The following is a 144,179-nucleotide window of genomic DNA, read 5'->3' as shown; positions in this document are numbered from 1 at the left end:
CAGTCAATGCCCTTAACAGAGTCAAAAGATGAAGTACAGCATTTCTCATAAAGTTAAACACACACCTTCTCTATAGCCCAACAATTTCACTCTGAGTTATTTACCCCAGAGAAATGAAAACATATGCCCACAGAAAGACAGGTACAAGAATGTTTATAGCCATTTTATCCATGGTAGCCAAAACCTGAAACAACCACACTGTCCATCAACGAGAGAAAGGATAAACAGAGTGTAGTATATTTATACAATAGCAATCTACTCAGCAATAAAAAAAAAGAAATCTACACAACAACATGGATGAACCTTAAAACATTATCCTGAGCAAGAAGCCAGACACACTTACTGTATGATTAAATTTATATAAAGTTCTAAGTCAAACAAGATTAGTACAATATGGTAGAAGATGTTAAAATAGTGGTTGCCTGGAAAGGAGAACAAAGACCTTACTGGGGTGATGGAAATCTTCTATGACATGATAGACGAGTAGGTTACACGGTTCCATACATCTGTCAAAAAACTACCAAACTGCAACAATTAAGATTTGTGTGTTTCACTGTATTTAAGAAAAACAAACAAACCTCCCATTCCCCCTAAAAGACAAACTACAGCCTGGGAGAAGATCTCTACCTGCCAAGAGATTCATGTTGAAAATCTATAAAGAACCACCACAGATCAATAAAACCACCAAACAGAATAGGCAAAGGATAGCAACCAGCAATTCACAGAAGAAAAAAAACATTTGAAAATATGCTCAACCTCACCAGCAGTCATATCCTTTATCACATATCCAAGTCATATATCCAAGACAGCACTTCATATCCTTTGGACGCACAAAGATTTCAAAGTCTGGGGATCCTGAGCACTGGTGAGACCACGGAACAGTGGATTTGGATACCCTGCTCTGAGCATGGGAACGCAGAGAGGCGGTATCTGGGAAGAGCGAAGATGCTCATACCTTACAGTTCCACGCCAGGGGTGCCCCAGTGATCTTCAGCTGGAGGGCATCTGCATCTCTCCCATGTGGACGGCAGGGATCCTCGCCGCAGCACTGTTTATAACAGGAGGAAAAAGAGAGAGAGACATGAAATTCAGACAGGTGAGGAGAAGGAAAGGCTAACAACATCTACTGATGTTGTAGAATAGGCTAAGTGTAAGAAATCTCCTACACACCAACCTTCACGTTGCAAACTTTCAAAGACGTGAACGTGTTTGTGTGTAGAATCACATCAGGCATGAGTGAAATTGCAGCTTGCCCTCCATCTCCTATCCTTTCAGCTCTACCATCTCCCACTTCCTCTCCCTCCTCCAGTCAGAAACTCTTCTTGCCTGTTCCCTTGATGCCAGCCCTGTATGCCAGCTGTTGTCCTGGACTACTATACTTTTCAAGGTACTATCCTGTAAGATTTTAAATGTTTTATTTTTGTATTTATTCTTCATGAATTATTTGTGTGAAAAGTATTACAAACCTATTACGGTACAGGACTACGTAGCTGATTGTGTTAGTTGGGTACCTAGGCTAACTTTGTTGGACTTACGAACAAACTGAACTTAATGAACGTGCTCTCAGAACGGAACTCGTTTAATGTAGGGGACTTACTGTATGGTGAGTTCATATCATGGAATAAAAATCATCAGTGAAAATAAATGAACTCCAAGGTACACACAATGTCAGAATAAAATGTTAAACAAACAAGCCACAGAAGAACATAAACTGTGTCTTTCATATACATAAAGTTAAAAAAAAAAAAAAAACAGCAAAACTAAACCACCTATTGTTGAGGGATGCAAATATATTTGGCATAAGTATAGAGAAAAGCCAGAACATCAAACACACAACTCAGGATCATGGTTACCTCTGAGAAGGGAGCAAAGGGGATGGGATGAGGAGGGTTTCAGATGGACTTTAAAAGTGATGGTGGGGCTTCCCTGGTGGCTCAGTGTTAAAGAATCCGCCTACCAGTGCAGGAGACACAGGTTCAATCCCTGGTCCAGGAAGAAGCCACATGCCAAGGAGCAACGAAGCCCAAGCACCACAAATATTGAGCCCGTGCACTGGAGTCCATGAGGCACAACTGCTGAGCCCATCGGCTGCAACTACTGAAGCCCATGCACCTAGAGCCCACGCTCCACAACAAGAGAAGCCACCGCGATGAGATGCCCACACCCTGCAACAAAGAGCAGCCCCCACGTGCCACAACGAGAGAAAAGCCGGTGCAGCAACAAAGACCCAGCACAACCAGAAATAAGTAAGTAATAAACAAAATTATAAAACCAGTGATGGTTATATTCTCTTTCCCCAAATAGGGTGGTGAGTACATAGACATTCACTGTCAATAGGGGTAGAACTCTGGACAGAGTGACAATCATCGACAATGAGGTGAAGGGAGGATTCCATGAGATAGAAGCCAAACAGAAGCGGCTGGGAGGGCTGGGGGTGTGGGGAGCTTATGGGTAGGGACGCGGACAGGAAACCGAAGGACTCCATGGGCAGTCTTTACCATATTCTCCTTATGATGGAGGCAACAAGGGTGTGTGCCGACAAAAGGGAGAGAAGGGGCCATCTCGTCTCCCCAGCCTGACTGCAAATGCCTGTCCATGCTAGGGTCCTTCAAGTTCAGCCACTGTAGGTGAGAGCAGACAGCTGACGGAGGGGATGCTGAGAGGCTGTCCCAGAGTGGCTGGAGAAGAGGTGGTTGACTCTTTGCGAGTTAAGTCTGACTCTTTGCGACCCCATGTACTGCAGCATGCCAGACTTCCCTGTCCTTCACCTTCTCCCAGAGTTTACCCAAAGTCATATCCATTGAATCAGTGATGCCATCCAACCACCTCATCCTCTGTCATCCCCTTCCAGGTGGCGCTAGTGGTAAAGAACCCCCCTGCCAAATCCAAGACATGTAAAGAGACTCGGGTTCGACCCCTGAGTCGGGAAGAGCCCCTGGAGGAGGGCCTGGCAACCCGCTCCAGTGTTCTTGTCTGGAGATGCTTTGATGGATGACTGCCCCTCCGGCCAGTGGTCACTTTACAGTCGGCACAGGCTGTGAGCCGCAGAGCACAAGGGATCTCTGTGGGCGCCTTCCTGGCGGAGGCTGGGGTCCCAAGAGAGAAGGCGGTCTCAGGTCAAGGGTGGGAGCTCTCTCCCAGTTTCATCCACCCCCTGCCCCCATCCCAGTTGGAGCTCCTTCACAAGCAAATGCTAGGAAAACAAAGGGAACTTATCCAGCAGGGGCCTTCCCCTCTGCAGAGCGAGGAAGTCTCGGTCTCAAGGTTAACGGGTAAAGAGGAACTTGCCTGGCCATGCAGGTCGCAGGGTCAGTAGGAATTTTGATAAACAAGAAGGGACGGTGGCACCAGAGCAGAGTCGGGGTGGGAGGATCGCCGAGATCTGCCCACAGGGTCAAGAGGAGGCCAAGGATGCATCCGTCTCAGGGAAATGAAATGGTGGTCATTTACAAGCACAAATTGTTTTACATTCCAGGGGAGCTGGCTGCTAAGCCAACTCTTCCTGTAGAAGTTTAGGTGGTGGGTGAGTCATTGTTATAAATAGACCAGCGATCAGAAAGTCATCGGAAAGGACACAGTCCCAGAGGCACAACCTTGGAGAGAGTGGAAGGTGCCATGTAGTTGAGAGCTGGGTTCCAAAAGAAACGCAGAGGGAGCGCTCTGATGGGCTATGGTGGAAGACGAAGCAGACACTTAGCAAGAGGAAGACGCTGCAGGGGACTGACAGGGACCAGCCTCCCTTGTGGCTGAGCTAAGCCCAGCTTACAGCCCGCCACTCCCTGGATCAGACCAAGCCATCTCACCTTCTAGAAATCCCTCCAAAGAATTCAGACTTTTTTAGGATCCCAAGAGGCCCCATCCACCGAGGCATGGGAAAACAAAACTCTTCAACCAGAATCAGCTCCTTCATTCCCCTACAGTTGGCATGCCTAATGGGTGCTGGGGACACAGACAGTCCCTGCCCTCAAGTTCACAACGACTCAGAAATCTTAGGAAACGTGCCGAAGGGGAGAACACCATCAGGGTAAGGAAGCTCTGTGCCCAGAGGAAATTTGAGTCCAGCCTGGGGTGGGGAGAGGTTGCCCAGAAGTTTTTCCTGATCCCCCCGAGGCCAGGCTGGGTACCCTCCTCTCTGTTTCCACGGATCCCTGTAGTCTATCATATCATGGGTCACAGAAAGCATTCAACCGTCCCGGAACTGGGCCAAGTCCCGAAGCTGAGAACAAAAGGAGCTAAGAACTTGGAACCTCCACACCCGGAAGGGGAGGCAGGGCTTGCCCGGGCATCATAAAACAAGAGCCCCAAAAGGGCTCAGGAAGCCATGGAATCCACCCAAAAAAGCCAAGGGACAGGAAAGGGGGGTTTCACCTAGCATAATGGAAAGCAACGTGAAAAAATAAAAATGCTTCCTGTTTAGACGCCTGTGAACTGACATTCTCCAATAAACCCTGACTCACGGGACGATGGCTGCTGTTTCCACAATAGGACCGTGAGCTCCTTGCGCGGGAAGGACACGTCCCCCTCCCTCCCCAGCACCTGCAGGGTCCCAGGCCCAGTTCCTCGGGGGAGGAACCCGATGCCCAGGTCCGTCCACTCTCACCTGGGCTCCTCACGCTGCATCTCCTGTCGGACTAGCCAGCTCCTCAGAACCAGAAGCAGCCACATCTCACACGAGGCATCGACCCCTAGGGGGCTCCCCTCATCCCGGGGGCCCCGGTGTGGGCCTCAGAGCAAAACTCACTTTTGGGAAGACTTGCCCGCCCGCCCTGGGCCTTCTGGCTTCCCCTCTGGCTCGGCCCTCCCCTTTTCTGGCCTGAGGACCAGGGCCCTCAGAGCCTGGCGCACTTTGTGGAGTGGACATTCCAGATTTCTTCTGGGAAAGCCAAGGGAGGGAGACCCCCACCCCACAATGACCCACCAGCTGGAGGTCAACAGGAAGTAGCTAAGAGGCCCTGGAGATTCCCTCCTGCAGTGTAGACAAGCCCCACGTCTATTCAGACAGGAGGTCGGGGAGCTCTGAGCTCCCCTGTGAGCTGAGCCGATGGCCCCAGCCTTGGCAACTGAGATGCTAGGGCTGGACAGACGGTTGGCTGACTTACCGACATGGAGACCTTCCTCGGGTCTTCCTCCCGACACTGCCCTAAAGTGGGTGAGACACAGGAGGGCGGTTCCGAACCACTGGCCTCTCAGACACTCCAGTTAGGAGGGCCCAGAGACCCAGCACCCACTCACGTCTCAGGACCCCCAGGGAGGCCTCAGGATACAAGCACATGGCCCCCAAAAGACCCAAAGGTCACCCAGCCCAGCGGTCATCACTGTGCCCCAGAGAGCCCCAGGACACCGGACGGGGCAGCACAGCCAAGACCTGGGCCCTCCTCCCACATGGGAGCTTGGCTTTTTCTCCTTTAAATCAAATATTTAGTTGTGTGTTTATCTGGCTATGCCAGGCCTTAGTGCAGCACACAGGATCTGCAGTCGTGGCATGTAAACTCTTAGTTGCACAATGTAGGATCTTAGTTCCCTGACCAGGGATCGAACCCAGGCCCCTTCCACCGGGAAAGTCCTGGAGCTCAGCTTTGATCTGGTCTCCTTATGAGTGTGACAGGGAGGTTACCCATTCAGGGTTTCGTCCCACAGCTGGGGAAACGGGGACCAGAGTGTGGGGAGGATGGGCCACGGACACGGGGAGTCAGGGTTGGGCTAAGCAGCTGGTGCTAAGTCAGCAGGCACTGGGGAGCCAGGGAAGGTTTCAGGGAGGGAGTGGCGAGCCTGAGACAGGCAGGGAGGAGGCCGACTAGGGGATGGCTGAAATCGGCCACACTGGGAGCAGGGAGGTGCGGCAGAACTTAGCGGGAGGGGAGGAAGAAGACAAGAAAGAAACAGATCTGCTCTGAAGACATACAGGTCTGGGTCTTGGCGCCTGGCTGAATGGGGCCACCAAGTATGACATGGCAGGGATGGGCAGGTGAGCAGAGGGACCAAAGACCACCCTGAGATCCTGACGAGGTTGTCTGAGGGGCCCTTTTTAGCAGGAAGAGAGTAGTCGGGGGGCTCAGATTCAGGCAGGTTTGCTCTGAGGAACAGGAAGGACAAGGCCACTGGGGTTGCGGGTTAAGTCTTTCCCACAGTGAGTTTTTTAAGCTTTTTATTTTATATTGGAGTAGAGCCAGTTAACAGAGTTGTGACAGTTTCAAGTGAACAGCAAAGGGACGAAGCCATACATATGCATGTATCCATTCTCCCCCAAACTCGCCTCTCGTCCCGCTGGCCACAGAACACTTGAGCAGAGTTCCCCATGCTCTACAGAAGGGCTTCCTACAGGGGGCTTTCAAGTCAGCTAGAGAGACTTCCCTGGAGGTCCAGCGGTTAAGACTCTGCGTTTCCACTGCAGGGGGCGTGGGTTTGACCCCTGATTGGGGAATGAAGATCCCACAAGCCGTGCAGGAAAGCCAAAAGTTAATAAACATTGCTTTTTAAAGTAAATTACTTAATTAAAAAATAAAGTCAGCTAAACTTGAGCACCAGCCCCCAAAGCCCTTCCATTCACTAGTCGTGTCATCTTGGTTCAATTGTTTCACCTCTCTGAGCTCAGTCTCCTCATCTTGTAAACCGAGGGTAACAATAGTACGCACCCTAAGGACTATCAAAGACTAAGACACCACATGTAAAGTGCCTGGTGCATTATAACTGCTGATAAATATTTGCCATTGTTCTTATCACTGGACTTCCCCAGTGGCTCAGATGGTAAAGAATCTTCCTGCAATGCAGGAGACCCAGGTTTAAGCCCTGAGTTGGGCAGATCTCTTAGAGGAGGGAATGGCAACCCACTCTAGTATTCTTGCCTGGGAAATCTCATGGACAGTGGAGCCTGGCGGGCTACAGTCCACAGGGTTGTGAAGAATCAAGTACAACTGAGCGACTAACATTACTATATGTCAAGTTCTTAACATATATAACCTCATGTCATCCTCCCTGCAATCTGCAAAGCTGTTCTTTTCCCAATTTGCAGGAGAGAAAAACAGAGGCTCAGAAAGGTTAAAAAAGTGACTCAGGGTCACAGAGCAAGCATTAGGGTGAGAGCAGAGATTTGAAGCCAGATGCTTCTGGTTCAAAACACAAACTTCCCAGCATCAGATGTACCCCCACTGCCTTCCTGCGGCTCCAGGGCTCTCCTCCACTTCCAGGAAGGGGAGAGTCAAGAGATGGGAGAGTGGGTGATAAGTCTGAACCTACAAGACAGAAATCACCTGGACACAGTTTGGACAATTTCATTTGTCTCCAGTGGACCTGATGATGTTTTCCTTTTTTCTGTCTCCCCACTTTTTCTTCTCTCCCATCAATGAGACTGTACTCTCAACTCCAGTGAGTCACCGGAAAATGTAAGTTAAAAAAAAAATTAAGAGGAACATTGCTCATACGTAAGCCCCTGCCATCTGTGAATCATTCAAGACAGGTATAATAGACATAATTACAGCTCACCCACAAGCTAGACCCAAATCAGTCCTAAAGGCTGACTTCAGAATCTAGTGGTTTCCCCAGCAAAGCCCCAGGCAACTCAAACCTGAACTGGTGCTCATGGCCATGGTCATCTCACTGGGGGCCCAGAGGGGGAGGAACCTGGGTTCCACGCCCTGACCCCAGAGACACAGCAACTTCAGAATTCCCCTCCACCCACACCACCTTTCCACCCCACTTTCGCGGGGCCCCTCCCTCTATTTGAACTCATCCTCCTCCTTACCACCTTGCTTCTTACTCCTTTATTTCCTTTAATAAAGCCAGACCTTTATTTCTCCATCGCTGTAAAGTAATCCGACCTAGCAAAATGTGGGGTGATATTCAATTCACAATACTACAAATAACACCTTCCTTTATGTGTCCAGACAGCCAGGAGCTCGATTATTCACAGGGCTTGTGTGGCAGTTCAGTGAGAGGATGCATGCAAGGTCCTCTCGCACAATGTCTATGTTCAGTAAACGCCAGCTATTATTAACACTTCCATCCTCTTCACCATCCTGGGAGATAGATGTTCAGGAGCTCCCAAGTAAGAGGGCCGCCTCCACCCACAGCCTGGAGGCCCCGTATTCTGGCAGCCAGGATCAGGAATCCCGAGAGGACAAGAGTTAGATTGTCAGAGCTGGCAGGTCATCCATACCCAATAGGGAAACTGGGCCCCCAGAAATGCAGAGAGCAGCTCAAAGCCACCCACTTGGTCAGTGGCAGAATCAGGGCAGGACTCTAAGCCTCCTGCATCCAGGCCTCTTCTTGCTGCACTCCAACACACGTGACCCCTCAAAGTCACAGAGATCACGGAGCAAGCTTGATGCATCTCTGCAATCCCAGGAGATGAGACAAGCTCCTGGGAAATGGGAGGCATTCTGCTCTCAGCTAATTCATTCCAAGGTTTTCTAGCTCAAGGTCAGATGCAAAGGGTCTGTGGTCAATGGGAAGCATGCTCTTGCATGTCAATGCTGGTACCAAAAGGAAAAAAAATACCCCTAGTCTTCTCAGGGAGAGCCCTGAAATCGGCCTGAAATGTCATCAAGAAGCACAGTTTGAAGACCTCCCTTCCATCCTACCCTCCAGGACCCCTCTGCAGGGACTGCACCCCCAGACCCATCAGCTCACCACCTCCTCCAGGCCTGGAGACACCCTAAGGTCTCACATTCCCTATAGTCCTTTCCTCAGCAGTGATTCAAGAAAGGCCCCTTGTCAGGCTACCGAGATGAAGGCATGGTCCCTCCCCTCCCAGAGCTCATTGGCTGGTGAAGAATGTACAAAAATGGAGAGGAGACTGGGGTGGGCAGAGACAGTCCAGTGAGGACTTGCATGAGTCAAAGTAAAAGGATGTCATCCCAAGGGGCTTGTGGTCCTCCCTGCTGCTGTGGTCTCCTCCCCAGGCAAATCAGCTACATCCTTCAAGGGCCCCTCCTCCAGGAAGCCTTCTTTGATATAAACGGTGTAATCACACTCCTCTGAACTTCCGTCCTAACTGGGCTGTGACCATTCAGTGCCTTCTCCTACCCCATAGCTGGGGCCCTTGACCCCACCTGCAGGGTCTACCCTGCCCCAAGCACAGAGCTAATGTCCACCCGAGGCAGCCGCAACTCCTGACCTTCTGATGGCAAACCAGCCCTTTACCACTTTGCCAGGCTGCCTTTGCCTGCTCCCTCCCACAGCAATCCAAGGCAGCAAGAGGCTTAAAAAAAAAAAAAAAAACCTTCCACTCCCTCAGCAGCCTAGGGTCCTGGGTTGCAGTGAAGGCTGAGGTTTTGTATCAGAAGGGTCCTGACCCCATCTGCCGCATGATTGGCAGGGAGGAGCACTGTTCCTCGTCCAGTCAGGGTTCCACCCCCTCAGCTACAAGTAGCAAAAACCTCAACTAACACCGACTTCAGCACATTCAGGGTTATCTTTCTCATATAAGATGTCCAGAGATGTGTGCATGTGTGTGTGCTAAGTCACTTCAGTCATGTCTGACTCTCTGCGACCTCATGGATTGTACCCTGCCAGGTTCCTCTGTCCACGGGATTCTCCCAGCAAGAATACTGGAGTGGGTTGCCATTTCCCTCCCCAGGGGATCTTCTCAACCCAGGGATGGAACCTGAGTTTCTTACATCTCCTACATTGACAGGTGGATTCTTTACCACACACCCTGGTGGCTCAGACGGTAAAGTGTCTGCCTGCAGTGCTGGAGACCTGGGTTCGATCCCTGGGTTGGGAAGATCCCCTGGAGAAGGCAATGGCAACCCACTCCGGTAGTCTTGCCTGGAAAATTCCATGGACTGAGGAGCCTGGTAGGCTACAGTCCATGGGGTCGCGAAGAGTCGGACACGATTGAGCGACTTCACTTTCACTTTCACTTTACCACTAGCACTCCCTGGGTGGGACTTTCCTAGTGGTCCAGTGGCTAAGACTCTGAGCTCCCAACACAGGGGGCCCGGGTTCAATCCCTGGTTGGGGAACTAGATCCCACATGCCGCAACTAAGACCCAGTGCAAACCTGGACTTTTAATGCCCAAGCCAGAGTCCTTCCCAGGCTGCCTCTGGCTGTTCATTCAGCCAGGGACAGAGCCAGAGGTGGGAGCTTGGATGCTGAAGCCTGATGGAGCCCATCCCAGCCTGGACTCTTGGGGGCTTTCTGGAACTTCTTTGGTTCCAAGGCAGCTGCCAAAGAGGCACCAGCGAGGAGGGCCCAGGGCAGCTCTTGAGAGGCTGGCTCCTACCACCAATCCTTAGGCTCAGCTCTGAATCATAAGTAAATGGATAAAAAGCATTTCAAGGGAAATTCTGGGGTGAGGCAGGTTAGTACCAGTTGACTTCCTTGAAACTGCCCTCAAGAAGTTCTAATTAATATCCCTAACCCTTCTAGTTTCAAATGTACACTCCTTGCCTTGGGATCTCACCCCCTGCTCAAAGAAAGAAAACAGCTAGAACCCTAGAAAGATGCATAAAGGCCTCAATATGGAACACTTTGATGTAGTGCATCATGCAATATACATTTTTTTAATTTTATTTCTTTTTGGCTGTGCTGGGTCTTTGTTGCCATGTGCAGCCTTTCTCTAGTTGCGACACACAGGCTTCTCATTGCAGTGTCTCCTCTTGTTGTAGAGCATGCGCTCTAGAGCATGTGGGCTTTGGTAGCTGTGGCACACGGGCTCATTCAGTCCCCGGCATGTGGGGCTGAACCCATGTCTCCTGCACTGGCAGGCAAATTCTTTACCACTGAGCCACCAGGGAAGCCTGTATATATTTTTAAATAAAAGCTAGGAAGAGAAAGCTCTTAGACACTGGAGTAATTGCCCCCATTTTCAAGGTTGCTTCTGTTAAAGAGGTACTAACGACACAAATAAAGTAATTTCACCAAAAGGGATCTGCATCAAAGAGACAGTGCACAATGCAAATTAAATGACAAGGGCTATCATGTTTCACTTACCAAATTAGGCTTCCAAATTATTTTAATTATATATCTGGTGGTGGCAAGGAATAGAGCAGACCCTCTTGCATGCTCCTGGTGGGTGTATTAATTGGAATACACTTTCTAGAAAGCAATTTGGCAATACCTATTGAAAACCTGACAAAAGTTCATATCCTTTGATCCACTGTTAGGAATCTACTCCCAAAGAAGTCATTCAAAATGCTGGCAAAGAGACAGACAGAAAGAGGTTCATTATAAGTATTTCATAATAAGGGAGAACTATAAACAGGCTAGGTATCCAGCATTAGGCGAACCATCAAGTAAAATGTGGCTCATTCAAAGTATTGCATCTTATCTGGCTATTGGAAGTTTTTGCTAACAGGTGGAAGACCCAAATCAAGGGCTATGATTGAGTAGTGATGTCTGTTACTTGTGGGACTTTGTGAGGAGGGTGGGGAGGAGACACATGCTATGTACAGAAATAATTTGGTGGAAGACTTGAGGTCACCAAGTGGGAGCAGGAGGTCGCAATCTCTGGTTTCTGCTCTCAGTTTCAGCAGGGATGGATTTCCTCTAGCATTTTTGCCTTCTTCAGGCCAGTGCTAATCCACCATGTCTGTCTCCGGACACGCGAGATGACTGGGATCTCCTCTAGAACCCGGCACTTTCCCATGTAGAAACCCCAAGACTGAACGACCTCTCTCATCTCTGTTTGCATGCTTATTTGTTCTAATTTTTTTTTTAATGTCCTATGATCAGTATGTAGAAGGTTTAACAAGTACAGGGGTGGGGGAGGGGGGAGTAGAAAAATTCACAAAGCCCACATTCCCTGGCTAAGGGTGGACCAACAGCTCTTTCAAGGACCACCGTCTGCTTCAAGATATTTGAGGAACCCAGGAATCTCAAGCCCCAAACTTAGATTGAATTTATCTCAGATTCTAGATCCCCCAGGCAACTGCAAAAGAAATTTAAAATCTTCCTAAAAGAAAGCATCATTGTTTTACAAATAATTTTTTCCAACAGCATATCCTACATTCAAAGGTAACCATATACACAAGAGACAAGACACCATGAGTGAAAACTGGCAGAAAGAATAGACAAGAAATACAAACTAATAGGGAGCCTGGATCCTGGCATTAATCAGACAGGACCATAAAATAACTGTGCCTGCTATGTTCGAAGAGATAAAAGCCAAATTTGAAAAGATTGGCCAAACACTTGACATTATAAGCAGTGACATGTCAAATTTGGAAACGAACCAAATAATCGAATTTACTAAACTGAAAATATAATAACCAAAATGACTAGACAAGGTGCCAGCATCACAGACTGTCCCTTTCTGGTCTGTGTTTTGGGGCAGTGGAGAGCTGACACTGAGCCAGGGCTGAAGTTTACTTCTGTCTCGTGTTGAAGCAGTAAGGTTTGTTACCACCAGTGCCCCCTGAGTGGCGTCGGGAGACTTTGCTTGCTTCTCAGCCCAGACTCTGGAAGTAGCTTTCATATTAATTTCAAAGGCACCAGCAATTATAGCACTGTAGGGTGGTAACTAAGGATTCTAATTTTGATCCCAATGCAAGAAAAAGGGTCTCATCAGAATGCTTGACTAAGGCAGGAAGGATGAGATATATCTGAGGAAGACTTCCTTCCAAATGTTTGCAAATTTGCTTTAAACTGCTCAGATTTCCTTCTCAGGAAATCTCATTTGTAGAGCAGGCATGACTTCTGTCTTTGCCAACTTTCCTAAAGGGTTACTTAGGCCCATTTGCAGTGCTCATCCCAATGTTACTTACAATGGAAACCTCCAAAGTGTTCAGCTATAGTGGAAGGGCTATGTTAACAGGGCCATAGCCAATGACGAGCCATTTGTTAGCTCCCCTGCTGGGTTTCCCTGGTGGTTCAGACTGTAAAGAGTCTGCCTGCAATGCAAGAGACCCAGGTTCATCAGGAAGATCCCCTGGGAAAAGGAAGGGCTACCCACTCTAGTATTCTTGCCTGGATAATTCCATGGACAGAGGAGCCTGGGGGGCTACAGTCCATGGGGTCACAAAAAGTTGGACACAACTGAGCGACTAACACTTTCACTTTTTCACTGTTGCCTCTCAAAACTGCTGGGGAACGAGAAGAGGCCAGAGGGGCCATTCCTGGCCCTCCAAACAGCCTGCAGACGTCCTCAGCTTAAAACTGCAGGCTTGGGGAGAAATAAAGATAAAGAGCTCTAAGACATGAACCAATCCTGAGAAAACCTGCCAGCGAGGTCAGTGAGGTGGCTGACTCTGACTTCAGCACCTCTGACCTTTTCTTTACTGATTTAGATGGACAGAAACCCAGGACCTAGCTGCCAACAGAGTGGCCAGGTTGTCTTGTGGCTCTGGAGTCAAAAGTCTGGATTTTTAAAAATATCTATTTATTTATTTGGCTGCGCCAGGTCTTAGATGCAGCATGCAGGATCTTTAGTGGTGGCCTGTGGGATCTAGTTCCCCAACCAGGGGTCAAACCTGGGACCTCCTGCATTGGGAGCACGGAGTTTTAGTCACTGGACCACCAAGGAAGTCCCCATAGGTCTGGGTTTTATCTCCAGGTATCCAAGGGGAAATCATCTCACCATGAGAGCTGGCTTCACGCCCCAGCCAACACACACTCTCCTGTTTTAACCCAGCCTCGAATGGCACAGGGAAGACCTTGAGACCCTGTGACTGTCTAAGACAGGACTAAAATAGTCACACGCTCCCAGGAGGTACCAAGTGTCACTCTCACAGAGGCCACATGAAAACCTTGCCAAGCACAGATGGTCATTTACCTGCCACAGAAGAGAACGAGTGATGGCCAAAATGGGGCAGAACTGGAATTTTAATCTAGATCTCACACCACCAGCCGTTCTCTGCTCCCTGCACCAGTCAAGCTGCGCGTAAGGCTGGGCCCCACTCCTCCCTCTCGCACCCCAAGGCTGATCCACGACTTTCCTAAACATGTTTTAATTGGAGTAAAATTGCCTTCCAGTGTTGTCTTGGTGAATCAGCTCTAAGTATACAACTGATAAGAACAGATGTTACACTTCATCTTAGCCAAAAGGCCAAGAAGTGATACTAAGCATTTTAAAAGAGAAAGAACTGACAATATGGCTGCTTTGCCCAAGAGTTCAACAAGACACATGGTGATTTACTCAAAACCCAACCCTGGAGAAAATACTGCCTGATTTTATAAAATCCTCCCTCACTACCTGTAAGCTCTTTTACCACATGCTTGGAATTTAAAGCAGGAAAAAAGGAAAAAACAAACAACCAACCCACCCACCTTCCTCATACAAAAAAAAAGATAAACGTGAGGTGATACATGTGTTCACGAAGGGTGGAAATCCTTTCACAAGGGGTACTTACATATCACCACAATGTGCATTTAATTGTTTTGAGGTGTACTTTAAATATCTTACAATTTTATTTGTCAATTATACCTCAATAAAGCTGGGGGGGGGGCAGAATCCACAATGATTACCCAAAAAAAAGAAATGAAAAAACTGAGTTTTTCCCCCCTCCTTGAAGGAAGAGACTTAACATTCAGTGGGTGATTGCTCTGTGCCAGTTACTGAAGTAGACAATTTAAACTAATTACCCCATTTAAGCCCAACTATCAGATCAGAACTCTAAGACTCGGCAAGCTCGGCCCTCTCAAAGCTTCATGGCAAAGAAGTGACTGACCCATTACTCAGAGCAGCCCAAGCTCCCTACTGAAGCCCTTTCTCTTAGCCTACTAGCCAGCCAGTAGGATGGTCCATTCATTCGAGTCAGCCTGGTTTGCCTGGGACTTTCCAGGTTTCATCCCTCATCTCAGAAACCCTTCAGTCCAAGGCAAAGTGGAAAAATGTGTCACTATGTTGGGCAATTATCCGAGGCTAGGGAAACATTATGATGGCTTCTGGCTGCTAGTTTTCACATCATTTTGGTTTAAATCAAACATTTTTCCTTTTGGTACATCTAATAATGAAGCAGAGAATATGTCAACACATTCTGACTTCCCCACTTCTGGATTTTCCTTCCTTTTTTTTGTCTTTTGCTGTTGTTGTTCAGCCATTAAGTCATGTCCAACTCTTTGTGACCCCATGGACTGCAGCATATCAGGCCTACCAGTCCTTCACCATCTCACAGAGTTTGCTCAGATTCATATCCAGTTAGTTGGTGATGCTATCTAACCATCTCATCCTCTGCTGTCCCCTTCTCCTTTTGCCCTCAATTTTTACCAGCATCAGGGGCTTTTCCAGTAAGTCAACTCTTCATACCAGGTGGCCAAAGTATTGGAGTTTCAGCATCAGTCCTTCCAATGAATATTCAGAGTTGATTTCCTTTAGGATTGACTGGTTTGATCTCCTTGCAGTCCAAGGGATTCTCAAGAGTCTTCTCTAGCACAACAATTTGAAAGCATCAAATCAGTTCGTTGGTGCTCAACCTTCTTTTTGGTCCAACTCTCACATCTATACATGACTACTGGAAAAACCATAGCTTTGACCATACGGACTTCTGTCAGCCAAGTGATGTCTCTGCTTTTTAATACACTGTCTAGGTTTGTCATAGCTTTTCTTCCTAGCATCTTTTAATTTCATGGCTGCATTTTTATAGCCCTGAAAACAATAACTTCATCCTGAAGTCTGTGTACTCTACCCAGGAAAGTAGGAGGCTTGAAAATTAAACAGGAATTGTTGATGGTCCCATGTTTCTTTCATAGAGAAAACAGAGTCTCTAGGGGGTGGATATCTCCTCTCAAAACCAGAAGCCCTGAGCTGGTTCTGCCCAATAAACAGCTGTGTGTCCTTCGGTAAGTCCCTTCCCCTCTCTGAGCCTCCATTTGCAACACAGGAGTTTTAAGCGATCCCTCAAGGAGTACACAGGCCTTGATACTCAGACCCCTTATTCCACAGATGACAACCAAAGGCCAGAGAAGTTAGGAGGCTTGGCCAAGGTCATCCAGCAGGCTGAAGCACTACAGGAAGTCTCGAGAGCTTTGTCCACCCCCTCGAATACACAGCAGAGAAAAAGCAGAGTGTGCTAGGAAACAGAATCTGTTTAATGTTCCCTTCTAAGCCTGTAAGGAAAATGAGCCAAATGCTGCAAGATTAAGGATTCTGATCTTTAAAAACAAATCAGGGTTTAATTTGGGTTTTCTTAAAGCCTCATAAAAAAGGGGAGCTGAATCCTTGACCAAATACTCAGCATTCCAAACTGGGAAGATGAGACAGATTTTAATCCCCTGCGTGAGGAGCGGGTGGACTGCAGGATGTGTGCTTCCATTGGCCTGCATAATTCTCAGATGTGTAAACGGCAGGCCGTCTGGAGAAGAGGCTGGCCCCACAGGGCCAGACAGGGAAGGTGGGGGCTCTGAGCAAAGCCAGAACAAGGGCTAACTGGGCTGCACACTGGTGGCCCAGTAAGGTCAAGTAATTTGCTTAAAGTCATCCCGCTAGTAGGCAGAGGAGCCAGGAATTGAAGCCATATCTACATTCAAGTTTAGGGGCCCACTGGCTATGCTGATCAGCTGGTAAAGAATCCTCCTGCAACGTGGGAGACCTGGGTTCAATCCCTGGGTTGGGAAGATCCCTAGGGAAGAAGGGAAAAGTTACCCACTCCAGTATTCTGGCCTGGAGAATTCCATGGACTATATAGTCCATGGGGTCACAAAGAGTCAGACCCGACTGAGTGACTTTCACTTTCACTTTTGGCTACGCTGTGTAATTTTTGTTATTGTTCAGTCACGCAGTTGTGTCCAACTCTTTGCAATCCCATGGACTGCAGCACACCAGGCTTCCCTGTCCTTCACTATCCCTCAGAGTTTACCCAAACTCAGTCCATTGAGTCAATGATGCCATCCAAGCATTTCATCCTCTGTCTCCCCCTTCTCCCCTGTCCTCAATCTTTCTTAGCATCAAGGTCTTTTCCAATGAGTTGGCTCTTCGCATCAGATGGCCAAAGTATTGGAGCTTCAGCATCAGTTCTTCCAATGACTATTCAGGGTTGATTTCCTTTAGAATTGACTGATTTGATCTCCTCGCTATTCAAGGGACTCTCAAGAGTCTTCTCCAGCACCACAGTTTGAAAGCATCAATTCTTGGGCACTCAGCCTTCTATGGTCCAACTCACATCTGTACATGACTACTGCAAAAACAACAGCTTTGACCAGATGGGAGCTTTGTCAGCCAAGTGATGTTTCTCCTTTTTAATATGCTTTCTGGGTTTGTAATAGCTTTTCTTACAAGGAGCAAGCATCTTTTAATTTCATGACTGCAGTCACCATCTGCAGTGATTTTTTAAGAGCTGAAATTTGAATGGAGAATTCAGGGCACCCATCAATTATCCAGAGAGTCTGCTATGAACTCTTCAGGTTCCCTTCTGGGTATTGCTCCTGCTGCAATCTTCCAGGCTGTTTCCTTAGCCTCCCTATACTGCATTGAAACTTATTCATTCATTCATTCAGTCATTCAACAAATGTTTACTAAGCAGCTACTATATGCTGGCTTCAACACACAAGGAGATGTTGGCTGACATGTCCCATCAAGGAAATAAGCCAATCAAGCTGACACGGAGATGTGTCTAAGTGCTGTAGGGTTAAGGAAGGCTTCCTGGAGGAAGCAATATTTGCAGTGGCACTTGAGTTGGATTTGAAAGTATCAGTGGTCACATCAACATAAAATTTGATTGAACTATTTAGTCATTTACTAGCAGCTTGGGTCCCCCCACCTCCAAGCTAGTATCATCAGCTAAAACAAATTTGGGGATTGTCTAGGAATGCCAATTATCCCCCAAATATTCCAAAATCGAGCGTATCAGACTCTCAAGGACCTCTGTATCTCACTTATGTGATACTTGCTTCCATCAGTTTTGGGAAGGCAGGGAAGGGAACTCCCAGAGCCCTTGCGCCCCTGCACACAGCCCTTAACACCCCCAAACTGGCGGTAACGCAGCCTCATGTTAGAGCTGAAGAACGGAAGCTGAGAGAGCGTGGGTGACTCGCCAAGGTCACAGCTATCCAGGGCAGCTCGGGGGTGGGAACCTAAACGCCACCGCTGCTTTCATGGCTCTACCTGACCTCTGTGTGCCAGACACAAGGAGATGCTTGAAAAACAAAATCTCTGCAAAGAATAGCCCCGTAAAGACGTCAAACAGGAAATGATTCTGCACCTCCGGGGAGCTTAGCCTCCTGCTGAACTTCCTGATAGGGGTTCACAGACCTCACCTCCAGGAAGCTCTTGCTCTGCTCAGAAAGACCTAAAAAGTCTGGAAACCACAGAGGCCCACATCTAACCTTGAGCTGAGTTGTGTGGCATCACTGGTGTGCTCAGTGGTGGGTACCAATGAGGGCCATGGGGGTCAGAGATCAGGGGAGACAACTTCATGCTGGCTAAAAAGGCTGGGAAGGATTTTGACAAGGATATGGAGAAACTGGAAAACTGTGCCTTGTAGGTGCAACTCATGGAAAATACGACAGTTCTTCCAAAAAGTAGAAATAGAACCCGATGTGACACATCAATTCCACTTCAGGGTATACATCCAAAGAACAGAAAGCAGAGTTTCAAAGAGATATTTGTACACCCATGTTCATAGCAGCGTTACTCAAATAGCTAAAAAGTGGAAACAAGTGAAATGTCCACTGATGAATGAATAGATAAACCAAATGTGGTATATTCATTCAGTGGAATATTATTCAGCCTTTAAAAGGAAGAAAAATCTGACATGTTACAACATGGATGAATCTTGAAGACACTGTATTAAGTGAAATAACTTCCCAGGTGGCGCTAGTGGTAAAGAGTGCCACTAGCACCAATCCAGGAAACAAAAGCGACATGGGTTCAATCCCTGGGTCAGGAAGATTCCATGCAGAAGGAAATGACAACCCACACATGCCTGGAGAATTTCATGGACAGAGGAACCTGTCAGGCTACAGTCCACAAGGTCGCCCAGAGTTGGACATGACTGAAGTGACTCAGCACACACACAAGCCAAACATAAAAGGACAAATACTGTGTGGCTCCACTTCTATGGGGTAGTATATACCAGAGGAATCAAACTCAAAGACAGAAAGTAGAATGGTGGCTGCCAGGGGCTAGTGGAATGCAGAAGTGGGGAATTGTTGAATGGGTATAGAGTTTCAGGTTTGCAAGATGAAAAAGTTCTGGAGATTGGTTGCACAACAACATGAATGTACTTAACACCCCCAAACTGTACACTTAAAAAATGGTTAAGGTAAAAAAATAAAATAAAAAAATAAAAAATTTTAAAAAATGGTTAAGGTTTGGGGACTGTGTCTGCTTCTACATGCATAAAATTGCCTGATTGTCAATTATAGATCACCTTGTGTGGGAAAAAGTATTACGTTGGAAAAAGTCCTTTTATGTTGGAATACTTAAATATTGATATATTAACTATTCTTTTGTCAGTGCCTGGTTATAGGGAAATATACATAATTTGTGCGCACTTTGAAATAACTGATCTAAAATTCATATGAATGTATGTCAGACAAAATTGTTCTCAAATAAACTGGGGAAATTAGAAAAAAAAATTTTTTAAATGGTTAAGATGGTAAATTTCATGTTATGTGTATTTTACCATGATTTTCTTTGCAAATTAAAAGAAAGGGAGTGGGGACAGAAAAGAAGAAAGGAAGGAGGGGAGGAAAGATCAGGAAGGCTTTGGACAGACAAAAGGGGAGGAAGAAGCCATTTGATGGCTGATGCAGATGGAGAAATGGTCCTCCAGCACTAACTGAGACCAGGTTTCTTTCCCCCACCCCCTGCTCAGCTCAGCTCTACCCTTCAGGGTAGTTCATTTTCAGGCTTGATTCTCAAGCTCAGGCTGCTGCAACCACATCCTTCCAGACCCAAATTCAGCCAAAAAGAGCAAGTGTCCCAGCAGAAGTGCAGCAATTCACCCTGGTTGGACCAGCTTAGGTCACCTCCCCACCATCTACCCACGAGGCAATCAGGGGGCATTGTGAGACACTGTTCACTTTGGGTTGAATCATATGCTCTACTCCTGATGCTGGGAGCAGAACTAACTCCACCCAGAAGTTCACAGACTAAAAGTTGGACAGAGATGTTTCCGGCGGAAATTAGGGCATAGCTACCAAAGAGATAGTAATGGATGGACACGGATGCAGAGCTTCCTGGTCTCAGTAAATATTCACTGGTTCCATGTCCTGAAGAGAACCTGAGGTTCAGAGTGGTTTCATGACTTGCCCAAGACAACTGAGCGGCAAGAAGTAGACAGGACTCAAGTTCAGGTCTTCTGCTCCAAATCAAAGACATAAACTCTGTGTGTCTTGGGAGGTAAGAGTACTAAAGCAAGCAGTCGGGCTGGATGGTGATACAGATGAAGGTATATTCTTGATAGAATGCACCCAGGTTAAGGAGAGTTTTACAAGTCAGGAAGAGGAGGCTGAGTTTAGTGAAGAAGGAAATAGGAAACTTCTGTGGGTTTTAGTAGAGACAGTGACAGGGTGGAAGCTGAGACCCACCCCACAAGACTGCAGTCGGGGGATCTAGACTCATCAGAAGGAAACTCCCTGTTACACCTTGGGGATATTTTCAGAAAGACGGTCTCTGCAAGGCGTGCCCACTCCGCACCCCCACCGCGTGGCTCCAGCCTGTCCTTGGGAGATGCTAAGTGCCCCTCCCCCTCCACCATGTTGTGGCTTTGGCAACCACTTTGGAAACTGCAAGTTTTAAATGAATTTCCACCCCAGAGGAAGTTGAGAAGCAGGCATGTTCCGCCAGCCACTTCTGAGCTCCCAACATTTCTCCTTCCTCTTCAGTTAAAGGATCAAACACTCTTTCACAATGGAAGTAGGGAACAGAGGGAAGAGGCAGGCAGAAGGGTTAACAGAAAGAAAAAAAAGAATAAGAGAACCTCATTTGATCTTAATCAGACAAAGTTTACATCTGAATTATACATTTTTCCCTTCCCTGCTGAGAAAACCAATACATGAGGGAAAACAAATCACATGGTATTTATTTACTTCCCTTGAAATCTCTCTGATTGATTCCAAAAGGATTTAGGAGGCTTCCAAGACTAAACACAGTGGTGACTATGATAATTAGGGACCAAAAAAAGGCAAGAAGACCATGAAGGTAGCAGAGAGAGTATGGATCAGCAGACACCTGAGGGAAAAACACTGATTTGTGACTTGGAGCTTCGATTTGGCCCCATGTGGGCAAAATACTAGCTCGACATTAGTTTCGTCCTCTGATGATAGAAAGCATTCAAATGCATCTGTGGCCACAAACTTTTTTTTCCTGAGACTCCACTCAAGCTGAAATACATCACATGGGGCTGACAAATTACATCTGAGCTACAGAGAATAACAAGGGCAGTAAACCCAAAGGGCTTTTGAAGGAGGCGGTGTCCGGAATGGCAATGAACGTTCTACACGGCATTTTTGTTGCCAAAAGAATAAGCATACTGTTGGACTGAATCATGTGTCCTTTGAGTAGGAAGATGTCCAGCTCATCCCAGGCCTGGATGAGTTAACTGCAGCCGGATGGGCAGTCTGGAAGGTGCTGAGATGCAGAACTTGTTGACCTGATCTGGACCTACAGATGAAGCTGAAGCACACACAGGAGAGGACTCTAACCAGGTGCCCACCTGTTCCTGGCCCTTTAAGCAACCTGACCCAGTCACACACCCCATCCCTGGAGGTCAATCAAGCACCTTTCCTCCCCATCCCTTAATCCCTGCATGCTTTAAGATCCTGTCATCATCTGAAGTCTTCAGCTGCCACCACACAAGTTCAACCTCCAATTAGAATGAATATCTGTAGGTTGCCTCCCCACATCCGGGCTTCCCTTGTGGCTCAGCTGGTAAAGACCGTGCCTGCAGTGCGGGAGACCTGGGCTCGATCCCTGGGCTGGGAAGATCCCCTGGAGAAGGGAAAGGCTACCCACTCCAGTATTCTGGCCTGGAGAATTCCAGGGACTGTATAGTCCATGGGGTCGCAAAGAGTCAGACACAACTGAGCAACTTTCACTTCCTTCCTTCCTTCCCCACATCCACTCCCTCCTTCTCCCACTTCAGTGTGCCTGAACGTCCTTTGAGAGCACTCTTGCCCCCATTTTCAGCCATGTGATTTTGGGTGGGATTGAGTCTATCCCCAAACCTAGAGTTGAATCCTCTGACTCAACACTTAATGAATCCATACATCACATTTTCCTGACCCTGATGGTTGCCTTCAGGGAAGGACAGTGACCCAGATCAGGAAGCTTAGTTCTGGGAGTTTTGATCTTCTCTTTCTCCTCTGGAAAGAAAGTGGGAAGGATGTAGTCCCCAGCACTGCTGGCAGCCACCCTGTGACATGAGGTCAGGGCCAGCTGAAGAAAGAATTGAATAAAGAAGAAACTAAACGGGAAGATGAGGATGAGTGGATTCTAGTGATATCATTTGAACCCAAGCAATGAGCCATTCTTAAAGCCAGGTTTACCCCTGGACTTCCCAATTAACTTATTTAAACCAGCTTGGGTCCTAATAGATAATCCACCTTTGCCTCCCATGGAGTTAGGATTACCTCATTCTCCCCTCCTTTGGGACCTTGACACTTTCTGACAGATCCTGCCTTAGCCCACTCTTCGTGAGCCTTTGGTATCTCCTACTAGCTCAGGTAGTAAAGAATCCACCTGCAATGCAGGAGACCCTGGTCTGATTCCTGGGTCGGGAAGATTCCCCTGGAGAAAGGATAGGCTACCCATTCCAGCATTCCTGGGCTTCCTTGGTGGCTCAGACAGTAAAGAATCCACCTGTGATGCAGGAGACCTGGATTAGAAAGATCCCCTGGAGGAGAGTATGGCAACGAATTCCAGTATACTTGCCTGGAGAATCCCCATGGACAGAGGAGCCTGGAGGGCTACAGTCCATGGGGTTGCAAAGAGTGGGACACGACTGAGTGACTAAACACAGCACAGGAGAAGGTAGGAACTTCCTACTCCCAGTTTCCACTCTTGATGGTGCTGGTGGAGCAAGACCTGGCCTCCACGGAAGATTGGGAATAATTCCAACATCAGGTATAGATGATAAGAGAAAGTTGTACCAATAGGCAAAGTGCAGCAGCCAATCAATCCAAGCAAGCCTTTGGAGGAGCCTGCTCTCAGGAGCTTTGAGAGCCGGACTGAGAGGGGTCTCCAGGAATCCAGGCAGGTGGTACTTAGCAGGCCTGTCAACAGGTAGAAGGTTCCACAGCACCAGATTAGAGTCTGGGGCTAGAACTTCTGATTAGGAGAAGAACTGGCAGAAGCAAGTAGGATTCCCAACTTAGAAAGAGCCAGGCCAATTATTTAGCAAAGAATTCAGGCAAGAAAACATCCAAATACCAGAAGAAGGGGCCAGTTCAGTCTTTGTATCAGAAACCAGGCAGAAGTCCAATGACTTCAGTGATGAAAATATCAGAAACCAGCTTGGAGACCAGCTGATCTGACTCTGGGTCCTTAAAGACATCAAGACAGGGCATAGGTCACTGGTGCTGCAGCTGAGGGTCCGAGGACCTGACAGGACAGCTGTGTGCACGCTCGGTCACGTCCAGCCCTTTGCGGCCCTGTGCACGGTAGCCCGCCAGGCTCCTCTGTCTGTGGGATTTTCCAGGCAAGAATGCTGGAGTGGGTTGCCATGCCCTCCTCCAGGGGATCTTTCTAACCCAGGTCTCCTGCATCGCAGGTGGATCTTTATCACTAAGCCACCAGGGAAGCCTCCAAGGACCTGAACTATGTGCTTTTCTACTCAGAGCAAGAAAGCATTTAAAACAGAGACTCTCTCCTACCCCAAATCTACCTTCCCTTCTTACTAATATTTACCCATAAGCTTTGGTCAAACTGCCAATGTACCAAACACTGTCAAAAGGAAAAGTTTTTTTCCCATGTTCCCCCTTCTTCCTGTTTGGAATGCTGGTGTACGTGGGAAAGGCCCAGAGCTATGGCAGCCATCTTGCAATCCTGAGAAAACAGCCAATAAAAAGTAAAGACATGGTCTAGAACCTGATATCACTGGAGCTGTTAAACTGGCCCTGGGACCACCCTCTCCTGACCTCTTTGTTCTGTGAGGTAACTGAATCTCTCAGGTGGTTAAGCCAGTGGTTCTCAAAGTATGTTCCCAGGCCAGCAGCGCCAGCACCATGTAGGAATATGTTACAAAAGCACATTCTCAGGCCCCAACCAGACCTATAAGAACTTGAAATTCTGTAAGAGGGCTCTGCAATCTGAGTTTTACGAAACCCCTTGGTGATTCTGACGTGTGCTACAGTTTGAGAACCCCTGGCTTAAACCACTGTTTAGCAGCTTTTCTGAGACTCAGCTGAAAGCATTTACAATTGACACATTTCTTCACAGCATTCCTGAACTGCTTATGGGATATCAGGAGGCTGAGGGCAAAGTGGGGTGGCTGACATTCAGAAAATCAAGAGAGAGAGTTTCAAAGAGGAAATGGAACTCACAAAAGGAAAAGATAAATACAAATTAAGCACTTCTAGCCATCAAAATAATCACAAATACAATTAAAAGGCAAAAGAAAACACTGGGGAGAATCATTGCAACAAAAAGGACAACTCTCCAAATCCTCTCTTTGTCAAAAGGACAAAATGCAAAAAGTACAAAGGAAAACAATAAGATCCTAAATAAAAAGACAAAAAACACACAAAAAATTTTTCACAGAATGGGAAATACAAATGGATAATTAAGAGGAAAAATGCTCAGCCTCTTAGTAATCAAAGTAAATGTGAATTAGTATGAGACAGTCTGATCCATTGAATTAGCAAAGATTGAATAAAAGAAACCTCTTGATGAGGTGAGGGAAGAATACGATGAAGACTTTCCTGCACAGCCAGGAGGGGTGTTTAGATTGGAACTGCCACCATTCTGGAAAGCAACCAGGCCATATTCATCAAGAGATTGTTCAATGTTCATACTGTCTGAAATCAGGAATTCAACGTCCATTTATCTAATCCAGGGGTCAGCAAAGGCCTGTTTTTGTATGGTCTACAAGCTAAGAATGGTTTTTACATTCTTAAAAGGTCGGAAGAAGAATGAGGAAAGAGAAGGAAGAAAAAAAGAGGAAGGAGAAGAAGGAAAAGATGGGGGGGGAGGGGAAGGACAGAAGAAATAGCAAGTGACAGAGACCGTATTGCGTATGGCAAATCTATTTCCTATCTGCCTTTCATTGAAAAAAATGTGCCCATCCTTGACTGGTTAGTCTAAAGCAGGGTTGGCAAACTATGGCCCGTGGGTCAAATCCAATCAGCCACCTGTTTTTATAAGTAAAACTGTATTGGAACACATCCATACTCATTAGTCTGTAGCTAATGGCTGCTTTTGTGCTATCATGGGGAGCTGAGTCGTTATGGCAGAGATTTTATGGCCCACCAAACTTAAAATATTTATTATCTGGCCCTTTACCAAAAGTCTGCCAACTCCTGGTCTAAAGAACTAATTAGAAAGCTAGATTAAAATGGATGCACAGAGATGTTCATCACAGTGTTACTTATAGAAGGCCAGTTAAACAAATGATGGATTATTTAACTGAGACAATGAGCAGGCATTTACCTCATAGCCTCACATCTTAAGGACTCAATGAACAATAGCAATTATCAGTATCTATTTTCTTAGGCTCCAAAATCACTGTAGACAGTGACTGCAGCCACAAAATGAAAAGACGCTTGCTCCTTGGAAGGAAGCTGTGACAAACCTTGACAGCATATTAAAAAGCAGAGATATCACTTTGCTGACAAACATCCATCTAGTCAAAGCTATGGTTTATCCAATAGCCATATACAGATGTGAGTGTTGGACCATAAAGAAGGCTGAGTGCGGAAGAATTGATGCATTCAAATTCTGGTGCTGGAGAAGACTCTTGAGAGTCCCTTGAACAGCAAGAAGATCAAACTAGTCAATCCTAAAGGAAATCAACACTGAGTATTCATTGAAAGGACTGAAGCTGAAACTCCAATACTTTGGCTACCTGATGCGAAAGAGCCAACTCATTGGAAAGAGACCTTGATGCTGGGAAAGATTGAGGGCAGGAGGAGAAGCGGGTGACAGAGGACAAGATGGTTGGATGGCATCACTGACTCAATGGACATGAGTGTGAGCAAACTCTGGGAGATGGTGAAGGACAGGAAGTCCATAGGGTCACAGTCAGACATGACTGAGCAACTGAACAACAATGGTATATTGAGTCATTTTTGTGTGTTTTCAAAGAACTAGTCATAAAACAGAAAAGCAGGCTTTAGCAATACCTGAATTTGTTTCTTTTGTATTATTTCAATTAAAATTTAAAATATAGAGATGCAGAAGGAAAAAGGGAACTGAGAAGAATGAATCAAAGCCTCATCAATATACAGCACAGGGAACTACAGTCCACACCTTGTAATCATCTATAATGGAAAAGAATCTGAAAAAGAATATATTCAATACATATACAATAAGTCCCCTACAAGAACGTTCAAGTTGTGAGCTTTCAAAGAGGCGAACATGCTTTCCATCAATGTCAGGCATGAGTGACATTGCAGCTTGCCCTCCATCTCCTGTTGCTGACGGTCCTCCAGCTCTACCATCTCCCTCCTCCTCTCCCTCCTCCAGTCACTCTTCTTGTCTGTTCACTTGATGCCTAACCCCTGTATGCTGGCTATTATACTGTACTACTGTACTTTTCAAGGCACTGTTCTGTAAGATTTAAAATGTTTATTTTGGGGGGTTGTTTTTAATGTATTATTTGTATGAAAAGTATTTTAAAGCTATTATAGTACTGCGCTATCTAGCCAATTGTGGTCATTGGTACCTAGGCTAACTTTGTTGGGCTTATGAACAAATTGGACATACGAACACACTCTCAGAACAGAACTCGTTCATATGTAAGGGATTTTCTATACATAACTGTATCCCTGTGCCATCACTTCATGGGAAATAGATGGGGATACAGTGGAAACAGTGTCAGACTTTATTTTGGGGGCTCCAAAATCACTGCAGATGGTGATTGCAGCCATGAAATTAAAAGATGCTTACTGCTTGGAAGGAAAGTTATGACCAACCTAGACAGCATATTAAAAAGCAGAGACATTACTTTGCCAACAAAGGTCCGTCTGGTCAAGGCTATAGTTTTTCCAGTGGTCATGTATGGATGTGAGAGTTGCACTGTGAAGAAAGCTGAGAGCCGAAAAATTGATGCTTTTGAACTATGGTGTTGGAGAAGACTCTTGAGAGTCCCTTGGACTGCAAGGAGGTCCAACCAGTCCATCCTAAAGGAGATCAGCCCTGGGTGTTCATTGGAAGGACTGATGCTGAAGCTGAAACTCCAATACTTTGGCCACCTCATGTGAAGAGTTGACTCATTGGAAAAGACCCTGATGCTGGGAGGGATTGGGGGCAGGAGGAGAAGGGGACGACAGAGGATGAGATGGCTGGATGTCATCACCGACTCAATGGGCAAGAATTTGAGTAAACTCCGGGAGTTGGTGATGGACAGGGAGGCCTGGTGTGCTGCGATTCACGGGGTCGCAAAGAGTCGGACACGACTGAGCAACTGAACTGAACTGAACTGTGCTGTATCCCTGAAACTAACATAACATTGTAAATTAACTATACTTCAGTTTTAAAAATGGGTAAGGGATTTACCTGGTGGTCCAGTGGTTAAGAATCTGCCTTCCAAAGCAGGGGACATGGATTCACTCCCTGGTCAGGGAACTAAGATCCTACATGACGTGGGAAACTAAGTCCATACCCTGCAACAAGAGAAGCCTGTGTGTGCTGCGACAAAGACTCAGCACAGCCAAAAAATTGTTGTTGTTGTTTTTAAATCTCATCAATAATTCTTTTAGGGTTACAGGATCCTGGATAACTTTTCATTTGCTCCCATCTACTTTTCAGCAATTTCCAAGTTTCCTGTAATGGGTGAATAGTGCTCTTATTATTGTTCAATTAAAAAGCCTTATTTCTCAGAAAGTAATTGAATTTGGAAACCCAGCTGAGGGCCAGGGGCAGGCTTTGGATCTAGTTGCTACAGAAACCTGAACTGGGCTGCGTAGCGTGAGGAAAAGGTTGAGGAATGAAATTTGGAAAAAGAAGCCAGGGTGTGGTGTGAGACCCGGCCCAAAGCAGAGGCGAGCAGCCTGTGGAAAACCGCAGGGGCCACAGAACTTAGAAAACACAAGGAGCTCTAGTGAGGCTGCTCACCGAACGGACCCCAGGCCGGCCGCACTGGTACCCCGGGTCAGAAGTGGACTGCCTCAGGCCCCGCCCCAGACCGCCTGCGTCAGGCGATGTGGGCGAATCCTCACGTCTGAGAAGCCAGAGCTGGTCTACCCGGACTGTTAACCCTCCTCCTCAGGCTTTTTCAGTAAATTCATTACACTTAAAATACCTTCCAAAGGGACTTCCCTGGGGGTCCAGTGGCTAGGACATCGCCTTCTAATGCAGGGGGCATGGTATCAATCCTTGGCCAGGGAGCTAAGATTCCATGTGCCTCAAGAAACCAAAACAGAACAGAAGCAATATTGTAACAAGTTCAATAAAGACCTAAAAAAAAACAACAACCTTCCAAGAGAGATTCGTGCCTTCCTCACAGATCAAAATGGAGGCTTAAAACAGATAGATGGGCAAACCACTGCCCACCCCCACCACACTCACTCACTCTCTCTCTCTCACACACACACACACACACACACACACACACACACACACACACACACACACACACACACACACACACACACACACACACACGCCAGGCTTGAGCAAACATCAGGAGCTGGAAAACACCTGAGGAGCAGCAGGAGTGTCATCCAGAGGCCCAGAGAGGCCTGTCAAGCCTCCACGTGTGTTCTAAGTCCCTTCAGGCGTGTCTGACTCTTTGCCACCCCATGAACTGAAGCCCACCAGGCTCCTCTGTCCATTGGATTCTCCATGCAAGAGTGCTGGAGTGAGTTGCCACGCCCTCTTCCAGGGGATCTTCCCAACCCACAGGTTGAATCCACATCTCCTGTGTCTCCTGCATCTGCAGGTGGGTTCTTTACCACTAGCACCACCTCAGAAGCCCGTAAAGCCTCCACAGAGTAGCTGTTATTCTTGGGTCAAGCTTGAAAGGACAACTGCAACACCGGGAGTGTTCCAAAGGCCATCCTTTTGCTGATTTCCCAGAAGATATATTTCTTACTCAAATATCTGGAAGAGCCATTTCAGAGCTGGAAAGACCGGATGTAGGATGAGAAGGGCAGAGAGACGGAGAGCAGTGAACAGGACTCAGGCAGGGGCCGTTGGCCTGCAGCAGTCTCTGTCAGCTTTCTAAGCCGTCAACAAAGAAGGCAACCGTGGCCTTTCCACGGGGCCGAGAGCTGCACATGATGCATCGATGTGTGTGCACAACAGTCCACTGAGGTGGGGACTGTTCATATTCCCATTTGATAGAGGTGGAAACTGAGGCTCAGGGAGACTGAGTAGCTCACCAAGGGCTGACACAAGGAAGAGGCAGAGTAGGGATTCAACATGAGGTAGCTGACTCCCAAGGTCAAGTTTCTTCCAAGACACCAGTCTGTCTCCTGGAAGAATCACCTTTGAGTCTAACTGGTGAGTAGAGGAGACAGCTGCTGAGTGATCTTGTCAGGTGTGAGCAGGTCTGCTCAGAGATGCCCTGAGCTCCACAGCCTGTCCTGAGTCACAGCAATAAGCACCCGGGGTCAGACAAAAAGTCCTGCTTCCCCCACTGCCAGAGAGGGGTCTCTGCAGGGCCCACGTGGCTGCTCGGATACCAGTCCCAACCAGAGAGGCTCCAGATCCTAGAGTAGCTGACCAGCTCGGGCAAGGAGGAGCTTCCCTGGTAGCTCAGATGGTAAAGAATCTGCCTGCAATGAAGGAGACCCAGGTTCAATCCTGGGGTCTGGAAGATGTCGTGGAGAAGGGAATGGCTACCCCACTCCAGTATTCTTGCCTGGAGAATTCCACGGACAGAGGAGCCTGGTGGGCTACAGTCCATGGGGTCGCAAAGAGTCAGACACAACTGAGTGACTAACACTTTCATTTTCACTTCCTGGCAAGGAGGGGCCTGTAGAGGGAGGCAGGTCTCAGTCACTAGTGATATCTCAAAGCTTCCCAAGGTGCCTCTTACCAAAGCTGCACCAGATCAAGAAGAAATAACACATGAGAAGACTTCCTGGATGAAGGTCAGATGGTAAGAACTAGGTAGGAGAGAGAAAGACTGTGTACATGTGTGTGTGTGTGTGTGTGTGTGTGTGTGTGTGTAAGAAGGAGTGGCATCCAAGACATAGGAGGAACCTAATGTCCATCGACAGATGACTGGATAAAGAAGATGTGGTATAAATATAAATACACATGCAATGGAATACTACTAAACCATAAAAAAAACAATGAACTCATGTCAGTTGCAACCACATGGATGGACCTAGGGATTTTCATACTAAGTGAAATAAACCAGAGAAAGACAAATATCGAATGGTATCACTTATATGTGGAATTGAAAAAAACTGATACAAATGAACATATTTACAAAATAGAAACGGACTCACAGACACAGAAAACAAATTTTATGGTTACCAAAGGAGGAAGGGGGGGGGCACAGAAAACAAATTTTATGGTTACCAAAGGAGGAAGGGGGCAGGGGAGGGATAAATTGGGAATTTGGGATAACAGACACACATTATTATATATAAAGTAAGCAATAAGGTCTTACTGTATAGCACAGGGAACTATATTCAGTATCTTGTAATAAAGTAGAATAGAAAAGAAACTGAAAAAGGACATATGTATAACTGAATCACTTTGCTGTCCACTTGAAACTAACATGACACTGTAAATTAACAATACTTCAATTAAAAATAAAAGAAATTAACAAGAGAAAATAAAATGGAGAGGTATCAAAAAATTAAACATAAAACTACCATATGGTCCAGCAATCCCACTTCTGAGTATATATTGAAAAGAACGGAGCAGGGATTAAAACTGATACTTGTACACCCCTGTCCACTGCAGCATTATTCCCAACAACCAAAAGGTGGAAGCAACACAAGGGTCCATGGACACGTGAATGGATAAACAAAATGTGGCATAAACATATGACAGAGTATTATTTAGCCTTAAAAAAGAAGGGAATTCTGACACATGCTCCAACACAGACAAGTTGGAAGACATGATGCTAAGTGAAATAAGCCAGACACAAAAAGGATAAACACTGTATAATTCCACTTGCGAGGTACCTAGAACAGGCAAATTCATGGAGACAGAAAGTAGAAGAGAGATTACGGAGGGCTGAATGGGGAGAGGAACAGGGAGAGCTTGTTTAATGGGTCCAGAGTTTCAGTTTGAGATGATGAAAAAGTTCTGGTGATGGATGATGACGTTGGTCTCCATGGCTCATTCACTCAGATACTGAATATAGTTTCCTATGCTATACAGTAAGACCTTACTGTTTATTTTATATATAGTCGTGTGTATCTGTTATCCCAAACTTCTCATTTTTCCCTCCCCCAGCCCCTTTCCTCCTTTGGTAACCATAAATTTGCTTTCTATGTTTGTGAGTCCATTTCTATTTTGTAAATATGTTCATTTGTATCATATTTTTTAATTCCACACATAAGTGATATCATTTGATATTTGTCTTTCTCCGGCTCACATCATGTGTTGCCTAGACAAGTGAAGGTGCTTAATGCCACTGAATTGTACATTTTATTTTATTCCTTTTTTTCCATTTATTTTTATTAGTTGGAGGCTAATTACTTTTCAATATCGTAGTGGTTTTTGCTGAATTGTACATTTTAAAGTTGTTAAAATGCTAAGTTTGTAACACTTATATATATGGGATTTCTCATGCAAGAACACTGGAGTGGGTTGCCATTCCTTGTCCAATATATATTTTACCAGAGTTTTTTAAAAAATAAGAAAAAAGGGGCGAGGGGGCAGTTAGGGCAAGAAAGGAGAGCCCCTCAGGCCCTGGGCAGGGGAGGGGGAATATGCATTGAGCATCTATTAGCTGCTAAGCCTGGCGCTGGGTGGACTTTTTATATATCCCATTTCATTTGATTCTCAAAACGACCCTTTCAAGTAGGAATTGTTATTGAACTGAACTTCAGAGAGCACCTTGTGTCATGAAGCCGGACGGGGTAGATGGGGACTCAAACCCAGGTCTGCGTCCTCCAAGGCACCAGCCGTCCAAACACTGTCACAGACAGGAAGCACTGGGGAGACCTGTCCCCACGGCTCATTCTCTCAGCATCCCTAGCACCTCCTCTGGACTGGACAGCGGAGACGGCAGCAAAGGGGACACAGCGCCTGACAATTAGCATGGCTGGAAGCTGAGGGACCACTCCTCGTCTTACTTCCCATCCTCAGAATTTTAACACTGAGCAAGGGCATTCTGCCTCTGACATTACCTGGCCTGATTTTTACTGATATTGGATCCTGCAACGAGCTAAGGCTAGAGTCAAGATGAGACCAGAACTGAAATCTAAGCATCTCAGGAAATGAATCCCAGACATCCTGCAAGAGCTGAGGGATACAGGTGGAATAGAAAATGCATGGGCTCTGGATTCTGGATACAACAAAATGTGGAAAATTCTTCAAGAGATGGGAATATCAGACCACCTTACCAGGCTCCTGAGAAATCTGTATGCAGGTCAAGAAGCAACAGTTAGAACTGGGCATGGAACAACAGACTGGTTTCAAATTGGGAAAGGAGTACTTCAAGGCTGTATATTGTCACCCTGCTTATTTAACTTATATGCAGAGTACATCATGTGAAATGCCAGGCTGGATGAAGCACAAGCTGGTATCAAGATTGCCGTGAGAAATACCAATAACCTCAGATATGCAGATGACACCACCCTTATGGCAGAAAGAGAAGAACTAAAGAGCCTCTTGGTAAAAGTTGAAAGGGGGAGAGTGAAAAAGTTGGCTTAAAACGCAACATTCAGAAAACTAAGATCATGGCATCAATCCCATCACTTCATGGCAAATAGATGGAGAAACAGTGGAAACAGTGGCTGACTTTCTTTTTTGGGGCTCCAAAATCACTGCAGATGGTGATTGCAGCCATGAAATTAAAAGACGCTTACTCCTTGGAAGAAAAGTTATGACCAACCTAGACAGCATATTAAAAAGCAGAGACATTACTTTGCCGACAAAGGTCTATCTAGTCAAAGCTATGGTTTTTCCAGTAGTCACGTATGGATGTGAGAGTTGGACCATAAAGAAGGCTGAGCACTGAAGAATTGATGCTCAAGAATTGTGGTGTTGGAGAAGACTCTTGAGAGTCCCTTAGATTGCAAGGAGATCAAACCAATCCATCCTAAAGGAAATCAGTCCTGAATATTCATTGGAAGGACTGATGCTGAAGCTGAAAACTCCAATACTTTGGCCACCCTATGGGAAGAACTTATTCACTGGAAAAGACCCTGATGCTGGGAAAGATTGAAGGCAGGAGGAAAAGGGGACGACAGGATGAGATGATTGGATGCCATCACCGATGCGATGGACATGAGCTTGCTCTGGCAGTTGGTGATGGACAGGGAAGCCTGGTATGCTGTAGTCCATGGGGTCACAAAGAGCTGGACCCGACTGAGTGACTGAACTGACTGGAGTCTGGAGCCCTGGGTTTGAAATCAAACTCTGCCACTTACTCCGTGGGGGCTTTCCCAACAGCTCAGTGGGTAAAGTAACTGCCTGCTGTGAAGGGGACACAGAAGACACAGGTTCAATTCCTGGGTTGGGAAGATCCCCTGGAGGAGGAAATGGCAATCCACTCCAATATTCTCGCCTGAAAAGTCTCATGGACAGAGGAGCCTGGTGGGCTATAGTCCACGGGGTCACAAAGAACTGGACGTGACTGACTGACTAATCACACACTTACTATGTGATCTTGGCTTGAACTCATACAAGCCTCAGTATTCTCACCTGTCAAAGGGGCATGTCATACCTGCTTTATAAGGGCCACCCCATGCGAACTGTGGAGCCAAACCACCTGGGTTTATATCCTGTTACCCCACCATTTATCAGGTGTATGAACTAGAATAAGTTCCTTAATTCTCTATGGCTCAGTTTGCCTCATCCAAAAAAAATGGGAGTAGACATTACTTTAATGGGCTGTTGTAAGGTTTCAGTGTGTTAATACAGGTAATATGCTGAGCACAGTCCACACAAGGTGTTTTATGTTTTTTTTTTTAATATATATATATATATATATACATTCTTGGTAACTTAGGAAATATACATAAAACCCTGGCACGGGGTAGGGGGCTCACCAATGGTAGTTTTCCCTTCCTTGCCCATCCAGTTCCCCTCCTGCGTGTGAATCAAAGAAATTGTTGCTGTGTATTTGTCCTGGATTTTTCTCTAAATATCCGGGTTGGACACGGCCAGTGTTGGCAGGAACCTCTGACTTTTCCTGCGCTTCCCCTCTGCCCACACCAACAGGGGCTCCTGGAAAGAAGCCCATTAGGCTGAACCCTCCAGGAAGGAGGTCAATGATGAATCATTCCAAAAATGTGCTTCTTGGGGCGCTCAGCCTGGCCGTTAGGCTGGCTGTCGCCCCTCCTTGCCTGAATAAAGAATAGGGAGGTCTTGCCATTCGACCGCTCTACATGCCAACACGCCACTCAAGCCGGCCCCTAGATTAAGGTCACCTCCAATCCTGCGCTGCCCTCCTTAAATGACACCTATCAGGTTTCCCTCACAGGACCCACCTCCTTAAAATTCACCCGGCAACAACCCCTGTCAACCATCCGAGAGGACACTGAATGACCTGGACTCTCTTCAACCTACAACTGTTCCTGACCCAACTACTACAAGACCTCTGGACCAGAGCCCTGACAGGAACCTCCTTCAAAGACCTGACTACACTGGTGTCTCAACTGTGGCTCCAGGGAACCTTCTACAACCTGACTCCAGGCGAAATTGATTTCTTTACTCTCATTCTCTACATCATTCTACATCCTAATGTTCCTCCTCAGATTCAAACAACCACCAACTTGGGGCCTTCTGCCCCTCACCCTGACTGGCCTCTCCCTGTCTCTCTAACCATAACTGCACTCCTAATCTTAATCCTTGCTATAGGCCTAGTAACCGTCTCCCCTCAGGACTGGCCGCCTATCCTTCGTCTTTCCGTGGGTATCGCCTACGTTGCTGGCTGTGTTCTGCTCCTAGGGCGCTGTTTCCTCCGCACTGCCTAACTAACAGCCCATGGCCCCTCTGTTCCTCATCCTTGCTGCGCTCCCCAGCCTTCTGGCCACTCCCTGCCCCTGCTCAGACATTTATTCCTACGTACGTTCCTCATGTTATAATACGGCTCCAAAACCATGCACCATGAACCTCGGGGGCGGGAAGTCCAAATCCCTACTCACTGTTAAAGTACAAAAGAGAGGGAGTTTCGTGAGTACCTGCCATAAACCAAATGGAAAAAACATATGTTTCTATCCCATTACCCACTGGGGGTACTCAGATGGGGGCGGGGTATTAGATCAGAATCGGGAAAAGAAACAAGAACAAGTCATAAAAAACATAATTTCCCAGTTACAGGCGACCCCTGAGCCTTACAAACGCCTAGACCTCCTTTCCCAATTACGGCCTCTCCTAAAACCTCCCTCTGGCAACCAACACCTGACCCGCCTTCTCAACTCTTCCTTCCAATTCTTTCAGTACACACAGCATACATCCCAGTGCTGGATATGCATGTCACTGTCTCCCTCACCACACATAGCAATTCCCTTACCCTCAACCTGGCTGTCACAGGGCAACTATACCTCCCCTTCCCAACAAAAAACTACACCACTCATTGGGCCAGTCTCTGACAACGTCCTACTCTCAGCCTCTTCAAACCTGACCTGTATTAACTACTCTAGTCCCAGCTACACTGGTCTTACAAACTCGGCTCCCTCCTTCTGTTCCACTTGGGTTCTCTGGAACAGCACAAATAATTGCACCAATCCGGGAATCTTCATTCTCTGCGGGGCCTATGCATATTCATGTCTCCCCTTGGACACCCCTGGACCCTGCATCTTGGTCTTCCTGACCCCAGGCCTAACATTCCTCAAAGAAGAAGAGGTAGAACAAATAGTCTACCCCCAAGGGGAACTTTCCCACAGGAAAAGACGAGCTGTCATAGCCCCCCTCCTGAATGGGACTGGCATAGCCGCAGCCCTAGGCACCGGGATTGGAGGCATCTCGACCTCTGCCCATTTCTACTACAAGCTGTCCCAAGAACTTAAAGAGGACATGGAGCAGGTAGTGGAGTCCTTCGTTTCAATCTAAAGACAAATTAACTCATTAGCTTCTGTGCCCCTACAAAATAGGCGAGCCCTAGACCTTCTCACCGCAGAAAAGGGAGGGACCTGCCTTTTCCTAGGAGAGGACTGCTGCTATTTTATTAATGAGACGGGCATAGTCCAGGGCCGAGTCAAAGAACTTAGAAACAGAATTGAACGCCGCAGGAAAGAGTTACAAAACCTTTACACTCCCCAAAACCTGTTCCAACAGATCCTCCCTTGGTTGCTCCCTTTCCTGGGACCTTTGGTACTTATCATTCTACTCCTCTTATTTGGACCCTGTCTCTTCAATCTCTTTCAAACGTTTCTCCAAGAACGGATTCAGGCCATCTCTCGAGATCAGGTCAAGACCACTCTTCTCAAGAGCCACACCCCAAGCTCAGAAAAAGGAGACCCTGGGCCCTAGGATGATCCTCCATTCCAGACCCCAAACTGTTGCCCCTATCCAGCAGGAAGTAGCCAGAGAGATTCGGCGCCCTTTCCCCCATTTTTTTTTTATGATTTCAGGGTCTGGAATGAAGGAGTCTTTTGGCCCTAGAAAAGAAAACAACAGTCTCAAAGGCCCCTTGCTGAATCATCTAACTTCAGAGAAAACAAAGCAGAACTTTAGTTCCACCCTGATGCTCCAGGCCAGTTGCATCTATCTGGGACTTATCACCCCCTGTCCGGAAACCTTCCACCCCCTACACCTGCCCAGAAGACTTATCACCCCCTGCCAAGCTACAAATGTCATCTCAACAAAAGAATACTCAAAATATCCCGCCTGGTTAATGTTTCCCTTATCGCTTCCACAAACCTCCCTATAAATAAGAAGCCTCCCTGATCCCTCTCAGCGCTCAGCCTGGTCATCAGGCTGGCTGTCGCCCCTCCTTGCCTGAATAAAGGTAACCTACTTCTGTTAAAAAAAAAAAAAAAATGTGCTTCTTGGCCGCCTGTGGCAGTCCCACCCCACTGGTCCTTCTGTGGATTCCAAAGACCCAAGGCAGCCGAGAGCACTCCCGAGAGCACTAGGGGAGACCCAGGCCTTCCCTACAGCCCGGAACGATCCTTCCCCCAAATGTGCATTAACTGTTCATCCCCAGCTTCCCTACAGGAGCAGTATTGCTTTCTCCATTTTACTGATGAGGATACAAAGGCACAGAGAGGTTAAGACACTTGGCCAAAGTTACCCAGCAAGGCCGCACATGGGTCAAATTTAAATCCAGGTCATTCTTGAGCCAAAGACTGGGAACTTTCCACCACCACATTCTCTCCCTGCTGAACCACGCCACCATCAGCGCTGCCACTCACGGGCTCTATGAACGTGAGTAAATCCTCGCACTTCTCTGAACCTCAGTATCTACAGTCGTAAATGGGCAAGCTACCCGACAAGATTGTTAGTTCATTCAACAATCACCGACTGAGGGACTTCCCTGGTGGTCCAGTATTTGGCTAAAACCCCGAAATCCCAAAGCAGAGGGCTCCAGTTCAATCCCTGGTCAGGGAACTAGATCTCACATGTCACAACTAAGAGTTTACATGCCACAAATTAAAGATCCCACAGACCATAACTAAGACCCAGCACAGCCAAATAAATAAAATAAAATTTAAAAAATCACCAACTGAGCCCAGAGCCGTATTTACGGGGACGCTATTGAGGCTCCAGTTTCACAGCCCCTCCTGCACAGGCTCTTTCTAGGATCCTGAGAAGGGTCTGGTAATGTTATACACTTTTCTTAAAGAGAGTCCTCAGGCTCACAAAACCTGAGCCGAGCCCTGCTGCCAGAGTGTGCCAGCACCATGCCTTGGATGTGCGTGCGTGCTAAGTCACTTCAGTCGTGTCTGACTCTTTGTGACCCTATGAACTACAGTCCACCAGGCTCCCCTGTCCACGGGATTCTCCAGGCAAGAATACTGGCTGGAGCGGGCTGCCATGTTCTCCTCCAGGGGCTCTTCCCAACCCAGGGATCGAACCCAGGTCTCCTGTGTCTCCTGCATTGACAGGCGGGTTCTTTACCACTAGCGCCACCTGGGAAGCCCTGCTCTGGATGGCGTGGGTACAGAGGGGCACCCGAGGAGCCTGTGTGTGAAGTCCCCAGCAGCAGGCCTGACCCACGGCACCTGGCATTATCATGAGAGTAGCTGGCATTATTACTACCTGTTTGTCTGTCTCTCCCCCACTAGAATGTTAGCTCTCTGAGGACAGCAAACCTTGTCAATTTTGGTTGTTGATGGTGCCCCAGAGCCCAGAACAGTGCCTGGCACATGCTCAGAACCCAGTAAACATCCCTTGACCCTTGAGATGGTGCGGTTCAACTCTCCAGTTCACAGATGAGAAAACTTGTTCCAGAAGGTGTATCTTTCCCACGGTCGGGACTGGGCCCAGGGCCTCACAGCTCCTGTGAAAGGCTCTCTTACTTCTCGCTGCCTCTCTGGTGACTCACGCTGAGACATTTTTGGAATAAAAATCTAGGGAGCAACACTGTGAGTAAGAAAAGCAAGGGAAGTGGCAGAGGGGGAAAGAGTAGGGTTGCCAGACTTAAAAAGAATGCAAGACAACCAGTTGATTTTGAAACTTAAGAGAAACAAGTCCTATTTTAGTATAAAGTCTGCCCCATGCAATGTTTGGGGTATGTTTCTGTAACATTAAGAGTCACTGTTACATCCTATGATAAACCATAATGGAAAAGAATATGAAAAAGAAGATACAGGTGTGTATATCTGAGTCACTCTGCTGTACAGAAAAAATTAATACAACATTGTAAATCAATTTCAATACTTCAAAAAATAGAGATTTAAAAAACCTTTTGTAAATCTAAATAAAGAAATACAGGACTTCCCTGGTGATTAAGAATCCACCAGCCAAGGGGACACAGATCTGATCCCTGGCCTGGGAAGATCCCACATGCCTTAGAGCAACTAAGCCCACGGGCCACAACAAGAAAAGCCCCCACACTGAGAAGTCCCAGCACCGCAACTAGAAGATAGCCCCTGCTCTCTGAAACTAGAGAAAGCCCACTCACAGCAACGAAGACCCAGCACAGACAAAAATAAACTGACTTTAAAAAAGAAAAGAATTTTTAATAAATATAATACATTTGAGAACAAACAAAAAAAAGTCACAAGAAAAGTCATCTGAAATTCAAACTTATCTGAACGTCCTGTATTTTATCTGGCAATGTTGCCTTAGAATTTCATGGAACTGAGTTCAAATGCCTGCTCTCTGATTGAGCATCGTAGGTAAGAATCCTACTCAACACTTCAATTTCCTCATTTGCACACTGTGGCCAGTCTTACTTCCTCATGGACTTACTGTGAGCATCAGAGGAAATAATGTCTCTTACTACAAAAACACGTGGTGGGTAGACCCTTTCAATGCTGGTTTTCCTCTCCTGTTTTTAAGATACCATTGAGGAACTCAGTGGGGAGACTGACTTGCCAATTGTAAGATAACATGATAACTACAGTGTTGATACTCTTCCAAGCAGCACACTTGGACAAAATACAAAGTTATGGATCCTGTCTGCAGAAGGCAAACACCTCACTTGGTATTTTTCAGCCTTATCAGACCCAATACTCCCTTTTCATAAACATTTTCAGTGTCTCCTTTGCCTTTCTTAAATGAAACTCAGTGATAAAAATGATCCATTTACACAGAAACTGAAAAGACTTAATATTCGACCTGCAATTTAAATGCAAAATAAAAGGAGTGCAATAAAATAACACTTCAACACATGAGTACTTGGGCATGTGATAGGGAGATGCTTGCAAAGACTAAGAAGAAATAAGTTTGGATTAAGAAGTTGGACAATATTTGAGGACTTTCCAGGAGGTAAAGTGGCTAAGGCCTTGTGCTTCCACTAGGGGCCATGGGTTTGATCCCTAGTTGGGGAACTAAAGATCCCACATGCTCCACTGTAGGGCCAAAAATGAATAAATAAATAAGCAAAATTGATTTTAAAAGACAGTTAGACAATATTAAATATGAAGTTGAACCATGTGAAACTGCTGATAATGGAACTGCTTTTGACTTATGAAAATGGAATTTCATATGATTCAACCTAACATTTAACATTCTAAATACAAGCAAACTAAATTCAACTATTGTGTGTGTGTTTGTTTAATACAAGTGTATGTGTGTGAGTGAAATTCATTCAGTCATGTCCGACTCTTTGCGACCCCATGGACTATACAGTCCATGGAATTCTCCAGGCCAGAATACTGGAGTGGGTAGCCTTTCCCTTCTCCAGGGGATCTTCCCAACCCAGAGATTGCCTGGCATTGCAGGTGGATTCTTTACCAGCAGAGCCACAAGGGAAGCGCAATACATGTGTATATCATACCATGAATCAACAGCTACAAACATCGGCAGGTATACATGTGCTGTTGACTCAAATACCATAAATACCGCCACCATTTGGGTTGTGATTTTCCATAATGATGGCCCACTCTTCTAAAAATCACAAACAACTCAAAACACATCATCTTCTCTTGTTTTGCCTGGTAGCTGCCCTTCTGAAAAATAAAGCTTGTCTTCTTTAAATGCAAAAGCAAAACACTGCACTTTGTTGAAGGTCTCAAAACCCTTAACCCAGTAATTCTAAGAAGAATCCTCTTCTAAGAATTCCACTTCTAAGAATATATGTAAGTAAACAATCCATTAAAACCTCTGTGCACAGAAAGCATGGTATAGAAGGATGGAACTAATGACATATCAACAATAGGGAAATGAGCAGTAAATGACGTACACTTTCTCTGTGGTCTAGGACCTAGCCATCAGAGATGAACTGTTGGCAGCTGTTGAAGGGCATGGGTGCCTTGGGGTTCTTTTTTCCCCCCTTTGCTTTTCTTGTTTTCTATAATGATTTTCATTTCCATAGTAATTGGAGGAAAATCAACTTCAGGAAAAACAAAGAACCATAAAGCCCCTGGGTGGAATCCTTTCCTGTTCATTACTTTGCACAAACAGTGGATGAAGGGGGGAAAAAAATACTCACATATGCACCCAAGCTACAAAATGAGACCAGTGGTCCCATCGGCTCACCAAGAAGGCTGAGCAATAGCTGAGGTCAAGCCCTTCTGGTGACCTGTGGTAGTGGCCGCCAAATTGCACCTGCAACCTGGGGGCGACCACACTGAAGATGTCTATAGGGGGAGTCCTACAGGCAAGATACAGTCCAGGCTGGGCCCACGTTTGTGCCAGTCAAGTGTGAAAAGGAATCAGTAAGAAGATAATCGGAGACTATAAAGCAAAACAAACTAAAAAGACAACAATCAGCCAAGAAACAAACACTTTGCGACCCCAAGGACTGCAGTCCACCAGGCTCTCCGTCCATGGGATTTTCCAGGCAAGAATACTGGAGTGGGTTGCCATTTCCTTCCCCAGGGGATCTTCCCAACCCAGGGATCAAACCCGGGTCTCCCGCATTGTAGGCAGACGCTTTTACCGTCTGAGCCACCAGAGAAGCCCCTGGAAAAGGCAGGGGACAGGAAATCAGATGAAGCACAGCTTTCTCAGATGTGTTTGGGCAGATCGTCTGAAATTAACTATAAAATATGGTCACTCATCCATCATAGAACTGGCTTCTGTGGTCCCAGTCACCACAAACAGACCAGTTCCCAGATGGTAGCTATCTGCTTTGCTGGAGCATAATCAGGAAAAGATTATTAAGTATCTTTACACAACGAATGAGGCAAAAAAAAAAAACTATCACCATTTTACAAAATATTTTATATTTCACTGCTGCTGCTGCTGCTGCTACCATCTATCAATCTTTACCTTTTGGTAAACATTATATCCTATTTCAGGGATTTTGAGATTTGGGGCATTTGATTTAATAAATACTACATGTCTTTTCTCAAATTTTTTTATTCACAGGTTTTTTTCCATTGTCCAATTTTCAGAAGAGCTTATTCAAGTTATTACCTGAATTTCTCTAAACCCCCCCCAGCTTACATATGTGCCCAATATGAATGTATTTACTTATGGTAAGGGTAATTTGGATTTCAGTTATGTTTTAGAGATCCAGCCTAAACACACAGAACTTTTATCCTCATCGATGTCCTTATAAGTCAGCATTATAAGCTAACAACTGATATGACCCATAATCTCTTGAACAAAAGTTGCTACCTTTGTGCTGACTCTTTGGACAATTTCCTAAATGAAGGAGGCCATTCCATACTTGACTCTTCATCTGACTGACTTTAACTCTATTGTGAGTTCTGAGAAAACATTCATAGTGGATTCTTACTGGTTGCAATTTGTACTACTTCAAATATAATCATCCAATTTCTTAAGTACAGATTCCAGCCTGTACTGAGATAAATGTTCCCTGGTCGTCCTTTGTCAACAGTTTTCTCACTGCTACAGTTCCCCGGTTGGAGTGTCACAAGCTTACTTTAAGAAACACTGTGTGACCTGGGGACCCATCTGTCATCTGGAGATACAGTTTTCATTTTAATTACAATTTATAATCTTAAGCAAACTGAAAAGCCTGTTACCGCTAATGATTTGTTATTATGTTGTCATGTTAAAATTAATCAAAACCTACAAGTACAGTTAAAATAATTTTACAAAGGAAAAGATAGCTCAAGCCATATGCAAGTGCTTAGTTAAGTAAATGGACTGGTAATCAACATGGCACAGTAGTATTTGGAGGCTGATCCCTAAACCGTTTTTTTAAGTCTTTATTGAATTTGTTACAATATTGCCTGTTTTATGTTTTGGTTCTTTGGCAGCAAGGTATGTGGGATCTTAGCTTCCCCACCAGGGATCGAACCCAACCCCCCTGCATTGGAGGGTAAAGTCTAAACCCCTGGACTGCCAGGGAAGTCCCACGATCCCTAAAAGTTTTATGGACTATATATGACCTGAAGTTTTCTTCCCAACTTTCTTACTTTTTCAGAACATGTTTTTGAGGCTTAAGAAAGCACTTGTTAAACCACATTTTCTTAAACACACGTACACACGCAACTTCCAAGTAAAATCTCTGCAATGGTTCAGGAATGTTGCCCATTACAAACAGAAATTTGCTTTTCACATGAAAGCTAACAGATACTTGGCTCTGTTCAGGTTTGTTTTACCCAAAAAAGTACTGAATGCAAATTGTATATGTAAATCTGAGATCTATTGCCAACTTTTAAAAATAAGCTTTTAAAGGGTTCTTTTAAAAAATCAAGTGTTAAAAAAGTGAGACCGCTTTCGCAAAAGTTAATCTATACCTATACACATAGAAAAAAATTTGTAAAAAAAAAAAATTCCAACTATTAATGCCAAATAGCTCTAGGGTATATGAGCCTGGAGGGCATGGTCTTTTTTACACCTTTCTGTAGCACCTAAACTTTTATAGTGATTCTATATTGCTCTTATAATCGGGAGGAAAAAAAATCAATAATCCAATTTTTATTTTCAAAAATGCTCAAGGAGGGGAAATGTCTAATGAAAGTGGGTGAGAGTTGCCCACAGCCCTGGGCTGGGAGCTGGAAGGAACCAGAAGGACTAATTGGGAAATAGAACGGGCTGACCCAGACAGTCACGGCTCCTCAAACAGTCTCTGAGGAGAAGGAAGAGCCAGGCACACGAGCAACCTTGGAGTCACATGGCTCCAGAAAGAGCCAGACATGTGCACTGGGGACCCGCGGTCCTAGGAGGAGGGCCCTGCACTGGACACAAAGATCACTTGGATCCAGTCCTTGGAGAAGAATCCAGTCTAGAAGAGCCAAAGAAAAGCATGGTGACATCAGTGAAGAACAAACCACTAGCACAATTCGCAACATCTCCTAGAAATTAGAAGGAAAAAACAATGAGACAGTGTCTTTGCCCTCCACCTAAGGAAAAAACAAAGAATTTTAAAAGGCTGGTGAGGGTGTGTGGAGACTAGTATTCACTCACTGCTGTTGGGAATTATTATATGACTATGTGCTCTTGAAAAGCAACTGTACCAATCGCTGAAAGATACTCACATCCTTTCATAATTCCCTCTCTAGAAATCTACCCTAAACACATAAAATGCTTTCTTGTCAAAGACAGTCACTGCAGTATCATTTATAATTTTTTAAAAAGGAAATAACCTGAATACTGTCCAACAATAGTTAGAATGGTAATTTTCAATATAACCTCTCAGTGGGCATTACGGAGCCATTAAAAACAAGGTTTATGGAGTCTTTATAATAAACACACAGGGGAATGTTTATGTTACCATGTTAAATGATACAGTAGGATATAAAATTGTATATAGAACTCTATTTTAACTACATAAAAGTTCACATAAACCAGGAAGAAATGTTCTAAAACTTTATACAGTTCCCTGTAGACTGGTTGGGTTATGAATGGGTTTATCTTTTAAAGAATAATTTATTTTGAAATAATTTCAGGCTTATAGAAAATCTGTAAGAAAAATAAAAACTGTCATATTCCTCTTACTCAGGTTTCCCAATGTTACCATTATTTTACATTTGCTTCATCACATGCATGTGTGCACACGATCTTTTTTTTTGGCCACACCACACAGCCTGTGGGATCTTAGTCCCCCAACCAGGAACTGAACCCAGACCCTCAGCAGTGAAAGCACAGAGTCCTAACCACTGGACCACCAGGGAATTCCCCACACAGTGTTACTGTACACACACACAATATCTACAATCCTTAGTCTTTCTCTGAACCACTTGAGTATCCTAAAAATAATAATACTCTCCAACATAACCTTCCCAATTGAAAAATCAACACCGGCACAGCACCACCCTCTAACCTCTGCCCCATTCACACATCACCAGCTATCCTGGTGTCTTTTTCCTTCCTGGTCCAGGATCCAATCTAGGAATACACTTTGCCTTTAGGTGTCATGTCACTCCATTCTCCCTCAAACTGCAACATTTCCTCTCTTTTTCCCCATCTTTCATGTCTTTGACAGCTGTTGTGTTGTTGTTGTTGTTGTTTTTTAAGTGTAGATCTTTCATTTTATCGGGTATCCCCGACCTGAGGCTGACTGCTGTTTCCTCTCTCTGAGACTTAGGCCATGCCTTCTTGGCAAGAAAAGCACATAAACGAGGCTTTATGACCTAAGGAGGCCCATGACGCCAACCTATCAGGCCCTGGTTCATTTTGAACACTTGCTCAGATTGGTGTCTGCCAGGTTTTTCCCTTTGTAGTTGATAAATATTTTCTGGAGATACATCCCAGCATCACACTCATAAACTATTCTTCAAACACTCACCTGCCAGTCTTAGCACTGTTGACAAGTCCAGCCTGAATCAACCAGCACTGTTGTTGTTGCTCAATTGCTAAGTTGTGTCTGACTCTTTGCCACCCCGTGGACTGCAGCGTGCCAGGCTCCTCTGTTTTCCACTATCACTGTGATAGTTGCCTAATGTGGATTTTTCCTATTCCCATCAGTAACTGACAATCTCTTGCAAGAAAGAGCTGACCTTTCTCTCCTATTAATTTTTCTTATTTACTTAACTATATCCTTATGGTCAGGACTTCCCTGGTGGTCCAGTAGTTAAGAAACTGCCTACCAGTAGCATAGGAAACACGAGTTCGATCCCTGGTGTGGGCAGCTAAGCCTGTGCGCCACAACTACTGACCCCCGCTCGGCAATAAGAAAAGCCACTGCAGTGAGAAGCCCGCACACTGCAACTAGAGGAAGTCTGTGTGCAGCAATGAAGACCCAGCACAGACAAAAATACATAAGGAGATAAAAAATTTATTACAAAAGAAGAAAGAGACCAAGATCTGGGAGCTTGGTGTGTTCACCACACCTAGAGTGTTATTGTTTCTAGGTCCTCTACAAATTATTTAATAGGAAATTCATGCACATATGTAAGTATATGTACAAACACCTATCTCTGTGTATATGTGAATAAGTTTGCATATATACAGACACACACACACACACACAGGCTTCCCAGCGGTTCAGGGGTAAAGAATCCACCTTCAGTTCAGGAGCTGCAGGAGATGAGGGTTTGATCCCTGGGTTGGGAAGATCCTCTGGAGGAGGGCATGGCAACCCACTCCAATATTCTCACCTGAAGAATCCCATGCATGGAGGAGTCTGGAGGGCTACAGTCCATAAGGTCACAAAGAGTTGGACACAACTGAAGCGCCTTAGCACACATACATATACACGAAATTCGTAAGTGTTAATGTGTGTATAAATATGTATATGTCAATGAGGTTATTCCTATGCAGCCCTTTCAAGGTTCTTTCTAGACATCCCCCTTTCCATGTTTGCAAATCACTTCTCTAATTGTAAGAAACTTGACTGAGATTAGCCTCAATTTATTCATTTATTTGCTCAATGTAACCAGTCTCTCAACCACACCAGCTGCCTTCTCTGCCCACTGCCCCTGCACGTACCCCACCTCCTCAGCCACCGGGCACACCAACACCTCTGCGAAGCCCTCCACACACCCCACTTCTTCAAACACTAGGCATGCCTACACTTCTGAAAAATACTGCTTTTATGAATTATCAAGCCCCACCTTTTTTCCTTTTAATTGATGTTTTAATGTGAATGCCACCTAAGATGAACGACCTGCGTTCCTGAAGTGGCTGAGTACCAGCATCTCCCCATGGTCATCCCTTGCATTCCAGATGCTACCAAGTGTATGGAGCTAGAATCATTAGAACAACGCACACCCACAGGCCTCCTTTTCTCCCCCACCCGCACTCCCTCTGTACCTCCCCCGACCCTAGGCAGCAGCTTCCAGGGATGGGGCCCTTCTAAGGGCCTCTCTGCCTCTTGAGAGCCAACCAGTCCCCTTGCAGGGACCCTGAGGCCTTTCACAGCTCACCCCTCCTGGGTCCTTCTCCATCAACCTGGAGGGTGATCCCCACTACCCACTCCTCCTCTTCCTCATCCTCATAGGCCCAGCATTGAAGAAGCAAACTACGTCAAACCCAGAAGAGGGTGGGAGCAAGCATAAAGGACACGCCGGTCTGCCTTGAAAAAAGGGGCTCCTTCCTCAGACAGCCTGAACGTCAAAGTGTTGCTTAGGAATGAGATGAAAGCTTCAGGAAGATGGCAGCAGCAAAAGCAAGAGATGGAAGGTTCTGCAATCAGAATCTAAGGGCAGGGGTAGGCACGTTGGGATACTGTACACAGAATAGCCAGAGGGGTCCCTAATTCCCCGACAAGCTGCCCTGCAAGCAGAAGTCACCCTCCAGGCAGGACCTGCCTCCCCCACACCAGGGCAGGACCATAGGCGTCCTCCAGTCCTCCGGATATACTGGGTCCCAGTCCACTGTTCGTGGCCAGAGCGAGAGCACATAGGCAGTGCAAGACCATCCTCTGTTCAGGAAGCCCTGCAGGCGGATCCAGCCCCGGCCCCCACAGCGTCTCCCAGCCACATTCAGCCAGGAAGGGAAGTCAGAGTCTCCCAAGTCTCCTGCACTGGTAGGCAGATTCTTAACCACCGCAGCACCTGGGAAGCCCCTACATGGAATATTACTCAACCACAAAAAAGAATGAAATAACGCCATCTGCACCAACATGGAAGGACCTCAAGATTATCATAAGTGAAGTTAAGTCAGAAAGAGGAAGAAAAATACCATACGATATCACTTATATATGGAATCTAAAATATGACACAAATCAACACATCTACAAAACAAAAAAGACTCACAGATGTAGACAAAAAACTTGTGGTTGCCAAGAGGGAGGTGGGGTAGAGGAGGGAAAAATTGGGAACTTGGAAATAGCAGATGCAAACTAGTATACACAGAACAGATAAACAAGGTCCTATTGTATAGCACAGAGAACTATAGTCAATATCCTGGGATAAACCATAATGGAAAAGAATATGAAAAAGAATATATCCATGTGCATAACTGAGTCCCTTGGTGGTACAGCAGAAATTAACACAACATTGTAGGTCAACTATACTTCAATAAAATAAAAACAAAACACTGAAGCATCAGTTTGGGTCTCAAGCCTGCCAGCTTTCTCAGGGAATCAACACTACTGGCTCTCTCTGACCTTTAGACTCAGAGGGAATGACATCAGGAGATCTCCTGGGTTCTTAATCTCACTGACTCACCTGAAGATCTTAAGACTTGTCAGCTTCCATAATCACATAAGCCAACTCTTAGTAAAGAATCACTTTATCTGCACACACACACACACACACACACACCCTATTGCTTCTATTTCTCTGGAAAACCCTGACTAGTACAGTGGCCCAGAGAGAGGCAGTGACTTGACCCAAGCTCCTCAGCATTGCAGAGGAAGACACAGATGCCCAGCTTCCAAGCACAGCCTCCTATTCCCCCTTGAACCAATTCACAAGGACTGGGACCCTCTTTACGGAACAGCACCCCCTAGTGGCTTCAGCCAAGGTTGGTCCCGCCCAAACGGACTGAACATCCACTCAGGTCGCCAGGCAGACGACAGGATGGAGCAAGCGTGCGCAGAGTCACAAAGACCTGGGTTGAAAATCCAGCTCCTCTTCAGACTAGCTCTGTGGCTTCAGCACTTTGCCACACCTCTCCGAGCCTCGGTGAGCACCTCTGTAAAATGGGAATCATATCACCACAAAGCTGTTGGAGGAGTAAACAAATCACTGGTAGGCCAGTACCCAGCACAGGGCCTAGTTCATCAATGAAGCCCAGGGAGTGCTCTTTCTCTCCCCTGCTCTGTTGTATTGTTGTTATTTAGTCACTACATCGTATCTGACTCTTGTGCGACACCATGGACTCTAGCCTGCCAGGCTCCTCTTTTCATGGGATTTCCCAGGCAAGAATACTGGAGTGGGTTGCCATTTCCTTCTCAAGGGGATCTTTCCAACCCAGAGAGCAAACCCAGGTCTCTTGCATTGCAGGCAAATTCTTTGCCACTGAGCCACAGAGAAGCTCCTAATCTGTTAATTCTCCCTTAATCTCACCAGGTGATTGAGAACCATTGACCTGGGGCAGTGGTGAAAATGCATTAAGTCCATTAAAATCACCTGAAAAGGCTTTGAAACATACCAAGGTCTGGTCCTCGCTGATCCAGCGCCTCTAGTTTTTAACCCCTTATCCCCCAAGGAGGATACTCAAGCGCAGTCAGGGTGAGAACCTCTATGCAATCACCAGAATTTCTCACACTTCGTGCTCCCAGAAAACTAAGCTGGAAGGACTCATAAGGGGGCCTGGGGCTGGGCATGGGCCCAGTCAAAGGCAGCTCCCTATCCCTTCATGGCCTGACCTCTCTGTCCTGTGACTGCCGAGGCGAAATTCTCCCCCTCCGAGTCCCTGGAGGGGCTGAGCCTCACGACCTGGGTGGCACTCCCAGTGGAGATATTGAACGGCAAACCTGCCTGATGCCTCCCAGATTCAGTTCCTTCATCTGCAGGGTGGGGAAGCATAAACTCATAGGAGAAAAACCCCAGCACAGCTCCCAGCTCCAGGACCATGTCTAAAGCTCAAGGCTTTCCATCACTCAGCCGCCTCCCGCATCTCCAGTCTCCTGCCTTCCCACCTGCACACACGCTACCCACTCTGCCTAGAACGTGCTCCTCACCTTTGCTGCCTGAAAACTCCTACCCATACCTCAAAGCCCTACTCAGCTGTCATCCCCCGCTTGGCCACCTCCTGTAAATCAGGTTTCTCAGAGACCACAAAAGCCCAATTCAGACTTCACGACGCAGAAAAGTGATGTTTTTGGCTTTCCCACCTGGTATCCAGTCATCACTCTCCTGCTCTCCATGCCAGCTCCTGCCTTGTCTTCATTCTCCAGCGGGCTCACTCCACGAGGTGACCAGGTGGCCAGCAGCGTCTCCAGCCTCACAGCCTACCAGTGAGCAGCCCCAGCAGCATGGCAGCATCTCTGACCCCGTAGCAGTTTCAGGCCCAGGCCCGAGGTTGCTTTCACTGGCCTGGCTTGGGTTGCACGCTTCGCTCTGAACCCAGTCACTGGTATCAGAAATGTTCTGGTGGCCGAACACGTGTGTGCTCAGCCTCGGAGCCTGAGGATGGGTGGGGCCCACCTGCAACCAAATGGAGGGAGAGCAGGAGCTGTGACTCCCAAAGGGATTCTGGGAGCAAATACCAGATGGAAGAACGGGAACTCGGGAACTTGGTAAAATCAACTTGCAGCCTCCGGCCTGCCAGGGTCAGGAGCCCTCCTCTCCACTCCGGAAGGCTCCGAGCGCCCTCTCAGCAGAGCACAACAGTCCCCGCATGGACTGACTTGGCTTTGCAACCCAGGCTGCAGAACGGAGCTCCATGAGGCAGAGGCGGCAGCCTAGACACGTCTAAAGCAGCCAGTGAGACAGCAAGTCTCTGACAGCTGAGCAGGTTTCTCCTTGACTGGGGAATTAAGCTCTCTGGGGCCAGATGGACTCTGTATAGAGAACACCTGGGAACGGTGGACGCTCTGGATGGTGGGAAGGAAGTCAGGGAGAAGAGAGAGCAAAATGGCTCCTTTGGATAAAATCAGGAATTTGGCAACCCAGTAAGGAGTTGGTGGGAAGGCCTGAGATGGAGGGGAGGAGAGAAAGCTGGGGAACACCTTGGGAGGCAGCCTCAAGGCCCCGAGGCAGCCAGTGTCTCCTCCCAGAGGCTGGAAGAAGACAGAGCGTTAAGAGTTAAGGCTGGGCTGGGCGGGCCATCCCCCTTCTGACCCCTTTAGGTTTTCAGTGAAAGCGAAATTTTCTCAGTCATATCCGAGTTTTGGGGACCCCAGGGAATCCTCCAGGCCAGAATACTGGAGTGGGTAGCCTTTCCCTTCTCCAAGGGATCTTCCTGACCCAGGAATCAAACCAGGGTCTCCTGCATTGCAGGTGGATTCTTTACCACATGAGCTAGGTTTTCAGTAATCATCTGCTAATACCCCACAGCCTGTGCCGGCGGCTGATGAATCAAGAGAAAATTCCAGATTCTTTGGCAGCCTCCATACAGGGTGGAGAAAAGAAACCAGGCCTTGGAGGAGAGATGTAGCAAAAGCAAGACTTCCGTGGAAATGTTCTAAATGCCACTGAATTACACACTTTAAAATGGTTAGAATGGTAAATTTTATGTGTATTTTATCACAATCTCTTTTATTTTTTAATTGGAGGAAAATTGCTTTACAATGTTGTGATGGTTTCTGCCATACAACTACACAAATCAGTCATAACTGTATAATTATATCACCCTGATATAATTTCAAATGAGAACTGACTCATTTGAAAACACACTGATGTTGGGAAAGAATGAAGGCGGAAGGAGAAGGGGACAACATATGATGAGATGGTTGGATGGCATCACCGACTCAATGGACATGAGTTTGAGTAAACTCTGGGAGTTGATGATGGACAGTGAGGCCTGGCCTGCTGCAGTCCATGGGGTTGCAAAGAGTCGGACATGACTGAGCGACTGAACTGAACTGAATCACCTCCCTCTTGAAACTCCCTCCCCTCCCCAGTCCCACCCCTTTAGATCATCACAGTCTTTTTTAAAAATGGCAATGATCTACATCAATGGTACCCAACCTTTTTGGCACCAAGGACTGGTTTCATGGGAGACAATTTTTCCACGGACCTGGAAGAGGGGGTGGTTTGGGGATGATTCAAGTGTATTACATTTATTGTGTACTTTATTTCTAACGTAACATCAGCTCCACCTCAGATCATCAGGCATTAGATCCCAGAAGTTGGGAGGCCCCTGACTACATGCTTGGGGAGGGGGGCGGGGAGATGGAGCAGAGGAGAATTCAGTAGACAGAGGAAGCCAAAGTCAGACACAGCATGGGGACACAGTGTGGGGAAGGAGAGGGTGGGACGAGTTGCGAGATTAGGACTGATATATATACACCACCACGTGTAAAACAGACAGCCAGTGGGGAGCTGCTGGGTAACACAGGGAGCTCAGCTCTGTGCTCTGGGATGATGCAGAGGGGTGGATGGGGTGGGGTGGGAGGGAGGCCCAAGAGCGAGGGGATGTGTGTATACACATATAATATATATATAGCTGATTCACTTCATTGTACAGCAGAAACCAACACAATGTTGTAAAGCGATAAAATAAAAAAATAAAAAACAAACAAAGCCAGAGGTCCCAGAAGAGAAACCCAGACACGGGACGGGGCTTCAGTGAATCCACACCACGCACACACTGGACTTGGAACCAGCTTTCTGAACTAAGGAGAAGGGCGCTGTCACATGGCTCCATTCCACTAGCTTTGAGCTGACGGTAAACCTAATAGCATACCTTATTGATTCCCAGATGCCCACCTTTTCACGATTTCACAACTCTGAAATTGGGGTGCACCTTGGGGTGCACCTTACAATCAACAGCACGGCATAGCTGGCAGCATTGTTTTTTTGTCAGTACGTAAAATGACAATGCTTCTTACAATCATCATCGGATCTTGGGTTCTGTGGAATCCTGTCAATAAGAGGAACGTGGTCTGCTTTCTCTGTGGTCTGTTTCAGGGAAGTGAACGTGGACAGATCCACATCCTCACAGAGCACAGGGACAGAGTGACTGTAATACTGGGGGGGATCAACTCCATCAGCCTGCTGTCCCACCACTTCTATTTTATTAAGTCTGACCCCGGCCTGCACAGCTGGGGAATGACGTGTCTCAGAAACGGAAATGAGTTTCTCAGATGTGCGATGTTTGCAGAGGAAGTGAAACATGGTGTTTATTCCATGAGCCCTGCATCCTGCAATTAGGAGGTGCCCGTGATCCTTGGAGGGCCACACCAGACTTAAGGCTCTTCTAGGGCTGGGACATAACGTCTTTGCGTGTGTGTTGAGGGGGGGCAGTTAGAAATCACCTTGGAAATGCTCTGCCCTCCCGGGAAGGAAGTGCTATTTTTCCTTCAGGTCAGCAAATCCAGGCTCCTTCCCCAGGTGCCCTGGGGCTCCCGCCCTGTCAACCCTCTGCCTGCTGTTGAACCCTGGGGCCCAGCTTCTCTTATTCTGGCCGCACACCTGAGACCTCACTGGGAGGAAAACAACCGGGATCTCATTAAGGCCCAGGAGACTACAGCTGAGCCCAGCCCTTGGCAGCAGGCAGCGTGGTGTGGCTTAAGTATCAGGGACATACGTCCCCTCCCCCTTCCCTTCTCATCCCACCCCTCTAGGTTGTTGCATGTTGATGTATGGCAAAAACCATCACAATATTGTAAAGTGATTATACACTAATTAAAAAAAATAAAATATATTTAAATATATATATAAAGAATCAGGGACAGAGAAGCCTAATAAAATCACTGGGTATCCTACAACTTGATTTGCTAAATCTGGCAACCCTAAAGAAGTGAAAAAGTGAAAGTGTAAGTTGTTCAGTGGTATCCTACTCTTTGGGACCCCATGGACTGTAGCCCACCAGGCTCCTCTGTCCATGGGATTCTCCAGGCAAGAATACTGGAGTGGGTAACCATTCCCTTCTCCAGGGGAGCTTCCCAATCCAGGGATCAAACCAGGTCTCCTGCACTGCAGGCAGATTCTTTACTGTCTGAGCCACCATGAAAGTGCAGGGGCAACACAAAAGCCATGAACCCCTGGACCTCTGTGGCCAGCACAGAGGCTCCAGGTGAGGGAGGCAGTTTTTCTCCAGCTCCTTCACACATCTGTCCCATTCGCCTTTCTCCTCTGAGCCTCAAAAGCTGCTCTCTCAAACCTAAGGATTCAGCTGTGAGCCTGGCAGGGCCTAGTTCAAGGGCAACGGGTTGGCAGAATAACAGCCCTGAAAGACAAGCAGGTCCTGATCCCCAGTACCTGTGAATGTTACCTTCTAAAGCTTAAGGCAGGGGTCCACAACCTCCAAATCTCATACCTGATGATCTGAGGTGCAGCAGGAAATGTTATATTCCCTGATGCTGGGAAAGACTGAGGGCAAGAGGAGAAAGGAGCGACAGAGGATGAGATGGTTGGATGGCATCACCGATTCAACGAACACAAGCTTGCACAAACTCAGGGAGATAGTGAATGACATGCTGCAGTCCATGGGGTTGCAAAGAATCGGACATGACTTAGCAACTGAACAACAACAACAAATATATATATAATATTTACATAATATAAAAATATATTAGATAATTGTATAACATAAATATACTTATAAAATAATATTCTACTGATGTAATAATAATAGAAATAAAGTACACAATAAATGTACTGTGCTTGAATCATCTCAAAACCATGTCCCCTCTCCCTGGGCCCACAGAAAAATTGTCTTCCATGAAACTGGTCCCTGGGCCAAAAAGGTTGGGGACCACTGGCATAAGAGACTTTGCAGATGTGATTAAGAATTTTGAGATCATCATTATCCAGCATGGACTCCAAATGCAGTCCTCATATAAGAGAGTAGCAAAGACTTGACGACAGAGCAAGTAGGAGGTGTGACCACAAACAGAAGCAAGAAATTGGAGTGATGCAAGGAAGGGGTCACAAACCAAGGCATGCAAGAGGCTTCCACAGGCTAGAGGCAGCAAGGAAACCCATCATCCGCTAAAGTCTCAGAAGGAAGGGAGAAACAAATTGAATCTAGCTCAGTGAGACCATTTCAGCTTTCTGGGCTCCAGAACTGTGAGAAGGTTAATTTGTATTGTTTTAAGCCATTTAGTGTATAGTAATTTGTCACCAGCTCCACAGGGTTCATGCTCAGAAGGGCCCCACGCTTGATTTAATGCTCTGCTGGTGCAGTCTTGAAATTCTAATTTTTGAACAAGGGGCCCGCATTTGCATTTTCATTTTGCACCAGGCCCCACAGTAGCTGGTCCTGGGGCCTGGTACACCTGCAGCTTCCACCCTTAACCCCCACTAAACCCAACACACCATCTGGAACATCAGTGTGACTCCAGATTGGGGCAGAACAGCCTTATTTTCATATCAAAGCAATCATACACATTATAGGAGAGCATGAGAAAGTCACATAAGTTTAAAAGGTAAAATGAGAGACTCTCAAATTTTTTTTAACGTCAGGAAGTTTGCACACGAGCGTGTGTGTGCGCTAAGTCACTTCAGTCATGTCTGACTGTTTGCAACCCTATGGACTGTAGGCTGCCAGACTCCTTTGTCCATGGCATTCTCCAGGCAAGAATACTGGAGTGGGTTGCCATGTCCTCCTCCAGGAGATCTTCCTGACCCAAGGATCGAACCCACGTCTCCTGTGGCTCCGGCAGTATAGGCGGATTCTTCACCACTGAGCCACCGGGGAAGTCCATTGGCAAGGTTACTCCTGGCCAAATGCTCAGGCTCTCAAGGTCTAAGCTATCTCCTTGGCTGCCAGGGATGGTCACCCCAGAGCAGCCCCAGTATCTCTCCCTCAACCCGGTGCACTCTACAATGCACCACCTCCAGGAAGTTTCCGAGCACCGATCACAGTGGGTTAGAGATCCGTTTCTCAGCCTACCCTCTCAAACCTGCCTGGGCTCTCCAGCCTCCCTCACTGCTCCTGTCCCTAATATGCACAGCGCTGTGGGCATACATGGGGCACAGACCCTGTCTGGGACTTATTTGTCAGCAGTTCCAGCCTGAGCTCCAGGGTCAAGGTCATAGCTTGTCCAGCTGGTATTGGAATGAGATTGCATGGGCTTTGGAGTCAGATAGTTGAGGGTTCAAATTTTGACCCCACCAAGGACCAGGGATGATTCTTGCAGTCATTTAACTACCACCAAAGCACCTGCTATATGTCAAGAGCTGTTCTAGATACTGGTGATACAACGGCATGTTGGATTGTATGTTTTCAACTTGGCATAATTGCCATCTCCTTCTGTAGCCTGCTCTACAAAGGGAAAAACAAGAACCATATTTCCCAGACTCTCCTCCCCTCTATGTTTCTGGGTTCGAGGCTGTCAATGAGACAGATTCAAAGTGGTGGATGTGAAGCTTATAATCGCCTCCCCTATACGTTTCTGAGTCCGAGGCTGTCAATGAGATTCAGAGGGGTGGATGTGAAGCTTGTAATCTCCTCCCCTGTATGTTTCTGGGTCCGAGGCTGTCAATGAGACATTCAGAGTGGTGGATGTGAAGCTTGTAACAACTTCCAGGTGTTAGTCACTCAGTCCTTTCCAGTTCTCTGGGACCCCAGGGACTTTAGCCCATCAGGCTCCTCTGTGCATGGAATTCTCCAAGTAAGAATACTGGAGTGGGTTGCCATTCCCTTATCCAGTGGATCTTCCTGACCCAGGGATTGAAACCAGGTCTCCTACATTGCGGGCAGATTCTTTACCATCTGAGCCACCAGGGAAACCTACTTGTAGGGAAGTGTGCTAGCCAGCAACGGATTCCTGGAAGTTCTTTAAGATTCACAACAGCTTCTGGGCAGACTCTTGAAAACTACTTTCCTTGTTGCAACAGACTGAAATCATTGACATCCAATTCCAGTATTTCTCAAAATTCACAGTGGCCTCTTGGAGAGCTCTTGAAAACCATCCACTTTTCCTCTCCCCACCTGTGGCTTCCCACCCCATCTTAACTCCCATCACCCTTCCAATAATTGTGAGTCTCCAATTCCATGGATTAAAACCCTTCAAAAGTGGAATCCATAGAGTAGTGTTTATTTTCCCGACCAAACCACAGCTGAAAAACAACAGACCACAAATCAAAGAACCTGTCCTCAGGAGAACTTGTACTTCTAGTGGGCAGAGTCAGGTCACAAACAATGAAAGGCAAAAATAAGGGTAGGTTAGGGTACTCAGAGGGGCCCTTCTGGAGGGATTAACTTTTGAGTTGAGACCAAAAATGAGCTGAAGGAAGCCACCATGGGAAAGTGCAGGAGAAATTTCCAGAGAGGGAACAGCAAGTAGAAAAAGCCTTGATGTGGAATGAAGGTAGCATATCCAAGAAAGAGCAAGAGTCTCTCACTACTAACCAAATTAGGAGCTACCACTAATGCTACCTCTACTTGTTTGAGAACCTATTACTGTCTGCAGTGATCTTAGAGCTTTGTTGACTGGACTATTGTCCATCTATTAATATTTCAACTATAATAGAAGTCTATGCGAAAGGGGTCTTGTCTTGTTCAACATTCCATCTCTACACCTGGCACAAAATCTGACCATTGGACATTTAATATTTGGTGAATGAACCAACAGGTGAATGAAGTGTGATAAATACCATAATACAGATGGGTTCACAGTATAATGGAAACTCCAAGAAGGGACCATGAACCCTGTAGGGGCTGGAAGTTGGTCTGGGAAGTTGTTTCTTACCAACACCTTACTGACAAAGGTGTTTCTTACCTCTGATAAAAGAGAACTAGATTGACTATCCAAGGGCCTTTGGCTTTGAACTTCTGGCTTTGCTTATCCCAGGACCATGTTGGGCTTGGTTCAGTCTGGTGTGGCCATTTTTCTGGGTGCTAAGTGGAAAAGCAGTTTCAAGGCCTAATTATTGCTTGTCCTCACACATTGTAGTTCTGTCATGAACAGAAATCAGCTAAGCTTCAAAATCAGAAATGCCTCCAGATGTATGGGGAGAGGAGGTTTGCTGGGGAAGACATTTGTATTTGTGTTGACACAGATCTGCTTGGATGACAGCTGATACATCATTTGTTAAAGCCCGAAACGTTCAGACACAGGTTGTCATGGTGACACCCACTATCCAGGATGGGACCAAGAGATGTAGCAACTGAAACTGACCGCAGTCAGATTACTAAGGTCTCATCCCTCATGGTCCTTCCCTTCCCCTCTCTGCTCTTCCAACCATGGTTTCCCATGACAGCTGAGGCAGAGAGCAAGTGGTTGATAAAGTGACCTCTTCAAAACACAAATCTAATCACGTTGGTCCCCTGCTCTAAACCAGTCAGGGGCTCCTCTGCTTTTCAATTAAAATAAAATCCAAAACTCCTGTGGTCTGTGAGACTCTGCGTAAGTTTCCCTGATGACAGCGACAGTTCACTGTCCCCCAGGTGAAATCAGTCACCCTGATACTCCCTCCCAGGACTCAAGGTTTTCCACTCCAGCCCAGCCTATAGTGTATAATGATATATCCATTTGTTCACCATCTGCCTCTCCCACTTGATATATAAACTCTTTAATGCCAACGTGTATTTGTTAACTCTAATAATCCATTGTCTAGCACAGTACCTGGCATGTAATAGGTACTCAACAAATAACTGCTATTAAGCTGACTGACACCCATCTCCACTCAAAGGCTTCCCTGGCGCCTTGCCAGGAGAATTCCATGGACGGAGGAGCCTGGTGGGCTACAGTCACCGCGGTGTCGCAAAGAGTCAGACAGGACTGAGCGACTAATACTTTCACTTCCCACTTGAAGGAAGCAGACTGAGAAACACCATTCCCCAACCCGAGGGCGAAGGGAGGGAATACCTGAAATGGGGGAATCAAGGACCTTCAGAGGGTCCCAGCTCAGGCCAGCTCAGCCCACACAGAGGAGATAAAGGAAGAGTCCTGGCCAGTGGCCCCCGTCCCTGGGGAGGCTGCTGCGGTCACACCCTGGGACAGACCTCCCCAAGTCGGTCCTTCTTCCCCTGGTCTCTAGCGTTGGGGAGCAGCTGCCTATGGTTAGAAACAAGGCAGAAAACTCACTCCCAGGTTAAATTCCCTAGTGCTTGGTAAGTGCAGCCATTCCCCATGACTTTTTCATCTTAATAATAACTAACATTTACCAGCACATGCAATATGCCAGAAACTGTGCTGAGAGCACTTTACAAAAATATATTCTTTAATCCACACAACAGTTCTCTGGAGTTGAGGTCATTATTATCCCTATTTTTCAGATGAGGATGCTAAGATAAGAAAATTACCCAAAGTCATAGAGCTACTAAATTGGAAATGCTTGACGTCTTAACCATTACGTGAGGCCACCTCTCCTTAAATCTAACCTGTATCCCCTTCCGACCAGCCTCCTGCCTCTGTGTGAGGCAGAGAAAAGCCTGAAGTTCCACCAGCTAGGCAAAGGGTTAGTTGAGGGGTGGGGAGGGGAAGGGCAGAGAGCACAGCTGAAGAGACCGGGAGCTCACCCTTACTGAGAGGAGGTTTACCATTCTGTGGGAGAGTCTGGGGATGAATTAGGATGATTGAAAGGATATTAAGCAAACTGGAGAACAATTTTTAAAAAAAGCTGGAAGTATTAGGTATTAAATGGGAGCTGCCATAACAGACACATCTTAAAATCTCAGTGGCTTAACACACAAAGGTTTATATCTCATCCATGTCACAGGCTAAAACTGGTTGGCAGCTCTCCTCCAGGTGGTGACTCAGGAACAGCCCCCTTCCTTCTTGCGATGCCACCATTTCAGTGCCCTTCACTCCAGCTTCCTGGAGGGGAGAGTCAGGGAGTGGAGAAGGTCTAGGACTGATAAGGGCTGTATCACTTCCCCTTGCATTTCCATTGGCCAGAACTCAGTCACATGGTCCCAGCTGAACCACAAAGGAGGCTGGGAGATGTCATCTCCCGTTTTCCTGGGAAAAGGAAACAGGGGATAAACACATAACATTGTTTCTACAATAGATATATCTATACATATATATATATATATATATCATATAAGAAATAAGATGTAATAATTGCACCTCGTGTAACTCAATCATGGAAAGTATTTACACAGTCATAGTAAGGCAAACATCAGATATTGGTTCAACCAAAAATCACAATATAACTGAATTAAGAACGTGAAGAGAGTGGTGGTTGGAGAGGGAGCTGCCAGGCTGAAAAAGGGGAGCAAAATCTATTTAAGTAGGAGGTCAGTAGATAATGTTGAAAAAAAATTTTAATTGAGAATATATTTCATAATACATGTAAGTCAAACCATCATGGTGTACACTTGAAACTTATAAAGTGATGTATGTCAATAGATCACAATAAACCTGCGGGGGTGGGGGGGGGCGGGCATGAAACAGCATTATAAACAGCTTTTTTAAAAATACAGTAGAAAATGCCCAAAGGAAGACTTACAGTTTATGATGTTTGACTCTAGAGAGTTGGATTCTGGCACTGGGTGTGATACTTTCCAATTTTAATTTTTTAACCACATACTCATGTTACCTTGATAAAAAATTAAAAATTAATTTTTAAGGACTTCCCAGTGGTTAAGACTCCGCATTTCTGCTGTGCAGGGCATGGGTTCAATCACTGGTTGGGGATCCCACATGCCACACTAAGGTGTTGCAAGCTGCGCACTGCAGCCAAAAAAATAATAATAATTTTGGGGGGAAGGAAAAAACAAAGAAAGGTAATGCTATTGCTTCTCTAGCGAGTAGAGGGCAAGGACAAACACCAGGTATGACACACAGGGGAGACACAAAGCAGAAACCCAGAGGCACAGGCCTAGCAAAATGCACAGTGTCTCAGTCCCGCCACACCTTGGAGAAGCATGCTTGGGCCGGACATGGCCGAAGCACCATAGGCTGTCCTCCAGGGGAGGGACCCTGCATTGATTGTGGGCTGAGTTAGGCTATCGAAACACCCCCAAAATCACAATGGCTTCACACAAGTTTCTTTCTCACTCATGTTTGTAACCCATGAGGACTGGGGAGTGGCAGGGCCCTGCTCCATTCAGGCACTCGGGAATCAAGCAAGGAGGCTGCCCTACTCTGGAGCTTCTCCTTGCCCAGCTGCGAGGCCACACGGTCTCCTCAGCTGCCATGCACCTGCCGTTGGATGCCTCCCCCAAGAAGGGACACGTGTCCTTCCCTCTCACAGCCCATTGGCCAGAACCACACGGCCCCGCCCAACTGATATATAGTCTTCTGAGTGCCCAGAGGGGAGGACACTGGACACTGGTACACGCTAGTTGTGTCTACATGCATCGTAATTTCCTGTCACCAGGGAAATTTTAGAGGAGTTGGGGGGAAGTGGGGGCCCCCCTGACAGGGGTGGCAGCTCCAGGCTTTGCAATCAGAGTGACAGCCTTATACCAGCGTCAAGCTAAGGATGCACTTATTGGTAGTCTACAATACGGAGTCTGTAATCTGCATCTGAAACTCCTATTCCATGAAATGGGTTATTCTTTTGAAGCACTAGGGAAATGGAGGAGAAAGGATGCAGGGCTCAACTACCTAATCCATTTCCCCACCTCTCAGTAGGACCTCATCAAATTAGCCACAAGGAGCACAACGCAACAGAAGAAGAAAAACGAGACATGATTTTAAACCACAAGCAGAGCTCCTTCTCAAGACCCACCAGGTCAAGGCCAACTTCCCTTTCATTTCTTTCACAGATGACTCAACACCTATGTGAACCAGTCACTTCACCAACAAGCACCCTCATCTCACCTTTGTGCTGCTCCAGAAGTCAACCTTGGCCTGGGTAAACAGTCTCCACTGTCCTGTTCTGCAGTTTTATTCTAGATACTTCTCCCTGTGTGGAATATGCAAAGGCTGTTGTTACCACACTGGCCCAAGGCGTTCAAGACAAGGAAGCATTCAATCCTGGTCTGTTTCCATCAATGTTAAAGATTATTCCTAGAGTCATGTGTCTTAGGGAAGTGGTAGCCCCAGTGATGATAAAAAGAACAACAGCCAACATTTATTGAGTGTGCCCGGCACAGACTGTTTACTTAACTCCTTTAGTCCTCCCAACAGCCCAGAAAGGCAAGAATTTTTATCACCCCCATTTGTAAGAGATTTAGGAATTTCCCTAGGTACACACAACTAGTCAGTGGAAAAGCCAGGATGTGAACCCATACATTCTGGCGCCAGACCCAGGGTTGGGAGTTTTACAAAACTTAAGTTTAAATTCTGGCTCTGCCACTTCACACATCCATGTTGTTTTAGTCGTGTTTAGACTAAGTCGCTTTAGTAGTGTCTGACTCTTTGCGACCCCACGGACTGTAGCCGGCCCAGGCTCCAGGCAAGAACACTGGAGTGGTTTGCCATGCCTTTCTCATACATGACATTAATCACTTCTTATCACTTCTTATCTTTGAACCTCAACATCTCCCTAAAAAATAAGCCTCAGTTTCTCCTAAAATGGGGGGGGGGGTGTTAAAAATTTACCTCTCTAGAGGTGGTTGAAGATTAAATAAAATACCCTGGAGATTCTCAGGGCAGTCCTGGCTGATGAAGGAGAGCAGGGTGAGCCCCTTTGGAGATGTGTTTGAACCAAAGCTGTGCTAGAAAGAGGGCTCGACCGACTTTTGGAGAGGTCCCATCGCCCCCCTCCCCCAGCTATGTTTTTCATCCATAAATTAGAGACCAAGAGCCTTGCGATTGCACAGACACAGGGTATGTGCTAGAACACTTTCACCCTTTCTCTCCCCTCTGACCGTTGGGCATTTGGGTCATTTCCAGTTTCTCACTGTTATAAACACTCAGCCTCACAGGTTTTTTGCCCAGGCCTGTGCCCAGCTCCGCCTCTGGCATTTCTCCCCACTTTCTGAGTCAAACCTTTGGAGGTGCCTAAGTGGGGCTGGCCAAGGAACCCTCGCCTGGCACAGCCCTCGCCCTGGGACTGGAAAGAGCAAAGACTCAGCTGCCAGCCACCCAGCACCAGTTGGGGCTCGGTCTGCCTATGTCTGCAGACCATCACCCTGCCCGGGATCATGCCTGATAAAAGGGGGTCCAAGCAAATTCACTTCTGTTTACCCATATCCACTTAAACATTAGTCATCACTCAGCTTTGACACCCCACAGCCATCATCCATCTCAGCGGACACAAGCTATTACCTGCCAGAACCACAGGTCAGAGTAAGAGCTCACCACCTCTGGATGCCCGAGTACAGCCATCACAACCATTTTATGGCTTTTAAATACCTAGGAAGGTATTTACCTTATTTAAATACCTATGAAGAATCAGAGACTCCTAGAGCCAAGAATTCAAACCAAGTCTTGGACCCCAAACAAGAAAGAATCAAGGGGCTTCCCTGGTGGCTCAGAGGTAAAGAATCTGCCTGCCAATGCAGGAGACGCAGGTTTGATCCCTGGTCCAGAAAGATCCCACATACCATGAGGCAACTAAGCCACAACTACTGACCCTGTACTCCAGAGCCCAGAAACTGCAACGACTGTGCTTCGCAACAAGAGAAGCCTCCACAATGAGCAGCCCGAGCAGCAACAAAGACCCAGCACTGCCAAAAAGAAATAATTAAGTAAAATTATTTTTAAAAAAAGAAAGAACCAAGCTGATTCTCTGAATCCTGAAATGAAAATCCTCTTTTTTTTTTCCCCTGAACTACAAATCAAAGCCAAATCTCCCCAGGAAATATCCAATAGACTATTTTGATCTAAATCATGAGCTGAGTCTCAGTTTCTCTATCTGTACAATAAGGTTAAAAAATACTCAGTCCATACGGGCTGCTATAACAAAAATACCATAGACTGTATGACTTCAACAACAGAAATGTATTTCTCATAGTTCTAGACGCTGGCAAGTCCAAGATCAAGGCTCCGGCAGATTCAGTGTCAAATCCTACATGTTATTCAGGGCCCAGTTCAAATGTTACCTCCTCCGTGAAGTCTTCCATATTAATTAGGGTAACTCTTAATAATCCCAAACCATCCGTGACTTATTGTAATAGAAGTCTACTTTTTGTTCAAGTAACAGACCGAGGTAGGTATTCTTGGTTGGCAGGTGCCTTCCCTCCTTGGAAAGACCTTCCTGCCATCTGGAGATTCTGCCTCGGCATCCTCTTCTTCCAGCCAAGAAAGGACCAAGGAGACAAGCCACACTCATCCTTAAAAAAAAACTTCAGACTGGGACTTCCCTGGTGGTCCAGTGGTTAAGAATCTGCCTGCCAAGGCAGGGGATGTGGATTCGATCCCTGGTCCGAGAAGATTCCACATGTTGCAGGGCAACTAAGCCCACATGCCCCAGCAACTGAGCCACGCTTTAGAGCCAGTGCCCCACACCAAGAGAAGCCAGCGCAATGAGAAGCCCCCTGCTTGCCGCAACTAGAGCAAGCCCGTGCACGGCAATGAAGACTCAGCGTAGCCAAAAATAAATAATTTAAACAAACAAGTAAATAAAGCTCCAGCCTGGAAGTGCTTCACGTTTCACTGGCAAAAGCAATGGGGTGGCCACTTGGGATGCCAGGAGGAAACGGCAGCCCTGGGCTTTACCCTGCGGAACAGGACGCACACATGTCTCGTGGAGAGCCAGCCCTCACTCTGCCCTTCCTAACTGGAACCACCAGCCTGCCCAGCTCCACCCTCCACCCCAGGCATCCCTGCCTTCTCTGGTCCTCACTGCAGTTCGTCTGCTCCCAGCAGCTTCTCACACCAAATCAACAGTGCATGGGGGCTCGTTCTGTGGACTCGCTAGGCAAGAATACTGGAGTGGGGTTGTCACCCCCTTCTCCAGGGAATCTTCCTGACCCAGGGGTCGAACCTGGGTCTCCTGCACTGCAGGCAGATTCTTTACCATCTGAGCCATGAGGGAAGCCACTTTCCTGGGTTATTTCTCTCTAGATGACTAGTACTAACTCTTAGTATCCAATCTCCTCCTGCCTCAGATAGGGCTGGAAGCACAATTTGCTTCGCTCTACAGCTATAATAGGAAGTTACATAGAACTCTCGTGTTGTCTCAATTTTTCAGTTAAAGACTAAAAGCAGAATGATAGATAACATATATCCCCACATTTTAAGGAATAATGTTCTTTCTAAAGAAGACATACATATGGCCAACAGGCACATGGAAAGATGCTCAACACCATTAATCAGCAGAGAAATGTAAATTAAAACCACAATGAGATGTCACCTGTCAGAATGGCTAGCATCAAAAAGACCACAAATAACAAATGTTGGCGAGGATGTGGAGAAAAGGGAACTCTCGTATACTGTTGATGGGAATGTAAATTGGTGCAGCCACTGTGGAAAAGAGTGTGGGCCTTTTTCAAAAAACTAAAAACAGAACTACCATATGGCCCAGCAGTTCCACTCCTGGATAATATATCTAAAAAAAATGAAAATACTAATTCAAAAAGGTACATGCACTGAAGCTTTCAATGGCTAAGTCAAAGACTTCTCTTGGTAAATGTCACACTACACTTGAAAATATGTGGGTTACTTTCAAATATCTTCTGATATTAAATTGCTAACATAATTCCACAGTGATAGGAGAACAGACTCTGTATGATTTCAATACCTTTGGACCATCAGATTTTTGCACCTAGTCTTAAGTCCCCGGATATGCTCCAGTGTCTCCAAGTTTATAGTCCTTGGGAACATGAACAAAATTTGTATCCTACTGTTGTGTGAAAATGTATAAATCTTAATTATGTTGAATTGGTTCCTAGCACTTTTCAGGTCTACCATATCCTTCTACTTCTCGTATATTAATTCTATTAATTTTTGAGAGTTTGACATTGAAACTCCAACTAAAAATCTTAATTTATCTACCTAAAAAAATAATTGTAATATATATATAGTGGAATTATATGCAACTTTGTCCTGTATCTCCCAAGTCTCCTGTAAATGTGTTACATTTTCATAATTAAAAAAAAAAGAAGCATGCACCCCATGTTTTTGTTTGTTTGACTTGGTTTTTCTTCGGCACACCACAGGGCATGCGGATTCCCCAACCATATATAAAGACATAAATAAAGAACAAACCAGTAGTTACCAGGGCAGAGAGGGAAGGGGGAAGGACACGAGAGGGGTAGGTGATTAAGAGGTACAAACTACTACGTCTAAATTAAATAAGCTACATAAATATATTGTACAGCACAGGAAACAAAGCCAATATTTTATAATAACTATAAATGGAGCATAACAACAGAAAACAAAAGGATCTTGTCATACAGAAATTTTTAAAACTTTCTTAAATAATACTTGGAGAAAAAAAAATAAAACTGACTTTTGCTTCCAGCCAAGATGGCCTAATAGAGATTAGATGTACCTCTTGCCTGAAGCAAACAAAAACCAGACATAAAGAAAAAAAAAATTCAAGACACTGGACATTAGTAACAAAGGACAGTGATCCCCAAGTAGTTTTCAGGCTGCAGTAACAGGGAGGGGGTCCCAAGGAGAGCCAGGCAGGTTCCTTGAGTTGAGGAGACCAAGGCGGCTAGATTTCACAGGACAGAGGACCAGAGAGGACAGAGCTATCCAGAGAGAGGACTCCAGAGATCAAAGCATCCTCTGACTCTGTCTCTCCCCATCCTCACTGGCACCACCAGAGTTCAGACCACTATCACCTCTCACAAAGATCCCTGTGAGCCCTCCTGCAACACACACGTCTCATAGGCAAACCCTTCAGTAGCTCCCCATCACCACCAGGACATCAGACAGACTCCACAATTCAGCTAGTAAGACATCTTATAATCTGGCCCCAACCTATTTTTTTCAGCCTCTCTCTCATCCCTCTCCCACCTGACATTCCATACTCCAGCCAGAGTGAATACCTGCAAATCCCCTGAATGTACCATATTCATTCTTGCCTCTGGCTTTTTGCACATGCAGCTTCCTTAACCTCTGGCTCCATCTCTTCCCTCCTCCTTTTCCCCTTGCCAAAATTTTCAGGTCTCTCCTTAAGGCCATTTCCTCTGGGAAACTCTCCTTAACCCCATGAGTCTGCACTAGGTACTCCTATCAAGGGCTCCCCAAACTTCCTGTCCCTAACTCTTAACACTGTATTAAGAAATGTGTCTGTCCTTCTCCCCTACCAGGCAATGAGCTCCCTAAGGGGAAGAACTTTATCTTATTCCCTGCTGGCTTCCCAGAACCTAACACAAAGTAAGCAATCAGTAAATACTTACAGAATTTTCAACTGCAGGAATAAATGACTGACAATCACCCAGTTGTGTTACAGCAGTCAGCATACCATCTGTCTGCCTCCAAGGCCCCTATCCTCTCACTTCTCTGGAACACTTGGGAAGAGCTGGAGAGAAGTTTCTGAACTGATAACCTGTGGAGGGTGAACTTCAAGACTATGTTAATTCTCTTTTTAATTTCTAGGTGGCCTCCACTCCATCTTCTTAATGAAGGGGTTCCCAACCTCTGGGCCATGGACTGGTACCTCCTGTCAGATCAGCAGTGGCATTAGATTAGAAATAAAGTGCACAACAAATGTAATGTGCCTGAATCATCCCGAAACCATCCCCCACTCCAATCCATGAAAAAACTGTCTTCCATGAAACCAGTCCCTGGTGCCAAAAAGTTTAGGGACTGCTGCCTTAAATGCATGGCTTCCAACCTTGTCTGCACTTTGAAACCATTTAGGGAGCTTTAAAAATTACTGACACCTAGGTCTCACCCCCCAAAGGTTCTTATTTGACGGTCTGGAATGTAGCTTGGGATTCTAACCACTTGGCCAGGTTGAAGCCTGCCCCTAAGGCCATACAGGGCTTTCCTGGTGGTTCAGACGGCAAAGGATCTGCCTGCAATACGGGAGACCTGGGTTCGATCCCTGGGTTGGGAAGATCCCCTGGAGGAGGGCATAGCAACCCATTCCAGTATTCTTGCCTGGAGAATCCCCATGGGCAGAGGATCCTGGAGGGCTACAGTCCAGGGGGCTGCAAAGGGTCAGATGTGACTGAGCGACTAAGCACACACAAGGCCATACAACCTTTTCAGCAAGACTCCTATTTACTTTTTAAAACCCACAGCAGGACTGCCCTGGTCCTGCGGTTAAGAATCTACCTGCCAATATAGGAGACACATGTTCAATATCTGCTCTGGAAAGATCCCATATGCTACAGAGCAACTAAATCTCTGTGCCCCAACTACTGAAGCCCGTGAGCCTGGAGCCCATGCTCTGCAACGAGAAGCCACCGCAGTGAGAAGCCTACACGTGACAATGAAGAGTAGCCCCCACTCACCGCAACTAGAGAAAGCCTATGTGCAGCAACAAAGACCCATTGCTGCCAAAAATAAAATTCAAAAAAAGAAACCAGGGCAAATGTCACCTCCTTAGAGAAGGCTGTCCAGGCTGACACACACCCCCCAGGATTAATCACTTATTTCTCAGTTCTTTAGCTTTTGAACATATTTCCCAAGAGGCAACTTGCCACACCATCTCCAGCTCCCAGCACAGGGCCGGGCACATAGAAGATCCTCAAAGATTCACCAAATACACACATGCACAGATGAAGCAATTCCTAAACCGGACATCCTGCCTGAGATTCCCAAGTCCCAGCTGGAGGCCACACATTAGCATGCAGTAGGCAACGGTCCCAGAGAATGATGGTCTCTTTAAACCAACTGGAAGGACGCTGCACTCAGAGGCAGATCAGCCAGACACAAGGTAATTGTTGCTCCCCCAGAAATTATGGTAACAAAGCCAAAGAGATGCATAATCATTAAAAACAAAGTTTTCTCCTTGGCACTTTTACAGTTGGGCTGATGGCTCAGTTATGAAAATACTGAATAAATAATGAAATGATGGCCCAGGGAGAGCATCTGACAAAAAGGGCTCATGCAGCCATTTTTAAAGGCAGAAACACAGGTTTACTGAACCTGGCAGGTGTGCTCAATCCTGACTCTCAGCGCTGAGGCTGCAAAAAATTCTGTCCTTCCACATACCAACCAGAGGTTTATGACTGCTTCAGCTCTAAGTGCATCAGTACTGCTGGGCTTCCTGTCCACACGAGTTCCAGGGGCCTTAACAACGAGAGAAGTCACTGCAATGAGAAGCTTTCACACCACAACTAGAGAGGAGCCCCCACTGTCCACAACTAGAGAAAACCCACACACAGCCCAGCACAGCCAAAAATAAATTTTTTTTTTAAAGAGGACTTTAAAACAATCAGTCTCAGCTTCTCCACTCCCTTCCTCTCTCAGTTAGCTTCTGATTTAATCGATCTTGGTGGGCAGTTGGGTATTGAAAGTTTAAACTCACCCCCACACACAGGTGACTAAATGCACAGCAAGATGTGAGAAACACTGACCCACAAGAGGTGACGTGAGGGATGCTGAGAATCTCACCCGGGGTGACATACCAACTAGGTACCAGAGGGCCATAATCAGAGGTCCTCAGAGCAGCTCTCCATCCAAAGTACATAGCAGTATTATCCTGAGTGCTCTTAAGAAGAATGGATAAGAGGCCCTGCCCCAGGCCTTTGAAAAGCTCCCAGGTGATTCTATGGAGCAGCTAGGGTTGAGACCCACTGGGCTAAAGCAGTGCATCCTCCAGTGTGTGTGAGACTGAGACTCATCTGTTGCTGTTCAGTTTCCAAATCGTGCCTGACTCCCCATGGACTGTAGCATGCCAGGCTCCTCTGTCCTTCACTAAAAAAAAAAAACAACAGAGATAAATGAGTGTGGTTCCCCACCCACAAGAACCCTGAGTTCATTCATTCAGTCGGTCAGACCACCAGGGCATCAACCTTTTCTACACATCTGCTCTGCAGCAAGGACTGGGATACAAGCTGATAAGATAGCCATCCCCACTTTTTTTTTTTCCCCAAGCTATGTGGAGTGGTCTGTCTCACCCTGCAGACTATCTCCAGTTCCTCCCCCAAGAATCCAACCCTCCCCTGACTCTCCTTCTGCTTCCAGACCTGCTCTGAGCTAATTCTGCTGAAGAGCAGACTGACCTCTGCCCTTTGTTCCACCCCGATCCCTGGACACACATCTGCCAGCCCATTTACAACAATGCTACCCATGACTTGTCTGTACCCCTAGTCTGAGCTCACCAAAAGGACTGGGACTCTGGCTGGTTTATCTGCCACCCTGGTAGCTTGTAGCTGGTAAACATTCAATGGATATTTATAGTTTATCAAGGCAGAGAGACACATACACATAAAACAGAGCAGGAATTGCTAGGATGGAGGTAACTGTAACGAAAATCAGTGGTTCCCTGGTGGTCCAGTGGCTAAGAGTCCGTGCTTCCAATACAGAGCACCAAGGTTCAATTCCTGGTCAGGGAACTAGATCCCACATGCTGCAACTAAGACCCAGTACAGTTAAATATTTTTTTAAAATAACAAAGATGCAGGCATCAGGGCCAGACAGAGTGCTTGGCCCAACTGAAGACAGAGAGAGCGATAGAGCACAATTCTAACCCCCAGGACGGCCCCCCCACCCCGCTGACCGCCAGTCTTAGAAGAAATGTGGAAAACAAAAACCATGACATAAAGCCAAAGGGAAGGGACATTAGGTAATCAGAAACAAGGTGTCCCCGAAAGGGACACATCATTTCCAGCTATTAATCCTGAGTAAATATTTCAAGGAGAAGTAGTATTTGAACTCAGATGGAAAGGACAGACTTGTATATTTGAATGAGCAGACGTGGGATGGTCAGGCATCCTGGGAAGAAAAAATGGTGTAAGCAAAGGTACAAAGGCAGGAATAGGAAGACATGTTTAGGAAGGTCTAGAGATGAAACGTCATGACCCAGAGCCTCAGAGCAGAGTGTCTGGGGGCTGGAAAGTCACAGACAGGAATCTGAAGGGACACAAGGCCTCCCGTATTGTCAGGCTCTCCGGAAGGGCCACCAGAAGAGTCTGGCCCCCCTTTGTCTGCTATTTCCACATTTTCTAGATTTATATTTCTTAATTAATTCGATTTCCTCAGTTCACACATTCCCAGTACTTGCAACATTTCCCCTGGGCCTCAAAAATGCATCACGTGAAAGCTGAGTTATCTGTGTTGAACAACAGTTTGGAAGAACTTCACAGGCAAGGTCAGAAGTTGGTCACACCGGGTCTAGTTGGGGAGGCTGGACTCTGCATTGGTTTGTCCAAGAGATGAATTCAAAATGAAGTGTGGTTCCTTCGAGGAAGGGGATTTCCTTTTTCCTGGCCTTCTCTCCTGATCCCAAGGGCTGAGGCCAGTGTCAAGTGCTCTGAACAAGAGCTCAACGAAGACCAGGCAACCTGTGGCCAGACCCCCACGATCGGTTCTGGGTGAAGTCTCGTGGAGGTAGACAGGGAGGGCCATGAGTGTCAGCAGACACTCAGCAGAGCCTGGGGAGAGGGCATGAGAAGTCTGTTCTTGCCTCCTACGCTGTTGGTGGGAATTTAAGTTGGTGCGCCCACTGTGGAAAACAGTATGATGGTTCCTTAGAAAACTAAAAATAAAATTATCACATGATCCAGCAATCCCACTCCTGGGCATATATGTAAACAAAACTATAATTCAAAAAGATACACACACCCCTATCTTCATAGCAGCACTATTAATAGTAGCCAAAAGATGGAAACAATTCAAATGTCCATCAACAGATGAATGGATAAAGAAGATGTGGCATGTATATACAACGGAATACTGCTGCTGCTGCTGCTACTGCTAAGTCACTTCAGTCGTGTCCAACTCTGTGCGACCCCATCCCTGGGATTCTCCAGGCGAGAAGACTGGAGTGGGTTGCCATTTCCTTCTCCAATGCATAAAGGTGAAAAGTGAAAGTGGAGTCTCTCAGTCATGTCCAACTCTTCGGGACCCCATGGACTGCAGCCTACCAGGCTCCTCCGTCCATGGGATTTTCCAGCAAGAGTACTGGAGTGGGGTGCCATCGTCTTCTCCGACAATGGAATACTACTCAGCCATAAAACAGAATGAAATAATGCCATTTGTAGCAACAGGGATGCAACTAGAGATTATCCTACTAAGTGAAGTAAGTCAAAAAGAGACAAACACCACATGATATCGTTTATATGTGGAATCTACAACATAACACAAATAAACCTATATATGAAACAGAAACACAACCGTGGGCATAGAGAAGAGACTGGTGATTGCCAAGGGGGAGTGGGGTAGGAGAAGGATGGATTGGGAATTTGCGATTAGCAGATGTAAACTAGTATATATAGAATGGATAAGCAACAAGGTCCTACTGTATAGTGTGGGGAATTATATTCAATATCCTGTGAGAAATCATAATAGAAAATATGAAAAAGAATGTACATATGTGTATAAATGAGTCACTTTACTATACAGAAGTAATTAACACAACATTATAAATCAACTATATTTTAATTTTTTTTTAAATGTCTGTTCTAGGAAATCCTGAGCCAAGGGAAAGAGAAGTTAAGATGGACATTACCAGCCATGGAGCAGGGGTCAGAGGTCTGAAAGTAGCTAATGATCACCACCATGCAAAAGGACAAAAGTATAAAGGTCCGGACTTAGAGGTCATCATTCAATGAGGATAAGAATACAAACTGGGCACTCACTAGGGTGTTTCTGCAACCAGGGTTAGAGACTGAGATTCTTCTCAAGGGCCCAGGCCAAGCCTCATCTTTGCTTTATGGCCTAAGTATGTTGTGACTGCTGATTAAACACAAGAGAGCTGGCTAGTAGCTGGGTGGCAAGGCCCAGATCCTCTTTAGAGCAGCATTATCCATTAGAAATACAATTTGTTGTTGTTGTTCAGTCGCTAAGCCGTGTCTGATTCTTAGCAAACCCATGGACTGTATATAGCACACCAGGCTCCTCTGCAGGTTATGCATGGAATATGATGTGAGCTAACTATGTAATCTTGAATTTTCTAGTAACCACTTTCAAAGTAAAAAGAAACAGGAGAAATTGATTTTATAGCTATATTTAATGCAATTGATCCAAAATATATTTTAATATGTAATCTATGTAAAAATTACTAATAAGATTTTTGCATTTTTTTCAGCTAAATCTTTATGTATTTCACACTTACATACACACTTTCACACTTACATTGGGAATTTCATCCCAATTCGGACAAACCACATTTCAGGTGCCCAAGAAGAGCCACATGTGGCTTAGTGGCACCCACACTGGACAGGGTAGCTTTAAGTTGATTTAGTGAAATCAGACGTGAAAGAGAAGAATATCTCTGCTTCATTCTTGGCTGGGGATTCCCTGGTGGCTCAGCGGGTAGAGAATCTGACCACAATGCAGGAGATACAGGTTCGTTCCCTGGGTTGAAAAGATCCCCTGGAGGAGGAGATGGCAATCCATTCCAGTATTTTTGCCTGGAGAACCCTATGGACAGAGGAGCCTGGCGGACTACATTCATGGGGTCACAGAGAGTCAGACAAGACCGAGAGCCTGAGCGCACACGCATTAATCTGTGGCCAGAGTGGCTGGCTAGAATGGTGTTCCTTCTGTCCTCACTGCCCTTCAGTGCCCCTCCTGAGGCAATTTTAAAAATGGGCAAAGACATTTAAATAAAAAACCCAAACTTTAAGAAAAGGAATGGCAAGGCTTCAGGCAAAGCCTGCTGAGGGGGAGGAGTATTAGTCTGCTCCAGCTGACGTAACAAAGCACCACAGCCTGGGTAGCTTAAACAACAGAAATTTGTTTTCTTACAATTGCAGAGGCTGGAAGTCCCAGATCAAGCTGTTGGCAGGGTTAACTTCCTTCTGAAGCCTCTCTGCTTGGCTAGTAGATGGGAATCTTCTCCCTGTGTCTTCACAAGCTCTTCCCTCTGTATGTGTCTGTGTCCTGATCACCTCATCTTATCAGAACAATTACAGGGCATAGGGCTCACCTGCGTGACCTCATATTAACTTAATGGCCTCTTTAAAGACCCTGTCTTCAAATATCCACTCTGAGTTGGGACTTCAACATCCTAATCTTGGGGAAGACAATTCAACCTGTAACAGAGGAAAACACAGGGATACTCTGAGATTAAATGTTAGCTACAAGTCACAAGATCCTTGAAATTTCAATAGGAGAGGCAGAAGCTAAGAGCAGGAAGGAGCCTATATTTTCAAAGCTTCAAGCAGGTCTCCATGTTACCAGAGTTGAATTTGCCTCTAGGGAAGACAGCCTTTTATTTGATGACAAATCTACTCTGTATGCCTCACAGTTGTGAAGACATAAAGCAAACATTCCTGTAGCTATGGAGATGGTAGAGACAGCTGTGGCTCCGAGGAACCAGAAGAATCCATGAGATGCAAGGAAAGGTTATCTGTGTGAGTAAGTGGTACCCTGCAGAGTGGGAGAGAAAAGCTTCTTGCACTAGTCAAGGATGTCACTATCCTGTACAAAGAAAAAAAAATTTATCCTTAGGAAGCTCTGTGGTCTTATTCAGGCAATACTCGCAGAAGATGAGAAACTGAGGCCTGGTCTTCACTGAGAGCTGGAGAAAGAAAAAGAAAGTGAAGTCGCTCAGTCATGTCCGACTCTTTGCAACCCCATGGACTGTAGCCTACCAGGTTCGTCCGTCCATGGGATTTTTCGGGCAAGAATACTGGAATGGGTTGCCATTTCCTCCTCCAGGAGATCTTCCTAACCCAAGGATTGAACCCAGGTCTCCTGCATTGTAGGCAAACACTTTACCGTGTGAGAGAGCTGGAGAAGAGACTGTAAAAGGAACCTGGGCCAGACTGTTAACGTCCACCTCATGATGCCATTCAAGACTGAGGTTGCTGGGGACTGGTATGGTTCTACTACCCAGCTGACTAAACAAAAAAAGAAAATTTATTCAGGAGGAGATTTGAGACGAAACACCTAGAAGTAACACCCAAAACCACGGCCCAAAAGGAAACTACCAGCCATGCCAAGCTCTATAAGCTTCAGGAACCAGCCCAGCTGCAGTCACTACCATAGCCAACACTGTTTTCACTTCTGCATCAGGAGCTTGACTTTGCCACCTCTGGGACACACCATCATGGCAGCCGCCATCACCAAAAGCTGGGCACCTGTGCTGCCATCCACACCAGCAAACATGGCAGCCTCACCCAAGCCTGCTTCTTCCTGTGGCTCCCATCTGAAGCAAGGTCCGCATGGATGCATCTGACAGGTGGAGACGGGTCACAGGCCTGCATACCAGTCCCAGGGCAGGTGGGAGTGTGGCTTCTGACTTCCTCACTGGGAAGACAGAAGAGGAATTTCCCCAGATACACAAGGACACTGGGCAGCACTAGATGAAAAGAGTTCTGTGGATGGCTGGTGGCGATGGTTACACAATAACGTGAATGTACTTGATACCACTGAACTCATGCTTAAAAATGGTTAAGATGGTAAATCTTATATGTATTTGGCCACAATTAAAAAAAAAAAAAGACACTAGGCAGCTGTGAATATATCAAATGACCACTGCTGATCTCAACGAACGTTTAGTGAATAAGTAAATAAAGGGAATGGGTGGGGGTGCTGGACTCCCAGACACACAGCAGTTGTCACCAGCCACTGTTTAACATTTCTCAGTGTACTGAACAATTCCTGGTATACTTCCTACTTCCTGCTATCAGAGCTCATACCACACAGGATGACTGTTGTTTACATAATTACAGTTAATTTGTATAAGTGTTTACAATGTGCCTGGTGCTTACACACGTTATCTCAATTACTCCTCGCAATAACCTGGGAGGTGGGTGATGGGTGACCTCATTGCTCAGAGGCAGTAATTCATACTGGAGGAGGAAGACGGTATCAGTCAACAGAAATAGAAAGTGAACTCAGGGCAAACATCCAGAAGAACCTGTGGAGAAGCAGTGATTATAAAAAGAGAAACATCAGCCTGTTTTGGGGGGACCACAATAGCAAGGGGCCTGGAAGAGGCTGGAACAAAGGGGAAGTGTAACTAAATAAGGTCAGGCTAAAACAGCATATGCCCTATATCCAGTAGCCCTGGCAACAAGCCCTCACTCTACAGTCTGATATTATAATGAGAAAAGCCACATACAAAGAAAGCAAACAGTCAACCCAGACGGGGCCACATAGAGTCCAGCTGGTACTACACTAAGGAAAGTTCTGGGAGGAGTTTGAGAGGAGTTTGTGCCACAACTGGAGGTCAAGAGAGACATCATCTGAACCGTGCATGATAAAGAATTAACCTGGGGCTTCCCTGGTGATCCAGCAGTTAAGAAACTGCCTTGCAATGTTGGGGTCACCGGTTCGATACCTGGTCTTCAAAGAGCCCACATGCCCCTGCGCCACAACTACTGAGTCTGCACTGGAGAGCCCTCAAGCTGCAACTACGGAGCCCACAAGCCTTTGGGTCTGTGCTCTGCAAGAAGAGAAGCCAGCACACCGCAACTAGAGAGGAGCCCCTGCTCGCTGCCACTAGAGAAAGCCTAAGCACAGCAACGAAGACCCAGAGCAGCCTACATAAATAAATATACAAGGGTCTGAAAAACACCCATCAGACTCTTAAAAAAAAAATTAACTTGAACTACACACTCAAGGGAACCTATTGGTCCAGCCTGTAGCTGTTGCTTCTGCCACAGAGTTTGATCCAAGTCTGTGAGATGAGTCGATTGTGCGTGTGCCCATCCAAATGGTCTCACTGGATGCTCCTCCCTGGCATCTCTGCCTGGAAGGAACTCCAGGCTGGAAAAGTGTAGAAGTTCACTCCCTAGTTTGAAACTGAGCCGCTGCAGCCGCCCTCTACCTACACTGCTCTCTTGACCCCCTACTACCACCCAGCTGGAAGTAAAAAGGTGAGTTAGTCACACTCAGTCGTGTCCCTCTCTTTGCGATACCACAGACTGTAGCCTGCCAGGCTCCTCTGTCCATGCAATTCTCCAGGTAAGAATACTGGAGTGGGCTGCCATTCCCTTCTCAAGGGGAATCTTCCCAAAACAGGGATCAAACTCGAGTTTCCTGCACTGTAGAATTCTTTACCATCTGAGCTGAATTCTTTACCATTCTTTACCATGGGAGGCCCATGACCCAGGTGATGCTAGTGGTAAAGAATCCACTGGGAAGATCCCCTAGAGGAGGGGAAAGCAACCCACTTCAGTATTCTTGCTGGGAAAATTCCATGGACAGAGGAGTCTGGAGGGCTACAGTCCAGAGCGTCAGCAAAGAGTGGAACATGACTGAAGCGACTTAGCACACACACACATGGGAATGCGGAAAGTACGAAATCTAAGGATCTTCCACACAAAAAAAATTAATTTTATTTCATCGAGGACAAGATAGCGGGGCAAGATGAGGGTGACCTGGCTCTGTCTTCAAGGGCAGTGATGTGGTCAGTGAATGGGCCTGGGGCAAAATCTGTAGGAAGGGTACCCTTCCTATCTCCTTCCATCAAGGAAATGGGTTTAGCTAAGCCAGAGATTCTTAACTTTGGCCACACATTGTTATCACATGGGCAGTTTTTTTAAAATGCTGCCACCTGGCCCCACCTCCAGATGTTCTGTGTTCAATGGTCAGGCATGCAGCCTGGGTGTTAGTGAATGGGGCAGTCAGGCTGAGGAACCCCTAAGCCAGGCAAAGATGCAGTTCTTGGGCTAACTGGGGTGCAGGAGAAGGAGGGAGCATGAACACGGTTTTTTGTATCAAGGAAGTAAAAGGACCAGTGAGGAGAATGTCGCTGAGGCCCTAGACACAAGCGCTGGGCATTCATGACAAGAGCAGAACAGAGCCCCTGCTTCCCAGCGGGCAGCTGCAGGTGTCACAGGCAAGACTTCAGAGCCGCAGACACGAGGTACATGCCTCCATCAGCCTGCATGGGTGTTAACTGTGTCCAACTCTTAGTGACCCCATGGGCTGTAGCCCACCAGGCTCCTCTGTCCATGGGATTCTCCAGGCAAGAATGCAGGAGTAGGTTGCCATTTCCTACTCCAGGGGATCTTCCCAACCCATGAATCCAACGTTCATCTCCTGCATCTCCCACATTGGCAGGCGGATTCTTTACCACCGAACCACCTGGGAAGCCCTCCTTGCCATCAGCCTGAGACACAGCTTATTGCAAGAGCTGCTCACCAGGCTACATGAAAAGGAAGGTTATAACTCCAGCTCTGTATCTGGCCTGCCTGACCATGGGAGGAGAGCTGCATGGCCACCTGGAAATGGTCTGTTGTGTTTCCAGAGTCAGATAAATAAAATGTATTATTATTTTATTAGCGACTCTTAAAAGCTCCTACAGTGGCGTGAGTTACAACAGATACCACTACTTTCATATATTCATTTTATGTGTTTAGTGCTTAATTCACACTCACTTGCATTGCAAAACACTCAACTATAACACATTTTTACTATGTTCTGTTCTTCTACATTCATCAGACTTTATTGATTACTCACCGTCAGGACTTCTGGAAAGCAGCTGCCTTGTTCCTAATCATCCCCTTCTTGTGTCGGTCTTAATCTGTCATCTTTGTTACCATAGAATCTGCTCTCCACGTTGCTTTCTTTCATTAGTCTTTCTTCTATGGTTTCTCAGAGTTCTTACCATTAGTCCACCATTTTGTGCTTCTTAAAATACTAGGACATAAGATTTGATTGAGGAAAATACTCAGGAAACTTTTTTCTTATCTCCCCACCCCAACCGGCAGGGCCCCAACCATAAACCCACACCCCTGTCTTTCAGCGTCATCTTCCCCATCTTCCACCCAGCTTCACTGGTTCTAGAATTTCTGAGGCCCCGCCTTCTGCTCCCTCGTTGCTCATTGGACAAACTCAACCCCAGGTTCCTCTCCTTGGACCCATCTCTGGCTCAGCTGTTCCACCCAAACCCCTCCTCAGGCTCCTCCTCCACCCAGGCCCCGCCCCCACCAGCATAGGCTCCTCCCTAAGCCCCGCCCCCCAACCCGAGCAGCACCGCCCTCAGAGCCTGAGCCCTAAGCCCTGGCCCCTTTCGCTCCAACAGCAGGTCCGAAGGTTCCAGAATCATGGCTCACAGGCCTGCGGGGGCACTGAACTCAGACTTCGGGGCTCCAGGCTCTGGCCATCTGGTCGAAAACTCAATTCTTATTTAAAAAAAAAAAACCTTTCATGCTTTGTATAAAGCCCAGAGGATGAGATGGTTGGGTGGCATCACTGACTCAATGGGCATGAGTTTGGGTAAACTCTGGGAGTTGGTGATGGACAGGGAGGCCAGGAGTGCTGTAGTCCATGAGGGTCACAAAGAGTCGGACACGACTGAGCGACTGAACTGAACTGAACTGAGTAAAGCCCAGAATTGATGGTATGTTGAACATTGCCTGGTGTAGAAATTCTATGCTTAGCTTTCCAAAAAAGGAATAAAAGTTCAGAAACAGGCATAGACCTTTTCATCAGTAGTCACCACCTCTGTCCATCTGGGTCCTCCAGGAAGCAGATGATGGACTTAGGAATTAGCAGACCCAGAGCTGGGCTTCCCAGGTGGCACAGTCGTAAATCCGCCTGCTAATGCAGGAGGAGATGCAGGAGACGAGGGTTTGATCCCTGGGTGGGGAAGATCCCCTGGAGAAGGAAATGGCAACCCACTCCAGTATTCTTGCCTTGAAAGTCCATGGACAGAGGAGCCTGGTGGGCTACAGTCAGTGGGGTCGCAAAGAATCTGACACGGCTTAGCGACTGAGCACACAAAAAAACACACAGGTACAGGCTGGAGTTAGAAGCGAAAGATTTGTTGGAGAGCCATAACTGTGAAAGATAAAGGGTGAGGAGGCAAGACGGAGCAGGGAAAGCTTTCCAGAGTCCATGCAAACCCTATCTTGTGTAACAAAAGACAGAGAGAAAGAAAAAAAGGCCGGGATCTTCTCAGACCACAGCGCAGATCACGCAAAGTCTTGGGCAACGCAATGGGAGGTGAAAAAGTTGCCTATTGAAGGGTCTGCCAAGGGGCAGAAATGGTAGGTGCTGGCAACTCCACCACGCTCAGACATTGGTTTGGGGGCTGTCGGGGAGGAGCCTGAAGCTGGCTGAGGAGCTGCTGCTAGAGGCGATCAGCTAACCGCGTTCTTCGCAGCTGAAAGGAACACAAGTTCTTTCTTGAAGGGAGATCCGAGCGCTGCGGATCTGCGGCGGCCGCGCCCCCTCCCATCTCCTGACAGTATAAACCTTTATAAATGAAAGGCTCGGCATTCGCCAAGGTTACTAAATGCCTGTCTTTTCCCGGCCTGGCAAAATCAAGTAAACTGCACTGTAGGAAAAATGCAATTAAACGTTGTACAGAGGTATACAATTGATTGACAGTCAGTGGTAGGGCCCTAGGTAACTTTTCTTTCTGCTTTTCTCTACGTTCCAAATTTTAGACCTTGATTATTTATTTTCTTCTTGATTGGAAAACATTTTTCAATTAATTTTTTTTAATTAGAGGATTATTGCTTTACAATGTAGTGTTGGTTTCTGCCATACAACTAGAATCAGTCATAATTATATATTTACCAGTCTTATTTATCAGGCTTCCCTGGTGGCTCAGCTGGTAAAGAATCTGCCTGCTATGCGGGAGACCTGGGTTGGATCCCTGGATTGGGAAGATGCCCTGGAGAAGGGAACAGCTACCCACTCCAGTAATCTGGCCTGGAGAATTCCATGGACTACAGTCCATGGTATCACAAAGAGTCGGACACGACTGAACAACTTTCACTCACTAATATATATGTCCCTGGAGAAAGAACAGCTACCCACTCCAGTATTCTTGCCTGGAGACTTCCATGAACAGAGGAACTATATCTCCTCCCTTTAGAGCCTCCCTCCCACTTACTCCACCCCAGTCCTCAATGGAAAACCTTTATAATGAACATTTTAAAATCAGTCTTCATATCATACCTTTTTGATCCAAAATGGCATTTCCCAATTTGATAGCCCAACAAATTGCTTTCAACAAAGAGAACGTGGTATTTGACCAAGCATGGCTTTGAGCTCAGACAGATTTGAGCTTGAATCCTGGCCCTGGGACTACTCTTCTATACTCCGGGCAGACCTTTCATCAGGAAAGGGAGATTCATGTCCTTACTTCTCAGCTTTGCTTTAATAAAACATTTTTAAATTGATTTTTAAGGCTTTCAAAACTGCTAGTGGCTTCCCTAATAGCTCAGAGGTAAAGGATATGCCCACCAATGCAGAAGACTTGCAGGAGACACGGGTTCCATCCTTGAATCGGGAAGATCCCCTGGAGTAGGAAATGGCTAATTTCTCCAGTATTCTTGCCTGGGAAATCCCATGAACAGAGGATCCCGGCGAGCTACATACAGACCATAGGGTCGCAAAACAGTCAAACAGAACTGGGCAACCAAACAACAAAGCAATACAACTGCTAGCAATTTCTAAAAAATCACATTCATAGGACAAAAAGTGACCATAGCTTAGGAAATCCAAAATAATTTCTGGGAAAGTCCCAAAAATGAGTTCTAAAAACCACCTCGGTAGCAATTGCTCTTCTAGGTATACAGGCCAAAGAATTGAAAGTAGAAACTCAAACATGTATTTGTACACCCATGTATTCATAGAGCAGCATTATTCACAATAGCTGGAAGGTAGAAACAATCCAAAAGTTCACTGAGAGATGAATGGATAAGCAAAAGGTGGCATATTCATACTATGGAATATTATTCAGGCCTTAAAAAAAAAAAAGAAGGAAATTCCAATACACACTGTAACACAGGTGAACTTTGAAGACATCATGCTAAGTGAAATAAGCCAGATACAAAAGGGTACATACTGTATGATTCCACTTATGTGAAGTACCTGGAATAGTCAAGTTCATAAGGACCAAAAGTAGAATAGAGGTTACCAAGGGCTGGAGGGAGGAGAGAATGGGGAGTTAGTATTTAATGAGTACTGAGCTTCAGTTTGGGATGAGAAAAAGTTTTGGAAATGGATGATGGTGATGGTTGCACAACAGTTCGAATGTACTTAATGCCACTGAATTGAACACTTAAAAATGTTACAATGGTTTTGTAGATTTTACCACAATAAAAAAAGAATTTTTAAAACTGTGTTAAACTTCCCCCAGAGGAACAGTGTGGATAGGGGTCTGCCTGCTGATGCAGAAGACATGGGTTCAATCCCTGGTCCAGGAAGATTTCACATGCCATGGAGCAACTAAGCCCATCTACCACAACTGCTGAAGCCCACACACCCTAGAACCTGTGCTCTGCAACAAGAGAGGTGACCGCAATGAGAAGCCCACACACCACAAGGAAGGGTAGCCCTGGCTCCCTGCGACTAAAGAAAGCCCAAGCACAGCAACAAAGACCCAGCATAGCTAAAAATAGATGAATTTTAAAATAATGAAACAAAATAACTACAACCTACCCCAAAAAAACTCTTTTGTCCATGCAGTGTTACTACTTACAGGAAGCAAAGCCGAGCTGCTTGCAGGAGTTTCTCAGGTAGAAAAGCAACACACACTTTCTGCAATTCATTGTATTTTTCATCACTTTTAATTATAAACACAAGAAAACCACATCACAGAAAGATTTGAAAGTAAAGAAAAAATTCATAATCCCCTTTCTTTTCTTCTTTACAGGAATTTTTTTTTTAGACCTAGTTGTAATCATACTGTTGGGACAAGTCCCAAAAGAGACTTCTGGAAATCGCCTTGGCCCAGAGCAAGATAATCACTATGATTTCTCTTGTGATGCTTAGCCGTGCTTCCCCCAGAGTAGGAAGCATCCATTCTCTGGTGGATGTGGAGGGCTGAAGGAGAGTAGGAAGAGAGAAGGCTGATGGCCCTCTATGATCCCTTTATACTGTCACCGGGTCATTGGCACACGTGTGCATGTATGTGTACAAGTACACGCATGCACGCGGGTTCTCCTCAGGATGAGGGTCTATAACATACCCAAGGCTCTGTTTTGGGTTAAAATCCAAAAAGAATGTTGAGGTAGCCCCAGACCCTGAACACAAGGACAATCTAGTTGATGGCTGAGACCCTCTGCAAGGAGCCCAGGACAGGGTACCCTGGGGAAAATGAAGTGGAACTATGGCGTCCTATTCAGTTTGATTCACACCAGGACAGCAGAATACAAGTCTAGGACTGGAGACACCCAGGTTCGAGTCTCAGTACAGCCTTAAGGATGTGATTTGCTTTCATCCGAGCCTCAATTTCCTTAGCTTTAAAATAGGAGTCATATTTCCTACCTCCTGATGGTATTATGAGGCCTGAAAGAGAAACCACGCAAAGTGCTTGGCAGGGAGCCCTCGCTAAGTGGAGGCTATAGCAGATACAGCCCTCCTAAAGCCCCAGAAGCAACTCCACTGACCCAACAAATAACTGAAAACCTTTCCACTAGGGACATGGTTGTGAACTCAAGTGAAGAACTCACCAAAATTATTTTAACATTGTAAAGAAACACTGGAAAAACATAATAAAAGGTTTACTTAAGTATTTTCAGAAATACATGGAACACTTAGGAAATTTAATTATATTCAAACCTTAACAAATTTCAAACGTTTGGCTTCCTGTCACTTTTTCTAATGATATAATTAAATTTGAAATCAGTTACAAAACTAGGGGGGAAATGTGTTTGGAAATTAAGGAGCACATTTTCAAAAGTCATGGGTTAAATAATAAATCAGTGGAAGGACCTCCCTGGTGGTCCAGTGACTAAGACTCTGCATTCCCAATGCAGGGGACCCAGGTTCAATCCCTGGTCAGGGAAACTAGATCCCACATTCCACAACTAAGAGTTCTCATGATGCAACTAAAGACCCAGTACAGCCAAATAGATAAACAATTTTTTAAATAAAATAAACCAGGAATTTTAAAAATACTTAGAACTCTACAGTAACAATAATACTACATGTTAAAACTTTTTTTTTAACCTAAAGCATTATGGTGGTAGTAGGAATGTACACTTTTACGTTTTTGTTACATAATAAGTTTTTTAAAAAAGACTGAAAAACTAATTGTAGAACAAATCCAAAGAAAGTTGTAAGAAAGGGAATAATACAAATAAGAACACAGAATGATGAAAAATAAAATAAACATATACCGAAGAATCAACAAAACAAAAATTATGCTATTTTAAAAGATTAATAACACTAACAAACCTCTGGCAACATAAATCAAATAAGGCATAATATTAGGAATGAAAAATAGCATATAACTGCAGGTGCCACATAGATTGAAAAGATGGAGAATATTATGCACAATTTTATGTTAATAAATTTGAAAACTTAAAAGCAAATGTACGAATTCCTAAAAAAACGAGCTGACTCAAGAAGAAGAAATTTAAAATCTGAATAACCCTATAACCATTGAAGAAATCATAATAGTAGATTAACATCTCACCACAAAAAAAAAAAAAAAAAACAGGTTCAGATGGTTTTACTACTAACTTCTATCATTCAAGGATCAAATAACTCCAATATTTAAACTCCAATATTGATTCTTTAAATTATAGTAAATGAAGAAACACTTCTGGATTTTTTTTTTTTTTTTTTTTGGTATTATAATTCATACCAGGGTTTCCCTGGTGGCTCAGTACTAAACAATCTGCCTGCTAATTCAGGAGACACGGTTTGATCCCTGACCTGGGAAGATCCAACATAGCAAGGAGCAACTAAGCCCTTACGCCACAACTATTGAGCCCATGCTCTAGAGCCCGGGGAACCACAAACCACGTATCCTGCACGTGCTGGAGCCTGTGCTTCACAGCAAGAGGAGCCACCGCAATGAGAAGCCCATGCACCGCAACTAGAGAGGAGTCCCACTCACTGCAACTGAGAAAAGCCCGCAGAGCATCGAAGACCCAGCACAGCCAAAAATAAATAAGACTTATAACAAAATTAATACCAAAACTGATAAGAACACTGCACAAAACTTACAAGACAATTTCACAGATGAACACAGACACAAAACTCTTCTTTAAAAATTACCAAGCTAAAAAAAAAAAAAAATTACCAAGCTAGTTCCAGCAATGTATAAAACAAGCTTGACCAAGTTTGTTTTTGCAGGAATCCAAGACTATTTAACGTTAAAAGGCCAATTCATATAATTCAAAGATTTAAAGGAAAAAAATATGATCATCTCAGTAAATGGAAAGTTTTGATAAATTTAAATATTTATTCATGATTTTAAAAAAAAATTTAAAAAAGTCTTAGAAAGCTAGTAGAATCTCCTCAACCACCTAAAGTTGACAACAAAAATCCTATTTACTGTGAAACACTGAATGTTTTCTCTTTAAAGACAAAAAGAGAATACCTGCTAATATCTGAATTCAACATTATATTGGAGTAAGAGAAGAGAACTAAAACTATAAGGATTGGAAAAAATGAATCAAACATTTATTATTCTTATATATTATTGCTATGCAGAAAACACAAAAATTTATACAGAAATTATTAGTTGTAATAAAAGTTTAGCAAGGTGGATGAATAAAAAGTTAATATACAAAAGTCAATGACTTTCTACCATCAGTAACAAATGAAAAGGTAATTATTAACAAGATAATCATGCCAAAAATATTAACTGAAATGAATAAATCTAACAAAAACTATGTAAATGCTTTACAGAGAAAATAATGAAACTTTTGGAAAACATTAAAGATCTAAATAAATGGGGGGTTGTGGCTACTTTTTCATTTTAATATATTTTTCTTCTAAAAGCTCAAAATCAATTCTTGGGAAACATATATAAAAACTATTTTAAATTTTAAATATTTTATTATATTCACTCAAACATCTCTGGCCAAACTACAGAGCATCCAGACAGAAACAATTACAGTTAAATTCAGTCATATCTACTGTTTTGCAAATTTCAATAATAGTAATTACATCGTTGTCCATGTATTTTTATGCATAGGTATGCATATCTATTTTTTGACCTTGCCATTAGGAGGGTGCATTTGTCAGGGTAGGAGGATGGAATACATTTAGCACTTTGTTAGCCTGATTCACAACTTTTAAATATTTGGACAGAGGGTATTTGAGCCTTGGTATTTTGTCTTCTTGTCATGGGATCCTCTGACATTAGGGGCAGTCCTGAAGGCATTGCAGAGGTCCTGGCTATGGGCAAGGAACACATTTCTGGCTCCTATAGACTCCCTCAGCAGGTGCCAACCCAGGTGAGTCAGGACATCTGTTGTACTTGGAAACGTCAGTCAAACCCCATGAAGTTGGTTCTTGGGAGGAAGCTAGAGCACCTTCAGGGCAAACCTATTCAAGCTGCCAAGAGGGAAACTTAAGCATTTCAAAGCTTCTCACTCTGGGGCTATGTTGAGTCAGGGCTGGGAGACAGGCATGTGTGGTAAGAAGTTCTAGACAGGAGGCTGGGGATCACAAGAGGAGAAAGAAAAGCCATTGCCCCTTTCTGTCTGTGCATGAACAAAGCTGCAATTCATTCAACAAACATTTCCAGAGTGCTAGTCATGGTCACCATCATCAAAATGGCTAAAATTTATCAAGCACTTATGTCCTGGGACCTGGTGAAGCGACTTTTACACAAAATCATGCGTAATACATGTTATACAGGATAGTCAGTTGAACTAGATATAATACTATTATTTTCTCAATTTTATGTCTGAGGAAACAGAGGCTGGAGGTTAAATGACTCATCCAGGGTCATGGACCCTGGACATTTGGACATGACATTTGGACATTTGGACCCTAGAATTTGGACATGACAGAGCCAGGATTTGAATCTGGAGAAACTTGGATGTGTGTCTGGGTCTACACATCGGGCCATGAGCCAGTGAAGAAGCTATAGAAATGAATCATGGTCTCAGTTCAGTTCAGTTCAGTTGAGTCGCTCAGTCGTGTCCAACTCTTTGCAACCCCATGAATCGCAGCATGCCAGGCCTCCCTGCCCATCACCAACTCCTGGAGTTTACTCAAACTCATGTCCATTGAGTTGGTGATGCCATCCAGCCATCTCATCCTCTGTCGTCCCCTTCTCCTCCTGCCCCCAATCCCTCCCAGCATCAGGGTCTTTTCCAATGAGTCAACTCTTCGCATGAGGTGGCCAAAGTATTGGAGTTTGAGCTTCAGCATCAGTCCTTCCAATGATCACCCAGGACTTATCTCCTTTAGGATGGACTGGTTGGATCTCCTTGCAGTCCAAGAGACTCTCAAGAGTCTTCTCCAACACCACAGTTCAAAAGCATCAATTTTTCGGCGCACAGCTTTCTTCACAGTCCAACTCTCACGTCCATACATAACCACTGGAAAAACCATAGTCATGGTCTAGTGGCAGTCAAATATGCACACGGAAGTGTTCTGATAACCCAACTTGGATAAAACTAGATGATCAGGAGGGACGTATAGGAACTTCCCTCATGGCCCAGTGGTTAAGAGTGACAGATCATGCTAGAAGTACAGTGAGGGACATATCAGATTCTGGGGGGGCGAGGGGGGGGGGGGACATAGAAACAGCATGAATAAGTAGCAACCAAGTTAGCTTAATATTGGATTGTGGGTAGGGCTTGCAGCTGTTTATCTAGCCAAGGGAAACTAGTTAAGATAAAGACCAGGAATAATAAGAAGGTACTACCAGGAATAAGACATAATCTTGAAAAATGAGTTATGAACACTACATAGCAATAAAGGAATGCTTGTAAGGATAAGTGAAAAGACCAGAATTTTTAAATTCACATGTACACAAGAATACAAATCTCTCTTTAAAGCCCCCCCCCCCAAAATACCCAAACAAATTAAGTGAATTAGCCTATCCCCAAATCCTATTTTTAGTTCATTAGTGTTATGGAATGAATTGTGTACCCACCCCACCATTGGACTTCCCCGGTGGCTCAGCAGGTAAAGAATCCACCTGCAATGATGGATGTACAGGAGATGCAGGCTCAACCCCTGGGTTGGGAAGATCCTCTGGAGGAGGAAATGGCAACCCACTCCAGTATTCTTGCCTGGAGAATCCCATGGAAAGAGAAGCCTGGTGGGGGGGGGGGGGGGCACTACAGTCCAAAGGGTTTGTGACTAGGCACAAACAAAAACAAATGCCTACCTAAAATTTGTAGGTTGAAGCCCTAACCTCCAGTATAGCTATATTTGGAGATAGGGCCTTTAAGGAGGTAAATATAATTAAGGTTAGATAAAGTTAGAAGGGTGGGGCCCTGATCCAATAGGACTGCTGACCTTGTAAGGAGAGGAAAAACACCAGAGTCCTCTCTGTGCACATAAAGTAAAGGCCATGTGAGCACAGAGCAGGAAGTCACCATCTACAAATTAAGAAGAGAGACCTCACCAGAAACTAATACCACCAGCTCCTTGATCTTGGACTTCCACCTCCAGAGCTCTGAGGAGATAGGTGTGCATTGTTAAAGCCACCAAGTCTGTGGTATTTTGTTATGACAGCCCAAGCAGACTAATATAGTTAACCAGCCAGCCACCAAGTCCTGTCCACTCTTTCTTTGCAATACTTACTTTACAAAAAAAAAAAAAAAACTACTGCTGAATTTTTTAATAATACTTTTTCTTTTATTAATTTTATTTATTTATTTTTATTTTGGCTGCGCTAGGTCTTCACTGTAGCACATGCAGGCTTTTCTTGTTGTGGAACACACAGGCTCTAGAATGTCTAGGCTCTCTAGTTCCTAGGCAACGTGTGAGATCTTAGTTCCCTGATCAGGTATTAAACCTGGGTCCTCTGCATTGGAAGGCAGATTCTTAACCACTGGACCACCAGGGAAGTCCCTATAAGTCTTGCTTTCTTCTTTACTGTGTCTACTGTCAGCATAGCTCAAGATCATCTTATGCCCGGATGAATGCAATCAACTCCGTTATCTTCTCTGGCTTTGTATTTTCTGACTTGCTTCTTTTTTTTTTCCCCACATTCACCCTTTGGTCCTAGTTTAATCCACTTTTTCCTCAGAAGTTGACAAGCATCCCTATTGTTCATCACAGTTAGTTACTCAAGAACTTTTAAAACAGTTGTAATTGCTTTCTTGAGCTCTCCTTTTCTAAATCCTTGCGTGCTCAATCACTAAGTCGTGTCTGACTCTTTTGAGACCCCATGAACAGCAGCCTGGCAGTCTCCTCTGTCCATGGGGTCTCCCAGGAAAGAATACTGGAGTGGGTTGCCATTTCCTTCTCCAGGGCATCTTCCCGAAGCAGAAACTGAATCCGAGTCTCCTGCATTGGCAGGTGGGTTCTTTGCCAATGAGCCAGCAGGGACACTGACTTTCGAAGATGGATTTGCTCACATCTCTCACAAGTCCTGAGCGTGAACAAAGGTTGACTCCTGAGGGTCCAACTGACCCATACTTCATTAATCCAAGAGAGTGGAGAAGTGGATGGATCAGGATCATGGGAAAAGGAAGCTCTTCTGGGGTACCCACCTGACCAGGATAGACCTTCTGTGCTTGTCCCCTCTGACCCAGTGGGACAAGAGGCCCTTGATGCCAGCTGGGAACACAAGGCCAGTGGGCAGGGAGATGAGAGCAGAGGTTCTGGGGGAAAAGGGGCCCAGCATAGACTGGTACCCATAGGGCCTGAGACATGGCAGCACCAGGGGGCCTCCCCTGTCCCATCCCAAAGACAGGTATGTATTATTACAGCAACAACCACTGAGGGACTGGCTCCAAAAGACAAAGACAACCAGATAATGTTTATATAATTTTTCTTCCAGATTAGATTGTTCACATTAGTATTTTTCTAAATAGCCTCAATCATATCAGTTATTTTACATCTAAAGCATTTTGAATCTCTTTAATGATCCAATCTGTTCTCCTTTTTATTAATATGTGCTTTGGATTGGCAAAGACAATCTTAAATTATGGCAGTTACAAATCAGTGATTCTCCGAGTCTGGCTTTACCGGTATAGATTAGAGTTTACATAAGACTTTTCTCCATCTATGTCTTGTTTAAAAATATGACAACATCCTTGCTTCCAGTCACAAATGGTTAGACTCTAATACTCTTCTACATCAATTTTTATTTATTTCAAAGACCCTTTCCTCATCTTCGGTTCCTTTTCTGATTTATTTTCTTTACAGTAAGTTCTTGTTGGTTATCTATTTTCAATAAGGCAGTGTGTACATGGCAATCCCAAACTCTTAATCTACCCCTCCCTCTCACCCTTTCCCCCTGGTAACTATAAATTCATTCTCTAAATCTGTGAGTCTACGTCTGTTTTACAAATAAGCTCATTTGTCTCATTTTTTTAGATTCCACATATAAGTGACATCATATGGTATTTGTCTGACTTCATGTAGTAGAATAATCTCCAGGCCCATCCATGCTGCTGCAAATGGCATCATCTCACTCTTTTCAATGGCTGAATAATATCCCATTGTGTGTACATACAACATAAACACAATGACTTGCTTATCATATTCCCAGCCACTGATCCCTACCTTGCCTATCATTTCATACATTTGAAATGTTTCAATCTGACCCCTAGTATTTGCCTCGAGAACCAACATTTGGCCTCCCTGCACTCACCTCTCAGGGCAAGTTCTCTGGCCTCTCCAGATGAACTAGAATTTTTGCTTCTTTTTTTTTTTTTGGCCACACCACGTGGCATGCGGGGATCTTAGTTCCTGACCAGGGGTCGATCCCATGCCCCAGGCAGGGAAAGTGCAGAGTATAACCACTGGATCAGCAGGGAGTTTTTTGCATTTTAAGTGTGCCCTACATGCACATGTGTCAGTAATATCAGAAGGATCTGTTCTTAGCAATGACATTTTGCTAGGGCAACTGATGTTCTTTCAAATGTACACTTTAAATTTTGATAGACACCAGATTGCCTTCTACAGGACTTGTACCAAATTAAACTCTACCCAATAACATAAAAAAGAGCCTGTTTCCCCATAACCGTCACCAGCAGTCTTTCCCATGTCTTTGATCTCTGACAAACCAAAAGGTAAAAATAGTATTCTGCTTTTGTTTCAATATAAATCATTTATAAATATAAATGACAAAGGCTGAGTCATCCAGTTCAGGCAAGCACTCAAATAGCTGGCATGAAGACAGTCTCTTTCCACCTTTCCTGCCTCATCTCTGTGGTCTTTCCTTCATTCCACATTCCCAGACTTCTATTTCAGACAGAATTTTCCACATGGAAGGAAAGAGGACCACCAGCAGCCGTAACCCTAAATCATCCCAACCTATCCAGCAAACTTCATAGGAAAGCGAAGTGTCTTTCTCTCACCATCCATAAGTCAAATTCCAGGAAGGGCTGTGACTGGTGTTTCTTGGGTCAAGGGTCTGCTCCTGAGTCTGGCCAAGAAGAAAGAAGATTCCTCTAGGCCAGAGCTAGGTCTTCACACTATTGTTTGCAAGAGCAAGAGAAGTCCCTACTACCAGAAGAGGAAAGAGATATTGAGCAGATAAAAACAAATGTCTACTCCATGCTATATTTTAAATGGATAACCAACAAGGACCTACCGTATAGCACAGGGAGCTCTGCTCAATGTTATGTGGCAGCCTGGATGCGAGGGGAGTTTGGGAGAGAATGCTGTACTGAGCTAACTCACTTCATTGTCCAACTCTGTGCAACCCCATGGACTGTAGCCCGCCAGCCTCCTTTGTCCATGGGATTTCCCAGGCAAGAATACTGGAGCGGGTTGCCATTCCGTTCTCCAGGGGATCTTCCCAATCGAGGGATCGAACCCATGTCTCTTATGTCTCCTGCAGGTTCTTTACCACTAGCACCACCTGGAAGCCTCCAGGGGAGAATGGATACATGTATATGTGTGGCTGAGTCCCTTTGCTGTTCATCTGAAACTATCATCACATTGTTTGTTAAACAGCTATACCCCAATTCAAAATCAAAAGTTAAAAAAAAATGTTTACCCATCCAGGTGACACCTGAGCTGATGCAACCCAGCACACAGAGCACCTTTCCCAGGGTCATGCTTACTGACTTTGCCACATCCCAGCAGAAATGAATCAGACGGCACCCACCCCCACCAGACAGAGCCTGGCATCCTGCGCTGCCCCACACCTTTGGGGCCATAGGTAACCTATTCTGATTGCTAATCCAGGAGAGAAGCATTTGAGCGCTTCTTGGAACAACAGGAATGTTTTTCTTGTACAGTGATTCATACAAATTTGGCCGTAGGGTTTTTACAGAGAAAGGAAAATACACATTGGCGTCTCTGATGCAGAACTGTGAGTCCTCTCAGAACAAAGTTGAGCCTCAGTTGGACAGGAAGGATTGGGGGGTGTGACACAAAGGAGGAAAGTCTGTTGGTTTTAAAGGTTAGGTTAACACTGGTATAGAGCACAAAGTCAGTCTGCAGAAGCTGCATCCTGGGGGATCCCTTTAAATACAATGAGCCAAGGCTGGCAATGGAAAAGTGAATTGGGCACATGTGTATGTTGTTGGTGGGTTGTAAGCTACTATAAGCCTTTCCAAGAGCAGTTTGGCAATCCTGTCTCTAAAATGCCAATACCCTTGAATCCACAAATTTCATTTCTGAGAAGCCACTCCAAGAAAACAATACAAAGTGCTGAATATGTTTTAGACCAAAAAAGATGTTCACTATGCTCATTATTTATAACAGTGAAAGTTTATAAACAACATAAAAGAACAGTAAGATACATTATGGGGAATCCTCCCCATGGGATATTTTTCAGTAACTAAAAAAAGAAGTCTAGGGCTTCCCTGGTGGTCCAGTGGTTAAGAATCTACCTTGAAATACAAAGGACACCAGTTCCATCCCTGGTCCAGGAAGATCCCACATGCTGCGGGACAGCTAAACCCATAAGCAACAACTAATGAATCCCTCGAACCTAGAGCCTACGCTTTGCAACAAGAGCAGCCACCCTAATGAGAAGCCTAAGCGCTGCAATTAGACAGGAGCCCCTCCTCGCCGCAACCAGGGAAAGCAACACTCCAGCACAGTCAAAAATAAAACACCTAATTTTTTAAAAAAGTAAAGTCTAGTCAGTCCACAGAGAACAAAATATAAGTGGCTTTGAAAGATTAGTCTTTCTCGTAAGAAAAATTTGTATTAAAAATGAAATACTATTTTTACCTTTCAGTTTGTCAAAGGTCAAAAACATTGTGGACACTGTGCTGGAAATAGTATGGAGAAACAGGAAATTTTATATCTTGTCGGGCAGAGTTTAGTTCAGTACAAGCCCTGTAGAAGGCAATCTGATGGTGTCGATCAAAATTTAATGGTGCACATTTTAAAATACATCAGCTGCCCTAGGAAAATTTCTCCTCTACAAATTTATCCTACAGATGCTACTGACACATGTGCGTGAAGGGCAGCTTCACTTAAACTATAACAGTGCTTAAAACACTGTTTATAGGAACAAAAGAAAAGAATAGTCTTCAATAGGAGACTAGATAATACACTATGGTACATCCAGGCAATATATTTTACCAGCCGTTAAAAAGACCATGTCAAGATCATATGTGCTTTTGTGAGATGATTTCCAAGATACATTAAGTGAAACAGACAAGAAAGCAGGTGCAAACCAATATAACTGGTATTCTACCTTTTGTGTTGAAAAGCCTGTTTATATTTGAATAAGCATAAAATTTCTCTGGATATACAAGAAAATTGTGACAATGGTTCCTCTGGAAAGAATACCTGAGGTCAAGGGTGGGAAAGAGATTTTTCATTGTACACCCTGCACTATTCAAAAATTTTTAAATCATAAGTATGTATGTCCATTTCACAATAAAAGACAATAAAAACAATAAAATACATAAGCTATAAAAAGGATGTCTACATATATTTAGTTATATGAATATCTATATTGTAACAAGCAAAAAAATAAATTAAAATTATTCATATAGTATATTCAGTTATGTGAAAAGAGAAAAATGGTCAGAAAAAAATTAGAAGAAAATATGTCCTAAAATGTTACTCTTCAAACTAAGAGTGACTGACTTATCTTTCAACTTTTTCTGTAGCTTCCAAAATGTATTTAATAATCACATTTTACTCTTACCAAAAAAAATAAACTTTAAAAAAACTATGCTAAATTAAAATATAGTATCCATCCATCTTTATAATCCAAATGCAGCAGGTAAAATCAGGTGAGACAAGAAGTATTAACTTTTCAATTCCATGATTCTGCATTAAAGAAGTTTGTTGTGGTTTCTTAACTCCTTTTCACTTTTCCAGCTTGGCAACTGCTACCAATAAACACAAGACCTAGTTCATAAATCAGTCATGAGCAAACTGTATTTATATTACCCAATATCAATGGATATGGAGATGGATGAGTTTTATCAGACATTTAACTGCATGCAAATTGATACCACTTTTTTTTTTTACTGTAGGCAAATTGATACCACACCAAAACAACCTGGCTATATGAATCTGAAGCTATAAAAAGTGTTTAGGCCCCATCATCCAGTAATTTGACTTTCGGAATCTTAAAGAAAAAAAAAACCTGAAATACTGGTGAAGTTTACACATAAAGGTCTTAATTAAGAGTGGTATGCAACCATAAGAAATTATAATGATGAATAACATCTAGCAACATGGGGGAAATTTATGATACAGTGTTGAATAAACAAAAAGAATACAGAAAAGTGTATATCCTACAATTTACAACCACTTCATAAAATGCACATGGAAAAATCCCAGAAGAGCTTTACACCAGCATGCTCACAGTGCTTGTGTTCAGGTGGTGGACTCCTGGGGGAATTCTTGGTATTTTTCTCCTTTTCTCTTTTCCAAAATGTTTATAGTATATTTTTAAATAGTATATGTTTATAAACACTTAAAAATTTGAAGTCTTGGCTGTTCCACAGGAAATAATTATTAAGTCACCATGTCTCTAGTTCCATTAACTGAAAATAAAATTCCTTCATCTCACATAACAAGTCACTGATATTTATTAAGCAACAACTTTCTGCCAAGCTCTTTACATTTTCGGTTCCATGAATTCAATGAAGAAATTCTTATTACCATGCAGATGTGGAAAAGTGAGGCTCAGGCTGGCTAGATGGCACAACCAACACCAGGACTCAAACCCAGGTTATTCTAGCTTCCAATCCAGTTCCTTCTACCACGTCACAACAAAGACCCAAAGCAGTTCTCAGGGTTCAGGGTGTGTGCAAGGGAGGGTGCTGGTGCATTACACATATTCTTTCATTTAATAACCTTGCAGATGTAGGTGGCGCCTTCATTTTATAAAATGAGGAAATAGTGGCTGGGGGAGGTTAAGTCATCAGTACAGCTGGTAAGAGAGAGAACCGGGATTCTTTTTTTGCGGGGGGGGGGAGGGTGCAGCTCTGCAGGGTATGCGGGATCTTAGTTCCCCGACCAGGAGTTGAACCTGTGCCCCCTGCAGCAGAAGCTTGGAGTCTTAACCACTGGACCGTCAGGGAAGGCCCAGAACCCGTGTTAGGAACCACAACGCTGTTTGGTGCCTTCCCACAACAAGGAAAAACCCAGAGCCTCCGAGCCTGGGGCGCAGGGCATCATCATCTCTGGTGCAGCCACTATCGAAAAGGAAGCACCTGGCAGGAAGGTGGCAGACAGCAAGAGGAGGTGGGCTGCCCAGCTCTGCGGCCTGCGCTCACCGCACACCTGAGGCCCGGGCCGGCTCAGCTGGTGCTGCGCACAGACATCCATGTGGCCTGGCCCGCGGCCAGCACAGATGTCACATCCTCCTGCCAGAACTGACAGTGCTGGTGCTAATCTGCCAAAAGGCCTCCAGTAAAGCCCTTAAAGCTCTCTGTAAGGATTCCTGGTTCTGGGAGGCGTGGAGAGACAATGCACTGCCTCTTCCACGGTGGAAAATTCCAGTGCCACCTGGCTTGGCAAGAGAAAGGGATGTCTAACCTCCTTGACCCCCAGGAGCCAGAGGGCCCTGCGGGGCTCAGGGTCCAGGAAAAGGCTGAAGCCATGCGCCTCCACCCAGAGGCTGAGCCAACAACAGGAGCCGGGGCTCTAACTCTCTGGGAAACAGGAAGTTCAGATCAGCCTGGGGGGCAGCAGGGGAACCAGATCAGAAGAGCTCAGGCCAGAGGCCAAACGAGGCCTGAGTAAGGCCAAGGGGCCTCTGAGACGTGGACACAGCTAAGTGGACAGACCAGCACCAAGGAGGGCTCTGAGGTCACGGAGTGTTAGGAACACTCATACCCTGCTGGTGGAAGATCAGTGGACTCCAGCACTTGGGAGATAGTTTGGCGTGGTCCAGTCCACACTCTATGACCCAGTCAGTAGTTCTACTCATCACAGTGCTCCTAGAGAAATTCTTTCACCACGTGGGCCTCAGGATGTTCACAGCAACAGTGCTCGTAAGCTCAAATAGCCCAGACCCCTATGGACATGAGAACGGGTTAAAAAATATATATTCTCTCTTCAGAAATAGACCATGGTTGCCAACGGGGAAAGGGGTAGGGGAGGGATGGACTGGGAGTGTGGGGTTAATAGGTGCAAACTATTACCTATAGAGTGACTAAACAACAAGGTCCTATTGTATAGCACAGAAAACTAAATTCAATATCCTGGGATAAACCATAATGGCAAAGAATATAAAAAAGAATGTACACTCGTGTGTGACTGAGTCACTCATCTAGACAGCAAAAATTAACACAACACTGTAAATCAACTATACTTCAGTTTAAAAAATTAAAATTAAAAAAAATATATTCCCTATTCATACAAGGGGATACTATATAGTCTTGAAAATAAATATGCTACAACTTCATGAGTGAATCCCATAAACACGATGTTAATCACATAAGGTAAATTAGAATATAATATATACAATGTGATTTTATTTAACAGAAGTCCAAAAAACTCTCCAGACTAAACAATGTATTGATCAGGGACATATGCCTATGTGGTGTAACTATACAAGCAAGACAAAGACAAACACAAAATTAAGGTTGGTGATTATCTGCCAGGGGTGAGGGGTAAGGGTAGGATTTGAGGAGAGCATTAGGGGCGGGGGGTCAGGAAGTACTGGAAACATTAATAAATTAGGGGCTGGGTATGTGGGTATTTATTTTTATTATTTGCTAAGCTGACCCTATTCATCTTATACACTCGTGGATGTATTTTTTGTTGATTAGTCGCTAAGTCACGTCCAACTCTTTTGCAACCTTCTGGACTGTAACCCACCAGGTTCCTCTGTCTATGGGATTTCCCAGGCAAAAATACGGGAGTGGGTTGCTATTTCCTTCTCCAGTGGGGATCTTCCTGACCAAGGGATTGAACCTGTGTCTCCTGCATTGGCAGGTGAATTCTTTACCAATGAGCCACCAGGGAAGCCCAATGTGTCAATCTTTTCTTTATGAGTTATAAGAAAGGCATCATACTAAGTAAGATGCCAATAATGGGGAAACTAGGCGTGAGATGTATGGGAACTCTCTGTGCCATCCTCTTGATTTTTCTGAAAGCCTAGAAATAAAGTCTATTAATTCAAATTATACATAAATATATTTATGTATGCAAATATATAGTTATATATAAAAATTATAAAATATACATATATTTAAGACAACGGATAAAAGGGACCAAGGGAAGGAGGAAATGAGGAGAGGGGGTGTTGGCCAGGCCCTAAGCCTCTGTCTTCAGGACCTGCTTTTCGGCAGGGGGTGGCGGGGTTGTCCGGCAGACCCTGCCGCAGACTCACATGTCCTTACTGCTGTCGCCCCTAGCGACCGTGACGCTACCCCGTGTGCAGTGTGTCTTCCCTACACCCCCGTCCCACCCTCTTCGGGGAACTGAGAAATTGCTCTTTATTTCATAATTCTCACCATTGACATTTCACATTTGTCATCTCCTCTCCCAAATCAGACCCAGAGCCTGGCAAATCACTGTGCGCACACAGAAAGTCCCCCTGAACTGGGAGCTTTCTCCCCTCACAGTCAGGAGCTCCCATCAAAACAGAGATGGTCTCTCAGTTAACGTGGAATCAGAGGATCTTTGAGGCCACCCACCCTCAAGCCCTCATGTTATCAGATAAGCTGAGGCCCAGAGGGTCTATGTGATTTTGTGTAAAATCATAGCTAGTTTGAAAACAGGGCTAGAATTGGGACCAAGGACTCCTGAGCTCCGGTCTCTTCCCTAGCATTGTGCTCTCTCCCTGTGGCTGATGTTGAACGGACTTCTGATTCTGGCCGACTAGACACTCCAAACTCCTTCCTACTGAAGCATTCAAAAGGCTGGATAAAATATTGTCAATCCTTGAAAGCCATCAAGTGAACTTGCAAGAAGGGTTAAGAATAATCAGAGGCCAAAGAGGAAAGGAAAGCAGGAACCCAGAGAGGATGCAGAAGCTGGCTTTCTCCCTGAGGAGCCAAGCCAAAGCCAAGCTGAGCATTCATTTTCAAGGCTTTGTGGAGTCCATGCACAAGGAGACAAACCCTGGCTCAGTCCAGGTGAAGAATTATTGGAGAGCTTCCCATAAGGCTGGGCCCTATCTCCAGTCAAGAGTAGGCTAGAAATATACTTCTGTTCCCCAGAGGGGAAGCAAGGAAAATTATCCATGTTAAACATTGGAAGTAGGTGGGAAAGAAAAAAAAAAACTTTTACCCTGAGAATTCTTTAACCACAAGCCAGCTCTTATATTTCAATGCATAGATAGTGGGCGAAAATCCTCAAGCCGATTGAGCAAGGCTGTAGGGGAGGGCAAGAAAGTTATTTCTAAATCTCTCTGAGACAGAACACTCCAGGCAGGCGGAGATGATCACCAACTCAAAGGCCCTAAGGCAGAGTCATGCCAGGCTTGTTCCAGGAACACGAGAAGGCCCAAGGGGCTGGGGTGGAGAGAGCCAAGGAGAAGAGAAGGAGATGAGATCACATAATAGGAGATCCGGTTGGACAAGTCCTGATGTGCTGTTCTAAGACCCTAGATTCTCCCTAAGACCTTGGACTCCTCCTCCGGAGTGTGGGGTCCATTACAGGACTTTGAGCACAGGCGTGAGGTGGTCTACTTATATGTTACAAGGATCACCCTGTGGTGATGGTTGTACAACGATGTGAAGGTACTTAATACCATTCAGCCGTACATGTTAAACTGGTAATTTTGTGTTATGCACATTTCACCACAATTGACACTCCAGGAATCTAAGTAAGAAAGATGGCTCCAGCAAGGATGGCAACAGGGTAAGGAATGAGACCATATTCTGGATGTGCTAAAAGTAAGGCAACAAAAAAGGGAGGATTGTGGTGACTGCAAGGTTTCTGGCCTGAGCAACTGGAAGGATAAAGTTGCCATCAACAGAAGAGGGATCAGGTTTATAGGAGAACAGAACAGTTAAGTTTGGGACTTGCTGTTTTTGGGGTATCTACTAAACTTTCAAGTGGAAACATCACCTGTTAGTGAAGATGTGGAGCAAGTGAAACTTTCACACACTGCTGAGGGAGTGAAAAATTGAAACACTATTGGAAAACCCTTTGGCCTGAAAGCTGAAAACGTGCATAATCTATGACACAGTGATTCTAGTCCTGAATATATGGTAGCAGTGGTTTGGTTGCTAAATGGTGTTCACCTCTCTGCAATCCCATGGACTGTAGCCCACCAGGTTCCTCTGTCCATGAGATTTCCCAGGCAAGAATACTGGAGTGGGTTGCTATTTCCTTCTCCACCCTAGGTATATATCTGACAGCAAATCTGTCCATGTGTTCACCAAAAGATAGGAACAAAAATGTTTATATCATTCTTCATAATATCCCAGAACTGGAAATGACCCATCAAAAACAGATTAGATAAATGATGATACAGTCACATAATGACATTTTATCAAGCAATGCAAATGAGCGAGCTACTGCTGTGCAATAATGTGGATGAATCTCTCATTAGAGAATATAATCTTCACAAAGTATAAAGTCAGACAGAAAATGAATCTGATCCAGCAATCCCACTCCTGGGGGATATATCTGGGCATATATCTCCTCTGTCTACGGGATTTTTCAGCCAAGAATACTGGAGTGGGTTGCCACTGCCTCCTCCAAGGATCTTCCTGATGCAGGGATCAAACCCCTGTCTCCTGTGTCTCCTGCACTGCAGGTGGACTCTTTACCACTGAACCATTTGGGAAGCCCCAACAACTAAAAAAAAAAAAAGAAAGAAAGAAAGAATGTCATTTGCAGCTAAGTGAAGTAAGTCAGATAGAAAAAACAAATATCATATGATATCATTTATATGTGGAATGTAAAAAATGATACAAATGAACTTATTTACAAAACAGAAATAGACTCACAGGTATAGAACACAAATGGTTACCAAAGAGGGAGAAGAAAGGAAGGGACAAATTCGGTGTTTGGTGTTAATAGATACACACTATTATATATAAAATAGATAACAACAAGGACCCACTGTATAGCATGGGGAACTACAGTCAATATCCTGTAATAACCTATAATGGAAAGAATATGAAAAAGAATATATATATGTAAAATCATTTTTCTATGCACCTGAGACATTGCAAGTAAACTATACTTCAATTTAAGATAACTGATTCTTTAAAAAAAAAAAAAAAAGCATATGTATCATGTGACCAACTTAAAAGTTTGAAAACAGATAAAATTGGTGCTGAAACAAAAATCTGTGCATGAATGTTCATAGCAGCACTGTTCAAGATGGCAAAAAGGTGGAAATAACCCATACGTCCATCACCTGATGAATGGATAAAGAAATGTGGTGCAGAAATACAATGGAATGTTATTCAGCCATAAAAAAGGAATAAACCACTGACACATGCTACAACATGGGTGAACCTTGAAAACATCTTGCTAAGTGAGAGACACCAGACACAAAAGGCCATGAATCATGTGATTCCATTTACATGAAATGTCTAGAAGAGGCAAGTCAATGGAGACATAAAGCACATCAGTGGTTGCCAAGGGCTCAGGAGAATGGGGACTGGGGAGCACTAATGGGTGTGGGTTTCCTTCTGAAGTCATGAAAAGGTCCTGAAACTAGGTCATGCTGAAGGCTGCACAACATCGTAAGTGTACTCCATGCCACTGAATTGCATTCTTCGAAAAGTTTAAGATGGTACATTTTATAAATACTTTACTGCAATCAAATTTAAAAATGATAAAACTCATCTATGGTGTTGTTAAGTCTGGATACTGGTTATACTGGGGTGTAGGGAGGGGTAAGTGATTGGGAGGAGGACAGGGCTTCCGGGGGTACTGATAATAGTCCTTCTTTAAAAAAACCCAGATGGTAATTACTCGAGTGTGTTCCTTTTGTACAGATTCATTGAGCAAAAGAGACAAGTACAGACAATACTTGCAAGGTGTCTTGCTGCAGAGCGGGGCTGAGAAAGTGGGCAGGAGTTAGATGGAGAAGCGGGATTACGGGAGAGTTGTTTTCAAATGGGAGAAATGATAGTGGTTTCTGTGCACGCTCTAGGCAGAATGATCTGGTGAGGAAAGAGAAACAGACGATGTCAGAAAGGTAGGAGAGAATTGCTTAAGTGGTTCTCAGTAAGGGAGGCGACCTCACGCATGCGCATGCGTGGTGAGTCCGGCCGCGAGCCGGTGACAGGAACTTATAAGAAGCCGGAAGCTTATCACAGGGTTGTCAGCGCTGGGCTGAAGGGGCTGGGGAGGCAGGGAGGTCAGTGGTGAGTCTGTGGAAGTTCACTCCTGGCGTATTACCAGGTTTCTTGCCCCCAGTTTACTGGTGAGCAAACAGACTCGGGGAGCAGAGAAGATGGCGCACCGTCACACCGCTGGGGCCAGGCGTGGGAGGCAGGGCTCCCTGACGCCACGTGCAGGGCACCGCGATGCCCATGGGCCTCCGGCCCATGTCTCCACCATGGAAAGGAGCTGCTTTCTGTGGTTTGCCCTGAAACAACTTCCCAAACTTTCAGAAAGAGCACCCTAGGCTTCCAAGGACTCCCGTTCTGCCTTGTGGCTATGCTGTATATACAAAAAGACTGTAGTTCCATCTCCTCCTCAGCCTCCATCTTTCCCTGCTGGAGAAGTCTCACTGTGGGGTTTGCCCTGATGGTAAAAGCCATGCGTCACTCCATTATCTGGCCCTTTTCCAGTTCTGTTACGTCTTTCTTGGAATGCAGAGGGCATAACAACAGAAACCACAGTGGCTTCCATTTTGAAGAGCTTTTTACAGGGACAAGGGCCCCATTTACGCATTCAGGCCCATGGTCAGCGAGCCTGTGGTCTGCCCAAGGTCACACACAGTGTCAACAATAGAGCCCAGAGGAGAATTCCAAGCACTGTGATCTCTCCCCCACATCCCACTGCCGGCATGCAGGACTCCAAATTGACACACGTGTCAGCCAGGGCACATTCAGCAGCAAAGGACGGCGGGAAAGTCATGTCATGTTGGCTGAAAGCAGTAAGGAGGATTTACTGAATTACATAACCGGAAGTCCTGAAGCAGGCAGGCTTCCGGGTTGGTCCACAGGGGCTGGATGATGTCACCTTGGTCCCAATTTCATTGTCTGGCCACCCACGGAGGCTGTAGTGGGTTAAATGGCAGTCTCCCAAAAGATATGTCTCCGTCCTAACCCCTGGACCTGGGTAAGTGACCTTATTTGGGAAAAGGGTGTTTGTAAATGCAATTAAGGATCTTGTGATGAGGTCATCCAGGATAACCCAGTGGGCCCTAAATCTGATGACAAGTACCCTTATGAGAGACAGAAGAGGAGAAGACAGGCACGGATGGAGAAGTAAGGCAGTGCCTGGGGTGAGTAGCTACAAGCCAAGGATGCCGGCCGCCAGCGCAAGGTGAAAGAGTCAAGAAACAGCGTCCCTGCTACAGCCTCAGGGGCTCAGCCCTGCCAATAACTTCATTTTGAACTCCTGGACTCCAGAACTACAAGAAAATTCATTTCTGTTGTCTAACGCCACCAAGGTCATAGTTATTTGTTAAGCAGGCCTAGGAGACGAATACAGAAGACAGGAAATACAGATCAACTTATGCCTGATCCCCGGGCCCCACCCCTGCGCCCAGGGGCGGAGTTAGCTTCCCCCAAGGTCCAAAAGCGGCACAAGAAAGGGGTGGTCATCAAGAGGAGGGCCACAGATGTTAAGTGAGGCATCCAGAGTGTCAACCCCACACACCACGTGCAAGAAAGGGGCCATGTCTGAACATCTGCTCTCTGGGCACAGGAAGGACAGAGGGTGCCCTTGACATGTGACCTTCACAGGCGAAGTTCAAGGTGGAGGGCTACACAGCGCCCCCCGGGGGAGTCCTCCACACCCTGAGAGCAAAGTAGAACATCTGCAACAAGGAGCACCTTCCTCTTGAAATAATGGGTGTGAAAGGTCTTATGAATCTAGGGGTCACTCACTCTTTAGAGACCATTCCATCCACCTGGTTCTCCAAACCAGGACGGCCCTCGAGGTCAGCCCAGACTCTTTCCTCTCCCTCACTGTACCCTTACAGGAGACCTGTCCCCCTTAAATACATAGTCCCTGTCTGTTCCTCCCCATCCATCTCTAGAGCCGTCACCCTAGTTTAGGCCCCCATCCTCCCTTAACTAGATTACAGCCCCAAGACTGGCCTCCCTGGCCTGGGTCTAAGCCTCCTCTCACCAAGAACTAGGAGGTTCTTTTGAAAATGAAAGAACATTTCATTTTCTGCCCATCACACATTCCTGCTAAGAATCCTTCAAGCTTCTTGGCATATCTTTCAAGGACTCTTGCTTACCTGACTTCATCCCTCACCATGTCCCCAAATACATGAGACCCTGTCTCACACCTGGAGGCTTCTCTACACACAGCCCCCTCTGCCTGGCTGATCCTCCACCCACTTCATGGCCAAGTCCTCTAGCTCTCAGCTTCTAGGTTGTCTCCTTTTAGGGGTCTCCTTGACCTGTCACTCCTTCGTCAGGGTTCCCACCATACCCTGGGCCTACATAGTTCTCCCGTGGTGATAGAAGGGTCCATGTCTGTGCTGTCAGCTTCCCCATAGACTCTGGGCTCCCTGAAAGCAGGAACCATTCCATCCTGAGTAGACAGTATGTAGCAGGTGTTCAGGAATAAATTGATGAATAAAGATAGAGTCTACGTGGGATTCTCCTGGTTTTTCTGAAACAAAATTCATTCCGCATGCTAAGTTGATTCAGTCGTGTCCAGTTCTTTGCGAACTATGGACTATAGCCTGCCAGGCTCCTGTGTCCATGGGATTCCCCAGGCAAGAATGCTGGAGTGGGTTGCCATGCCCTCCTCTGGGGGATCTCCCCGAACCAGAGATTGAACCGGTGTCTCTCATATCTCCTGCATTGGCAGACAGGTTCTTTATCACTAGCGCCTCCTGGAAAGCCTAGAAAATGAAAGTCGCTCAGTCATGTCCAACTCTTTGCGACCCCATAGGCTATACAGTCCGTGGAATTCTCCAGGCCAGAACACTGGAGTGGGTAGCCTTTCCCTTCTCCCGGGGAATCTTCTCAACCCAGGGATTGAACCCAGTTTTCCTGCATTGGCAGGTGGATTCTTTACCACTAGCACCACCTGAGAAGCCTAGGCTTTTGCTAAATCTAGATGTTTCCCATCCCAGTAGAACAAGCATACAAGTCTGAAAACTTGGGAGTCAGATGACTTGCGTCACGATCTCTCCTCTTTGTGACTTTTGGCCAGTTCTCTTACCTCCCTGAGCCTCAGTGTCTCTTTCTGTAAAACAAGAATTATAAGCTTTGTAAGAAAAACCACGGAAGGTGTCATCTGGCAGAGGGATGTAGCACGATGCATTTGACTTTCCTGTGTACATACGCACACTTTGGTTGAAGTCAGCAAGCATATATTAAGCGCTTACTATGTGCCAGGCTCTGGGGTGGATGTTGGGGTGGGGGGCGTGGGTGGGTAATGATGGCTCTTACCCTAAATTTCACAATAACCTTTTCTGAGAAAACTCTTCTAACAAATCAGGAGTAAATCCTGCCCGTGAACTCACAAGTGAGTCTGCTGATCAGCAGGAAGCCCACTAACAGGAAGGTAACCCTGAGCCCGCTGAGCGGCTCCTCCAGGGCCCCTGGTCCTCCCCGCGGGTCACGCGGCACACAGAGCGTGGATGGGTCTGTACTGCCACCTGCTGGAGGAATGGGGTAAGGCTACAGGCGGCAGCCAGCAGAGATTCAGGCGCCTGCCTTGAGTTGCCAAACACATGGCTCTAAGGTCTATCTGCCACATTTGTTCAACAGCTCACAAGAAGCTGTCAGAGGAAATGGCTTTTGAAATCACAATCACCTCACCGGAAAGGCGGGGGGAAAAGAAGAAAAGGAAAGCCAACTGTACCTTGCAATGGCAGAAAGTGGGAGCATGCCTCCTGGGGAAACTCTCTCTGACTCAAAGCAGGAGGACCGGAGAACCCTGTAAGATGGAGAGAAATGCCTTCCCCTGAAACTGTGGCTGTGTTTTACTCCCCAGGCCCTGAGTGAGGACACATCCTGGTGGGACCCTCTCAACCCTGGTGCCCTGGGACCCAGCTGAACTCTCCTCCTGCCCATCAACACCTGCAAGATCTAGCTGAGTCCTGGAACCAGCGCCACAGAAACTGCCGGAAGCTGGGAGGGCGTGCTTTTCCAAAGGCCTTGGCTTTGCAGCCAGACTCGCTAAGTCAACACAGCGGGAGCCAGCCATGCAGCTTGCCTTCCTGTTACACCCTCCCACTTCTCTAGGGCCTGCCACGCTCACACACACGTGTGCACACGCACACACGGAGTCCTGCAGATCCAGCAGTCTGTTATTTGGGTGGGGAATCTGCTCTGGGAGAACTGGGAGGCAGAATCCACATGGCTACAGCCAGGGCACTGGGCTGTTGTGGGTTGTTCTGTTTTGTTTTTCTCTTTCTCCATATTCCAACCATTCTGGGAAACGTTGGGTCCAGGAATGCGAACTCCGGAAAACCAAGGGCAGTGCAGCGCCAAGGTATTTACTAAGCCAATAAGCGTGCTTCCTTCTCCCTGGAAGGCGATCTCGGGTTTCCTCAGGGCACTGCAGCCTTGCAGAGTCCAGTTGCTCCTGTACATAAAGACAGTGTGGTCTTTGCAGCCTTCACAGTCAACCCACCAAGCACCAAGCACCTGAGAGAGAGCTACAGGAAGCACCATCCCCCATCCCCCCAGGGTCTCATGATGAACATGCTATCCCCACTATAAACACAGCACCAGGGACTTCCCTTCGCCTTCCAATGCAGGGGCTGTGGGTTTGACCCCCAGTTGGGGAGGTAAGATCCCACATGCCTCCCAGCCAAAAAACAAAACCAAAACATAAAAAGCAGAATCAATATTGTAAATTTGTAAATATTTACATAAAACATAAAAAGCAGAAGCAATAGTGTAAATGTTGTAAATTTGAATCTTGTAAATAATTCAATAAAGACTTTTTAAAAATAAACACAGCACCAAACTAATTTAGGGGTGAGATGAAAGAGCACATTCCTCCAGACCTTCCAAAACGGAAGAGAGCCATGACAGACAGAAACATGCCAGAGCCATACAAAAATACGCAACATAACTCACACAAGTTGTGAATGGCACAATTCTGTTTGTTCTGCCACAATACAAAAATGGGGAGTTTTTCATCCAGATAGAAAATAAAAACGAAGCAAAAATTAGCAGCACTCTGATATGAATCAGCCCATGATGATACTTTCAATACACCATCATACCTACCCGATGATCTGGCCCCCTGCCCCCAGCAGTAATTCATTCTCATCTTGGCTTCTGTTAACTCTACATTTCAGGGGTTCAAGAAGCAAAACAGTCGTCTCTTTGACCATCCCAGTTCCCGACCCTGAGCTTCCAAGTGTACCTTCTGGGGTTCACACTTTTTCAAGCACCTCAAGCAGTGCAAGACATCATCTGACATCCATCTTCACAGGTCTTTCCTGTCCCACGGCCCCTCTGGGTCCCTCCAGTTCTCTGCATGCTGAAGACCTGGGCATCTTTTGGGAGAGGGTCCTGACTGCCTAGAAGCACCAACATCTATCATTCTGGGGACCTAACCCCCCGGGGTTCATAATTCCATCTGCTCTTAGCGTCTCCAGAGTGCTCTCTTTGTTCTCTCCATCTTCCTTCTCATAGACTAGGGGACTTTTTTTTTTTTGGCCTGGGGAAAAGTGTTTCTTCCCAAATTTCTACAAGATTCATAGTCTGTTGGCCCCAAACTCCTTTGCCTGCTTACCAAATATATACACATTTCTTTTTTAATTAAAAAATGCCTTTTTGTAAAACCGAAGCTAAAAAAAAAACAAAAAGTGTCTTGGCTGTTTTTGACTCTGTCATGTGCCTTCATGAAGGCAAGGAGCCTGCTTGCATAGACACAGGGCAGGAGAGAAACCAGGCACATCAGAAATGTCACCCAGACACACAAGAAACACGTTTTTCCTCTCCTTTCCATCACCCAAGTTTTTAAAGTGGTCAGATGTGGTTCCCTTCCTGGTTAATGAGATTGTTTGAAAGAAACACCAGAATAAGAGTTTCTCTTCTGTCCCCACTAACAGTCCCTTCCTGCCTCTATTTCTCCAGCAGCCTCTGCCCATGTCTGCCCCTCTCACTGGTCACTCCTTTTCTCTCCCATCACTGCCTCTTCCTGGCCTGGTTTGCACATTCTGAGAGAAGCTGGCCAGAAGTCACCATTGCCCCCCGTCCAGCCCAAGAGAAACAGCAGCAGCACCAAAAGTTCGGGTGCATCCCTCAAAATGTGTTAGCCTGTGATGCTCCATCCCCACCCCTGCACCGACCCCAAGTCAACACGTTCTCCGAGCACCTTCTGATTCTCGCATCCCCAGACACCCTCTTCAGCCTGCATCTTACTTGGCCTCCAGAAGAGATGGCCACTCCCTCTTCCTTAAAAGTCTCTCCTCCTTAGATACAGCTTGAGTGGCGCGCACACTCACCTGGGCTTTCCTCCTCCTGGGTCACAGCCTGCCCTCAGGATCCGATCCTTCTGTCAACCCGGGAATCCCTAATGCTCCCCAGGGTTCTGTTCTTGGTCCTCTTCTATTCCACCTGCCCTCACTGAACAAGTTCAACCTCTCTCAATGCTGCAATGGCCTGCCAAACCCACAAAACATTCCCTTCCCCCACTTCCCCCCTCCAAGCCCTCCCCCTTCCCCCCTCTACCTTCTTCCCCTCCCCCAATCTCTCAACTTCTGACACATGTTTGCAAGTCCCTAGAAAAGGAAAAGCTGTAGAGAGGATAAGAGTGCTCACTTCCTACAATGGAAAAAAATATCAGGACCGCAGTGCAGACCAGGACCACCGGATGGCTAGACTCCAACTCCACACCAGAGAGGATTTTCCAGCAAGTAGCACTAACCAGCAGTGGACGGGCTCCTTCTGAGGGAATGAGCTCCCCGTGCCCGGAAGTAGGGAGAGATGATTCCTACACACACGAGCAGGCCAAACTAAGCAACATCCATGTTCCCTCCCTATTCTGAGATTGTACCTCTCAGCTCAGAAATCAGAGATTCAGATATCTAGTAGCTTTTTGGCTTTGGGTTTTGTGGTTTGTGTTTTTTGAGTATCAAAAATGAAAGTTCTTCACTACAGGATGCTGGCTAGAAGTCACTGTGACGTTTCCTTTTTATTCAATTATTTCTTATATAACCATGATTTATTGTTTATCTGATAGTCTGTATCACAAACTCATTTGTCATACACACACTCTATAGTGTTTGGAGAACAAAGTTCACATGGTCATTGACTGAAGGCTTTCAGAGTAAAGGATGGTTGCAAATCTGACCACTTCTGCACGTTTCTCTCTGTCCTTTTCCTATACACCTTCTTAAAGAAACAGGGAGGCTGAGGAGTCAGACATGGTCCTGCCTGCAGGGAGCTCTCACTCTGAGGAAGGAAGTGGACCCAAAGGCCGGCGATTGCAGCAGAGGTGGGCAGGTGCTGTGATACTTGTCAGAGAGAATGGGGAAGACAAGGCAGAGGCGGCATCTTGTTTTACGATAACAACGTGTCTTTTAAATACATCACTGCAAAATCTATATTAAAAAAACAAAAATACAAAAGCAAATTGCCAACACCTCCACTGTCTGATCAAATTGTTTCCATTTGTCCATGTTAATCCTTATCCCTTACATGTGCCATTTTTTCAGGTTCCCAATAATATCAGAGTGGTTCTAGAGTCTGGTATTTTCACTTATTATATCATTTGTATTTTTCCAAGTCCCTATTTTTTTTTTTTTTTCTTACTCGCACTTCACCCCCTTGAGATAACCAGGGTTCACAGCCTGGGGAGTCACCCACCTGTCTACACCCTTCTGTTTGATCCACCCTAGAAGAGGGCATCAGAATGAGACCTAAACCAGAACAACTGACTAACCCCTCCCCTCTTTTCCTGTTCTCCTGACATACCCAACTTTCAATTGTAAAAACCATTCTAACGTCTTTAAGAGAATATTGCTGGGAAGACCCAAGAAGAATGGCAGAGAGTAACTTTTAAAAAGCAACAAGAGTCCAAACGCACCACCATTCCATGGACCACGGCAGTCTGTCAATTTTCTTTGCTCAGTTACTCATGCACATGTGCTTCTTACTTTCTTCCTTCCCTCCGACATACATGGAATCTCCCCACCTCGTGACTTCTGCTTCTACTGTTTCAGCTGCCTCGTAACTGCACACGCACCCACATAACCTGCCCCTACCACCAGTTTTCTTTTTGGTGACTCTGCCATGGTCCCCAAGTCCTCAATGTTTCTTGGCTCAATTTCTCAAGGTCCTCTTTTCACATCAGACATACTCATGGTCTCATCAGCCATGCGCTGGGAGGAGTACAGCAAGAGTGGTGTGGGGGTGTGGTCTACGACTGTCTCTCCAGGAAGGACAGCGGAAGAGACCGTTTTTCTCCCTAGGACAGTCTTGGCCATGAGGGCTCCTCACAGTCAAAGCCACTGCCCTCCCTCATATGGTGCTGCCTTATTCACGCATTTTACACATGCATCCTTAGTTGTTCAGTCGTGTCCAACTCTTTGCAACCCTATGGACAGTAGCCCGCCAGGCTTTTCTGTCCATGGGATTCTCCAGGCAAGAATACTGGAGTGGGTTGCCATGCCCTCCTCCAGGGGATCTTCCCAACCCAGGGATCAAACCCACTTCTCTTTCATCTAACCTACATTGGCAGGCAGGTTCTTTACCACTAGCACCACCTGGGAAGCCCAGCACACTTTTTATGGGGCCCCCAAAAATTTGCTTAAATGGTTTATTGTTCATTTAACTGCTGTGAAGTGGACTCAGGTTTCAAGTCTGAAACTTTTTCTTGATTCAGTTTCATTAAGGAGGCAGGGAGGTAAGACACAATTCCTCAGGCTGCCAAGGGGCAAGTGTGACTGACTCGGTCTGGGGCATCACAAACCTGCTGAGGTGTGGCCCCCCAGGTCCCTCCTCCAGACTCACACACTCACATACACGCACACACGAGGGCAACCACGGGAAGACTTCAGAGTCGTGTGTGGGATCAAGTCACACAAGTCTCCAGCCGTGTGATCTGGGAGAGGTCAAAACATTTTGGGCCTTATTTTCCTCCTCTCTAACATGAGGTTAAAAAAAAAATTTTTAAGTGACTTTTTCGTAAGGATTAGAAGATTAAATGGAAAACAGAGTGTAAAATCCTTTCAGGCCAATTGAGGGTTATACAATTGCTGCTTTAATTAACTTGCCATTTCATTTTCCAGCCTGCAGAAAGTCCTTGTTAACTAAGTAAATGGTCAATTTTCCACAACAGGAATACAAGTCAGCCGTGAAGTCACCAGCGTCTCTTGGGTCCCAGTTTCTGGTCAGTAGCACCAGATCCACAGAGGCCAAACTAAAATATTGTTTTCCTTCACAGAGTCGTTTAATCTTTCATCTCAAGATACGTCAATCCTGAAAATGGACTGAAGGGTTTTAAATGAAGGAGAGGAAGCTTTGCTCAGAATTATCTAATGAAAAAGGGGGAGGAAGTAGGCAAAAGCACACTGACTTTTTTCTCCTTTTATTTATAAAGAACACGATTCCTCCCCCTAACACAGACATAAACACTCACACATTCCAAGGAGGAGCTTATAAAAACAACAACAGAACCAGGGCACTCAGGACCTTATTTAACACCAGTCCGTTTGCCCGACTGGGGGACGACTGGGAATGTTTCCTCAGATGTGACCTCTCACACCTCAAAGAAAGGAGACCTTGACCTGAGGGGCCCACCTACCCACCCGCCAGGCAAAAGTGACACCCTCAGTCTTCTGCATCATCAAACTGTCCCGTTTCAAAGACCATCTTGGAATAATGGGGTATCAGTGGAGGTGGATGGTGCCAACTGGGGTCATAGATCATATCTCCTTGCGGGGCACAGCACACCCAGGGTCTGACCTCTTGAGAAAGGCAACCTTGGATGTCGTCAGCATCTGCAGGCAGTTTTAAAAGACAGATTAAAAGGAAGGAGGGAGTGTGACAAGAGAGACCCAAAAATATCTAGGGGACAGACACTTGCACGTCTTTGCTTAAACATATGCACAGGCAGGCACACACGCATGCACACATCTTCCGTTGCTGGAGAATCCCAAGCACCTTCATTCTAAGGCCACCCACAGTCCCGCTTCTCTGACACAGGTTTTTAGCAGCGCAGGGAAAGCAACGAGAGCACTTCTGTCTGCGGCTGCTCCATTCATACAAAGATATTTGGAGAGAGTGACATTGTTTCAACATTCAAACAGACCCATACTGTTGTAAAATAAAATGCAAAACTGGCACTTCCCCCACCCACTCCCACCTCCAATATGAAAGAGGAGCTGTCACAGAAATTTCAGACCTGTAAGAGCTATCAGGCAAAACTAATAGATGTGGCTCCCTCTTCCAAACTGTTTAGGGGTTAATCTGGTAGGAGGGTCTCAGGAGCCTGGCCTGTGTGTGCTCAGTTGCGTCTCTTTGTGACCCCATAGACTACATGTAGCCTGCCAGGATCCTCTGTCCATGGGACTTTCCTGGCAAGAATACTGGAATGGGTTGCCATCTCCTATTCCAGGGGATCTTCCCAACCCAGGGATCAAACCCTCATCTCTTGCATCTCCCGCACTGGCAGGCAGATTCTTTCCAACTGCACTAGAGCCTGGCCTAGGACCCCAGAAACCCCACACCTACCATATGGATTCCCCTGATCTGCTTTCAACTCCAGGTCCCAATCCTCATGAAAAAGATCACCAGCCTGTTCCTTGGGTAGACAGCCGGACATCCCTTCTGACAGCTCCCGGGGACTCGGTTCCCCATCAGAATCCTCGTCATCTTCAGCAAAGCCTTCCTCTTCACAATGGGTGCCCTCACCATGGGCAGGACTATCGTGAGGGATGCTCTGTGCTCCGTTGGCTAAGAAATCGACAAAAGGAAGAACAGCTTAAAACAACCTGGTCATGTTCTGCTAGGAAGATGTTCAGCAAACTTCCTGAGAGGGCAACAGTCACAAGCGGGCAGAGCCCCTTAGCCACCAGAGCACTTATTTAAAAACTGTTGTTTTGCTCCCAGTTTTACAAGTAGGGTTGATAATTTATTTTCAATAAGATGTTGTGTCTTAAACGAGGCCATTCATTACCAGGTCTTTTCACTCACATGAGGAAATCAGGCACAGTGTGTATTTTCAGGTGGTTTAAATGACACGGAGGGAAAGGGCTTCTGGCAATGATAAGCTTTCACAGTACAGACTTCCTTGGTGTCTCCCAAGAGCCACCCCAGGCTCTGCTGCCTACTTGCCTAGTCGATCTGTGGTGTTCTCAGTCGCTCTCTCCTGATTGGAGTGGTCAGTTGGGGCAAAGGCAGCCTGCGGGAAGAAGAAACAAGGACCCAGGACTTGGATATCTCGGGAATGGCCAGTATTTCAGCCCCATATCCACCCTTTCAGACCCTCCTTTGCAACGCTGGGTGAGACCCTGCAACCCACATTTCTACTGTGCCCTGTTACACTGGGACTTGCTGCTTCCCATTCCTGTGGCCATCACCCCTGCCGGCAGGATCACCTGCCTTCACAGAGTGCCTACTAAATCCAGTGTACAGTCTGCCAGCACATACAGAGCCAGTCTCCTCGCTGGGCCCTATCTTTTTTTATTTTTTAATATTTATTTAGCTGTACCATCTCTTAGTTGCAGCACTTGGGATCTTTAATTTTGTCATGTGAACTCTTTGCTGCAGCATGTGGGATCTAGTTCCCTGACCAGGGATCAAACCTAGGCTGCCTGTATTGAAGCGTAGAGTCTTCGCCACTGAACCACCAAGAAAGTCCCTCACCGGGCCCTCTCCTGATTGGTCTGGGCCCTCAGGACTCCTCCTCCAAGCTCAGAGACTCCAAACTAGCCAGGACAGGACAGTACCCCCGCCTCAGAGGCTGGAATTTCAGATCCCTGAAATTCTCCTCTGAGCTTGTACATTTTAGTCATTCCAATCTCACCCCTTTGTTCCCTCAGCGCAGTGGATACCACCGTGTTCATCTTTACCTTTACTTTTTATCTAGCTCTTTTATCAAATTTCATCTCCTGACTGACACATGAGGACAAAAGAGCTTTAGTTGTTGAAGGGAAATCGGCAGTTGTTGATGGGAAACCGTCTTCCTTCATAGCCATCGCTAGGTTTCTCTGCTCCCATTGCTCAAAAGTTCTGAAATCCTGGGACTTCCCTGGCGATCCAGTGGCTAAGACTCCACGCTTCCAATGCAGGGGGCATGGGTTCAATGCCTGGTCGGGGAACTGAGATCCCACATCTGGGCAGTATGGCCAAAAACAAAAAAGAAAGAGTTCCTGAAATCCTATCACCTGTGAAGACCTCTTTCTAAGTGAGGTGAGAAATGTTCACAGCCTGCATGAGAAGACCTGACTTCAATCCCATACACTCAATCCCAGGTGTCCCTGGGACACCATTTCAGCCACTGTGCCTGGGTTTCCGTCTCTGGAAGTTGGGGATGATTGTTCTAACCTGGCAGGAGGTTTATAATGAGATTACACTGATGAAGACACCTAGTACACAGCAGGAACATAACATTTATTGAGCTGAAATCCACCTTCTTTGCCCGTACATTTAAACTGCGCTTGGCACCTGGCCCAGTTAATCACAGTCTAGTCCTACCTGAATTTAATGAGCTAATTCCAACTCCAGTAGTCAGTGACAACTCCCGGTCACTCCTGCTGACCAGTAGTGGGACTTCTCACCTCTTCTATTGCTAGAGCTCCCTAACTGCCTTCCCACTCACCCACTTTTTCTTTTTTTTAAATTTGGCTGCACCAGGTATTAGTTGCAGCATATGGGAGCCCCCACCAGCGTTCCCTGCATTGGGAGCACAGAGTCTTAGCCCCTGGACCACCAGGGTCCCACACTCACCCATCTGGCCGCAGCCTCACACCGGAAATCACCACTCTGCCCAGAAACCTCAACAGGCCTCCACTGCTAGAGCACAAAATTCGCCATGGCATCCACATCGCCCCTTCAGGCTCTATCAGCGTGTGCAGCACAGTTATCTCTCCAAGCTCCCAGCCATTTGCCCTGCACATCCTCACCTCCCTGCCTCTGCTAGGACCACCATCCTCTCATCTTGGAGAGGAAGTGCAGGAACCTTCCTGCTGTGGCCTGACAAAATCAGTCTCATCCTACCTGCCCGCTAAAGTAATTTTCTTTATAAGCCTACCACTACGTTTTTCCTATCTTATTTTGGTTAGGATGTCTCTGATGCTTAGACAAGCATTCCTCTTCCATCCAGTTAATAAATATGCGTGTCTAAGGTGCCAGGCACTACGCTACGCACCGGGTTTACAGCACTAAATAGAGCGTTCCTACCTTCAAAGAGCTCACCGTCTAAAAGGGATTACTGAACAAGGGCAGGACATGACTCTAACAGCGGTCTTTGAGAAACCGGGAGCTGTCTGGCGCGCAAAAGAAAACAAGTTTCTAGAAAGCCTGCGTCAAACGCGGCCTTTTGGTTTCAGTGAAAAGGAGCGCGCGCAGGAGACATCATCCGGTGCTCTGGCTTAGCTGAGCATCCCCACCATGGGACACGGATGCTTCCGGGAAAGTCGCTTTCCTCGCCGCCCTCACCCGGCCCCAGTCCGGACCCCCCAGCAGCAGTCCCAGCTGTCGGTCAGCAGCATCACCTCCCATTTGGCAAGGACGCAAAGGCGCCCTGGAGCCAACAGCCAGCCCTCCCAGCCCGGTGAGCCCACCCACGTCCTCGAGGTTGCCCCGCCCCGCAGTCCCGCGGCCCGGCAGTTTCCAGATCGGGCGCGCGCCTGAACGGCCGGGCTGCCCGAAGCGGGCCGGGAGCGCTTCCCCAGCTTCGTGGCCCCGGCCCCGCGAGCCCCCACAACTTCCCGCCGCCGGGCGCAGGTGGTGGCCGCGCCCAGGCCCCGCGCCGCGCTCACCCCCGGGCTCGGGGGCGCCTCCCGCCCGCTCGGCAGCTGCAGACCCCGCGTCTGGTCCGCGGCCCTCAGCGCCTGGGCCCCGGCGGTCGGAGGGTCCATGCCTGTCTGCCCGCGGCTCGGCGCCCAGGACGCCGCTCGGCCACGTGATGCGCCGGCCTGGCTGCCAGCCCGAGGATACGCCGTTGAGGGCCAATCAGCCAGGGGTGCTCTCGGCCCGGGGGCGGGGCGCGGGGGGTCAGGAGGGAACCAAGGGCGGGGCAACGGACGGGGCGGAGTAAGGGGCGGGGCGTGCCCGCCTCCGAAAGCCCCGTCTACCCAACCGTCCCGAAATCTGATTTTTGTAGCCACTGGCGATGCAGATCCCAAGGCTAAACGATTAGCTGAGTCTGGAACGCCCGAGTGTTACCCCCACCCAATCACAATGGACATGCTTTCCTTCAAAACCTGTTAGAACAGTCAATTACCCGCGTCTACCTAATAGTGCATAAAATAGTGGGTAAGAGCTTAAAAACTTTTTAGGCCAATTGTAGCTCTAATCCCATTTTCTTTTCTCTATTAACAGGTTTCTCTAGAACTTGGGCTGGAATCAGGCTACAACCCTCCCACAAATGGATGAGACAACTCAGGAGCCCAGTGACTCTCACCCTGAGCTAATGACAGGTCTTTGCGTTAACCCATTTAGAAACCAAGCCAGGTTGATCAAAACTCCTCTAACATTTCAGACACCCTTATAGGCTATGACACTCGGTCACAGTAACCCTAAACATCCTGCACTGTGCCCGTAGTCTCACCTAGGCGCCTATCTTTCAGTGCTCCAAGTCTGGCCCTCTACAGCCGAGGGCAGCATAAGTTAGGCAGCACCTGAGCTGGGGAACACCAAATTCTAAAGACAGCCCTTGCTGCCTTTCCTTCCCTGCGCTGCCTCCGTAACAAATCTGCTCAAGGTGTGATAATCGCCTTAACCTGTATGTAGCAGAAAAGCTGGAAGCTGGGATTCTTTGTTCATCACGCCATTTTATGACAATCTGAGATTACACTATTTCTCCAAATCTCTCAAAGAATGTTGTCTATACATTACATAAGACATTTGAAAAATAGTTAGCCCAACAGTTGATAGATAACATTTTTTTCCTCTATGCAGGCTTTCCTACAAGAGAGTGTGACCATTTGTCTTCTGCTCTGACCCATGAGTCAGTTTCCGCAGATCTAACTGGGTCTAGGTCAAGTGTCTAGCAGAACCTTATTTGATGGTGGAAATAAAAGTTTTATCTGTGCTGTTCAGGAAACCACGGGGCTGGGTGAGCACCTGAAAATGTGTCCAGTGTAAATGGAAGACTGAATTATCTAATTTCAATATATGTTAAGTCCCCACATGTGGCTGGAAGCCACCGTATCAGCAGAGCTCAGGGTGAACTTTTCATTATCTGCGATGTTAAGAACCAGGTACAGGATGTGATGGCCCAGGGTGATCCATCTTCACAGCCATGCTGGAAGGACAACCACAACCCTTTTAATTCTCATCTCTTATGTGCTCTTTCCTAAAATAAAAAAAGCCCCTTAAGGATTTAAATGTTGAACTTCCCAAGACTTAGTGGAGAAGACAGAGGTTTCTTATTTTAGAATAAATGACACACAACCAACCACTAGGGTACAAAAGCTCCTAATAAAGGTGTCCTGAAGCAGACTGATACTCATGGAGATTTAATACACAATAAAGGTAAATCAAAATCAGCATTAAGAAAAATGGCCACAATGGTGGTGTAGAAAATTTAGTTAACTGCTTGGGGTAAACAGAGTTGTCCTCAGCAGGAGATGGGTTTTCAACAATAGAAATCATACACACACATACAAAACCTCTGAACACCAAAAAATACACACACACACACACACACAAAGCTGGGAGCAAATTATCTGTTAGAAAACACAAGCTAAAGATTACTATTCTAAAAAAAAAAAAAAAATTACTATTCTTAGTACATAAGAAACTTACAAATTTGTAAAAAAAAATAAATAAAATAAGTCAAACATGAAAAGAGAACTAGGAAAAACACAGTAACACAGTCTAACATATTAAGATACACTAACATCAAAGAAATGCACATTAAAAAAAAACAAGGATATATCACTTTTCACTTATTAAAATGGTAAAAAATATATAAAATACCCATGATGCTTGGAAGTATTTTCATACATTGCAAACTGGCAATACTTAGCAATACTCTTTAAAATAATTATATTCTTTAACACAGAAATTCTGTCAGATGTCAGTCCTCCAAAGAAATAACCAGCGATGTGAACAAGATTTTTAAGAATCTTCACCAACAGCACTTTTAAGAAAAAATGGCACACGGTCCAACCACAAGCGATTAATAAATAAGTCATGACTCATCTATACAATGGAATGCTATGGATTTATTTCACGTTTTCAAGGCTATTTAATAACATGGAAAACAACATATTAAATGAAACAGTGTTAAGTCAAACTGTACTGAATGCTTCTCCCAGTGACATCATGTTACGTTGAAGGATATACAACTCAAACAACCACTTCCTCTGCTCCAAGAATGCCCGTCTCTGCTCTAAGCCACCCTCCACCCTTGCCTCTGGAGCCTTTCTCTTTCTAAGCTACTCCCTACCTCTGCCTTTCCTTGTTACTGGGTCTCTCCAGTGTAATTATTTCTCTCCAGATCAGTCCCAGAGACAAAAACACTTTTGTAATTTCTTAAAATCTTCTCAAAGAACAACTTTTTCCCTAATACCTAGCATCCTCTTCTGCTGCTTCAACCAACTCAGGACATCAGCTCTATTCCTTTCATCCCCACTTCCATCCCAAAAGCTTGTCTTCTTTCTTGCCCATGACAGGGACTCAATGAATGAATGAATAAATGACCTAACAGTATAAATCCAATTCTAACAAAGGAAATCATACCAGTGAGTTAAGTACAGATGACAAGATTACAACATTACTCTATTCCCTCCTTACTTTTACAATAAATGCATACCACATATACTTCTATAAGGAGAAAACAGAACTGTATTTTCATCCCCATTTTAACTGAACAGAGGTCTAGATTAGAGCTACTCAAGCATGACCAAGTGTAGTAAAAGATCAGTTACATCATTTCCATGTATTCTGAAAAACATTTAGGACCTACATAGTCTGGCCTCAACAACTGGTTTCTGGCCATTAAACAGCAGCTCTCTTTTCTGGAATTCAAGATTAACACGTCAACAAAATTAAAGCAGGCCTCAAAATGAGATACCAGCTCGGCAAACTGCAGATGACTGCATAAAACAAATGTGCCCAGAGGGCTTATAGCACTATTTCACAAAGGTGACTGTGCTCTTCCTCTTTTCACAAACGGCCGGCTTGATGCAGAGCATGTTTAGACATAAACTGCTCTACTGACTCTCCCTGCAACATTTTCATGGCTCGCCAATAGAGCTGTCCGCAGTTCTCAGGTCTACCAAGTGGGTGGTTCAATTCTTCTTTGATGTAATCCATCCAGAGATCTTTAAAGGGAATCCAAACATACAATGAGATAACTGACAAGGCTTTATTAGGTCAACTTAATTATTTAATATCAATTCAACCCAAGATTTCTAAGAAACAACTCTGTGCAGTTATTTTCCTAGAAAACTATGTGAAATAATACCTCTCTCAGCTTCTTACTTTAGAAAGGAGTGGCTTCTAGCTAAAATAATACCTCTCTCCCTTCTTTCTTTGGAAGGGAACGCCTACCCACTCCAGCATCCTGGCCTGGAGAATCCCATGGACTATTCCATGCAGTTGAAAAGAGTAGGACAAGACTGAGCAACTTTCACTTTCAGCTTCTTTAGGACGAAACATCAAAACCTTTTGTTTTTAAGTAGAAAACTTCACTTTAATCATGACAGTCTACTTATCTCGTAAACTCAAAAATGCTAAGTATTTTAGAGGGAGGATTTTGCTGAGTCTCTTTCAACATTCAACTTACCTCATTGAGTTTATTAGAACCTTGTCACCATGCTTAATAAAAACCTGCTTAACGTTAGTAAAAATGCTGTTTTCATTCATTTCACCAGAAGGCATGCTGAAACCTTGTAAAATCTAATGTATGATTTAAAATCTGAGTTTAACATCTGTAAGTGTAATTTTTTAAGTTCCTAAGTCAACAGACTTTACATGACATACTTATACCTAGAAATAGGTTTTACAAGTCCTTTAAGTTAAGACAATGTGGCAATAGCCCATGACAACCTTTGTCAATTATTATCACCACTCCTCTGACATAATACCCACTCCATTTGACGTACCTTAATCTTTTCCTTACAAATACCACATTTTTTAAAAGAACCAAACCGAGCAAATCTCCCTCTAATCCAGAGTTCTTAATAAAAGACCCATGGAGTTTGTGCTGGGCTTGTAAACTTGAAATCAGCAGTAAAATTATGTCTGCAGCTATTTACATACAAAGTAAGGGAGGAGGCAGAGGAAGGATGCTAAGTTTTATTCTCAAGGAGGGCCATGACCCAAAAATAGTTAAGAAATACAATCTTAAGCATAATGATAGGTTACAGACCACACATGCAAACAGGCTTGTGTGTCAATAACTGAAGTTTACTTACCAGAATCGACAGTTCCAAATTCTCTCAAAGCCCTCTCATAATACTCTCTTAAGTTTTCCATCTTACAGGATTCCTATAAATAATCAGACAATCTTGCCTCAAAAGTCTAATTTGTAATGTCACAAATTCATTCCACACATATTGTTACTACTGTCTATTAGGTATTTGAAGGGGAGGAAAGATGGGTTTAAATGAACACAGTCTGACTCTGAACTTATCCAGAGAAAAGTCAAATGCACCATGTGGCAGAGAGAAATAAACGTCAAACAGTGACAAAAGCACTTTGCTCTGTTGGCTTGCAAAAAGCCTAATCAATTCTCACTTGAGGGAACAACGGCAGCTCCACAGGAAAGTATATGTGAAACCCTACAGGACTTAAATAAATAAATGGGGACGGTTCTATTTCCTATGGTGAGGGACTTCTTCCTCGAATATATGGGCTCTAGCACATACTAGCCATACTCACCTTAAAAAATTGTTTCTAATCAAGGCACAGTATATAAATACTAGTTACATGAACTTTAGCAGGTTTTTTGAACCCTGTGACCTTCAAGTTTCCTCACCCATAAAATGAGGGTTATCTCTTAGAGCAACTATAAGGATTCAATTAAAATACTGATGAATTATTCACCAAGCAGAGTAGCCACTACCGTGTGTGTGTCTGTGTGGCGGGGCGAGGGCAGTGCAGCACCGCACAGCTTCTGGGATTTCAGTTCCCTGACCAGGGATTGAACCTGAGCCTCAGCATTAAAAGCCCAGAGTCCCAGTCACTAAACCGCCAGGGAGCAGCTCCCTGCCAGTACTACCTTTACAACCAACAAATGTTAATTCTTCACCTCTGCTTTGTTTCCTCTGTTTCATTTTCAAAGCAGATAAACATCTTCAGTTTAAAAATCTTTTTATATAGTCAAATAAGTACGTCCTCATTCCAATTTCTCTTTGCTGAGACTGTACTATCTTACAGAAAGCCAGTTTACTTCGTGTCTTACACACATATGAAAGACAGAATCACACTTTAGGAAGGGCTCATAGTAAATGTGTAACTAGGCAAAGTCCTTTCCATCCAGTCTTCCATCAGATCTCATATATCCCCCTGAAACAGATATTACGACCTCCTTTACAGGTGAGTATGTCAAAGGTTAAAATTAAGTGACTTGTCCAAGGTACATGACCACTGTGTTTTTAATCCAAAGTCAGGCTATGAATTATTATGCTAGATTATCTCCCATACTATAAGAACAAATCACTGACCCACATAGAGGTCAAAACCTTAAGAGTTCAACCTCATTATCAATTTTTCAAAATTCAAAGAAAAATAATAAACACAAATCAAAATACCAAAGAGAAAACAAAACTGAACACATGGAAAAGATATGGAGAAAACAAGTATAATGATATACATATATATGCAGCGATGATCACCGTAAGTATAACTTTTAGAAAACTATCTGACAATATGTAAATAAAGAACCATTAAAAAAAAAGCCAGTATTCTCCAATCCTAGAAATTTATCTCAAGAAAGTAATTCAAATGGGAAAAAAAAAATCTATACAAATAAAATGCTTGCAGCACTGTTTTCAATACCAAAAATCTGGGAACATCCTATACATAATGGGATGGTTAAGAAAACTTACAGGTTTAGTAAGATAACCATTCAAATGATACCATATGAAAACACAGGAATATGTTTACAAAATAATGTTAAGGAAAAAAAGAAAAACTCCACGTATAACATCAGAAGTAAAACAGTACAAAACTGCATAGGTAAATAAAGGATTAAAAAAACAACAAAAATAAAAATAAATATGGTTGGTTGTGTTACTGGTGATGGGAATACAGATATATTTGGACTTTTTTTTTTAAACTGACATTTTCCTGTGTTTTTCCTCATTCACAAGTTCAGTTAAAAACACCAGCCACAGTTATGAGTGCCTTCTCTCTACTGCACAGCCCAAAACAAGAGACAACCGGGGCACTGTGGAGACAGGGGGTAGCTTGCTATATGAGCTGATGTCTGAGTTGTCTAGTTTCCAGACAGGTTTCTCTTCTTCTTTGCTTGACTACCATTCCTAAAATCACATCTATGGAAAAGGGGCTAGAAGAAGAGACCAGAAATTATACTGTATTATGATGAGAGGTTCTTAAACAACAAAATGCTGCCATTGATTAGTATGTGCTAATCCATTTTCCCAACAAGAAATGCACAGACAGGACACTTACTTGCTCCTTCTCAAACTCAATCATCTTCCTGAAAAAATCAACTGAAAATGGACGGTTTTCCTGTAAACTAAAGAGGAAGGGGGGAAATGTTATCTTCCACAGAGACAGAAAGCCTCTTACAAACCATGAATGTAAATACTGGGCCAGGGCCCCCACCACACATGGTCTGATAAAGTTCTGGCTGCGATTCAGTGCGGGGACTGGACCTGACCACCAGTCACTCACCATTTCCAGTCTCCAATGCCTAAACTCCTCACCACCACCAAACACCTACCCAGTTTTCTTTCTGTTCTCTTCTTTCTCACTTTTAGGGTTTTAAGTTCCCTCTCCTTCATCTCAAGGTCTTTTTGAAGGAAACCAATAAGCCCATTTCTAAAAATATATTCTGAGAAAATAATTTCCAAAAGGGACAAAGAACATTTGTGCAGTAGGGTTCATCAAAGCAGTTACTGTGGCCAAATAAATTATGGCATATCCATGTTATTTTTAATAAATGTTAAAGAATTGTTACAGGAAAAAGGCAAGTCTAAGGTTCATCAATAAAAGTGGTACACTGCATGCAATTATAGTATAATCTCAGATATGTGAAAAACAAACTTAACACAAGAGTTATTTTTAGTATTTGTTTGGCTGATCATGTGGGATCTTTCACTGTGGCATATGGACTCTAGCTGTGGTGCAAGGGCTCAGTAGTTGCAGTGGGCAGGCTTAGCTGCTCTGCATGTCTTTCCCCAACCAGGGATCAAACCCATATTCCCTGCATTGCAAGGGACTACCAGAAAAGTCCCTTTAATTTTTATTGGGGTGAAAGACAAATTTTAAAGATTATTAAAATGCTTTTTCTCTTGATGATGGGATTATAATGAATTATTAGCTACCTACCTCCTTCTTTCTCTTTTTAAAAAAATTTTTCACAGTGGGCATGAACCAAAAGGCTCTTAAGATTTATTCCTCACATATAATCTGGGTACCAAGGGCTGGGTATAGGGTGGAGAGACAAGCAACAGCTGCACGTGTATGTAAGTACCTTTTAAATACATCTCTGGCCTTTTTGTAACCACCACTTCGATAAGCCCAAGCCAGGTACATTTCCTTCATAGTGGCTGAGTCATCTCCTTGGAGACGAAAGACAGCTCTCTAAAATTTAAAAGAAAAAAGAAACAAGCTACATAAGGAGACATCTAGGTATCAAGACAAATTTCCCAAAACCATCCCAGAGCACTGAATTAACAGTGCTTTAGGAAAAAACCCTTCGAAAGCTAGTCAACCAGCTTATTTGCTAATTACCCACACATGAGACTTACAAGAAGGGGCCTGTACCTTATAGATCATTTCAGCTTCTTCTTGCTTTCCGGCCTCTTCACTCCACTGTACCCAAATAAACCACAATGGAAGACAAATCTGCTCACAATACAACAGTTAGAAAATGACAGCTTAGTGCCATGATCTGAAAACTAGTCACGATAAAGTTATGTTCCCCCGAAATAATATGTGAAATATGAAATCATTCCCAGTCTGTCCTCATGGAACCCTTGGTGCCTGGCAGGAACGGTAGGCCAAAACCGACAGCCTTTGGACTCAGTCACCCAAAGTAACACTATTCTGTTAATTCTACTTCCCCTCTCCTGGGGACTACTGCCTAAAGTTACTATTATCAATGATCTGTTAGTTAAGCACTCAACAACCCACAATTACACCCAAGCTATCCAGGTCATTATGTACGATCTGGAGTCTGCTGTGCAGGATCACAACACAAGTGCCAACTAATCCAGGCTGAACTGCCTGGACTTCACTCACGTCCCAGCAGCTCACACAGATAAGCAATAAAGTAATTATGATTTCTCTCCACTTTAACCCCTAGAATGCTTTTCTCCTACTAGTATGAGATTCACCATGAAGGTTTAAAGCTTATTCTTTTAAACATAAAAATTTTTTTTCAATTTTAAAATAAACTTTATAGAGTTTAGAAATATGTATGTTTAAAATGAGACTTAAGTTCAGCTTTGGAAGCATGTGAAAATAATATTCTATTAATATTTTTCACTTATCAGATATAGAAGTAGAAAAGTTTACATAATTTAGTCTATTTTCAAATAAGACGTAGAAACATGCTAGTAAATGGAAGTTATTCTTCCACCCGTGATCCTTCAACCATCACCATGAATGCACTCTGAGGACAGCTCTCCTCTGACAAGTCTACTCCAAATGCACTTTGGCTGAAGTCTTAAAAGTTTTCCCAAATAGAATGAAATGCAAAAGACCCAACTCACAGACCTGGGGTTTCAGGTACTCAAAGGCTTGGTTAAAAACCTTGCTTATCTCCTGGCTCTTTGACGAAATCATGGCCTCCAGCTTCACGTGCCACATCTCCTCTGATTTTCTGAACAATTTCACCCCAGCGTCTGCCACCTCCAGGGATTCCTTTAACAACTCTCGGTACAGCAACAACTTGCTCTGCAGAAAACAAAGGGTCATCCAAGAGTCACTGCTGAGATCTACGTTATCTAATTGGAATTTCGCCTCCACTCCTGTTCCTATCCCCAAAGACTATCGAAAAAACAGAAAAGAGCCAAAAAGCAAAGGGCCTAAATAATTTAGATTGAAAGCTAAATTGTTAATAACATAGTTCACTGCAATAAAACCCACACCCACCAAACAGAATATAAAAATCAGTAAAGATAAAACTATTATCTGTGTTGTGGTAAAGAACTCATTCAATCAAACAAGAGCCTGGAATACTACAAACTGGTACCATTTCTCTGAAAAGTCATAAGCATGTTCATGCATAAACTTGTGGAGTCTTACTTTAGCAAGTATGACCCAAGAATAAATGAACAGGAGGAAATCTGTTCAAAAATGCTTGTGTCCACACTACTGTAACAGGGACAGAAAAATCTAAAACCAATCATTATAAAATTGTGAAGCAGTAAGTAAATGGCCATATGTAATCCATTCATTCAACAAGCATGTAACTGCACACTGTGTATTATTACTGAATCTTCAATAATGAGGAGGTAAGGTGTGTTCCCTAATGCCCACAGCGCCTCCAGTCTAGCACCAGAGACAATGTGATGTGTATGATCACAGAAAAAGAATCATACGCTACAGGAGTACAAAGCACTGTCTTTGGCAGTGATCAGAAAGGGCTCCCCAAATGGAAGTCCCATCTAGCTGAGACTTTAGGAAGATCAGGCATTATTCAGGTGAAAGCAGAGATTGCCAGGAAAAGAGAAGACTCTCCCACCGACATGAGCAAGAGGCTAAAGATGACAGAAACTTTGGATCCTAAAGGAAATCGAAGCACAGGATGACTGGAGGGCTGGGATGTAAACTGGAGGGATTGGAAATTCCTCGGTGGCCAAATTAAGGAGACTGAGCAGCTTTATCCAAAGGACAATGGGAAGCCACAGGATAACCTGATAATCGATTTTAAAAGATCATTCTGTGGAGAATAATCTGGAAAAAGGATGGGTGTACAATCAGCCAAGCATTTGAAGTTAAGAGGCAGTGCAGTGAAGGACTCCCACAAAAGGCAAGGTCACTAGATCAGTGACAAGCAGGGAGGTCTGGAAGGGTTACTGCCAGAAATGTAAAGAGGAGATGATGTCTGAAATGGCCAGAGCAGGCCTGCCCTGGTGGTCCAGTGGTCAAGACTCCATGCCCCCAATGCAGGGAATGCAGGGTCAATCCCTGGTTGGGGAAGTAAGATGCCACATGAAACACAGTGCGGCCAAAACTTAAAAATAAATAAATATATAAAAATAAAAATGAAATGGTTAGAGTTATGACTGGCAAAAGAAACCAATAATGGAACGTGAACAGGACTACCAAGGCACTCTTGAGACATCCAACTGAACGAATGTACAGCTGAACGAATGACTGTCTTGCCAGTATTCAGTAACAGCTCAAACATGGCATTTGAACTCATCCAGATAGGGGATTTTTCACAGCTAAGATGCTATAACGTGGTATAACACGATACACTACTAACATGTTGCTTATGTAGATCCACGTAAAAAGTACAAAAAAATATTAACACAAAAACAGAATACAAAATAGCAAAACATCAATGGCAGTTATGTAAAAACTACGTATATTATATAAATAAAAAGAACTGTACAAATAAAAGGTACTCAATAAATACAGATTTTTGTCCTTTCTTCCCCTACAAAAGTATTTAAATACATTAACATTCACAATCTCATGTAATGCTCCCAACAATTTCACGAGGTGGCAAAAACAAGGATCACTATCACTCTAAAATCAAGTCAACAATCTCAGAAGGGTTAAGCAGTCTGCCTATTACATGGCAAAATCCAGTCTAGACCTGTGCATTCCCACACTACTACTATTAATAATAATAACCCCACTATTATTCTGGTCTCTATTAATCTTTACCCACTTCAGAACATAAGGATGGGTTAATATGCTTCTTACTAAAATGTCCTTTAAAACACTAGAATTTATCTGTCTTTACTGTACAGTTACTCTGAGCCAAGCATAGGTTCAGGAAAACATGGACAGACAAAATACACCCAAGTATGACTCTTGAGTGTTTCCCACTATGCACTAAATGACACTCTTCCCTCTACTGGTACAGATTTCATTTCTGGCCCATACCAAATACTGACAGCCAAATACTAAACTCTACATCTACCATGCCAATCTTCCAAATGAGCTTAGTTATAAAACCATATATATTAAAAAACACGACACAAGCATAAGCCAACCACAATGAAGTACGTGTAATTGGCATGAATGTGTCCTTACCAACTGCCTGTACTGGAGTTCTGGTAAAAGTTTCAGCTCATGTGCCTTCCAGAATGTAGCCATGGTTCTTTCCAGCCTCTGAAATCAAATAAATCTTTTCAGTTCATTACAAAGATCCTAGCAGGGGCCTTCGGCCTCTGATAGGAACAGACGCAGTTTTACTTCTGAGAATTCAGAGAAGGGACTGAGGTGGTTTCACTTACGACTCCCAGCTTTGGGCAGCTGCACCAGGCACAGCCCAGTAAGAGCGCCCCCACCATGGCGGCCAGAATTAGAGCAAGCAGCTGACTCAGACCTTTCAAGTCAGGAAAAAGTGCGTAGGCATGACCTTCTTGGAAACACCAGACCCCAAGAAGCTGTGCCCATGTTCTTTCAGAAAACACTTTCCGCAACTTCCCTGGTGGTCCAGTGGGTAAGACTCTGTGCTTCCAACGCAAGAGGCGTGGGTTAAGATCCCCACGTGCCATGAAGCCCTTCACACCCCGCCAAAAAAAAAAAAATGTGTGTGTGTGTGCATATGTATGAAAAAAAGAAGACATTGTCTACTCAGCCACTTTAACCACTTAGAAGTCAATACCTTCTTTCTGAGGAGGCGACTGTTTGTCTTCTTAGTAAACCTCTCCATGCAGAAGTTCATGTAACACTTCCACATAGCCTCTGAAAAAGTCAAAGCTTATGTTAATCAGACCACCACCAATTATTTTAGTCTAACAGTCCTCACATCTTCTCAGGAAAAATTCCTGAGGAAAAGTTTGAAGTGGAAAAAAAATAAATTATTCTGATTACAGTCTATCAAATATCTCAAATATTGAGGGCAAAACAACTGAGAAATGGCAGAAATATAAACATTAAAAGCCTTAAAAAAAAAAAAAAAAAGCCTATCCATGTTAGGTATCCGCTACTCTTCCCAGTATTACAAAATTGTGAAGTAAATGTGTAACAGGAAATAATCAAGGAATGATGACTAAGCACTCTTCTGAAATATCATTTCCTCAGTATAATTTCGGCTTCCCTGATAGATCAGTTGGTAAAGTATCTGCCTGCAATGCAGGAGATCCTGGTTCAATTCCTGGGTCAGGAAGATCCGCCGAAGGGATAGGCTACCCACTCCAGTATTCTTGGGGTCCCTGTGGCTCAGCTGGGAAAGAATCCACCTGCAATGAGGGAGACCTGGGTTCAATCCCTGGGTTGGGAAGATCCCCTGCAGAAGGGAACAGATACCCACTCCAGTATTTTGGCCTGGAGAATTCCACGGACTGTATAGTCCATGGGGCCACTTTAACTGTGTGGATCACAACCAACTGTGGAAAATTCTTCAAGAGATGGGAATACGAGACCACCTGACCTGCCTCCTGAGAAATCTGTATGCAAGTCAAGAAGCAACAGTCAGAACTGGACATGGAACAATATGGTTCCAAATCAGGAGTACATCAAGGCTGTATATTGTCACCCTGCTTATTTAACTTATATGCAAACTATGCGAAATGTCTGGCTGGATGAAGCACAAGCTGGACTCAAGATTGCAAGAAGAAACATCAATAACCTCAGATAAACAGAGGAAAACAACAGAATGACAAAGACAAGAGACCTCTTTAAGAAAATTAGAGATACCAAGGGAACATTTCATACAAAGATGGGCTCAATAAAGGACAGAAATGGTATGGACCTAACAGAAACAGAAGGTACTAAAAAGAGGTGGCAAGAATACACTGAAAATCTATACCAAAAAAGATCTTCATGACCCAGATAACCACAATGGTGTGATCACTCACCTAGAACCAGACATCCTGGAATGCAAAGTCAAGTGGGCCTTAGGAAGCATCATTATGAACAAAGCTAGAGGAGGTGATGAATTCCAGTTGAGCAATTTCAAATCCTAAAAGATGATGCTATTAAAGTACTGCACTCAATATGCCAGCAAATTTGGAAAACTCGGCAGTGGCCACAGGACTGGAAAAGGTTAGTTTTCATTCCAATCCCAAAGAAAGACAAAGCCAAAGAATGCTCTAATTACCACACAATTGCACTCATCTCACAGGCTAGCAAAGTAATGCTCAAAATTCTCCAAGCCAGGCTTCGGCAGCATGTGAACCGTGAACTTCCAGATGTTCAAGCTGGATTTAGAAAAGGCAGAGAACCAGAGATCAAATTGCCAACTCGCTCACCAAAAAGCAAGCGAGTTTGAGAAAAACAGCTATTTCTGCTTTATTGACTACGCCAAAGCCTCTGACTGTGGATCACAACAAACTGTGGAAAATTCTTCAAGAGATGGGAATACCAGACCATCTGATCTGCCTCTCGAGAAATCTGTATGCGGGTCAAGCAACAGTTAGAACCAGACATGAAACAACAGACTGGTTCCAAGTGGGGAAAGGCATACGTCAAGGCTGTATATTGTCACCCTGCTTATTTAACTCATATGCAGAATGTATCATGAGAAACACTGGGCTGGATGGAGCACAAGCTGGAATCAAGACTGCCGAGAGAAATATCTATAACCGCAGGTATGCAGATGACACCACCCTTATGGCAGAAAGCAAAGAACAACTGAAGAGCCCCTTGATGAAAGTGAAAGAGGAGAGTGAAAAAAGTTGACTTAAAATTCAACATTCAGAAAACTAAGATCATGGCATCTGGTCCCATCACTTCATGGCAAATAGATGGGGAAACAAGTGACAGACTATTTTCTGGAGCTCCAAAATCACCACAGATGGTGACTGCAGCCATGAAATTAAAAGACGCTTGCTCCTTGGAAGAAAAGCTATGACCAACCTAGACAGGATATTAAGAAGCAGAGACATTATTTTGCCAACAAAGGTCCGTCTAGTCAAAGCTATGGCTTTTCCAGTAGTCACACACAGATGTGAGAGTTAGACTATTGAAGAAAGCTGAGCACCGAAGTGATGCTCCTTAACTGCGGTGTTGGAGAAGACTCTTAAGAGTCACTTGGACAGCTGGGAGATCCAACCAGTCCATCCTAAAGGAAATCAGTCCTCAATATTCATTGGAAGGACTGATGCTGAAGCTGAAACTCCAATGCTTTGGCCACCTGCTGTGAAGAACCAACTCAGTGGAAAAGACCCTGATGCTGGGAAAGATTGAAGGCGGGAGGAGACGGGGACAACAAAAGATGAGATGGTTAGATGGCATCACCAATTCGATGGACAGGAGTTTGAGCAAGCTCCAAGAGTTGGTGATGGACAGGAAAGCCTGGCGTGCTGCAGTCCATGGGGTCGCAAAGAGTCGGACACAACAGACCAACTGAAGTATAATTTATTTCCCCAAATAAATGAACAAATGCCACAGCTCTCAGGGAAGATCATAAAAGAGAAAGAAGTGGAAAGCCAGCCAGGCACACTGTAAGCTACCACAGAGGTTCCAGAACTGATTCTGTTCCTGACAATGAAGCTCTAGGTTCCCACTCAGGAACACCATCGCTGCTCGGGGCACAGGGCCTGGGGAAGCTCACCTGTGGGCAGAGTTTTTACCGCCTCCTCGTACACAGCACAGCACCTCTCTTCCCGGCGGCCCACCTCCTTTGCTTTGGCTTGTTTAGTTGTAGGCAGCTCTTCTCCTGGCTGTGATTTAATCACTAATTCTTGCCGGGCCACATAGTCCCAAGTAAGGGGGTCGTCTGTGTGCAGAGCCTTAAGGCTAAAAAATAGTGATATCAACCTAGGACATGTAACTGATTCAGACTATCAGAACAGAGAGTCCCAATGCTCTGAAAATGTACGGTGAACACTTCTTTATCAATTCCCTCATCACAAGAGTCATTTCCCACAGGCTCTTCAGATGTCTTCACCTTCACTATGTAAATATCAATGAATGAGAACAGTCCAGCCATTAAAAAGCATCCACACGTGTTAACTGCAGACTCTCATTCATAAATATTAGCTTACAAATTAGATGTCAAAGTCAAAGGCAGGTATGTGTGACAAGATTGGTTGTCCTGGTTCTCGAGCCCAGGAGAACCTTCTCATAACCAGGCTCTGGGTTTTCTCTAATAGGAGTCTAATCCTCTACCAAAAACCTAAAGGTATCCACAGAGCAAACAGATCCAAGTTCTATCTTACCTCCTATCAAAGTAAGAGTCCTCCCAAGAGTGAAGGACCCACAAGTTAGGCTGCAAATAATTCTTCAACCATACAACCAGACATTAAAACAATAAAGTCTGATTACCTGTAGCACTGAACTATAAACATTCACTCACTCTCATCTTAAGGACAAAAAACACGTCAGGAAAGCAAGAATAGACTTTTACATAAGCTATAGGATATATTTCTTGCTGAACAAAGATGAACTATTTCCCAAGGAAAGCCAGTAAGTGAGTCAAACAACTTCTTCAAAAATACATTTTTCAGGGACTACCCCGGCAGTCCTGTGGTTAAGACTCCATGCTCCAAATGCAGGAGGTCTGGGTTCGATCTTTGGTCAGGGAACTAGATCCCACATGCCACAACTTATAGCCAAATAAATATTTTTTAAAAATACATTTATGTACTGTGATATAATAGTCCAAAACCAGCTTTCTCCCCAAGAATTTTATATATCTTCCTTCCCCTTCTCTAAATATCCAACTTAAATCACTACCCTAAGATCAAAACTGACATATTCACCTTTCCACTACTTTACTTACTCATTGTAAATTTCTCTTTGCAGATCTTTGGCAAAGTCGAACAGCTGTGCAATTGAAAGCAGTGACACATGAAATTTTGCACCTAAAATTTTAAAAGCAGGGGAGTGGAGTAAGACTCTAAAGAAGCACTTTCTCAAAGTACTAGCATTAGTTTTGTTTTTTTTTATAAAATGGGAAGAGAAAATGGGGAAGAAAATAACAGTCCCACTATACAGAGTCTTCGTTAATATCTGAGTACTCATTAAGTACTTTTAACTTTTATTCTAAGTGTCTTAGGGCAAAAAGGAACTTAATTAAATCATTTACTTCTTTTCAACTTCCCACATGATTTAGGTACTCAAAAACTTATCAAAACATGGTTATAACCCAAGGGGAAATCTGCATTTTCTTAAAGAAACAGGACACTATTTCCTACAATCATGAGTTTTACACATTCCAACAGAAATTTTCAAAACAGGCTAATGGTCTTCCTCATTATAAATAGAGTGTTTCATTTTCCCACCATAAATAAGTTTTCAAAAGATACCTACTTTTAATTACACTTATAGAATTCTTATAGACGATCCGTGCCAACTCGCCCGTAAGGACTTCTTCAGCATGCTCGAGATTCCCCTAAAGAGTGTGATGTTAAACAACTGAACAGATGGTGGTCACAAGTAGAAAAAGCACTAGGGTGAAAATTAACAACCCTAGACTAACTGTACCACATGACAACAATCACACATGACACAAATCACACCTCTCTCTAGGCCAGTTTCCCTCAGTTGTCAAATGTGCAGCCTGAACAAGATCTTTGATCTTACAACTGCATTCCCAGGCTCCTAGAGTTATAGCAAGATCACACGGCTTAAGGCTCTACTCTCCATTTTGCTGTCAATAGGTCAGGTTTTACGTGCTTTGTTTACCCTTCTATGTAAAATTTTAGCTAGTTTAAAAAGTTCAGAGCTGGAAACCACTGTAACAGATAGCGAAGTTCCTTTTTCAGCTCTGACATCCTCAAACTTATTTCTTTAAACTCACTCTGTCAGGTAAAAAATTACATGAATAAAAAAACAAAGAAAGCTAGGGATCATACATTTCACCACCTTTCTTGAGCTCCTTAGAACCATTAACATATCACTGAATGAGATCATAAAGAAGAGTTTTTGGCCATTCCATCAGGAATAATTTCAAGGGCCACTCCAATGAGTCCAAGAGTTTATTTTAAAAGCACAGAATTCCATTTTTACTACTAGGCCCATGTTAATTAAGTCAATGCAGGACATTAGAAGTTTCCAAATATTAAGCTGGAATGAAAAATACATTCTGGGACTTCCTGGATGGTCCGCATGCCAATGCAGAGGATATGTGTTCGATTCCTGGTCCAGAAAGATTCCACATGCCTTGGAGAACTAAGTCCATGTGCTCCAACTACTGAGCCCACGTGCTACAACTACTAAAGCCTGCACACTCTAGGACCCATATACAACAACTAGAGTAGCTCCCGCTCACAACTAGAGAAAGCCCCCATGAAGCAATAAAGGCCCAATGCAGCGAACAATAAATTTTAAAAAAGAAAAAAAAAAAACTCTAAAGATTTTATCTCACTTTGTCTCCATGACCTTAAACCGAGAGCCTCCAGGCAGTCAGTCACATGGTGCTGGAGCTGCTATGGCACTGGAATGGAACCCACCAGCCACAGGCAGACCAGAAGGTCACGAACAGTGCTCCCAAAGACTTTCTTTTACTCCTAAGCAGATTCCAAACACTCTTTATCTTTTTAACAAGTGACAGTATATTAGGATCTTACCACATCCATGTCGGCTTTTTCAAACTCTTGCTTTTCCTTCCTCAATTTTTCAGCATGCATCAACTCCATCCTAAAGTACTACACAAAAAGGAAATAACAAACTAATTACTTTTGGAAATAATTTTTTAGTTAGAAATATGTAAGATGATACTTCTTACTTGTAAGTATCAGATCTGAAAAATTTGGAGAGACTGTTGTATTTTACCTTGTTATGAAACTAGCTGACATTGATAAGGTATGGTTTTTTGCTCTTTTGCTTTTGGCCATGCCAGATTTTACAGAAAAAAGAGCAAAAGAAGCAGGAAGGGAGACGAGGGGAGGAAGAAGTGGACGGGAGGAGACGATGGGAGGGGAGTCAATAAACGAGTGCATATATAAATATGTACAAAAGTATAAAGATGAACCTTAAGCCTCAACTAAAGAAAGGTAAGGTTCAGCTCCCTATCCCTCCCACCATAAGGGGAAGGTAGGAGTCTCCATCTCTCACTAAAAATGAACAAGGTAAACACCTACTACTGGCCAAGAAATAATACTCTTCTGGCCCCTTTTCCCCAGCAGCTCCCTTACTTATCCTGAGACTCCATAAATCAAAGCCTTTTTAACTTAATGAAGCATACATGTCTTCTCCAGAGGACCAACAGAGCCATTACTTTCATCTTATGTGCACACACACTCACTTCTTCATAAAGTTTCGGGTAACGTGGGTGAAAGCGCAGAGCCCGAAGAAATAGCTGTCTTGCACTTTCTGCAGAAAAGCGGTCTTCCATTTCCCATTTGGCCGCCAAAATCCACAAACCTGTAGTGGAAGACATCCAACTTCATTTCAATCAAGTAATCAAGTCAGGTATGAAAAGACCAATGCTCCCATTTTTATACCCAACTTTTTTTAACCTTGACAATCAAGAAGAAGGGGATGGAGATACTGAGTTTCCAACAGTTTATAAAGTACTGCTCCTTTATCTAAAACGAAAAAGTGTTCTGAACCGAACTCGTAAATGTTAACATCTGTGGGTACTCATGTGTCTATTACTCTATTTCATCAGATCCAAGGTCAATCATCTCATTTTTAAGTCACATAAAAATTTTAAAAGTGTTAAAACGCTGGGAAAAATTGTGCATCTTAGAGTCAATGAAATAAATTATTTTGCTCTTTTCTCTGTATTTAAATCATTTTTCATTTAAATGAAAAATAACTTAAATATTAATGATTTCTTTCAAATGACTCATAATTTAAAATTTTTTCTACTGTACCTACTGGGAATAAAGGCTTTAAAAGAAAAAAACCTTTGCCCTTCTACATGAGAAATTAACCTTGAGTTAACATTCTAGCTCTCTCCTAGAAACTTCATAGAATCAGCTATTACCAGAGAAGACTGCTTTTGGTAAAAATGGCCCATGATTGTTAACTGTGTCTGGACTAGGAGAACTCTGAACAGTACAGAGCCACCGCTTTGCACTTTCTTGAGCATGTGACTTTTGAAACAAGAGTTTTGAGCAGAGTTCATATATACAATACCTGGAAGCTACATGCCTCCAGGGGTCTTCTCTCCTCTGCCCACTCATGTGTTCTCATGCTCTCACATCTGAGACAAACCTCCAGGCTGCTGAAAGCACTACCGCCTTCCAGCTGAATCCTTCTGAATCAACTGCTGCCAAACGCAGCCAATTCTGAATCTTGTGTAGGGTAAGCCTAATACTCGAGGACACTGAAGCATCTCCACTATAAAATATCGGTGTTCACAAGAGGAGGTTTTCTCCTTGAGTTCCTCCCTGTGCAGTGCCACTGCTGCTCTTAGTCACTAAGTCGTGTCCAACTCGTTGTGATCCATGGACTGTAACCCGCCCACAATTTTCCAGGCAAGAATACTGTGGGCTGCCATTTGCTTCTCCAGGGGACCTTCCCAACCCACTCGGCAGGTGGATTCTTTACCATTGAGCTGTCCAGGAATAACCCTTGTAAAAATCTGTATTCCTATTTCCCCCTTTAAGTTTCTGAAATCCTCAGATTTGAGTGCCTCCAAACAGAATACCCCTCAAAGCACTGAAGAGTTCCACCATCAGTTAAAAAGAACTGCAGTCCTTCTTGCCCACAGATACAGTATGTAGTAGCTTAGTTACTAGTATACAGCAGGCAGTGATGAACTAAAAGGCAGCTAATTTAGGAATAAAACCTGCTGAGGCCAAGATCCTAAGCTCAGGTCCTGAAAATAATTCTTTCAGGTTTATAAAGCAAAATAAATTCCAAAATGGCTTGAGTCCACAAAAAAAGGTAGATAAAGAACTAACGAGGATATCACCATACCTGGCTTGTTCGAATGAAAGGCCAACAAGGAAGAAAATAACTTGCTAAGTTGAACATTGGCAGCCTATAAAAGAAAAGGGAAAATTCTACTTCCTGCACAGCAAAGGCATTGCTATGAACCTCTAAGTGATCTGGACTATACTGTAACCCCCTGTAAAATCCAATGAGGCGAGATCTGTTATTGCTAGGGAGATATAAACAAAGATTCACTCAGAGCTTTCTTCTACCTAAACAACTACAGATAAATATTTTACATTATCTAAAAAATGTTTTCAACTTTAATGAACAAATACACATAAAGGTCGTTTTCCTTTCAACTGATATAGAAGCCATCTACATAGTCATTCAGACACACAAATGTTACACCGAAGTCCCACATTCTTGAGTTCTCTTCCTGTTTGTTAACCTTCCCTACATCTTAGGATAAAACAGAGTTCAGCAATCAAGTATGAGGTTTAACATGCAGGCTAACCAAAAGAAGGAAAAAGGGAGCAAGACAGGGCTGCCCAATACTCACCCACTTCCTACAAAAGACTACAAAAGACAGCCAAAGTTTAACATCATCCTGCAAAAAAAGCAATGTAGTAAGTTGCCTGAATTTGAAATTTTATATACACCTTTGCATTCATTAATTTTGTTTCCAACAGAGGAAGATTTCAGAAATTCCAATGTGTTATATACCACATCCCTCAGCCTATCAGGCTGTCTCTCACCCAGTCTTTAGATCTCTTAACCATGATAACTGTCTGTCTCCCCCTCACCCCCACCTCCCATGCTCTAAGACAAAAATCTATCCAATTTGTTTGATGCACTTTTGAGGGATTTGCCTGGCACTCCAGTGGTTAAGACTCCATGCTTGCAATGCGAGGGGCACAGGTTTAATCACTGGCTGGGGAACTAAGATCCCACATGCCATGCATCACAGCCAAGGAAATATATTTTTTTAAATGCACTTCTCAAAAAAAAAAAAAAGAAGAAGCACTTCTGAAATGGTCTCAATTAGGAGTCGCAAATTAAAATTTGTCATTCCCAAGAAACCAGAGTACTTCCCAGATAATATATCCTGGCCCCAGAACCAAACTTGAAGAAAAACCAACTTACTGAGCTGCTGCCCCTACTCTCAAGGTCAAACCAGTCCATCCTAAAGGAAATCAACCCTGAATATTCATTGGAAGGACTGATGCTGAAGCTGAAACTCCAATACTTTGGCCACCTGATGCAAAAAGCCTACTCACTGGAAAAGACCCTGACACTGGGAAAGACTGAGGGCAGGAGGAGAAGGGGGCGACAGGATGAGATGGTTCGATGGCATCATTGACTCAATGGAAAAACTCTGGGAGATAATGAAGGGAAGATAGACAGGGAAGCCTGGCATGGGGTTGCAAAGTCAGACACCACTTAGCAACTGAACAACAACTCTCACCTTTTCTTCCACCTCAAGTCTTCAGGCTATTTTACTTAGAGACATAACCAAACACACCTCAGATAATTTTATGATCCTTAAATATGTATGAAATCCACTGTTTTCAGCATCATCCTCAAAAAATAACTCTAAGGTAATGCAATCAATTTTCTTAATGGTTGATAATGTGGTTTCAAGTAATGATACTATCACCAGAATAAGTATCAAGATACCCATGATAAGAATCCACAACCTCACATTTGAGCATCCAAGTCACAACACATACATGTCCTCACATCTCTTACAGTTAAGGACACACTGAACACTTACTTTCCACTTAATCGATGCACGTTGGAAGACACTCTGTATCCGACGTATCATAGGGTCCTCAATCTCATCCTTCTTAAATGTATATCCAACACGCTGAAAAAGCACATTAAAAAAAAAAAAGCCTCAGCTTAATCCCACTTATCCAAACCAGCATTCCCACTTGATCTTAAACAGTACTGACAGAGAAAGCACACAGTTAAAAATATCACTATGAGCACACTACCACACAATTATCAGTGCCAATTGCTTCCCAAACCCAAGTTCTAGAGTCATATTAATTAATACTGTATTTTTTCCAACTTTCAGAAAATCTACTTACAGCTCTTCTTTTCTGGATCAGCTCCAAAAGCTCAATTTCATACTGTGAAAGAAAAACATACATAAAAAAGAAAACCAGAAATATTATAACCTTTTACTTAGACACTATAAAACTATAAAGTAAATAAAAATCAAGAGTATAAAACAGAAGATAACTTTCTATCAAGAAACCTAATTTACGGTAAGTATCTAGCATTCTCTGAAAATGCACCTTACATCTATAAAACTCACAAATATATACATTAGAATACAAATATCTTAGATAAAAGAACACATATTACTAAAGCTGTAAGACTTATGATTTACTATATCAATCTAACCTAGTCTACAACAGTGTGTGCCAACTTTCAGTAAATCAACCATTCAAATATTTTAGCCGATGTACAAGCAAATAAAGCAGATAAACAGGGTTGTACTAGTTGAAACAGTCCCTAATTGGCTCTCCCTACCCTCACCTCTAAAGGACCCCTGAGAACCTCTAAGACTCTCCAAAACCCACTACTGTATAATTCCTCTCTAAGCCTGAAAACTACCGGGGGGGGGGGGGGGGGGGGGGGCGGGTATACTAGAAAAAGAAAGCACAGAACCTTACAAGATCTCATGCTTGATTTTAAAACTGACAAAATATTTCAAACATACAGAACATTCAAGCAGCTACCAGTTACATCAAAGCCTACATTTTACTGTTATTTGCTTCAAGATATTTTTAGAAACAAAACATTTCAAATAAAGGCAAAGCCCCTATGAACCATGTCTGATTCTACTCTTCTTCTTCCCCAGAGGAAATGACTATCTTGACTGAGTTTATCATTAACAAGCATGACTTCAATTATTGTAATACAGTCTTAAATGCTCTTAAACTTGATACAAATGGTATCATACTGAACCCATCACTCCATTATTTTACTCAACATTATGACTTTAGATATATCCTTGTTGTCACACGGAATTCAAGTCCATTCATTTTAAGTGCTGTATTTCATTGTAAGAAAGTGCAATTTACCTATCCTTTCTCCTGTGATAGTATTTGTTTCCAATTTTTCTATTACAGAAAGTTGAAATTAATATTCTTCAACAGATCTTCTTGTAGATACATCCAGGAACTTTGCTACTAACATGTAAGCTCCTAAAGGCAATGATTTTTGTCTGTTTATTTTTGTACCCCCACTGGACTGGCTAGTGCCATGTACCTAATAGGCCCTTAATATACACTGTTATGAATGAATGAAACCACTGGGTCACAGAATACATGCATCTCCGATTTTATGATAGTGCCAAATTGCTCTTCAAAGTAGTGGAACAAACTATATACTAATAATGTCAATCTTTAAGATGTCTGTAAATGTAATGCCATAAAGCAGTAGTGTACCCTGGTTTTAATCGATATTTACCTGATTACTAGAAAGGTGAACATCTTTTCATAAGTTTACCAATGACTGATGCTTCCCCTTTGTGAACTGCATGTTCCTAGCTCTCCTGTTTTCATTTTCTTTCCACTTGTCATTTTTTCTTGATTTTTAGTTCTTTACTTATTCTAGATTATTACTATATGTACTGCAAATATTTTATCTCATTTTGTGGCTTGTCTTTTTACATTATTTATCTTTTCCTTTTTGCACAGAAATTTCTACCTTTAAGAATCAAATTGGTCTTCTCTTTCATGGTTTGTGCTTAACAACTCACTCATAAAAAAAGAATGAAATAAGGCCATTTGCAGCAAAATGGACAGACCTAGAGACTATTGGTGCTACTGCTGCTGCCAAGTCGTTTCAGTCATGTCTGACTCTTTGTGACCCCACAGACAGCAGCCCACCAGGCTCCCCCGTCCCTGGGATTCTCCAGGCAAGAATACTACAGTGGGTTGCCATGTCCTTCTCCAACGCAGAAAAGTGACGTGAAGGTGAAGTCACCCAGTCGTGTCTGACTCTCAGCGCCCCCATGGACTGCAGCCTACTAGGCTCCTCCATCCATGGGATTTTCCAGGCAAGAGTACAGGAGTGGGGTGCCACTGCCTTCTCTGATACACACACTACTATATATAAAATACATAAGCAACAAGGTCCTACTATATATAGCACAGGGAACTATAATCAATATCATGTGATAACCCATAATGGAAAAGAATACGAAAAAGATTTTATGTGTATATGTACACACACATATATGTGTATGAATAGCTGAATCACTTTGCTATCCACCAGAAATGAACACAGCATAGTAAATCAACTACACTTCAATTTAAATAAGAAACCTTTCCTGAGGAGAAATCTCATACATCCTTTATATATGGAATCTTTAAAAAAAAAAAAAAAAGACACAAATGAACGTACTCACCAAACAGAAAGAGACTCACAACACAGACTCATGGTTGCCAGAGGGAAGGAACAGTCACTTTGGGAAGGTCATGTACACACTACTACATTTAAAATGGATAACCAACAAAAAACCTATTGTATAGCACATGGAACTCTACTCAATGTTATGTGCCTGCCTGGGGGAGAATGAATACATGTATATATATGTATGGCTGAGTCCCTTCCCTGTTCACCTGAAATTATCACAACACTGTTAATCGGCTATACCACAATACAAAATGTTCTTGGTGTTTAAAAGAAATAATAAAAACAAAATTTAAAAAACAAAAATAAAAAAGAAACTCTTCCCAACCTGAAGTCATTCATTATTTTTAGAAGATTTAAAGTTTTCCCAACACATTTAGCTATTCAACAGGAAGGGATCTAATTTCTGTTGAATCCAGCCCGGCATTTTGCATGATGTACTCTGCATGTAAGTTAAATAAGCAGGATGACAATACACAACCTTGACGTACTCCTTTCCCAATTTGGAACCAGTCCATTATTCCACGTCCAGTTCTAACTGTTGCTTCTTGACCTGCATACAGGTTTCTTAAGAGGCAGGTAAGGTGGTCTGGTACTTCCATCTCTTTCAGAATTTTCCAGTATGTTGTGATCCACACAAAGGCTTTAGCATAGTCAACGAAGCAGAGGTAGATGTTTTTCTGAAATTCCCTTGCTTTTTCTATGATTCAGCGGATGTTGGCAATTTGATCTCTGGTTCCTCTGCCTTTTTTTTTTTTCCCCCTCTGACTTTTATAACATCTGGAACATCTGGAAGTTCTTGGTTCATGTATTGCTTGCTGAAGCCTAGCTTGAAAGATTTTGAGCATTACTTTGCTAGCTTTTGAGATGAGTGCAACCGTGCATTAGTTCGAACATTCTTTGACATTGCCTTTCTTTGGGCTGAAAATGAAAACTAACCTTTTCCAGTCCTGTGACCATGCTGTTTTCCAAATTTGCTGGCCCATTAAGTGCAGCACTTTAACAGCACCATCTTTTACGGTTTGAAATAACTCAGCTAGAATTCCATCACCTCCACTAGCTTTGTTTGTAGTGATGCTTCTTAAGGCCCACTTGACTTCACACTATAGGATGTCTGGATCTAGGTGAGTGATCACACCATCATGGCCATCTGGGTCATGAAAATCTTTTTTGTATAGTTCTTCTGTGTATTCTTGCCACCTCTTAATATCTTCTGCTTCTGTTAGGTTCATACAGTTTCTGTCCTTTATTGTGCCCATCTGTGCATGAAATGTTCCCTTGGTGTATCTATTTTTCTTGAAGAGATCTCTAGTCTTTCCCATTCTATTGTTTTCCTCTACTTCTTTGCACTGATCACTTAGGAAGGCTTTCTTATCTCTCCTTGCTATTCTATTAAACCTTAGGACCTTTCAAATACAAGATTCTTAGCCAGGTATCATTCTTAATCATATATCATTCATTAACTAGGTTTTTTTTTTTAAACTAGGTTTTTTTTTAATCTAAGCTTTAGACCCTTTACTCTTATAATGTTTATTAGTCTTAAAGTGTAAGACTTACAACATCTCCTTATTGGGTTCTTTCTGAATCCTGAATTTGTCCTCCAACAGATTATTCTCGCCAAACTGAAAATTGATCTAGCATATATATTTTATCTTCACTCAATTCTTCCATTCATTCACAGGACTGAAGAATCTTGTAGCAAATCTAACCTCTTTCTAAATCAACAGACTACAAGCATCTAATATTAACTTTCTAACCACCTGCTAGCATCAAATTCACGCTCCTTTATTTTTCCCCACAAGACATAATCAAATCTCTTGCTGAAATTCCAACACACCGGTTTTTTGGAATCTCTGATGTACTAACCCTACAGAATAATAAAAAGTTGTTTTCCAAGGACTAAAGCTTTAGCAGAGCAACACTATTCCCAAGTCACCTCTATTCCTGTTCAAAAACTGCCTTTCTACTCACCATCAGTTCCAGAAGTTCAAAAGAAACTGACATCAAGCTAACTATTCTATAACTGATTTTAAATTTGTGAGGGGATTCAGAGGTAGTAAAATTACTCACCTGAACATATCTGATAAAGCTGTCCTTTGAAAGACTTCTTCGCTGTATTCCGTATTCTAGTTCTAAAGTCTTCCTAATGACTGCCCTGAGGAGAAAGCCACTTAAAATGTAACACTTGACATAGGCAGAAATTAAAGACTTTGGAATTTTAAAAGTCTATTTTCAATATATTTAAAACATATATTTGCCAAAACATTAATTCCCAAATAATTATCCTTCATTAAGCAAATATTCTCTTATACAATCACTTCTGTATTCTTTATTATTACTACTAAGGCATAATTGATTTACAGTATTTATTAGTTTCAGGACTTATGTGGTCTCAAGAGCATGAAGATGTACTTTAAAACTTTCATGTAAATCACCTCAATTGACTGCCTGGACCACTGATAGTCCCACCAGCAAAGATTTCTTTTCCTCCAAATTCAGGTCACTTCAGTTTAAATAATAAACAAATTTCTTTCCTTATTATTTGTTAAATAATAAACAAATTTCTTTCTTTAGGAAAGAACAAGCAGATTTAGGAAAAAACAAGCAGATTAGGAAAAAAACCAACCTGGATTGTCTCTACCAGTATCATTACTACAAAGGGCTTATGGTGCAAGACTCGCTGTATTTAAGAAATGAACATGGGTATATTAGAATTAAAGCAACATGTGCAAGACCAAAAATCGCCTCTATTTAACGGTAACAATAACATTTACTAAACAATTATTAAAGAATTAACAATATATTATGTTTCATTAACAAATGTTAAAGGTTCCCATAGTTACAGTACTACATTTGCAGTCACTGTAAAATGAAAAAAGTCACAGAAAGCTATTAAAAACGATTAAACTAAATTTTAACAAACTAATGAATAACTACATGCTGGTCGTGGTTCACTAAGTCCTAGGATAAAACATGAAACAGAATTAAATGATCCCCAAAGTCAAGTCTTCAGAAAAAACTATCACTCGTGGACCGACGGTCCAGTGGTAAAGAGACACAAGAGACGCCGGTTCAATCCCTGGGTCGGGAATATCCCTTGAAATAGGAAATGGGGACCCACTCCAGCATTCTTGCCTGTAAAACTCTATGGACTGAGGAACCTAGCGGGCTACAGTCTGTTCATGGTGTCGCAGAGTGAGACGCAACAGAGCACTCACACATACCCCTAGGCGCACAGCACTCTGTTGGCATCTTTAGGCAGTACACTCGGCTACAAGCAACTTACAGCACACTGTACCGTGAAAAAAATGTTTCACTTGTCTGACTCCCCTTCCGACCCCCGCTACTGTGTCGGGGCTGCTGCTAGCTGTTAACCGTTAGGGGTCCCGGTTTTATCACCTTTATAGCCTCAAAATTCGGCTCCATGAAGAAACATACTGTTTGCGGGGTAAAAGGACGCATCCCGTAGCAATGAATGAGAAATTAATTCGAGGTAACATAAATATCTGTAAACGGCCTTCCGCCATATTAGCAAAAAATAAAAGCCCAACTGCCCCCTATATCCGCCCCCGCCACACACACGCCACTGCCTCTCCTCTGCCCGCCCCAGCCCTTCCTCTTTCCTCCGCTCTCTCACCTAATCTCCGCCTCACTGAAGAGTCCAGTGCGCTCCAGCTGTTGTAATTCGGGAAGTCGATCCTCTACACGTTCCTGAGTTATTTCCGCCATGATAGCCGAACTCCACAACCCACCACAGGTCTTCTCACCGACGACACACGAAGGAAATGGCCACCCTCTAATCCCGAGAACCGACCAAACCGTTACGTGCTGACGTAACGAGCGCCCTAAGTCCCGCCTTTTCCGCTTCCGCCGCCTCCACCATAGGACAGGGCTTCCTGGCTCTTGCGGCCGCTGTCTCCTCCTGGTGGCTGACTGTGGGGTTGCAGCGAGTACCTCCTCAACTCTTGTACTCGAGGTCTGGAGTTAGGGCGCGGGGCTAGGATGGGGGCGGCACTAAATACGCGCACGGATAGACCTGGCCTGGGACCGGGAAAAGCACCTCGCGGTCTGGAGGGTTTACCTGAAAGGGGCCTAAAATGCATTTTCTGCAAGATCCTGTCTCCTTTTATTCTGGTTTCCAACACTTAGAACCAAAATACAAACACTCCAAGGGGGAAGGATAGAAAATATCGTAAAACTGTAGGAAGCTTTTCAAAGAGGAGTGATGAAAATTGTAGGGGGCGCTAAAAATGGTTCAGGCTGTCCCAAACACTCTGCCTTTGCATTTGAAGAGATTTGGTAAACTAGTGTGATAACACTGGTTTTTCATGTGCCAATTAGATAGTGATTAATTTTTAAATGGGGAGAGAGTTTTATTATTTAAAAAACTATACTGCCTTTGCAGACAATATCTTTCAAAACCTGGCCGGCCCCTGGGTCGATATCAGAAACTTTTTTTTTTTTAAGAAGAGGGAATCTTGGTATTGAAAAGTTTGGGAGTTCCCCAAATAAGAGTTCATAAGATACATACCCTCCTGAAACCTCTGACGAAGCAAGTCAGCATTTCTAAGAAACAGACAATCGAGCCTGAAAGTGATATTGTTCGTGTCATTACTAAATCTAAAATATTAACTATGTGGCTCAGTTCTTTTTAGGTTCTGGAATATGATTTCAAAAAACCAAAGCAGGAGTTCTTGCTAGACCCGTTTATTTCAACATTGTCATTAGTACCTTGATCCTCCATGTGATTTATTAAAGGGGAATATAGGCTTAGCAATTAACCATGTT

At 44.6% G+C, this 144,179-nt stretch overlaps 2 protein-coding genes, 1 long non-coding RNA gene, 2 other non-coding genes and 1 pseudogene across 7 annotated transcripts; 1 reads left to right on the top strand and 5 right to left on the bottom strand.

Moving 5' to 3' along the window:
* Positions 1-13,878: 13,878 nt before the first annotated feature.
* LOC133058243 (U2 spliceosomal RNA) lies at positions 13,879-13,997 on the bottom strand (annotated as a pseudogene).
* A 44,884-nt stretch (positions 13,998-58,881) lies between these two features.
* LOC133056942 (uncharacterized) lies at positions 58,882-103,904 on the bottom strand. 2 transcript variants are annotated; one of them, XR_009692938.1, is made up of 6 exons: positions 103,867-103,904; positions 77,860-78,039; positions 73,192-73,478; positions 66,726-69,195; positions 61,306-61,390; positions 58,882-59,493 (listed from the first exon to the last, which is right to left on the bottom strand). It is a non-coding gene; the product is annotated as an uncharacterized LOC133056942 (long non-coding RNA). The 2 variants fall into 2 exon arrangements; XR_009692939.1 differs by lacking the exons at positions 73,192-73,478; positions 77,860-78,039; positions 103,867-103,904 and adding an exon at positions 69,707-69,912.
* On the top strand, positions 83,075-83,147 carry TRNAG-CCC (transfer RNA glycine (anticodon CCC)). Its single transcript has one exon. It is a non-coding gene; the product is annotated as a tRNA-Gly (tRNA).
* A 6,357-nt stretch (positions 103,905-110,261) lies between the features above and the next one.
* COPRS (coordinator of PRMT5 and differentiation stimulator) lies at positions 110,262-114,827 on the bottom strand. Its single transcript, XM_061142849.1, has 4 exons — positions 114,674-114,827; positions 112,026-112,092; positions 111,423-111,644; positions 110,262-110,689 (listed from the first exon to the last, which is right to left on the bottom strand). The coding sequence occupies exons 1-4, from the start codon at positions 114,770-114,772 to the stop codon at positions 110,520-110,522; spliced, it is 558 nt and encodes a 185-aa protein (XP_060998832.1). The 5' UTR covers positions 114,773-114,827; the 3' UTR covers positions 110,262-110,519.
* Positions 114,828-117,065: 2,238 nt separating this feature from the next.
* On the bottom strand, positions 117,066-143,207 carry UTP6 (UTP6 small subunit processome component). 2 transcript variants are annotated; one of them, XM_061142848.1, is made up of 19 exons: positions 143,029-143,207; positions 141,462-141,546; positions 137,054-137,095; positions 136,735-136,827; positions 135,520-135,567; positions 135,003-135,066; positions 133,378-133,496; positions 132,701-132,778; positions 131,442-131,523; positions 130,912-130,993; positions 129,742-129,926; positions 126,850-126,929; positions 126,273-126,350; positions 123,777-123,956; positions 122,823-122,870; positions 122,530-122,639; positions 121,503-121,569; positions 119,282-119,354; positions 117,066-118,186 (listed from the first exon to the last, which is right to left on the bottom strand). In XM_061142848.1, exons 1-19 carry the CDS (start codon positions 143,118-143,120, stop codon positions 118,029-118,031), a joined length of 1,764 nt encoding a protein of 587 aa, XP_060998831.1. In that variant the 5' UTR covers positions 143,121-143,207; the 3' UTR covers positions 117,066-118,028. The 2 variants fall into 2 exon arrangements, with proteins under 2 accessions (XP_060998831.1, XP_060998830.1); XM_061142847.1 differs by having other exon boundaries at positions 122,823-122,903; positions 143,029-143,206.
* Positions 132,498-132,620, bottom strand: LOC133058174 (small nucleolar RNA SNORA54). Its single transcript, XR_009693282.1, has one exon. It is a non-coding gene; the product is annotated as a small nucleolar RNA SNORA54 (small nucleolar RNA).
* Positions 143,208-144,179: the final 972 nt, after the last annotated feature.

The sequence above is a fragment of the Dama dama genome, chromosome 5 (genome assembly GCF_033118175.1).
Source record: "Dama dama isolate Ldn47 chromosome 5, ASM3311817v1, whole genome shotgun sequence".
NCBI lineage: Eukaryota > Metazoa > Chordata > Mammalia > Artiodactyla > Cervidae > Dama > Dama dama.
This window is presented reverse-complemented; position numbering and strand designations above follow the sequence as displayed.

Excerpts from the sequence above, each read along its gene's own strand:
- COPRS (XM_061142849.1), bottom strand. The coding sequence starts at position 114,772 with ATGGACCCTCCGACCGCCGGGGCCCAGGCGCTGAGGGCCGCGGACCAG. Across the intron at positions 112,093-114,673 it reads AGGCGCCCCCGAGCCCGGGG|GCTGCCTTTGCCCCAACTGA; the intron begins GTGAGCGCGGCG and ends TTCTTCCCGCAG. Across the intron at positions 110,690-111,422 it reads AGATCAGGGGAATCCATATG|ATGCTGACGACATCCAAGGT; the intron begins GTAGGTGTGGGG and ends AACTGCCTGCAG.
- UTP6 (XM_061142847.1), bottom strand. The coding sequence starts at position 143,120 with ATGGCGGAAATAACTCAGGAACGTGTAGAGGATCGACTTCCCGAATTA. Across the intron at positions 133,497-135,002 it reads CTTTCATTCGAACAAGCCAG|GTTTGTGGATTTTGGCGGCC; the intron begins GTATGGTGATAT and ends CTTCCACTACAG. Across the intron at positions 122,904-123,776 it reads TTGAGTACCTGAAACCCCAG|ATTTGTCTTCCATTGTGGTT; the intron begins GTCTGTGAGTTG and ends TATTGTGAGCAG.